The 144,179-nt window shown below is 43.7% G+C and overlaps 1 protein-coding gene across 1 annotated transcript; it reads right to left on the bottom strand.

The window, feature by feature from the left end:
- Positions 1-45,565: 45,565 nt before the first annotated feature.
- RNF152 (ring finger protein 152) lies at positions 45,566-100,216 on the bottom strand. Its single transcript, XM_032603544.1, is given in 4 exon segments — positions 45,566-46,451; positions 46,454-47,078; positions 98,031-98,458; positions 100,038-100,216. Coding segments are annotated over 2 exon segments (609 nt in total). The 5' UTR covers positions 46,929-47,078; positions 98,031-98,458; positions 100,038-100,216; the 3' UTR covers positions 45,566-46,317.
- Positions 100,217-144,179: the final 43,963 nt, after the last annotated feature.

Raw genomic sequence — 144,179 nt, 5'->3', positions numbered from 1 at the left:
GGGGAAACTGAGTCAGGGAGAGAGAGCACCACACCTGTCTGAGCTCCACCGAGATAAACAGGCAGGAAAAGACTGAAGTTCAGTCTTCCAGCAATGGGCTAAGATGTCTTCCTTTTTTTTTTTTTTTTTTTGCGGTACACAGGCCTCTCAATGTTGTGGCCTCTCCCGTTGAGGAGCACAGGCTCCGGACGCGCAGGCTCAGCAGCCATGGCCCGCGGGCCCAGCCGCTCCGTGGCATGTGGGATCCTCCAGGACCGGGGCACAAACTCGTGTCCCCTGCATCGGCAGGCGGACTCTCAACCACTGTGCCACCAGGGAAGCCCTAAGGTGTCTTCTTTGGTCTAGAGTAATAGAAATCAGGATTTTAAAGTCTATTCCCTTACATACCCCAGAGAGCTCAAGAAATCTTTCTTCTTGCTTTTTAATAACTCTGGTTTTGCCTAGAGAAGTAAGTAGCACTATAAATCCCAAATAGCTTCCTACCTGCTGTTCTTCCCTAGGGAGATTAGAAGTGATTACTAGGTATGGTTTCCGGCTCTGCAGAATGATAGGAAACTTAGAGAGTTTGCTTTCTGCTCAGATTTACCAGGGAGAGAGGGTAATGTAAATGGCATTTCATTATGTCAAAAGAGGTGGCAGTAAATATGTTCTGTTACTGAGAACAGACACTTAACTAATTTCTATTACTGGAGATCTTTCTGTTGGAATTAGAGGAAAACTTCCTAGTTCAAACACTTTGCCTTTCCTGATTAGACAGTCTTGTACCGAATTGTCCCTCTTTAAGACCAGTTGCAGTGGGAAATTGTCATCCCTTTGAACAATGAGTAAAGCTAGAGAAGAAAAACATTCAGTACTTTATCTGCAGCAATTCCTATGTGGCCCTACTCATGCTGGACCCAGGAGGGCCCCCTCCTCCTTTCCAGATGGGAAGAAATTGGTTGACAGTCTGAAAGTTGTCTTTTCCAGAGGACAACACCTGCCCCCGGGGCCCAAGTTATTGAGAAGTACACATTAAGCCAGAATCTTACTACAGCTGTCAGAATCACAACGATTGACAGCTGGGAAATCTCACTATGCATTTCTGCAGGATTACAGCAAAGCTTTGATTAGTATTTAGACATTCACATTTGCAGAAGCAGCATTTTTCTTTGCTCTTATAGAATATTTGATAGCGCTCAGGCCCAGCATTGAAACTCTGTAATGAGCTGAGGATGAAACCGGTGCCTTACAAAACTAAAGTGTGTTTTGGTTTGTTTCTCCTTAATTTCATCTTGGCTAGATCAGCTCTGCTCTTTCTTCTCTTGGATAAAGAAGGAGCTGAACAGAAGTTAGTCAGCCCACAGTTTGTTTCCAGGATATGACACAGATTTGCTCTTGACCTCTGAAGCACATTTCCAAATTCTTATATGTAGAAGGAATGAACAGCAGAACAGGTTTAAGACAAATAAATCAAAGTGTCACCTTTATTTGCAGCTAAGAAGGGTCACATGTTTACATTTGGTTAAATAAAACTCCATGGTTATAAGGAAACTTGCATGTGGTCAGTAAGGATATTTCCACAGAATCTTGACTTGTTTAAAGTCATAGGTGACTAATGGTAAAAAATGAGATTTTTTTTTTTTCAAAACAACTCCCTGTGGCACAGCATATGGTGCCTTTGTATCACAAAGACCATGGGTTCCACTCATTGGAATAGTGACTGTGTTGGGTTTTTGTTTTGTTCTTTTTTTTTTAATACATTTATTTATTTGTTTGTTTAGTTTTGGCTGCGTTGGGTCTTCGTTGCTGCGCGCAGGCTTTCTCTAGTTGTGGTGAGCGGGAGCTACTCTTTGTTGCGGTGCGCGGGCTTCTCATTGCAGTAGCTTCTCTTGTTGCAGAGCATCGGCTCTAGGCGCGCGGGCTTCAGTACTTGTGGCTCGTGGGCTCTGGAGTGCAGGCTCAGTAGCTGTGGCGCACGGGCTTAGTTGCTCCATGGCATGTGGGATCTTCCCGGACCAGGGCTCGAACCCATGTCCCCTGCCTTGACAGACAGATTCTCAACCACTGCGCCACCAGGGAAGCCCAATTGTGTTGGTTTTTAAGCTGTTGCTTCTCTGCTCTACCTCCACTATTCTGTACTCTGCTTTGTGATTCTAGGGTTGGGTTGCTGTAAATCCCATTTTCCTTTCTTTCTACTCTTCTAAAATAGCCTTTAAATGATACAGAGAGTTTCATTTTACTAATAACTATTCCAAATAAAAAGAGGATTTTGAAATCCATTATTTAGAGCATTTCATTCCCATCAAAATTCTCCCAAATGGGGCATTTTATGGAAATAAAATGTTTAATGAAGACTCTAGGGTCAGAGACTGTACTCTCATTGGACTCCTATCGGCAGTACGGAGCACACAGTAGATGCGAATGTAGCAGATCTATCTGAGAAAGACCTGCTCATTCTACTAATCTCATGGTAGACAGATCAGTACAGAAAATTGTTGCAAATCTGCAAGGCTGCATAAAACTGTCTATTCCCTGAGGTATCCACCTGTTATGGTCTGAATATTTGTGTCCTCCAAAGTTCGTATGTTGACACCTAACACCCAAAGATAATGGAGTTAGGGAGTAGGCCTTTGGGAGGTCATGAAGAGAGGGCAGAGCCCTCAGGAATGGAATTAGAGCCCTTATAAAAGAGGCTCCAGGGAGATTTCTAGTCTCTGGACACAGGGAGAAGTTGCCAGCTATGAACCAGGAAGAGGGTTGTCACCAGAACCCTGTCACCAGAACCCAACCATGCTGGCACCTTGATCTTGGACTTCCAGGTTCCTGAATTGAATGGACACGACTCCAGCTAACCATTCTGAGTAAGGAAGAAGTAACCACTGGGAGCTGTGGAAGCCTGCAGGGTCCAGAGGAATGTCTTTGAAGGTTTTGCACAAAGAGCACAACTGCTCAAGTTTCCATACAAAGCGACCCAAGCCAGAGCCCTGTGCCCCATTCCTAAAGAGAGGGAAGAGGGCAGTAAAAGAGGATCTGGTGAGTCAAATGTCTGAGAAGACATGAACCACTGGGAGATCAAATTCCAACTCCAAATCCCCAAATGGAAGTTGTTCATTTCCATGTTTATTTTGTTTTAATTTTTAAATTTTTAAATATTTTTTATACAGCAGGTTCTTATTAGTCATCCATTTTATACACATCAGTGTACACATGTCAATCCCAATCTCCCAATTCATCCCCCCACCCCCCCACCCCCCGCTGCTTTCCCCCCTTGGTGTCCATACGTTTGTTCTCTATATCTGTGTCTCTATTTCTGCCCTGCAAACCAGTTCATCTGTACCATTTTTCTAGGTTCCACATATATGCGTTAATATATGATATTTGTTTTTCTTTTTCTGACTTACTTCACTCTGTATGACAGTCTCTAGATTCATCCACATCTCTACAAATGACCCAGTTTCATTCCTTTTTATGGTTGAGTAATATTCCATTGCATATATGTACCACATCTTCTTTATCCATTCATCTGTCGATGGGCATTTAGGTTGCTTCCACAACCGAGTAATGCAAATGAAAGCAAAAATAAACAAATGGGACCTAATGAAACTTAAAAGCTTTTGCAAAGCAAAGGAAACTACAAACAAGATGAAAAGACAACCCTCAGAATGGGAAAAAATATTTACAAACGAATCAACGGACAAAGGATTAATCTCCAAAATATATAAACAGCTCATGCAGCTCAATATTAAAAAAAACAAACAACCCAATCCAAAAATGGGCAGAAGACCTAAATGGACATTTCTCCAAAGAAGACATACAGATGGTGAAGAAGCACATGAAAAGCTGCTCAACATCACTAATTATTAGAGAAATGAAAATCAAAACTACAGTGAAGTATCACCTCACACCAGTTAGAATGGGCATCATAAGAAAATCTACAAACAACAAATGCTGGAGAGGGTGTGGAGAAAAGGGAACCCTCTTGCACTGTTGGTTGGAATGTAAATTGATACAGCCACTATGGAGAACAGTATGGAGGTTCCTTAAAAAACTAAAAATAAAATTACCATACAACCCAGCAATCCCTCTACTGGGCATATACCCAGAGAAAACCATAATTCAAAAAGACACATGCACCCCAATGTTCATTGCTGTGCTATTTACATTTCCATGTTAATAAATTTTATTATATTGACATTTGTGATGGACAACACCAGAGATTTTTTCTTGAGTTCCGATATTCATAAATACTATTGATAATGGGCAGGCCACTGTAGTATTTTCCTTATAAAATACATAAATGAAAACATAAAAATACAGAGCCACACTGAGATGCAGATGCTTGGTTAGACACTCTGAACATGAGGAGCTGGCCCCATACCCTGGCGTCCTAGGGAGGAGATTCAGATCATGTGTCAGCAACTTAAATCCCTAAATCATGGCTCTTCCATGTTATTTGCTAATGGTGCCCAAGAATAGTCTAGCAAATAGTCAAAGCCAAGAAAGTTAAATCCTCCAGTGCCAAAGGTCTAGTCTTTATATTGACTTTGGTTGGTCTCATTTGATTAAAATCTAGTAACTAAAGTTCATACAGAGTGAGAATACAACATGACGTATTGGAAGTAGAATGAAGTTTGAAGGGGGTAGGTTTTATGTAGAGGTCCTTGGGCACAGCCTTTGGACTCCCTGAGCCTCAGTTTCCTCATCAGTAAAATAGAGCCAGTAATGATATTTACTTTCCCACATTGTTATAAGGATGAATGCAACATTTCATGTCAGAACACTCAAACACAAGGACAACTTTGATCCCAAGAAACACTTTAGAGCTCTTAATAACCCCTATGGCCAACACAGTGTCTGGCATATAACGAGTGTTCAAGAAATATTCACTGACGACTGAATAAATGAATGCATTCCATGATTTATTGAAATATCCTGACAGTACCTTCACGCTATGTAAGAGTTTATATAGCTCTTAAAAGAGCCCAGGGCTTCCCTGGTGGCGCAGTGGTTGAGAGTCCACCTGCCGATGCAGGGGACACGGGTTCGTGCCCTGGTCCGGGAAGATCCCACATGCCGCGGAGCGGCTGGGCCCGTGGGCCATGGCCGCTGAGCCTGCGCATCCGGAGCCTGTGCTCCGCAACGGGAGAGGCCACAACAGTGAGAGGCCCGCGTACCGCAAAAAAATAAAATAAAATAAAACTTTAAAAAAAAAAAGAGCCCATATCAGGGAGAAGCTACACAGACATCGGAAGGATCTGGACCATTTGTTGTAATTCATTTAAATGTGATCCTTCTCCTGAGAAGCTTTAAGAACTTTCCAGCAATCATATCATTAATCATGAATTCTGGGAAGCTAGGTAAAAGGTATGCAGGAACTCTCTGTACTACTCTTTCAAATTCTTAGGAGTCTAAGATTATTTAAAAATTTTTTTAAAAATTTTTAACGGACCAACAAAAGAAAGTCATGAATCCTTCTGATAAAAAAGAGTGCAAGAAAAAAAGCCTGCCATCTACAGCAGCTGTATGACAACCATAGAAACTGAGGCAAAACCTGCTTCCCTGATCAGCTGCCCTGGGCCTTGGGCTTTCTGGTACTCAGAGATTGGCTGTTTCCAGAAATCAGCAATAAAGAATGGCAAAAATCTGTTGCAGATATGTAACCCAATCGCACTTCTGCTCGCAGACCGTATTCTTGTTTCTTCTTCCCTCTTCTGGAAAGGAGAAAATAAATTAATGTTCTCTACTGATTCCTGGTATGCATAGCCTAGCTGTGAAATTTGCTCAGCAAATACAGTTGCAGATTCTGGCTTTTCTAAAAAACAGCCTCAATATTTAGATAGAATAGGGCATAGAGATCACTTGACCAATAGTCACTGAATTCTCTTAACAGCCGTTCATTAGAAGCGCTGTGCTTCTAATGAAAGCAAGACCCCACAGCTTAGAACACTAAAGAGGAAAGAGAAAGATGTGCTTGTGGCTGATTTCTTCCCACCACACCCCGTGCTCTGTTTCATTATCTGACACAAATACATTACATGCCGGATGAATTTCCCAAATCTATCAGTGAAAAAAATGTCCAGGAATCCAAAGATACTTTTTATATTGCTTGATGCACTGGGGATTACATTTAAATATTAGGCAAGGGGCTTCCCTGGTGGCGCAGTGGTTGAGAGTCTGCTTGCCCATGCGGGGGACGCGGGTTCGTGCCCCGGTCCAGGAGGATCCCACGTTCCTCGGAGCCGCTGGGCCCGTGAGCCATGGCCGCTGGGCCTGCGAGTCTGGAGCCTGTGCTCCGCGGCGGGAGAGGCCACAGCAGTGAGAGGCCCATGTACCGCCAAAAATAAATAAATAAATAAAAATTAGGCAAAGCCTATTTACATGTGACATTATTCTAAAACACCAAAAATGACAGTACCCCGAGGCCCCTCACAGCACCAGGAAAGGATAATTCAGTCCTACTGCCACCAGAGGCGATTCAGGAACACGAGATGCCATATCAAGATGATTCATTGTTGGAAAGAGAAAGCAGGAAATAAACTGTGATAGCAGAATTTCAGAAAAAGATTTTTCCTGACCACCCAGGATGCAACTGAGGATGCTAAAAATAACAGTTCAGGGTTGTGTCCTATAATCACCAGAGATTCTACCAATGTTCAGTGTTCTTATCTGTTCTTATCTGCACTAAATCTGTGACTGACTCTACCTTTGTGAAGCACATTGCAGTGAATTGCCTAGATGCCTGTCATTCCCCTTGACCTTGAGTTTCTTGAGGACCTAACATATAGCAGATGCAGGGAGAATGAAAGGAACATTTAAGTAACTGCCAGAAGGGTCACGGTAAGGAAGACCCTGGAAATCTCCATGGGAGCGCCTCTTCTGAGGATGCAAAGGGCCTTCTGAAAGTCCTCTGAAGAGAGGACTCTAGGAGGGGGGCCTAGGGAAGCAACAGTGGGGACATATAATCATGTCAAATGTGACCAGCCCCTCTGGAAAAGGAGCTCAGCGGTCTGCTCAGGATGGGGCAATAAATTACAGAAAAATATATTTACATTAAACTAACATTTATCACTAACTCCAACACTGTGTTAGTACGTTCAGCCTGGGTGGCTTAAATATTTATTTGTCACAGTCCTGGAGGCTGGGAAATCCAAGATCAAAGAGCCAGCACATTGGGCGTCTGGTGAGGGCACACTTCCTGGTTCATACACAGCCATTTCTCACTGTGTCCTCACATGACAGAAATCGAGAAAGCCCTCCGGGGTCTCTTTCATTAGGGCACTAATGCCATTCATGAGGATTTCACCCTCATGACCTAATCACCTCCTGAAGGCCTCACCCCCTAAAATCCATCACATTGGGAGTTAGGATTTCAACATATAAATTTGGGGGAGACACGTTCAGTCCACAACAACCATCCTTTTCAGGACTTGCCCATTGATAAGCAATTCCCCAGGGCCTTCTAGACCTCGATGTTTCTTTTCCCTCCTCTTAGGCAGAGCAGTGAGTGAATCCCTGCAGGGTGGCATGGAATCCCAGATCTGCCATTTGCTAACTGTGAGAATGTGGAGAAGTTTCTACATCTGCTTGAATGTCATTTCCTCACCTGACAATTGGGATAATTTGTAAGGTTTTGGGGGATTTTGTAAAGGTTAAATGTCCACTGCAGTCACTCTCATATTGTGGCATTCAGGCACTCAATCAAAAAATTTTAAAAAACCAATTGATTATGTGCCGTATTCTAGCAACTTCCTACTGCTACAGGGCTGACAGCTGTCAGATTCTGTTACACACTTGGGATGAGTGGGAAGAAGGGTGGCCCAGAAGGGTTAAAAAATAAGGATCATTGTGGTAGAGTATATATCATCTAAATACCCATACAGAGTCACTCAGTGAGTATTCGTTTTTTCCTTTCTCATTGTCAGCTATGACTTTTTAGGGTCACAGAGTGGTGATTCATCAAAGACTCATGGGCACACAACAGCCCCATCTCAGCCTGCAGTAATTCAGATCAAAATCTGGCCAGTCTATAGAAATATTCATGAGAATCTTCTCTAATCTATATGCTCATCACTTATGTAAATAATCTCAATGGTCTGTTAGAAGCAGTGGGGAAGTACAGCAAGGATCGGATGAGATCATGGGAGAATCCTTCTGTCAGAAGCAGGAAGACCAGCGTGGTACGGTGGGAAATGCATGGACCCTGGAAACCAGAGACAAAAGTTCCTAATCCAGCCCAGTTGTTACTGGTGTTGTGACTAGAGGCAAGTTCCTTAATTTTGCCTCAGCGTCTATCTCTGTAAAATGGGGCCATTAATGTATACTTTGCAAGGCTGCAGGGAGAATTAAATGAAACGAGGCTCATCAAACCCCTGACCCATAAACATTAGTTTTTCTTCCTCTTGAATTCCTGTTATAATGGTATATCAGGTTTATGCCATATCATCAAAAATTAGCATATTCCATTCATTATAATATAGGCTGACAATATGTATTCTTACTTACAGTGTAGACCATTATACAGTAAGTAATTCGTCCGAAAGAATTAATGAGGTCTACAATGGTCTCAACTGCCCTTCTATGACACAAACTTCTGAAGGGCATGGTAAATGTCTTACTTACCTTCAGATCCCCCAGAGTGTCAGACCCACTGCTGGTCACATAGCAGTGTTCAGTTAAGTATTTGTGAAAACTGGTCAGTTTGTCTCAAAACATTAAGATGTTCCATTTTACTAGCTCTACATGGCATCCCCCAAATAAATCTATATTTATAAGACACACAATCTTCAGTGGTTCCCACCTTGAGTTTTTCAGCTCTTGGGTTTCTGAAGGGCTCTATGGAAGCAAGAAATTTGGGAATCATGATGTCATTTGTTCGTTCCTTTTATGCGTTCTTTTCTCCCCCATTGGGCAAGTCAGTGAGTAGAATCACCAGATGGTATCATGGGATCCCAGATCTGCCATTTTCTATCCGTAGAACTGAGTGCATGCATCATCATCTCCTCAAACCTAGATTACTATCCTGCTCTTAACCAAACTTATTGAATTAAAACAAAATGGCTGCATCTATTATTCAGGGATAATTGCAGTTTCTGCTTCTGGTTGTACTCTGCCTGGCAGAACAATTTTTAAGCGTAGGTTAAAAAGGCAATGACTACAGCTCTTTGAAGTGTTCCCTCCAACCCACCTCACAAAAGAATATTTCCTTATTCTCTCCAGCTAGCCTGGGATTCTAAATTCCCCTGCACAAAAGAGAGACTCATTCTCTGAGGTTAAGGCATTTTCCATCTACCATCCTCTCAGTCAATGTCAACAGTCAGTCTCTTGGCTTTGAGTTTCCACAACCAAGCCATAGAGATCTTCCTTCAGGTCTTTGAAGGTACCAGGCACTTTGTGGTCTACCAGACTTTGAATTTCTTTCTCTCTACCTGGAAAACTATGTCCTGCCCATCCTAACTCCTGTCATCACTCCCTTTTCACTTGCTAAATGACTCCTACTTCTTATCTTACAGGTCCCCTCAGCTCCAGAAATCCCTCCCTTCCTTCCTATGTGTTCTTATAGCATGTTTGTTTCCCCATCGTAGTCAATTAACATGCAATGAAACAAGGGCTATTTATGACCGTGCATGCTCCAATACACTACAAGCCTCATGTGACCAGGGACATATCTGTCTTATTAATCACTGTTTCTCCAGTGCCTGCCCCAATCCCACTTACCGTCTATAGTACTCACCTCCATTCATGTTCCATTTTGAAAGGCAAACTGCAAATATTAAATGAAAACTTATTTTGTTTTTCGTATGTATTAATCACTGACATAAGTAAATGTATACCAACCTCTAATAAGTACAAATTAGGTTCCTTTGGTTATAAGTAATAGAAATTATGACTCTGGCCATGTATTGGCAGGATATCTGGTGGCTCAGATACTAGAGAACCAAGTCTAGAAATTTGGGTCTGGTGGGGATGGTGGGTCAGAGAGTTTAGATCACTATTTACAGTATTATCAGAGCGCTACCTCTGTGAACAATGTCTTTTTTTCATTCTGATCAAAATTTAAACTCCAGGGTGGCTTGGGCCACTATCCCATCCCTTGGCTAGGGGAAAACTGGACAACTTTAGTAACAGTCTCACCAAACTATATTGGATGGAGGAGAAATAATTTCCCACAAGGCACGTGAAGTACTATTACTAAAATATGTGCTGAATTTGAGAGTCAAAAGTATTCTTACTTCAATAAAATATGCAGTGTTACCACATCCAATCAATTAAGTTATAATCAGAAGCAAATAAATTTAACATTTTTGTTAGCCTGGATAAGCTTATGATGGATAATTTTCTCAAAACAAAAATCTCTTTTAACACACTTTAAATTTAGCTTTGAGAAGGAGAAGCTCAATAAGACGAGAGCAGAAAACAGCTCTCTTCTTCTTCCTCACTGTCTGTTTGAGCTCTTTCTGCCCGCACTCTCTTGGACGAACTCTTGGCTAGATCCCATGTCTTTGTCAGGCACCCTTTGATAAGAAAAAGTTCTCCAGCCACTTTTAGAACCAAGGACAGCCTCCATTCAGTAACTAAAACCCTCTCTTCAGTTTAACAAATAAAACTACAAACTTCATTAAACGTTCCCGCCTCTGCACATGAGCTTCGTTTCTGCCTGGGAGTCTGCAGGGGGAAGGGGTGGCAGGGTTGACTGCTTACTGGTTTCTCTGCCTTTCCCTTCTTCTCCCCTAGTTGGGCAGCCTAGATTGCTGAATCCTCCAGGATTGTAGCTTGAAGGTGGGATTCAGGGGCCAGATACTGGGGGGGCGTAGTGGTGGTGGGGGAGACTGGAAAGAGCTTACTTGACAGCTACTGTCAAGGTCTACTAACGTGTTCCGTGGGCAATTCCTTTGTTGACCCTCTCATGGGGCACCTACTAGAAACATCCATTTGCAGCTCTCTTGACTGAAAATGTGAAGTCTCTCCTCCAGCTGTCTTCTTACGACATTCCGATCAGCTTCTGCGTCCAAAAGTGCGCCTGGCAGGATGCCATTTCTCTGTGACCTATATTTAGTCTACAGTGTACCCCTGCCTTGCCACCAGCAGCTCAGTCTTCTCCCAGTAGTGCCACGTTGGTGAAGGGAAAAATGCCAAAGCATGTCAACAACCACATCAAGGAAATTCTCTCGACATCTTCAACCTCAATCCTTTTCTATGCTTAAGGTCACAAGATAGGCTTATAGGAACTTCATTTGCAAGTCCAGCGTTAAGTGGTCTGGCACCCCACTTAGGAGCATGAGGGTACTTACCTCACTTTGCTCTGAGTCTTTGAAAGAGTCCCATTTCAAAATGTTAATGTGTAAAACCTAATATATTTTCCAAAAGTTGATCATACACCAGGCACTGCTAATCACTGGAAATCCAAACATGAATTAAGCTTCCTGCCCTCCAGAAGGCCATAAGAAACATTTTAAGATAGGAAAAAGTATATTTTTAAAATATATAGTAATCAAACATTCCTAGTAAGTATGATCTTGAAAAACAATTGGTCCTTTTTGATCCTTAGCTTCCTTACCTTTAAAAATAAGAGGCTCGGGCTTCCCTGGTGGCGCCGTGGTTGGGAGTCCGCCTGCCGATGCAGGGGACGCGGGTTCGTGCCCCGGGCCAGGAAGATCCCACGTGCCGTGGAGCGGCTGGGCCCGTGAGCCATGGCCGCTGAGCCTGCACGTCCGGAGCCTGTGCTCCGCAGCGCGAGAGGCCACAGCAGTGAGAGGCCCACGTACCGCAAAAAAATAAATTAAAAAAAATAAAAATAAGAGGCTGGTTCCTCAAAAGTTTAAACATAGAATCACCATATGATCCAGCAATTCTAATCCTAAGTATATACCTAAAAGAATTGAAAGCAGGGACTCAGATATCTGTGCACCAACATTCATAACAGCATTTACAAGAGCCAAAAAATGGATCTTTTTCTCTTGTAAATAATGTGTCCCTCAACAGATAAACAAAATGTGGTGTATATGCACGATGGAATATTATTTATCCATAAAAAGGAATGAAGTTCTGATGCATGCTACAAGATGGATAAACCTTGAAAACATGCTAAGTAAAATAAGTTAGGCACAGAAGGATCAAATTTCCTATGATTACACTTGATATGGTGTACCTGGAATAGTCAAGATCATAGAGACAGAAAGTAGAATGGTAGTTACCAGGGACTGAGTGGGCCTGGAAATGGAGAGTTATTGCTTAATGGATACAGAGTTAATATATGGTATGATGAAAAGGTTCTAGAACTAGTTACTGGTGATGGGCTGCAAAACATTGTAAATATACCTAATGTCACAGAACTTACACTTAAAATGGTTGAAATGGTAAATTTTATGTATATTTTATCACAATAAAAAAAAATGAGTTGGGCCTGAGAAACCCTCACAGCTCCATTGGGTTCTAACTCTCTAATTTCTCTGCGTATGGAAATTGCTATGATGAAATTATTTTTGCTTGATTAACTATAAATATTAATGTGCAAATTCTAATAGGAAAAAAAGGAAACTGTATCCACCCACCAAGTTGACCTCAGCCTTAAAGGGAAGAGTGTGAAAAGAGTCAGCTGACTGAGGCGAATGATTCTTATTCTCAGAAACCACAGCTGGCAGGGAGCTCTTAATTTATTCATTTATTGACTGTGAAAACTATGGCTAAACATCTGAGGTGCAACTTCTCATCCAGGAAGTCCAATTATATGCTGTGAAGCAATGAATAAAGTGAAGCAATGCTTTTTGTTGGCGGGGGGGGGGGGGGGGGGGGCGGCGGGGAATGATAGTGAGGGAACTGAGTTTTAAATGGCTTTTGGGAAGTCAGCAGATCTTGGAGAATGAGACTTACAGACTGAAAAACTAAGAATGCCACCAAACTGCCACCTTGGATCTAGGGAATGAAGTGGCTGTTTTATTTTGAAGGAAATTTTAGGAGACAGTAGAAATGAGGGCCCAGGAACCATAGAACCTGAGGTTTTTACCACCCAGATAATGTAGGCGACTAGCTCCTTGGAAGATTTATTTGACACTGAATATTTCACAAGTCTCATTTCAAAACCTAAGTGTGTTAAGGTCACGATTTTGGGAAATGTCACACCTCCCCTCCACCGCTCAAAGCAAGTTTAGAAGAGGCGGTTATTGGAAGTAAAATGGGCCACAGAGGGAGAGGAAAGTGGAAAATGCAAACTACTGACAACATTCCATACAGAGTAAGCCCTGCCCAAAGGGAAAATCGTTTGCAAAATTTATAGTAAACACACCACATCAGAAATCTCTGCTTCTTGCCAGACGCTTATGCCCTAAATCACCTCTGCTAAATTGTTTTTATTCCAGCTCCCTATTGAAAGATTAAATTCTGAGAAGAGGTTTTCTCCTAAATGAGTCATGTTAATAGGCCTGGTCTGAAAGTAAGGGGGACGCCTGCATTGATTAACAGCCTTATCTGTGGAGAGCAGCCTCTCAGGACAGCAGGCAGGCAGATTTGTCGTCTGTCTGTTTGCAGTGTCAGCTGGGTACACCTTTAATCGAGGTGTAAATTTATTTCCAATTCATCATTACCCTCAAGACATAACCCTTTGAGTCTCAGCTTTATGTATGGACCTCTAATCAAACACCCAATGGGTGGGACCCAGCTTTTGTCAAATGTCCCCACAAGGCTTTGAAAACCAAGTTCAAGTTCACTCAATAGGAAATGTTGAATCAGTGCTCCACCTACTTCTATAGGTTAAAGCTTCTACTTAGATTCTGAGTATTCCTTCTTCTTGCTAGCTCATTGATGCATTTGAAAATAATTTTTTAATAGTTTCAGAGGCAGAGTCATTATGGTACCAAGTCCAGCACACCGCCAGAAATGGAAAGGTTCCTTTAATTTTTACAGGTTTCCAAAGAAGTGGAATTAATTTGACAATGTTCACCCATGTATCTCATAAAATAATTCATAAGACTTTGCCTTAGTAACTTCAGGCTGCTATAGCAGAATACCATAGGCTTGGTAGCTTAAACAACAGAAATTTATTTCTCACGATTCGGAAGGCTGGGTAATCCAAGATCAAGGCAACAGCAGATCCTGTGTCTGGTGAGGGCCTGCTTCCTGGTTTGCAGATGGCCACTTCTTGCTGTGTCCTCCCTCACATGGCAGAAAGCAGAGAAAGATAACCTCTCCTATGTCTCTTCAATAAGAACACTAATCCCATTCATGAGGGCTCCATCCTCATGACCTAATAATCTCCCAAAGGCCCCACCTCCTAATACCATCACATTGGGGATTAGGGCTTCAATGGATGAATTTTGGGGGACATAAACATTTAGTCCATAGCAAGCTTATTGTTTTCTCGTGACCTTTATATGGTTTGATCTCAAGCAGCTGCATGTGTAGCTCTAAATCAAGAAGATACAAAAGGTGAAAGAGAGTTCAATTGTGCTTTCTTGTCATCTTGAGTCAACTTTTAATAAGACATCCCCCCTATTCCTCAGCCTCGCCCCCCCCATCCATCCCCACACAGAGGAACTATTAAGATATTTTCAGACATCCTAACGTGGATGGAATGACTTTGAATTTCATTGCTTTGCGAGAGATGAATCTATCTACGAAAATATAAAAGATTCCCAGCCCCACTAGTCTAAACATCTTTAGACAGCTTTTCAAGAAGCCTGGCTGACTAAATCATCCTCACAAAGCCCCTTTAGGTTATGGAATCATGGAGGTTTAGAGTTGGAGGTTGTTGCTTCAACATCTCATTCAATAGCTAAGGAAGTTGAGGTCCCAATACCTCAGCTGGGACTAAATCTGCACCTTGTACATTGCCTCGCTCATAGGAAGCAACTTGGTTTGATTCAAGTGACCTGAACCCCAGTCCCAATCTCTTTCCTCCACACCCCACTGCGAATATTCATACAACCCAAGACTTGCTCTCTGAAGCTATAAAGGCTTTGGAATACAAACATCGCCCAGAGAAACTTCCTTCCATAACCTAATAAGACACATAGAAATATTGTTAATTTATGCTTTAGAGTGAATTTCAGCTTCTATTTTAGCTCACATCTCTGATTTGGCCACTCATAATTTTTATGTGCTATTTGCATACTTTATAGCCCATTGAGAGCCTGTTGTATAATGTGCACCGTGCATTTATGACCAATTCATAGGCATTACTATTTTAATTAATTGAAGAGGTTAATAGTTTTGTATATTTGATTTTATGGCACATATTTTGCATATCCGTTATTTATTTGATATTGCATTCTGGATCAGAGGTGGAACCCCTAATTATAACGTGGTTCCCGAGGGAAAAGATAACTTGCTTTATGATAATTACTTTATGACAACAATTTCTAGAAATGAATTATGGTCTACATATAATTTGTAACATCAAGTTTATGAGTAATGGGATTAGAACAAGTGGCCTGTGTGCTATAATTTGAGAGGCAGTGTCAGTAGCAGCAGGATCTTGACAATTTTCCATGGGATAACCAAGATTTTGTGATAATTTGGTGGAGGAGAGGGGATTGGTTGGAAATAAAGCATTTAAAGAAAGAGTGCATATTATTAACTAGTGTGATATAAAATTGTCTCATCCCACTAATAAAGAGCACTGAATTTGTTATTTTATAGCAGGCTATCTATCTCCTAGGGAATACAATTATTGGTAATTTTTTTAATGGGAGAAAGTAGAATGGTGTGGTTGCAGGAGCTAGAGGGAGGGGGAAGGAGGGTGTTATGGTTTAATAAGCAGAGTTTCAGTTTTGCACGACGAAAAGAGCTCTGGACACGGATGGTGGTGACGGTTGCACAACAATGTGAATGTACTTACTGCCACTGAGCTGTATATTGAAAACTTGTTAAAATGGTAATTTTTATATTAAGTGTATTTCACTACAATTATTATTATTTTATTTTATTTATTTTTTATTTTTCTTTTTTTGCGGTACGCGGGCCTCTCCCATTGTGGAGCACAGGCTCCGGACGCGCAGGCCCAGTGGCCATGGCTCACGGGCCCAGCCGCTCCGCGGCACGTGGGATCTTCCCGGACCGGGTCACAAACCTGTGTCCCCTGCACCGGCAGGCAGACTCTCAAGCACTGCGCCTCCAGGGAAGCCCGTCACTACAATTATTTTTAAAGGAAAAAAAAAAAAGATGATGTGACCTTAGTCCAAGGCTCTGAATCCTAACATCTCCAGTCTTCTCAGGACTTTAACTTCATTCATCATCCTGTCTCTTTCTCTCTGGGACTTTCAAGGGCTTTTTTTTTTTTTCCTTCTCTCTCTCTCTCTCTCTCTCTCTCTCTGTCTCTGTCTCTCACCACTTTCCAACCAGTATTATTCAATATTATTCAAATAAGTGTATTATCTGTGCACTTTGTAGAAGCTATTTTTTCATTCCCCAACCGCTATCTTCAGACTTTCATCCTCTCCACGCAGTCAACAATCATCCCTTCTCCTAAAATGCAATGCATGCTTTTTAGTTCTTACCTGGCTGGACCACTGAGCAGCCATTTATCCTACCAATCTCCTCCTCTTCCTTTAAATTGTTTCCATCCCTCTTGTGTCACACTAGACTCATCTTCCTGACATGTAGGAAGGAGGCAGTCAGCTGACGTTTGCCAGGAAGGGCTGGTTGAGGAGTCCTTGGCTCCCCCTCTGAAGCCTGCTGGAGATTTTCAGAGCTCCTCCGAAGTTCAAACACTTGGCTCACTCACTTCCTGTGGGAAGTTGCATCATCCTACCTGTTAAGACCCTCCTTCCTACACTGCTTGGAGCGAAGAAGGCATCTAGGGGGTGATGGCAATAGAACTCATGAACGTGAAACAACACTGTCGACTACTGAATAATCTGTGCTGTGACCGAAACCTCTTAAAGGGTGTTGGAGATTGAATTGTTTCCCCCCAAAAGATGTGTTTCTAGGATCCATGCCTGTGAACGTAACCTGATTTGGAAATAGGTCTTCAAAGAGGTCATCAAATTAAGATGAGGCCATTGCATTAGGTCCTAACCAAGGACTGGTGTCCTGATAAGAAGAGAGAAATTTGGACACAGAGAGTCACAGGGAAGAAGGCCATGTGAAGATGGACGCAGAGATTGGAGTGATGTGTCTGCAGGGAACGCCAGGGATTGCTGTCAGCCATCAGAAGCTAGAAGGGAAACAGGAAACAGATTCTTCCCTAAAACCTCAGAGGGAGTCTTGGTTTCAGACTTCTAACCTCCAGAGCTGTGAGAAAATAAAGTTCTGTTGTTTTAAACCCCCAGTTTGTGGTACTTTGTGGCAGCAGGCTTAGGAAATGAAAATGCTGGGGAATCCCTGGATGGGACAGACACAGGAGCCAAAAGGGAGGCCTCCAAGACCTCCATCACAGATGTAAAGGGCAGCCGAACCAATGCCCAGTATGTTAAATAGCTCTCAGGTCCACCCACCTCTGTGAACTAGGCCATCAGGCCCCCTTGGCTGGATTCCGGAATGGCCTCCTGACCAGTCTCCCTGCTCTACTCTTGTATCAGTGCTTCAGGGAAACCCTGACAGAATTGCTGCATTTATCGGGAACTGTGTCCTTGACAATGTCTGAGGAGTTCACATAGTGTGTGCAAGTACAGGCAGAATCCGAATGAGGATCTTAACCCTCTATCATGTTAATCTTGATCACAGTCCTTCGTGATGTGTTGTACTATAAACCTCATTTGGGAGCGTGGGGACACTCCAGCCCAGGGAAGCTGAGTGATTAGCCTGAGGTCACACAGCTAGAAATTGAACTCAGGTCTAGCTGCCTCTTTATACTCTATACTGTATTGCCTGGGGGGAAACCACGGTTCAAGGCTCAAAGGAGCAAGCAGGGCCCTTAAAAAAGGCAGAGCACCCACCTGGAACGGTCCTTTGAAACTGGGAAGAAGAGGCATCATCTTTGTCAGTGGAGACACTGAAATCTGAGATTTGCTTTAGGTTCCCGATGCAAGTCAGAACTTGGACCAGAAACACCAATTTCTACACTTTCTCTTCCCCGCCAACCCCCTGGCCTCCCCCCAGCCTCTCTTCACCCACCACCCCACTTCCATCCCCAGCCCCGCCCCGCCGCTTGCTGGCTCGATAACCCGCGTGTTATCAGTAACTTTCCCAAGAGTGCAGGGAGAGTTAATGTTTATAAAGTGCTCTGAAAGCCTCTGATAAAAGACGTTAAATGGTATTAACAGAACACATTCTACAGGCCCCGCGTTTCCCTCTGCTTGATTGATACGTGTCCCTCTTGCAGAAGGTGGACTCTGCTTCCCATGAACTGAGCTCATTAATTAGGATCCTGCCTGCAGTTTATTGTGAAGGATGCTTGGTTATTAACGTAATTAGGATCCTCAGCCACCACTATCTCACTGTACACATGCGGGGGAGGGGGACTGTCTCCTTGAACCCATTGTGCTCATAGTTGCTAAATTCAAGCCCATTATCTTGTACCAACAGGCAGCTGAGACTCTAATATTATAAAAAAAGGAGATCGCTGATTTCAACCGTGCTTTCTTTAGACGATTGGCATGTAAGCACAACAGTGATAAATGCATCACTTAATAGTGCTTCCCTATTTCCAGACATGAGCTCAATTCTGGACCTGTAACATCTCTCTACAGCATTTCCACTCAACACCTCATAGACATTTTAAAGCAAAATCAAGTTTCTTTACCCATTTGCAATCAAGGGACTCTTTGCATTAGCCAGAGAACTGCAGTACTTTTAAGGCAATTCCTTACAAAACCGGTCGCATGTTAGAAACCTCTAGGGAACTTTTAAAAAATCCAGGTACCCAGGCCCCAGCCTGATTCATTTGGTCTGGGGACCACACATAAGTACATCAGTATTTGTGTGTGTGTGTGTGTGTGTGTGTGTGTGTGTGTGTGTGTGTGTTGTTTCTTTCTTTCTTTCTTTCAATCAATAGACTTTATTTTATTTATTTATTTATTTTCGGTACGTGGGCCTCTCACTGTTGTGGCCTCTCCCGTTGCAGAGCACAGGCTCCAGACGCGCAGGCTCAGCGGCCACCATGGCTCACGGGCCCAGCCGCTCCACGGCATGTGGGATCTTCCCGGACTGGGGCACAAACCGCGTCCCCTGCATCGGCAGGCGGACTCTCAACCACTGCGCCACCAGGGAAGCCCTAGACTTTATTTTTTTAAGAGCAATTTTAGGTTTACAGAAAAACTGAGCAGAGTCCAGAGTCCCCATATACCCATACCCATAAACCATATAGAATGTTTTTCAATGCCTGGAGTGATGCAGATGTGCGGGCAGGGCTAAGGATTCAGTTGTAGTGCTATCATTGCCTACACAGCTGGAATTCAACAGCCTTTTAAAAAATAATTTCTGATTAAACCACAACCCAAACACTTCTGGGTTTTCTCAATACGTTTCCTTAATGTAACAGCCCAAGCATGAGAATGTGCTTGGCATTCACTCAGATGAAAATGACTCCACTCACCACTGTGCTTTCAGATTGCATAACAAATGGCCTTATCAGTTATTACAGGTCTTGGAGGACTCTCTTCCTTGTTAGATTAAAAGAAATATAAAGAGATAATACAATAGAGATAACACAGTGGGCAATCTAGAACTCTTTGAAAATGGTTGATGATTAGCAGAACTGAAGGAAAATTAACATATTACTTCTAAAAAGAAGTTATTTAAATATTTTAACATTAGTAGTCTTACTGGAAAGATAATTAAGTAGAGTGAAGGCAACAATCCATTTGATAGAGAATAAAAAATATGAAAAAATGTTTTACACTATCCAAAAGGCAGCTATGCACTTAACCAAGTCTTTTGGGTCCATATTCATTCATTCATCCATTCATTAAACAAATATTTGTTGAGCACCTACTAAGTTCCAGGTTCTAGGTGCTGTGGATAAATAATGAACCAAACAGGAATAGAACTGCTGATGGCATATTAGAATATATACTCTTCCACTTGCAAAAGTATTGTTGAAAATGTCTAATTATCCAACTGTTGGATACTTTTGGAAATGTGAAATATGTAAATTCTAAACATTATTAATATTGACATCACTATGGCCTTTAATCACACTAACATCAAGATACAAAGGAAACTCTAAATTATGAAATACGCTTAATTGTTGAATTTTGACTTTAGAAAAAGCTACTATGCTTTGATATTGGTATGTTGTAATAATTGGATTGCTGAAGTATAAATCACAAATCATATAAAGTATAGAAAAGAAATAAATTCAAGTTCCTTCCATAAGGTTAACAGCTCATGCATGTGTTGGGTCTATTTAAGCTGATAGACATGTTGAATCTTGTTAGGAAGAAATGTTACCTTTATTTATTGAAGGGGACTAGTATCTACCAGTTAGCTTATGCTGCATAACAAACTTCCCTGAAATGAAGCAGCTTGAAACAACCACCATTTTATTTAGCTCACAATTCTGTGAGTCAGCTGGAATTTTCTTCTTGATTGGCTCAGCTGATCTTTGTTGGACATTCACATGTGCTGGGGTCAGCTGGGGAGAGGACCTCACTCACAAGACTGGTGGTTGGCAATCTGGTTTGTCTAGGGCCCTGCAGCTGGGATGGTGCATCTCTTCTCCATGTGGCTTCTCATCCTCCAGTAGGCTAGCCTGGACATCTTCACATGAAGGTCTCAGCGTTCCACAAAACATAGGGAACAAGTGCCAGTGTTCAACTACTTTTCGAGTCTGTGATTGTGTCCCATTGATCAAAACAACTCAAATGTCCAAGCCCAGAGTCAGTGTGAGAGGGAATGACTCAAGGGAAGAGAAGGAAATTATTTGTGCGAACAACTACCCCAATATCCCATTACTGGGGTACAGGTTTTTAGGTGAGAATCCCCCAGAAATTGCTCTTTTATAAGAGAAGTTCCCCATTGGTCCTGAGCTCCACATACACTCAGATCTGACTGTTCCCAGTGAATGCAGTCCAGGGAAGATGGCATCTTGCTGCATCACTACCCATCATGCAGTTCTGGGACCTGGAGATGCACACTTCCTTCATCCTCTAGGCTGTCCTACGTACATTCTACCTCTGGGGGCTATGCTTTCCTATCTTAAAGTGGCCTCATAAATTTCATATATAACCCTAATCTCCATGGGGACCAAACCCCTGCATCTTTAAGAGAAGAGAAAGATATTTGTGATACTGTTGTGAATCTCTCTCTCCCAGGACTCAAACCCGCACTATCTTCCTCTTCCTTAAGCCAAAAGTATGAGTGAACCATTGTTAGAACCAGTTGTAGGGGATTGCAGGCTTGGGACTCATGGGGACCATGTCAAAAAAGAGGCTCAGGAAAAAGAGAACAATATACCTCCTGGGCCAACTCAGATTAGAGCTCTTCCCTCAGAGAAGAGAGCAAGTGTAACAAGGTGGAAAACCAAAGAATCTCTATTAGCATCTACATCTCTTAATTTGGAAAAGTCATTTAAAGTTTTGTTTCATCTGGGCTCTGCTATTGAGTTTGGATATAATTTTCATGAGTAACTCTCTGTCCTTAGGCAGGAGGAGAATAGCCTACTCATTAGGAGGGCAGACTTCCCTGGAGTCCTGCTTCTACCAATTACTACTTATCACCTGTGTAACCTTGAACACGTTAGTCCACGTAAGCCTCAGTTTCTCCATCTGTATTAGATATGGAAATGTGGATATGAATATAGGTATAGATACAGATATTTTAGAGAAAGAGAGAGAGATTTTGAGGAATTGGCTCACACCACCGTGGGAGCTGGCAAGTCTGAAATCTGTAGGACAGGCTGGCAGGCAGGATTCTGATGAGTCAATGTTGCAGTCTTGAGTCAGAGCTCCCCAGGGCAGCAGGCTGGAAACTCAAGCAAGCTTTCTATGTTGCACTCTTGAGTATAATTTCTTCTTCGAGGGTGACCTCAGTTTCTGCTCTTAAGGCTTTCAACTGATTGGATGAGGCTCACTCAAATTATGGAGAAAAACCCACTTTACTCACAGTCTACTGGTTTAAATGTCTAAAAAAGTAACTTCAGAGCAATAGCTAGACTAGCGTTTGACCAAACAACCGGGCACTATGGCTTAGCCAAGTTGACACATAAAATTAACTATCACATCACCCATCAAAAGGAAGAAAAATAGTACGTACACCATAGAATTGTGATGCAAAGAAGCATACAAAGCAGGGAGAATGACTCCTAGCATTAACCTTGGTCGTCACTGTCCTTGCCCATATCCTATGGATACAGTAAAGGCTGGTCATTCATGTAAGTCAGGGCTTTCTAGTTTGAGGAAGGGGTGAGCACAAGGTTTGGTGGATTTATGACAGGTTGTTTTATTCCATACAGAACCAGAGCAGGGCCTTTGCGGTTAGTTTTCTGTGTTTATCTTTTGCTGTTGTTGTTGTTGTTTTTAATAAATTTATTTATTTATTTTTGGCTACATTGGGTCTTTGTTGCTGTGCGCAGGCTTTCTCTGGTTGTGGCGAGTGGGGACTACTCTTCGTTGCGGTGCACGGGCTTCTCATTGCGGTGGCTTCTCTTGTTGCAGAGCACGGGCTCTAGGTGCGCGGGCTTCAGTAGTTGTGGCACGCGGGCTCAGTAGTTGTGGCTTGTGGGCTCTAGAGCACAGGCTCAGTCGTTGTGGCGCACAGGCTTAGTTGCTCCATAGCATGTGGGATCTTCCTGGACCAGGGCTCGAACCCGTGTCCCCTGCACTGGCAGGAGGATTCTTAACCACTGTGCCACCAGGGAAGTCCTGGGGTTAGTTTTAAATTGATGTTTATTTTCAAAAGAAAAGGAATTTAAAAAGAGCTCTGATCCTTTAAGACTGAGCTATTGCTTTAGAGACCCATCACCTAGCAACAAGAAGGTAATACTTCTCTCCTCCAACAGGTAAACCTCTGGCTTATCTAATTGAAATTTCAGGCTTCCTGCCTCACTCCTAAAAAACTATCACTTTAAAGGGATCAAACCGTACAAGCCAAACAAAGTCAGAGTTAAATGCACTATTTTTCAAATGGCAGGCTAATGAGATTTTCATTGGGAGAAGAGATTTGAAGCTTTGCAGCTCATAATTTAAGTAGCTTTGTTCCACTGGCATTTGCTGAATTTCACAAAAAGAGTTTGCAGTAAAATTCCTTTTTTGACTCCTGTCTGGCGATCAAAGATAAGTGTTAAAAGAAGAAACAAAGTATAAATTTTAAGAAAATAAAGAATTATCTAGACTTTTCACCAGGTTGAGTTATCTTTTATCCTTCCCTCCTGATCCCCTCCCCTCCCCTCCCATATTCATTGCAAATGCTATCCATTCTGCTCCTAAAATGACAGCTCCTTTCATGCTTTTCCATTCCACTGACACTGCCATTGTCAGGGCTCCTAACCCATCTTCCTGACCAGACTGTGCCAATCTCATCTAATCTTCACATAGCTGGCTGGTTTATTTTGTTTAAGACACAGCCTTTCCTCTTTCTACTTTGCTCAGAAGTTTCAATAGCTACTATTGCTTTTTTCAACAAATTCAAACTCTTTTGCCTGGCATTTAAGACTTCTGTGATCTGACCTCAAATTCTCTTTCCAAGTTTGTTTCTATTCAGCAATTCTAGCCAAATACAAATGTCTTGTCCTCCCCAGACATGGCCTATGCCTCTTTGACTCCACACCTGTTTATGCTAGAACTTCCTCAAATGTCTCTCCTTGAATCCTAGTGCAGTTGACCCTTGAATAACATGGGTTTCAACTGCATGGGTCCACTTATATCTGGATTTTTTTTTCGAGTAAATGCTACAACACTACACAGTTCGCAGCTGGTTGAATCCACGGATGTGGAGGAACCTCAGATATGCAAGGCCGACTATAAATTATATGCAGATTCACCCCCATGTTTTCCAAAGGTTGACTGTAAGTCATCTAGGCCTTGGTCAAATGCCACTCCCTCCAAGAAGCTATCCTTGATTTCCCTTCTCCTAAGTAGTAGACTCACCTTTTAGTTACAACCCTGTTGTGATATTATAACATTTAGAGAAGTCAACAGGGCACAGTGGTTAAGAGCATAACCTTGGAGGCAGAGAACTGGGTTTGAGCCCCAGCTCTGCTGCTTCCTGGCTGTGTTACCTTGGACAAATTGCTTACCTTCTCTGAGTCACACCAGCTATGTTTGTCTTTTTGAAAACTGAGGTAGCCCGTGATTGTGAAAGTCGAATAAGTTAAATCATAGAAAGTGCTTAGCACAAAGCCTGGCACGTGGCTGATAGCAAATATTAACTCCTATTTTATAAAAATCACATTTAACCTTGTTTATGGTCCATATAGTCTCCATCTCCTTCCTCCACTGTAAAATTTTGGGGGAGTACAATAGATACCATAATCCCACCCTGTCCCACTTCCCACAGCATCTGCCATGTACTAGAACTCAAAAAGTTTTTTATTCAAAATCTTGGTTCCTGTGGTCTTCCCTAGGCACCCTACCCCACACGCCAGCCACACTATCTTTTCAGTGTGCCTTAATTTCCCCATGACACTAATTATCACCTGAAGTTATAGTATATACCTATTGTTTTTGTGATTTTAAAATTTGATTGTCTATCTTCCCCACAAAAAAGCACTTTCAAGAGGACAGAGCCTCTTCTGTGTGTTTTGATTACTGCTGAATCCCAGCACCTCGACTTCTTCACCAGGACTGAGGGATGGATTTGCATGAGTCCATGATACTTTCTGCCCTTTGCACAAGAACAGATAATTGGCCAGAAGATGAGACATGATCCATGACCACAGGTTATGGCAAATGGACTGACTTGCCAAACAATGAAGTCCATGTCCTTGGCTACAAGAGCATGATGCTTTAACCAGCTGAACTCACGAGTCATCCTTAAAGACATTTCCAAACCTATTGATTCATAATTGACACCAATCCAACCCATCCTTGGTGTTAGAAAAATCAAACGTTTTAAGGTGTAGCCTATGTCCTTGAGGGTCTTACAGTCTAGTTGGGGTCCAAGTGACAGTGTCTTCTGAAGCAGAAATAAAGAGAGAATTGTGCAAAATAATTTTCTGTTTCAGAAAGTCTGGAACTTTCTGTCATGTCAGTATTACATTATAAAAGGTAACACATGATAATCCAAGAGTAGTGTGGACACAGTAAGTGGTACAGAAACGAAAAGCTGCCAAAGGAGGGACTGGGCAAAATTTTATCAAGGAGGAGAGAGAAAGGAAAACTAAGACTTGCATCTGAGATAGGAACTCAGATGTCCACAGGGCCAAACAGAGAATGTGACACTAGCACAGGAGAGAAATATTACTTCCACATGTCCACCTGCTGCGTGGGAGCGCGGGGCCCGGGTTACTGGACCTTCAGATTATTCAAGAAAAGGTAGAAATCCAGATATTTGTAAGAAATACCAGATATTAAAATATTGACAACTAAGATAAATGGGGTTGCAGGTCAAATAAAACGGTTTCCGAGGACTTCCCTGGCGGTCCGGTGCGTAGGACTTGGCGATTCCACTGCAGGGGGCGTGGGTTCAATCCCTGGTCGGGGAATTATGATCCCACATGCCACACGATAAGAACAGTTTCTGCCTGACCTGGATGACTGCTGTGCGCTCTGACCCAGTCAGCGAGGTGGGCAGCTTGGGAAAGTTCTTTCTTCTCCTGTCCCCCGAGTCTCTGCATTTCAAGTGACTCATTTTACTCTCTGCAGAATATATTTAGCCCTGATTAAATTGATACTAGATGTAGTGCGCTGACTTTGCATAATTCCTTAATTTTGAAGAGGACATTTAAGATACGCATTCCCCGCCCTGCCATGATTTTGCTCTGTCAACAGTAATCGTCCTGAGCCACCACGCCCACCGGTCAGAGCTGTGGAAGAGGGGTTGGCTGTGATTAATTAAACTCTGTTTGCTGAGAGCAAATGGCAGCGCCCTCAGTCACGCTTAATGCCTCTTCAGCTGCCTCCAGAGGAAGCTCTTGCCCAGGATTATAAAACTGTCATGGCATTCCTCCCCATTTACTTTTTAAAAAATTAATTAATTTTATTTATTTATTTTTGACTGTGTTGGGTCTTCATTGCTGAGCGCGGGCTTCCTCTAGTTGTGGCGAGCAGGGGCTACTCTGCGTTGCGGTGCACGGGCTTCTCATTGCGATGGCTTCCCGTTGCAGAGCCTGGGCTCTAGGTGCACAGGCTTCAGTAGCTGTGGCTCGCGGGCTCAGTAGTTGTGGCGTGCAGGCTCAGTAGTTGTGGAGCACGGGCTTAGTTGCTCCGCAGCATGTGGGATCTTCCCGGACCAGGGCTCGAACCCGTGTCCCAGGCATTGGCAGGCAGATTCTTAACCACTGCGCCACCAGGGTAGCCCCCCACTTACTTCTTATTTTATTTTTTTATTGTGGTAAAATATACATACTAGTTACCACTTTAACCATTTTAAGGTGTACCGTTCAGTGGCATTTAGCACGTTCACAGTGTGGTGCAACCATCACCAGCGTCCATTTCCAGAACCTTTTCATCATCCCAAATAGAAACCAAGTACCCATTAAACAGTAACTCCCATTCCTCCCTCCCCCTACTCCCTGGTAATCTCTATTCAACTTCCTGTCTCTATGAACTTGACTGCTCTGGGTCCCTTATGTGAGTGGAATCAGACAATACCCGTTCTTCTGTGTCTGGCCTATTACACGAAGCAAAAGGGTTTCAGATCCATCTGTGCTGTAGCAAATATCCCACCTACTTTTTACTTTGTTCCTTTCCTCATGCTTCCTTCACCCCTTTTCATATTTTAGTGGTAAATATTTACAAAAAGGATAATGCTTTAGCATAAAAACCACCAAGGATAAAACATTCAACGTTTTAATTCTCTTAAAGAGAAAGGATCCTGATTTATCCAAATCTATGGCTTTCAGACTGCCTGGATTTGAACCCTGGCACTACCATTAATCACTCATGTAGCTCCAGGAATGTTATTGGACCTTCCTGTTCCTTAGAATCCTCATCTGAAAAACCAGGATAGTAATAATTCGTACATACACTAATATCTAATGTTATGTGTAACATGAGTATACATGAACACAGTAGCACCCATTTATTCAGAAAACTTTTAGTAATTTAATTTTCTTGAAACATAACTAGGACTGGTTATGTATATTCTAAATAATTTTAAAATAATCTAAATAATTTCTTTAAATAAGTCCTTGCTAGTAAATACTATTTACTAACCAGGGACTGACAGGTGAACCAGGGCTACTAGAAGTAGAGGAAGAGCCCAGGCACATCTCCCTCTGAGATAGACGGAAGGTTGGGAGCAGAGGATACGGTACACAACAAGACCACAGTGACAACTCTCAGTAAGAAAGTCAAAAGTAATACTTGGAAGGAATGAAGAAAAGGAGGGGAAAATGAACAGAGGGAGGAAGGGAAAAAAAGGAGGAAGCCAATCCATTGAATGGGGGCAGTAACCCTGACATCCTGCTTATTAGCCCCTGAGAGCATCAACTGTTTCACTAGCCAAGCACTGTACAAGGAGTCCAGGTGAGACAATAGATACAAGTAAGAACCCTCTCTACAGACCCCTTATACAGGCTGATCACAATCCCTAGGAAAGAGAGGTGTGTAAGCCAGTGAGTTCTATAAGAGTGATGAGCACAAGAAGAGAAGTACGTAAGATACTGGTACCACAGTGGAGGAATTGATGAACCCTCTCTCATAGGGTCAGGAAACCTTCCTTGCATCTATAACGTCTACACTGAAAAACTGAGTGGGAGTTTCCTAGTCAGACGAGAATGGCTGGGAGGGAGAGACAGTGTGTGGACAATTGCATTCAGGGAACATTGAAAATCCTTTAACACTGCTGGACCTTAAAAATAGACTAGAGAAGTAGGGAGGGAGAGGAATGAGGAGCCCTGTGTGTGATGCTCGGGTACCGAGACCCTGGTCTTAATGATAAGATGGAGCCAGTGCAGGGTTTATTCAGGAGAGGGGCGTGCACAGAGAACACACTAGCTTTAGCGAAGAGGATACAAAGCTAGTGACAGAGATAGAGCAGAAGGCAGGGACTTTAACCTTGGCTAACGTCGATTGGAATCTCCTGAAAAGCATCTAAACTGGGGCATTGGTGGCAAGGATGTAGAAGAAAAATAAACGAACGTGGTGCTTCTTTTATCATTCTTTCTGGTCTTTACAGTCATTCACTTAACAGGTGTTTATTGAGCATTCATTAGTAACCGAAGTATTTCATTAATACTATTTATGAATAGTGACCTATTTTTAAGCTTAATCATTTTCACAAACTTCATTATCTTGTTTGATCCTCAGGGTAAGTATGTGAGGTAGTAAATGTTTTATCATCCCCATTTGACAGATGAAGAAACTGAGGTTCAAAGAAGTGAACTCATTTTTCCCAAGGCTACACAGCTAGCAAGCTGCAAAGCCCCAGCGTAGACCCAAATCTTCTCACTCTGGCCCAGGTGTACCCTCCAGCCCCATCCCATGACATCATAGTCCAAAACAATTTTATTATTTGTACATCCCCAGGAAATGAAAGTCCACTTGGCAACGGGCTATCCTTCAGGGGAATGGAAAACTTCAAAGAAGATGAAAGCTTTAGCAGTCGGTAGAATTCTCTAAGTCATTGATCTAGACACAAATGGCCCAGCAAATGGGAAGGAATGCAGAGCTCTTTCTGGTTTGCTTTTTAAATAAGCAGTGAATCCACTTACCCACACACACCTCTGGCACAGTTAATAAAGAAAATTTATGGTGTGCTTGACAAGATGCTGTCACCTCCTCCCTGTGGTAGGGGTAAACATCTGTAAAATCTCTGCGTTAGATGAAAAGACAGCTCAGGCCATGAAGATCGGTCTTGATCACTAAGGAAAACCAAAAAGCATTTGGTGACCCATTTAGGCTTAATTTGCTTTCAGTCTCCTCTACCATCTGCAGAGCTGGGAGGTGAGCTGTTGTTCAGCCCATTTGTATACACTGATTGTGTCTGGAGTCTCCATTCACCTGCATCCCGAACATGAGTCGCTTCAAAAAGACAGAGTCACATCTTCCACCTGCTGTTGCTCAGGTCGTCATTTATTTGTGGCTCCCAGACCTACCTGTCAAAAAATATTTTCCATTCGGAGTCAAATCTGGCTGATTGCGCCAGTGTATTTATATGAGTGGGTTTGTGTTTTATTGCTGTAAAAAGGGATTAGTCCTGCTGTAATAATATTTTCCATTTAGAGAGCACTTTGGGCTGAGAGCCCCCTTCGAAGGCACGCTGTTCTGATGCTGCTTTTCTAAAACCACCCGCTTTATCCCATCAAACTTTGTGAAAATGACAGCCTCCAGGCGCACCCCCCCCCCCAGTCAGCTGGCAGAGGAAACAGCCTTAAACAAGGTTATTTTGGCGATTTATGTCCTGAACCCCCACGGGAAAGACTGCCAAAACCTTGAGTTCAGACCCAAATCAGAGTCAACTGAATTAGTGGGAAAAGCCTGGCTGGAAAAAAAGTAGCCAAGGACTGGAAAGCACCTTAGAAATCACCCAGAAGAGTGATTTCCAAGTTTATTTCTCCAGCAGAACTCCTTTTACCTGACAAAACAGACACCTGCTGGTTACTGTGGCCATCCTTGGTCCTACCCTGGTGGCTCCCAAGAGTCCCAGGGAACATTTTTGAAAACCTGTACTGCATGTCAACTTCTTCATTTTACAGATAAGAAAATGGAGGTCCAGAGAGGTGACATGACCTGCTCAAAGGCTGACAGCAAGTGACAGGGACAGCATGCTGTCCTAACGGTCTCCTCAGCCAAGGAGGGACTGGAAAGGAGGAACAGGGACAACATCTTGGTTCCTCTTTGATGGTTTTGATGTCAGTGGTTTTCTCCTGAATGGGAACCTTCAGTAGAGCTTGAATCTGGGTTCTCTCTGGTTTGTTCCTTCCTGGTGCCCCGTAGTGGGGACCGGCATCTTTCTTTTTTCCCTCCTTGAACGCAGATTGAAACTACTAGAGACCCTTCAAAGGCATACAGGTTCATCCACCCCAGAGCCTTTCCATTTGTGAATCATAAAATAAATAGACCTCCAGGGACAGGGCCCAGGCCTTTGTAGAAGGGTTGCGGGCGCCCTTCACTTCCGGGTCCCCAACTTTGCCCTGCACGGGGCCCCTCTCTGACTGCTCCACCTTCACCCAGGAACTTCTCTTGTTGTGTATGTCAAATAAAAAGGCAAGCAGTGTGAACCTAAAATGTCAGGATCCAAGAAAACTGCAAGACTAACCTGCTTAACCAAGCATTTCTGGAAGGGAAGAGTCCTTGTGACGAATGCTTTTAGACTGTTTGCTCACTCTCCATCCATCACCAGTTTTTGTTTGCCAGTCCCAAGCAGATCATTTATACGTGCTCAGAATCCCTGGGTAATGGGCATGCTGTAAAAATAAATGGAATAAATAAATAAGTGCTTGAGCTTCTCAAATAAATCCAGTTGAATTAGACACACCTAAAGTCACTCAGTCTTGAACAGCAAAGTGGAGACTGTAATGAGATGAGAGACAGGCTTTTTGTTTCAGAAAAAGTAAGAAGAGCAGAAAAACCTCACTCAAAAGGCATGAAAAATTTCAAGAAATAAACGGAGTCATATTTGTACAGAGAGTTATTATTATTATTGAGGCTTTGTCTCCCAACTGCCTTTTTCCATAGCTTCAGCTCACCTTATATTTCTAGAGCCCTCCACTGAGATTTGAATGCGGGTCTTTTTAAAAGTGACAGTGGGGCTTCCCTGGTGGCGCAGTGGTTGAGAGTCCGCCTGCCGATGCAGGGGACGCGGGTTCGTGCCCCGGACTGGGAAGATTCCACATGCCGCGGAGCGGCTGGGCCCGTGAGCCATGGCCGCTGAGCCTGCGCGTCCGGAGCCCGTGCTCCGCAACGGGAGAGGCCACAGCAGTGAGAAGCCCACGTACCGCAAAAAAAGGAACAGTGACAGTCACTTGACAATCACTGTATGTGCCCAAAGAGAAAATAAGGTTGTTACACCTCAAAAAGTTACCCCTCAGAAAGGAGGAAGTAGCCCCAATTTTCACATCCTTATTGTCTTTCCTAATATATTTTGAATAAAAAGTTTCTACTTGGGTTAGACACATGAGCTAGAAACACTCACACGTATATGACCATCCTTTGTTTTGTGGTTTTTTTAAATCTAGGTTGAATATTTGCACTTGGAATGAGAAGACCCTTCTTTCTTTTTAAATTAATTTATTTATTTGTTATTTATTTTTGGCTGCGTTGGGTCTTCATCGCTGCACGCGGGCTTTCTCTAGTTGCAGCGAGCGGGGGTTACTCTTCGTTGCAGTGCGCGGGCTTCTCATTGCGGTGGCTTCTTTTGTTGCGGAGCATGGGCTCTAGGCGCGTGGGCTTCAGTAGTTGTGGCTCACGGGCTCAGTAGCTGTGGCTCACAGACTCTAGAACACAGGCTCAGTAGTTGTGGTGCACGGGCTTAGTTGCTCCACAGCATGTGGGATCTTCCCAGACAGGGCTCAAACCTGTGTCCCCTGCATTGGCAGGCGGATTCTTAACCACTGCACCACCAGGGAAGCCCCTAACCATCCTTTGTTGAGACCCCACAATATACCAGGCACTGTTCTAAGTCCAATATTTGCATTAACTGTTTTAAAACATAGTCCAATCCTATAAATCATGGACTATTATTATCAGATGAGGAGACTGCTAGTTTTAGATTCTTACGGAGGTCACCTGATAGAACTGTTCTTTTAAGAGGCAAAAGAGAAAAATCACCTAGGATTTCGAATGTACTGTACAATTAAGGTAAATTACATTTAAAGTAAACATTTGACATCTATGCTTATCAAAGTTTATATATTCAAGTTGGCCTAAATTGCATTTTTCTTTTTTAGATCTTTCAACTGGGAAGATAAAGTATGACCTTGTAATTTGCATATTTTCTACGTCGGCATATGCAGTATTAACTGAGCATGTACTTCGTTTGGAAGACTACCTTGGCAGCTGTGGGGGAAACAAGTGAGATGTATTTGGATCTTACACTCAATCCAGTCACAGTCAAGACACACACACACACACACACACACACACACACACACACACACACACACCCTCCCTTCCTCCTCCCAGAGCTGGGACAAGGGTGAGAAGAGGGAGGCCTCTCAAGAGTGTCTCCTTAAACAGTCTGCCCTAGAGGTCTCACTTGCATCACCCTAATCCAGCTCTTGTCCCCTCCTTCTTAAGCACACACCATGTACTGCAATTCAATACAACAAAATAGAGCGTGTTCATGTATTCAAGCAAATGGACTATGAGGAATGTACAAGATCTATAAGTGGTCAAAGTGAGAGGGTTGGTGCAGACTTCACATTAGTGAATTCTGATTAACAAGCGAAGTTGCCAAGCCAGTCAGCCTTGAGCAGGAACATTTTGAGGAAGAGGAAATGACTTTATTGCAGGAAGACAGCTGAACAGGAACAACTCGTTAGAGTGGGTTTGATGGACAGGATGGAGGAAGCAAACTATTCCCCACAGCAATAGCAAGAATCTAAGTCCAGGAAGTGATGAGATCTGCCAAGAAGAGAGCTCCAACCACACCGCATATCCCAAAAGTGTCAGTGCACCAGAGCCTAGTATTACTGAGTTACCTCAGCAGACAGGATGACACAGACACTCATTCATTCAGCGAATCCTTACAGACCATCGATCGCTCCACTAGGCACTGGATGCAATGGCGAGTGCAAAGCATGGAGAGATCCCAGCCTACCAGGGATAGATCCCAGGCAGGAGCTACAGGATCTCCTCTGTCAGTGGTACCAGGACCTGAATCATCATCCCTTTGTCCATCGTATCTCGCCCGTTGGTCACTTAGGAGCCATCTCCATTATGGGATCAACTGTCATGGTATCATGTTACTTGTGTTCAGGTAACCCTTATGTTAGTTAATAATGGCTCCAAAGGCCAAGAGTCGTGATGCTGGCAATTCAGATATGTCAAAGACAAGGCATAAAGTGCTTCCTTTAAATTTGCAACTTCATAAGGAAAGAAAAAAGCATATGCTGAGGTTACTAAGATTTACAGTAAGAATAAATCTTCTGTCCGTGAAATTGTGAAGAAGGAAAAAGAAATTCATGCTAGTTTTGTTGTTGTACCTCAAACTGCAAAAGTTACGGCCACAGTGCTTGATAAATTCTTAGTTAAGATGGAAAAGGCATTAACTTTGTACAATAAGATATTTTGAGAGAGAGAGGGAAAGAACACATTCACATAACTTTTATTACAGTATATTGTAATTGTTCTATTTTATTATTAGTTGCCGCTGTTAACTTCTTACTGTGCCTAATTTATAAACTCAACTTTATCATATGTATGTACAGGAAAATACATGGTATATATAGGGTTCAGTACTATTCATGGTTTCAGGCATCCACTGGGGGTCTTGGAATGTATTCCCTGCAGATAATCAGGGACTGCTCTATTACAACTATTGATTTCATTCCACGAAATTTATATTTCTATTAAAATGATGTTCTGTGAAATGGAAAAAGGATTTCTTTTTAATTTATGTGTTTTGTATACGCTTGTAAATTCCCTTGTTTGCCTAATTCTCTATGCAGTAGTTCTCAAGGTGTGGCCCTCTGCCCACTGTGGGCATACTCTCCAATCCCAAAACTTTTTCTTACCTGCCTGAATGAGATCAACTCATTAATAACTGACTACGTATGTTTTGCTAAGTTCAGTATTTTTAAACTAAAACTAGTGCTTTTGAGAGCTGAGAGAGTTTATGTCTGCCTCCAATTTAGTATTTTGCTAATTCAGTGTTTTATTAACATTGCAAGGCTCCTACCCCACATGTGCATATGCAGGTAGCTGAATTCCTACAGTTTGGGGGAAGGATACGTATTCGTTATCAGCACTGCCTTGAATGGTCGTGTTCTTTGATTGCTGCTCTTCTTGTTTCTTAATAGCAAATTATTGTTGGTTTTGCTCATCATTATCAATTTAGTTTGTTGTGGGTTGTTGTTAACCCCACAGTATGTAGTAATGAATATTTATGAATTTTTAGGCTATAATTTTCCAAAACCTCTCTGGTCTCTATGCATTGTGTTCAAGTATGAATCATCCATACCCTTATTACTACAGCAGATGTATACATACTCCCCCACCGCCCCCCGTGATTTGCTAATGTGAGAACATTTCATTGGTAATGTGGGCAGTACATGGAATTTTAGCAGGCAAACTGCTCACAATATACCATCAAGGTAACTCTAATACAGGTACTGGGTTATTTTTACATTTGCGTGACATTGATTTAAAATAAAAAAACAAACGTGAGCTAATGGTTTAATTTTATTACATAATAATAAGCACTTAATGCATTTTGGAGGCCAGATTTGGATGATGTGGGGTGAGTCATAATTGTGAATCATTTTCAAGGTCAATATTCCCCAAACGGTGTTCTACCAGATGTTAATAGGTATTCTGCAAACAATGAGTTTTTTACTCAGATAAGTTGGGGAAAAGTGATGTGCATTATGTTCCCCTTTGACAGATTTGCAAGGCTCTTGAGCATATTATGAGAGTTAATTTCATGTGCCAACTAGGGTAGGTCACAACAGCCAAGTATTTGATCAAACATTGGTCTGGATGCTGCTGCGAAAGTATTTTTTATATGACATTAACATTTAAATCAGTAAACTGTGAGTAAAGCAGACTGTTCTCTGTAATGTGGGTGGGCCCATTCAATCTGCTGATGATCTTAAGAGAAAAAAGACTGACCACCCCTGAGGAAGAGGGAATTCTGCCAGAAGGCAGCCTTTGGACTCAAGCTGCCGCCATCAACTCTTCCCTGGGTCTGCAGCCTGCTCTGAAGATTAGGGACTTGCCATAGCCTCTACAATTCCTTAAAATAAATCTCTCTCTAGATGGTACATACATACTTGCAGATATGTGTATATACTATGTATATCTGTATATATAATCTATATGCATAGATATATGTATATATACACTCTATGTGTGTGTATATGTATACAGAGAGAGAGAGAGATCTCATGTAGGTGCATACACACTTATATGTTTGAACTGCAAGTGTTTCGACTTATACACAGATTTTTTTCAATAAATGTGTACTACGGTACTACGTGATCCGGTGATCCAGGGTTGGTTAAACCCACAGATGGGAAAACTGCAGATATGGAGGGCCAACTGTAAAGTTATAGGCAGATTTTTAACCGAGTGGGGAGTCAGTGCCCCTAACCCCTGTGTTGTTCAAGGGTCTATATCGAGAGAGAGAATACACACACACACACACACACACACACACACTACACACACACACACACACACACACACACACTCTACTTACTGGTTCTGTTTCTCTAGAGAACTAATACACATGTTAAAGTCTCTGAAGAGTTCTACAGTTAAAAAAAACCCTGCTGGGGTTTCCCTGGTGGCACAGTGGTTGAGAGTCCGCCTGCCAATGCAGGGGACACGGGTTCGTGCCCCGGTCCGGGAAGATCCCACATGCTGCGGAGCGGCTGGGCCCGTGAGCCATGGCCGCTGAGCCTGCGCGTCCAGAGCCTGTGCTCCACAATGGGAGAGGCCACAACAGTGAGAGGCCCGTGTACCGCAAAAAAAAAAAAAAAAAAACAACCCTGCTTAACCCAGTATTTTCCCAGTTTATTCAAATCATAAAACATTTTTCATATAACACCTACTAATCTCTCAAAATATAACTTGGGAAATGCTTTTCTCAACACTTACTTTAGACAGGTTGTCAGCAATATCGGGCTCTGAATCTGTTTGATTCTGAAACGAATAAGTATCGGGACATAAGATTCCATGTCCTCTTCTTCTGCACATGGCGAAGGCAGAAGAAAATAACTGCGTGTTATGTGGGCACAAGGAGGTGAAATGTCCACTGTGGAGCCCGTTCCACACGGTGATGACAGATGAAAATATCTACCAGTGAAATGGACCCCATAGCTGTGCTTTTGTCAAATGTTCCTTTGTGGACGTTCTCGGGGACTGGGGAGTCATACTGAAATATCATCAATCACAGTGTAACACGACACAAGGCAATGCATGAATGGCAGGGGGCCTAACAGGAAAAGCCAACTCTGTCTCCATAAAAACCCTCATACCTCCTTTGTCCCTTCTTGAAAGTGTTTCCACAAATGGTCCTCACTGACCCCAATTTATCCTTCAGATCTTATCTTAGAAGACAATTCCTCCAGAAAGTCTTTTCTGACTACATCCCCTACCATGAACCTACCAGGTCAGCCCACCTGCTTCCCTGTTACAGCATGTACATTTGCACTGGACATGAACGTTATTTACTAATGCCTGTCTTTGCTACAAGGTTGTGAGGCTCATGAGGGTAGGGCCCGTTTCCATGTTGTTTGTCTCAGCAGCCCCAGCGCGTGGCCATCAGTCAGTGGGAACTCGGAGCAAAGGAACGGTGGATTGCAGGGAGCTTCCTTCTCCCTAATTTCTCTCATGATTCTACCCAGACTAGCCTTTCTTTGTAGCCAAATCTGAGTACTTTTCTCTACTCTGATCTTTCTCGAAAGATCTTCACTCTTTCAACCTTAAAAAAAAAAACTATACCAAGAGTCTATGAAATATTCATATATATGTGTGTATACACACACAGGCATGCATGCACACACGTACATCTATACATCCATTTACTCCTATGAATAATAATGCTAATAAAAACAAACATTGGGGGGCTTCCCTGGTGGCGCAGTGGTTGAGAGTCCGCCTGCCGATGCAGGGGACACGGGTTCGTGCCCCGGTCTGGTCTGGGAAGATCCCACATGCCGCGGAGCGGCTAGGCCCGTGAGCCATGGCCGCTGAGCCTGCGCGTCCAGAGCCTGTGCTCCACAACGGGAGAGGCCGCAACAGTGAGAGGCCCGCGTACCGCAAAACAAACAAACAAACAAACATACATACATTGGGACTTCCCTGGTGGCACAGTGGTTAAGAATCCGCCCGCCAATGCAGGGGACACGGGTTCGAGCCCTGGTCCGGGAAGATCCCACATGCCACGGAGCAACTAAGCCCGTGTGCCACAACTACCGAACCTGTGCTGTACAGCCCCGAGCCACAACTACTGAGCCCACACGCCTAGAGCCTGTGCTCCACAACAAGAGAAGCCACCGCAATGAGAAGCCTGTGCACCGCAACGAAGTGTAGCCCCCGCTCGCCACAGCTAGAGAAAGCCCGCGCGCAGCAACAAAGACCCAACACGGCCAAAAATAAATAAATAACTAAATAAATAAATTTAAAAAAATAAAAACAATCATTTATCAAGTGTAATAGTGTGAAGAGAGATGGAAATGCAGGGAGCAGTAGGTTTGGGGAATGAGAGAGACCGAACCCAATCACAGCTGTATCACTTTCTGGGTCAAGTAAAATTGTGCAAAAGTTTTCAAACTTATATAAAGAAAAGCAGAGACTCAGTCTAATTCTTGGATCAGTTCCTTCCCCCCGCCCCCCCCCGGGCCACCATTTACCCCAGCCTGGTGCTAGCTACATGGTGGACACTGGACATGGGTTTCTCTTCCCAGAATTATCACTGGAAACAAAAGCATTAAGAAAGACAGCGCACTGGCAGATAGACAGGCTTTCATCTCAGGAAATTTGGCTGGTATTTGGAGGGGTATGTATGTAAGAATTAAGGGTGAGGGTGGGGTGCAGTGGACACCGGGCCTGGCCCCACTCACTATGTGTGCATCCTGTACCATCCCCATGGGACCTTCAACTACTCACACTCAGCCCCCCCTTTGCAGGGAGGGGTCAGAACGGCAAAGAGCTTGGAGCTGACACAGGCTCATCCTCTCCTTCCAGCCCTGCACCACAAGCAGACCACCTGTGCCATCCAAACAGTGTCATCTGAAGAGGTTGCCAACGTGGGTTATCCCCAGGCAAGACTGGCGTGTAGGGCTCTCCCGTGATTTCCTTCTCCTTCGCCCTGGCCCCCATTAAGTCTACAGAGAAGCCTCAAGATCAGACTATACATGGGATCCAGTCCCGGCTAAGCTCCTGGAGGAGCTAAGACCTTTTAAACGCCTTAAATGCCTTCTTCGAGTCAACTCTTCCTCTAGCTGACAGAAGAGCTCTGCTCTAACAGTAAGGAATCCCTCCCTGGCCCCCCAGCATGCACACACACACACACACACACACACACACACACACACACACACACACAAACACCCTCTATTTGAGATCAGGGAAATCCACACCAGAAATCCTAAAATATACTAAATAAATTTCACACTTTCAAAAATCTGGACTCCCTAAAAAAGGCCTGCTTTTTTGGTACAAGAAATGAGTATTGAAGCACAGGAACCTCTCATGTTTAAAACTATAGGGATCATTTTTATAACTTCCCAGCAAGAGCCCCAGCACACTTAACACTAGCGTTCATGCATATCCAATCATTGCTAACCCCTTAATTAGGATTAGGGCACCTGTTCCACTGAAATGCAATGCGCTGATGTGATCCCAAGTTATTGAAAGGCAGAATGCTTTTATCCAAAAAGGCTGCCCCAACGCCCTCTGTTCCGCTGATAAAAACATTTGTTAAAAGATTCTTCTCCAGACGCAGAGCCAAGAGGCCGGGGTCATGGTACTAATCACTACACAGGGACCTGAGAAACTGATGACACTTGTGTGAAAATGCTGACTAGTTGGCAGCATCATTTTTCTAAGAGAAGATAGTAATTCAAACCATTGGCATATCACTCCTCTCACACCAATAACCTTTGGACCTCTAATTTCCTCTAAGGTACTTAGAGATGGTCCACACAGCATCATTTCTAAATGGTAGAGGTTAAAGTTGGGGCCACCAGAAGCCACAAAACCCAAACTGCAAAAGCACACTTGGACTTACCCATTACAAATGCGTTCTTTGGCTTCTCAGAGGAGCCACTTGAAGGTCAACTCCACTTAAAATCCTTGGCTCAGAAGCAGCTTGTTGCTTTATGACCCAAGTCTATTAAAATTCTTAGAGTCTCTGATGATGAAAATTCCAGCCAATTTTTTCTCTTCATGAGGTGGGGGGGAAAAACCAACACAAGTCTATTTGAAATCGTTTTATGAATTTTAATCATAGCAAATGTGTTTTAACAGTAGTCATAAAATCAACATTACCACATATACAAAGGACAAGACACCAGATTGGCATACAAAAATACCATATATTAAAATCGGGTTCATTGGAAAAACTCAGGACTTGCTAAGACACCACCTACAACAGAGAGAGCAAGCGAGAATGCTTTTTAGGACATTCAGATTTATAAACAGCAGCTCGATATCCCCCTAACGAAGTCAATATTTGGCAACATTTGGACACTATTTTCTACACAGTCCAGCAGCTCATTTATCTGTAGGGCTATCTGGCCCTTTAAAAGAAAAGATTCTAAAATAAATAATCCACATAATTGTAAATGAAACACGTCAAGGACTTAAGTTAACAGCCTCTGAGCAGCATGAATCTAGCCGTTTGACTGGAGTACTAGTTATCAAGAGGGCCAGGGAACCCACCAGTGGAGCCATCCGAATGGCAGGGACCCTGTGCAGCAGCTGCATGGCGTATGTTGGGAGTTTGTAACCACCCCAAGCTGAAACCAGCCTCCCCACCTGCATCTGCCAAGGGGGCGAAACAGGAACAAGTGGTGGAATAAAAAATAGAATAAATGACCACAACCTGGATAGAAACTGAAATATTCTGAATGAGTCTTCCCAATAGTCTTAACCTACTCAAGTCAGGATACATCCACAGGCACGGGCGTTGCATTCCATGGTTAGGAGGATGTCATTAGAGTTTGTCTGCAATGACTCAGCAACCAACTGCAGAGCAGGTTCTGAAATTGTCGTGTGCTGACACCCAGTAGGGCCTCCTTGGACCCTCTCATCAGCTGATCATATTCCCTGTTTGTCTTCAGTTTAAACATCCTGAATTGAATTTCGTGGGCCATACTGGAATGCCAAATTGTGCTTGGCTAAGTTAGTCCCAGGTGTCCTGGGTTTCTTTCTTCAGCTGGTTTCTGCCACGATTGACCTTCATCTTCTGCCTACTTTGTTCAGGAGTTATCATCTCATTACAGATTTCCCTCCCTTTATGCAAGTGTGTTCTCACTCTCTGGGGACATCTTCCTATCTGTTGCTATATACCCAATGCCACACCTCCACCTCTACCATACAGTATCTACCTAAGAGCTGGGTTTTCTCTCAGCCAGGAAAATCCAACCAGAAATTTTCTGAAGCACAGGGTAAGACACCAACAGTTGTGTCCTCCCACTTTTTAAATAGGGATGACCTAAATATCTCAACTTGAGATGCCCCTTTGAGGGGCATTTGCCTCATCTATTTCCTCCTTCTTACAGCCCATGCTCCTTCACAACCATCACATCCAACCGTCTACCTCTGGATTCTCAAAAAGCAAATGTCAAATTAAAAACTGAGCTTCCCTTTGGAAAACTCTTGTTAGAATAATCCAATTAACGTACCCCAGGGAGACCACAGAAGACTTTCACACGGGCTACTAGCCCTACATCCCATGGAGATGAAGTTAGAGCAGTGTTCTAGAAGAATGGGGCAGCCATAAGAGAACATCCCCCATTAAAACAAAGAAAATCCATGCTGTTGCAGACTTCAAAGACCCCTCAGTTCTTTGCCCCAAATATTACTGAGTGTCTCTAAAAGATCCTAATATGAATAGTATCAAAAACCGAAGACTAGAATAATAAAGTCCAGCTAACGAGATGAGTGTTTTCAAGCACCACTACATCATAAGTGAGATTGTATATAGTGGGGTACCCCAGGCAGTGAACCCTGAAAAAAAGTAATTGGCCCGACTGTGCAAGGAAACTTGTGCAGAAAACTCGGAGCCATATTGCAAGAGTTCAATAGTGGTGCTCTGCCCTCGCCAACTTGAGCAGAGCCAAAAATAAGTCATTTGGAAGACAGAGATTAAATGCCCCACCCACTAATATTCTTTAATGATCAATGGCTTTCCAACAAAATGTATATGGTAGAACCCACCTCTTCATGTATTTGAAAAGTCTCAAGAGCTTAGTTATATAGACACTCCCAAAGATAGCTGGGTTTGACAAAATGGATGCAGCCTATAACACTTGTTGAGAAATTAACATCTAAATTCACCATTATATAACCCACACTGGAAAACATTTTACTTGATCTTTTTAGCTTCAGTTATAGCTAAATCGTGTGTCTACATATCTATCTATATACAGTGAATCAATTGTGTCAGGAAAATCAATGGCTTGAATTTCCACTTATTTTTTTAGAAGACTTTCATGTTTAACAAACTTCAGCAACTCATCACTTTTGAAATAGACTAACCACTTTCAAAACAGTTGCTGAATTATCTTCACTCATCCTTTGGAGTTTCTCTTTCAGTAAGGATTACTTTGTGGGCAATGTTTTACTGAGAATGGTGGAAATGGTAAGGAACAGCTTCTCCTTCTAGGTCAAGGATGACAGATTGACTGACTGATGACACCTGTGTGAAAATGCTGACTAGTTGGCAGCATCATTTTTCTGAGAGAAGGTAGTAATTCAAACCATTGGCATATCACTCCTCTCATCCCAATAACCACTGGACCTCTAATTTCCTCATAAGTCTAAAGAAAAACTATCATTGGGCAAAAAAAATTTTAATCATGTTCAAGGATGAACTAGAGAGCCCTGCCCATTGATGAGTTCTCTATAAAAAAAAAAAAAAAAAAAAATCAACCCAATTTTGCTAAATTGAAGCAAATGCATTTGGTTTACAGTATTTTTGGACAATGTAAAGCAGACTACCCAATTTAGACACAGCTCTTCAAATAAAACTATGAGGACTCTATAAAACCAAGTCTAGACCGGAATAAATACTGTACTATCAGGAAGAGTCTGATCTTCCTATGAAAATACATCTCAAATTGAATTTTCTACTTCCCTTTATTCACTTAAAAAGCAATTTTAGTAACTTTAATAACCTTCAAGGCTTTAAATTCCATGGGCAATTTTTTTTTAACGTAAAACAAAGTGTCTTTGTGCAAGGCTTCAAATCTTCGATTCTTTCAGTGATAACGAAAACAACCAAACAGGACGAAAACAATGTCAAATCTCACTCTAAAACTAGTACCTATGTTTTTTTTGTCTGGCATCTGAAAAATGATGCCCACCTATGCCCATCTCAAATACGATGACAAGCTGGCAGACTTCAAGGGCAGACAAAAACACTCCCCGTGAACACGGCAAAACATGCTTGCTCTTTTATTTCATACCTTACTAATGTAATGATGGCGTTTGGGTTAAGACCCTGAAAGTGAAGAGGGATTTCATTAGGCTTTTTTTTTTTTTCTGTAACATTTACTTTTTGGTCACAAGACCCTAAACACAATTGCACAGTACAGGTCATGCAAGTCAAACGTTTTAGAGTTACTGTCTAACTACTATTTTTGGACAATAGATTCACATGCAGCTAATGATCCCAGAAAAGGGGGCTTTATCGAGCACTCTTTAAGCTTCACTGATTATTCCTTGGCCCGGAGTATCTAAGTAATAACCCTGAAGAGCAACTGATGCATTTGTACTGTCATACTTGAGATCATATATTTTTTAAGCCAACTGCATGTTACTAAACCAAAAACTGTCTTCTTCGCCTTACTCTGCTTACTCCATTAATATTTTGATGCAAGATTCCATTGCACAACCCTCCAGAAGTGCACTGTCCAATATAATAGCCACCAGCCACATGTGAGTGGCATCTATTTAAAAAACTTTAAATTAAATAAAATACAAAATCCGGTTCCTCACTCAGACTAATCCCATTTCAGTTGCCCAACACCCAATGTGGCTACTGTATTGGACAGCATAAGTTATATAACATTTCCATCATCACAGAAAGTTCTATAGAACAGCGTCAATCTAGAAGATCCCAAGGTTGCACCAGCACACGGTTTTAACCTTCAAGGGACCCACTCAAGTCATGTGCAAGATTAAACTTAATTATATTCCTAAAGGAAATGCCTTATAGCTTTCTGATCATAAAGTATGACTGGAAATGAGAACCCATTTGCCTTTTCACAACTTATGCCCAGGTCATTATACAAAGATGTTCCAAAGACAATGCTTTTTGATAGCATACTTGGCTCTACTTAGCATATTCAGCATTCTCTTGCTTATGTCAAGATCATTAATAAAGATGAAAATTCATGCTTCTTGTAGTTTACTATTTACACAACACTCACTGTCCTTTATAGCTCAAGTGGGAGGGGGGAACCAATGTTTTGCAACTAAAAAAATTCAAATCACATGGTTCTCTTTAACTGTCTATACTCATCCCTAAATCAACACTCCTTTCGTTTCCTGGAGAGGTAGATGCTAACTAAGTGAATATATAAATCTACAAAACCAAAACACTTAATAGTTGAGTTAGTAAAGGGTATTGATCCTCCCTGAAAAAGATCATAGACCAACAGAGAGGTCGACAGGTCTAGGAAGCAGCAAGAGGAAACGGCAGTACAAAGTTCTGGTCCCCATTTGCTGCAGAATGACAAACGGGCTCGCACCTCTGGGGACCCCAGCAGACTCATCTACAAAATGAAGCCACCAGAGGTTGCTTCCAGCTTTCTGTGCTTTCAGTTGTGAGTTTTTCATTGATGTGCAACTGTGAATTCTGGCTGATTGTGTCACTGGACTTGAGTCACATGGGGTAGATGAGTTGTTTGTGTCGTGGGTAAATGCCAAAGAGGCCAGAGCAATGGGATGCCAAATAACATTAAAACATCATTAAAGCCTATAAAAAATCCTATCTGGCAGGCTGAGACATCACATAGACATGTGCACGCACACACGCGTGCACGCACAGGATTGCACACCCTGACAAGCAGGTACACAAATAAATAACTGCAGGCAGGATCCACATAAACAATTGTTCTTACTCAGTGAGACTCACACGAAAAATTCTGATTTTGGTTGTTATTGTACCTTAAACTGTAACGTCAAGAATCTATCATAGAGCCGATTAATTTTGCACTGCTTAATTTGCAGCTCTAAGCACAGGGTTGTTTTTAAGTAAAAGGTACATGGACATTTGTAATCTACAGCTTTACACTAAGAAACACAGGGCACTGTATCATCACATATGTTAGTGTCTATATATAACCTACAGAGCATGTAGAATTCTATCACACACTACACTCCAGGGCTGGTCATTTCATACCGGACATAAACATATGTAGACATCATTCACAAAATTAATTTGAAAATGGCATGACTTAATATTGCAAGGGTAAAGTCCATGTGAAATGTAGAATTCTTAACGTAACATTTCTGTGGGGTTTTTTTCCCAAGAGGAATAGAAATTAGGTCAGACATGCATCAAGGCAGCCTGGGAGTTTGAGAAATTGAGACTAACCCAACAGTATATTAGGTTACATAATAGAGGATAGCATTCAGCTAATGTGATACCTAAATTATTAATACCAAATAAATCCTAGATTATTTGTTGTATAATGCCCAATAGCTTACACAATAAAATGGCATTTTAACCTAATTTCTAGTTTGAGCTTTCAAATACATTTCCTAAAGGTCTAAGGACAAATTGGAAAGACTTGAAAAACCCATGTTCATATTTTTATATCAAATCCTCATGTCAATGAACAGGGTTAGCTTGGGATTCTGTTCATTATATTGTCATTTTATCTCATTAATTCCATCACTTTGATGTGCATATTTTGTGCTGCTTGAAGGTAACAGTTAGCATATAAGTAAATTAAATTATCCCAGTCTTAAGGGCTTTTTCTAGCCTTACTTTTTGGAGCCAGTCACTGCTTATTTTTCTGTCCCCTTTTTTCAGGGATTCAATGGAACACAAGCAGACATACTTATGAGTGGGGACCTTGGCACATACCACTTGCTTCATGAATTCCGTAAGAGAAACTAGAAGAGAACTGTAAAGCTCACAGCTACGTCTGAACGCACACACATTCAGGGATAGAAATTTATCATTTAAGACCAGCAGATCTTTCTTCATGAGCATCTGTAGGCCATTACACATTTAAGAACGTCTGAGAATTTATGAAGAATTGGTCCATTTCAACTAGGAAAGTGAGTTGCTAGTTCACCTTGCCATTTTTCTCAATGAAAACACATTTTGAAATACAAGAGATAGTCTCACTTATACCAACAAGAGGAAACTGGAATTCAAAATGATTTAACTCTCATGTAACAATCTCTTTCAAAAAATAATCATGGACTGCCTTAAAATGCCAGTCCAAGTTTGTTATTGTTTACCAACACTCATGGCTGGGAGCAAAGACAGAATCTTCTGTTACTCTCCCTTAGTGCCTTACAGAATACAGGATAGAAGAGGAGCAAGTTTGGAAGTGACGTGTCTGTGACACCTCGCTGGGTGGGTACCGGTGCCCTTGAGGTGGCCATCATTTCAGACCCCGGACTCATTCATGCCCACAAAGTCTTACTCCCGGGATTCTTCTGAAAAGATTCAAAACCTGAGGTAAATCAAATTACACCCCCCCACACACAACCCCCCCCCCACAAATACACAATATTTACATTTAAAATTCTTATTTTGTGAGATGGCTTGAGAAAAATTGGCATGTAGGTTTCCTGTGGGATTAGGCATTTCTCATTATTACTCAGTTTATTGCTCCCCTGTTGGGCTTTCAGTTTAATAAACACATAGCGAGCTCTAATTACAAGGGAAGAAAAATGGAGGTACGTGACAAAACACAACACACTGGAAACACTTGTTCAAATATCTTCCTGAAAAAACAACTGTCCGCTTAACTTCTTTTAATTTGGGTGCCATTCAAAAAGTATTAAAGGCCTTAGCAACTAAATGAAGACTGGGTTTCATTTTTTAAAAAAGGAAAGAAACCAGCACTGCATGTCATCACTGAATTTTTACATGGATTCTCAGATTTAATTCTACTTGTATACATAGCATCTTTGTTTTAATCTACCACATTGAGAGAAGATCACATTGTATGCACTTCCACAGTTTAACATCTAAGTAGAATAGGTCTATCTGGCAACACGATTTTGAGAAATCATAAATTACAGTCATTTAATACGATTATGAGGATGCATGCGATCGTCTTGGAAGCTGTTGCCACCAATAATCAGAGCGCTCTGCCTGGTATCTTGCTGACACCTCACATTCTGCCCTTCGTGTCTGTCTTGGGTTAATCAAGTGGCAGCCCAGAGGCCAGCACTCGGCACCCAATGATCAGCGTGGCCCCCCATCTCCTCACCGCGATCCATCACCAACACCTGCTCAACCGCTAGTTGGCACCCACAGGAGACTTCCCCGCGGCCCTCTTCAGCCACAGGATATCACAGTGAAGCGCTTAGAAATGCAGGACATGTTGTGGAGCACGATGCCGAGAAGGAAGACCAGGACGCAGGCCACCAAGATCACAGTGCACACCCCAGACCAGGTGGAGCTTTTCACACGCCCCGCCTGTCTGGCTCCTCCTCCACCGCCTCGGGCGGAGCCCCGCCCTGCAGAGGCTGCTGCTCTCCCGGGATGGTCACCACGGTGACGGACTTCTGCTGGCTCCCGGGCAGCAGACGGCAGCCCATGTCTCCGGGCAGCAGCGCTCGCTCCTTGGAGATGGGCAGGGGCAGCATGTAGCACCCATTGCTCGGAAGTTTGATGAAGACTGGGGTGTGCTCGGAGGCGTGCGGGATGGCGATGACGGCAAGGACCTCGGGGTCGTCCGGGAGCTGGGACACGGAGAAGCCCGGGGGCAGCTTGGTGATGCCCCGGCACCAGGGACACCTCACGTCCTTCTGGCTCGTCCTCATCTGCTGAAGGCACACCGAGCAGCACGTGTGTTTGCAATCCAGCAACTTGGGCCTTCGCCGGGGGCTGTAGTAATTGAAGCAGATCTGACATTCCAGCAAAGACTCTTGGGAGAGCGTCTCCATGGTGGACTGTGGGCAGGAAGGCCAAGGCCGAGGGAGAGGAGCTTGTTCTCAGAGTCCACCACTCCGCCACCTTCTTTCTTGCAGTCTTTCCAAAGCTGCCGGGGGATCGGGGAGTTCACAGGCATCTAGCATACTCGGGCGTGTTCATTTCTGAAGGAGACAAAAAATGCAAACCAACTTAATTACTTCAAACAAGTTGAGATGGATTTATACGACTGCTCAAAAGTCTTGACACCAGGTCAAAAGGGTAAAGTTTCCCACTTGTGAGACTGTAGGATTCCCATAATGTCCAGTGGACAGTAATGAGTTGTCTCCGCGAATACTTTGCTTATTTCTGAAGAAATAAACATCTCTATGGGGTATACAGGGGGAGTCTGCTCTTTCTGCTTTATTGTTCTTCTGGGCTGTTCTTCTAAATACACTGCAGAAATTCTCTCGTTTCCAATAAGTTTGTAGCATTTCCTAAAAGTAAATTTCTTTCCTTAGATCCTCTGACCTTCTTTTTCCGACTCTACTTATTATCTTCCTGTAACTATTCATTGCCAGATACGGGCAACTTTACAAATCCAGGTATTTCATGTAACTAGCTCGCTCACTTGATATGGGTTAGGACTGTTCCTCTCTCACAGGTAATTAAAATGATGCCAACAAAGAAGCACATGCAGGCATCTGTTATCTTTTCCACCAAATCACCTGAACCAAGGTAATTCTTGTCAGTTGGTTTTAAAAAGAGACAAAAACAAAATAACCCCTAAATAACAACAACAGTGAACCTTTATGCAGTAGGGGTCACAAAAATACACAGGATCACTACTACATTTCGGTCAGTTCTTTTAATTTCATTATTATTTGGGCTTGCATCAATTAACATGACCAAAAGCAAATACTGTTAATTCACTGATCATAATCAACCATTATTGTCAGAGAAGACTGGTAAGGCAGCCTCACCAAAAAAAAAAAAAAAAGTAGGAGGAGAAGAAGGAGGAATGTTAGCCTTCTGGTATTGACAGGAGGCAGAATAACTTAGTTCAACTTAACTGGAGTTTGAGGACCTCCCCCCGCCCCGTCCCCCACCTCCCCGCCAAGTGTTCTAATAAAGGCTGCCCAACTCTGCTTCCTATTGAAAGCATCCAAATTATGTGTCTCTGAATGGAGCCATGATGACTCTGGAAAGAACTATTCAACCACTATTGTAGAAATAATTGTCAGTCCTAGACCCCCACCTACACCCAGAAGCAGGAGCTAATAACACAGAAAACCTCCTTCACATTCTTCTTAAAAAGTGAACTTTCTTTTTCTTTCCAATTTCCTTTGTGAAATTAAGAATGCACCCCTCCCCAACGATTACGATTTGTTAAAATCAAAATTAAACATGCAGAAAAAGTTTAAAGTCAAAAATAATCACTGATAAAAATTAATGTTGACAATCAGAAGAGAAACATTTTAAATTATTTTAGCTGTAGTAAGAGCACTTACGTTACTGAAAGTAAAAATATAGTAACATAGCATTCAGAAAGCTCATATTATTAATATAATCAACTACTCATCTATCCACTAATTCAAGAAATAGTTATGGAATAATTGAAATTTGCTAACCGTAGAACTTAAATGTTCTCACCAAAAAAAAAAAAAAAAAAATAAATATGTGAGATGTTGGAAACGCTTTCACAATGTAGACATATTTCAGATTACTGCGATGTCAACTTTAAATGTCTTACAATTTAATATGCCAGTTATACATCAATAAAGCTGAAAAAGGAAATAAAAATAAAAAAGAAATATCTACTGAGTATCTGTTATGCACAAAGCTAGCCATGGTAGGATATTAAGATGAATCAGACCCAAATACTACTCTTAAGCAATTTAAAGTTAGGCAAGAATGAACTAGTGAATATATTTTCTCTTCTATTCATCTATTCATTCAAATTCTCATTGAATATTTACCATGTGTCAAGCATTATGATATTTATTTTTTTCCCTTGTAACAAAGACCTTGTCACCACTCGTAAGAAACTCCCAGACTGGAGGTACTTAAATAGTTATGCGAGTAAATAGTTATAACAGAAATACAGTGATGCATGCCTTACCGGAGCTGGAGGAATAAAGGACGGCTCAGTGAAGAATCTGGATTAGGGAGAGGATTCAGACATGTAAAATCAGGGACAGGTTATTTTCAAGTTCAGAAATCAGCATGAGTAAAGGAAAAGGGGTGAGCAAATACAGAAGTATTTTTATACTCTAGCTGTGACACTGGCTAGAAGATTTTTTTCTAATACAAGAGTAACTTATAGATGTCATCTCTAAGAGTTTTACAGTTTTAGCTTGTAAGTTTAGGTCTTTGATACAGATGCCTTTTAAAGAAACAGAATTCTCACAGAACTGGCAAGCACCCTCCCACAGGCCCAGCCAGGGAGAGCAGGGCCCACAGGAAGGGGAGAGGTGATCAGACCCAGGCACGGGCCACAGACCACAGACCACAGACCGTGGACAGCCTCGAGTGCCAAGGATGTGGGGTTTTCTAGTGAGCAATGGGAAAACATCAGAAAGGTTAAGAATATGAGAATGATTCATTAGGTAGCTATATTCAGGATAGACTGGAAAGACCTGCTGGGAAGCTATTATAATAGTAAACGAGAGATAATGAGTAGCTGAAGTCAATAGTGGTGATGAGAATGAAGAGCTGAAAAGTGCTGACAGGTCCTACAGGGGTCAAGTGGGATCTGGCCACATGTGACGATGAGGCTGTAAGGGGGAAGAAGTCCAAGGTCAAGTCTTGAGGGGAGGCTGGTATTATTAAGAGAAATAGGGATGGCAAAGAAAAAGATGATGAGTTCTGTTCGGGCCGTATTCCATTTGAGGGGTTAGGAAGATAAAAGAAATCAGTTATCCAGGAAGATGTTAAAGAGTCAAAAGAGGCGCTTCACTGGTGGCGCAGTGGTTGAGAGTCCGCCTGCCTATGCAGGGGACACGGGGTCGTGCCCCGATCCAGGAAGATCCCACATGCCGCGGAGCGGCTGGGCCCGTGAGCCATGGCCGCTGAGCCTGCGCTCCGCAACGGGAGAGGCCGCAACAATGAGAGGCCCGTGTACCGCAAAAAAAAAAAAAAAAGAGTCAAAAGAAAGCTGAATATATGGATCTGATATTGCAGAGCAGGCAGAGCAGAGAGAGACCCTTAGGGAGCACTTATCCTTAAGCCTGGCTAAAAGGAAGAATAGGGGCAGGCATAAGCAGAAACCCAGGAACCCCTCCCAGCACATACCCCAGATGAAAGAGTTCCAGGCAGCAAAGGGCTATGAGCGGTGGGCACTGAGAACAGAACTTGAGGTGGGGCGACGAGGAGGTCACTAGCATTTTGGGGGTGTGACTTCAGCAGGGGACCAGGGGTATGATGGAGACTGGCAGGATGCTGGAGTTCCCCGTGATGCAGAGTGATGTCAGGCGATAGGATCATAGCTTAGAGGGAAGAGCATCAAGCAACAGTTCTTTTTCTTTTCAGAGCAGAGAAATTTGAGAAAAGAGGGACAGAGCAAGCAAGTTAGGGTGCTCACAGCCAGATGGTCTGGTCTGTGCTGTTCAATACAGTGTCTGCTAGCCACAGGTCCCAGCAGAAGGTAGTGTTTGAAGCTCAGAAAGGAAAAAGTGTACGGACACTGAGGTGGGGAATGTGGAACGGAAACAGAAATCCCCAAAGTGTCAGCAATGAGGGTGGAATTCTTCTAATTTTATACCCAAGGTACTGAATTTATTTTTTCTTAGAAAATAAAAACCAAACACAGGGTTTGCTGGTGAATCTTGACCAATGCTCTTATCTATCCTCACTGTTAAAGCCCACTGACAGACAGCAGGCCATAATATTATAAATCATAGGAAGATGTGAATGTTAAATGGAGGGTGGGAGGCAGAGATTGATCATAATGAACTACAGTGGCAGAAACGACAAAATTGGGGAGGGGTATACAACAGCCAAGACATGAAAGCAACCTAAATGCCCGTTGACAGGTGAATGGATAAAGAAGACGTGGTATATGAGACTTCCCTGGTGGCCCAGTGGTTAAGAATCCGCCTGCCAATGCAGGGGACACAGGTTCGAGCCCTGGTCCAGGAAGATCCCACATGCCACGGAGCAACTGAGCCCGTGCACCACGACTACTGAGCCTGCGCTCTAGAGCCCACAAGCCACAACTACTGAAGCCCGCGCACCTAGAACCTGTGCTCTGCAACAAGAGAAGCCCACACACCACCACGAAGAGTAGCCCCGGCTCGCAGCAACTGGAGAAAGCCCGCATGCAGCAATGAAGACCCAACACAGCCAAAAATAAATAAATAAATAAAATTAAAAAAAAAAAAAGAAGACGTGGTATATATATACAGTGGGATATTACTCAGCCATAAAAAAGAATGAAATAATGCTATTTGCAGCAACATGGATGGACCCAGATTATCATACTAAGCGAAATAACTCATAGATTAAGACAAATAAAATATGATATCACTTACATGTGGAATCTAAAAAAATGATACAAATGAACTTATTTACAAAACAGAAACAGACTCACAGACATAGAAAACAAACTTATGGTTACCAAAGGGGAAAGAGATGGGGAGGGATAAATTAGGAGTTTGGGATTAGCAAACACAAACTACTATACAGTACTACTACTAAAATAAACAAGGAACTACTATATAGCACAGGGAACTAGACTCAATACCTTGTAATAAAGTATAATGGAAAAGAATCTGCAAAAGAAAAAAATATATATATGTATATATATCTGAATCACTTTGATATACACCTGAAACTAACACAACATTGAAAATCAACTATACTTCAATTTAAAAAACATTGGGGAGGGGTACAAAAAAAAAAAAGCACAGATTCCTGCCATTTTATGAATTTGGAGAAAGCTGTCCTTAACAATGGCACTCAGGGCAACCACCTTCTATGTAAAGAGAGCTGGGAACAGAAAAATACTTTGTGACACCAATACAGAAACAGTGACCACCAGTTCCTTTCTTACCCTTCTCTACATCCACATTAGTTACCTTGCTTCCGTAGAAAATTGTGGAAAACAGCTTAGCAGAGTGGGAAGAATAGGGGCTTTGGCTTCAAAGAATCTTGGGTCAAATCTCTGTTTTGTCACCACCAGCGGTGCCACTGGAACAAGTCCAAAGCTTCTAGAGCCTGCTTCCTTACTGGCTAATGAGGGGTGATGGAGTTTGTGGCTGAAGGTCAAGTGTGTTCAGGCACTGCCAGGTAGTGAAGGGCTCAGGGAGCCCTGGTGCTAATCCCTCCTTCCTTCTGACTTGGACTCCACACAGTGCCGTGCCGGGTGTGGTCTACCCAGAGGCACTTCCTGGCTCTCAAAGTACAGCTGTGTGCAACAGCTTGGGCGGAGAAAGGCGAGCACTCCTCTTGGCACTGCCCCGAGACCTGCCACACCATCATTTTTCAACAAAACCAACATGCAATTTTATTCATGAATTTATGTTCCAAGTAATGTTCACTTAATTGGTGTTGAGTTCCCTTAAAATTAGATTATACAACTCAATTCTCAACTCTATCCAAGTAAGTGTAGGCCTTACAACACACACTGAACACAAAGGCAGAAGGGGAAAACAGTTCCTATCTTCTGTGCTCAGCCACTCAGGTCGTTTTGACAGCAGAGCAGCTCTGATTTATACACTGATTCTGCCCATACTGAATTCCAGTTTATTTCCTGTAGCATAATTAGTAATGACGATGACTATTTAGGTAATGAGAAGAAAATTTGGGCTTCCCTGGTAGCGCAGTGGTTGAGAGTCCGCCTGCCGATGCAGGGGACGTGGGTTCGTGCCCCGGTCTGGGAAGATCCCATGTGCCGCAGAGCGGCTGGGCCTGTGAGCCATGGCCGCTGAGCCTGCGCGTCCGGAGCCTGTACTCCACAACGGGAGAGGCCACAGCAGTGGGAGGCCCGCGTACCGCAAAAAAAAAAAAAAAAGGCCTAGGACAGCTGGCCCTCTGTATCCTTGGATAAGAAATTCTCAAATATGAAACCTGCTGACTATAATGCAGGTAGTTTTACTCTGTTTATACTATAGACTCTTCATACGTTCTGATTTAGATCCACGTCTGTGACATCAACTATGAATCCTCTCCCCACTTGTGACATGAATTGATATTAATTACATGTGGCTGACCTTGAATTATTCCATTTGATGGTCTACACAAGGATCTTAAATTCAATGGTTGTGTTGAGAAAAATCTCTAAGTCAAAGACTAAACTAGTCACCATACTGCTCTTCTTATTCTCTTAAAACAGCATGTCTTTCTGACGTAGGTCATTTTCTTAATTTTTCAAGAAAATGTAAATATTTGAACTGAGATTGAAGAAATTAATTACAATTCCATTTAATCTGGCATTTCAGCTGGCAAGACCATTTAGTTATATTGGATCTTGACAAACTCTCCGATTAACGGCAAGAATAGGAATGGCTGGCAGTGACAAGACGTGTGGCTGACTTTTGGTCCTCTGGTAGCAGAGAGCAACCCTTTCAGGACACAGTTGCCTAATATGTGTAAAGTCCAACTGGTATAACTACACTCTGTTTTCATGGAGAAGGCAGTGGATTCCAGGACTCTGACAAATCTCAAGTGAGAATTCTATGGGCCAAGCTTTAATAGTTGCCCTGTTTTCTCCTATGAGCATCATGGTTTGTGTATTTGAAGATGCAAAAATTCTGGAAAGTGAGAATGGTTACTTAAAAGTCTTGGGTGACGAAGGGGGACGGGGCAAAGGACGGTGACGGTGTTGGAGGCCGACTGACCCCGGTAGCAGACGCAGGCAGGGTATAGAGAGGTCATTGGTTAAATGGGCAAAGAGTAGCAGACCAGAACACCATGGTCAGCCTGGGGACTTGCCACACAAAGGGCTAGCCTTGCCAGCACTGCCCAATGGCACAACCACGAGGCCGATGGACCTGCCCACAGAGTAGGGGCCATACCTCTGTACGTGCCAATATTTTCGCTGCAAAAATGCAACTAACCAAGCAGCTGAAACCGAACCATAGTTTCCAGAGATGTACTTACATAGGAGCATTTCAATTAAGTCAAGGTAGGGAAAAGATGAATGCATTTGACCTAATCACAGCTTGGTGATGAATATTTAAAATCAAAGTATATTGGAACCAAGACATTTTTAGGAATTAAATCCAAATTTCATTATTGCCATGACTGATAATAACCACTGGTTTTTGTTGGTTTGTTCGTTTTAATATCTATCAGATAATCATTACTATTAGGAATCAGGAGGTAAGGATTTTAGCTCTAATTCTGCCTATAAGTAGTTGGGTTACCTTAGGCAAATCACCTCTCCATGAGTTGCAGTGTCCTCACCTCCAAGAACACTGGACTAGATGATCCCCTAGAGTCCCTTCTAGTAACAATAGTTCTATGACCTAAGTAACTGCTAACCACACTCCTGGGTTTTCAACAACGTGACAGAGCTGTCAGGCTGTTTGTTCTATAGTCATTACATCTGACAGATCATTTATACATATTAACTGTCCATGATCTCATGCAGGTTTACGTGAGACAGTGGGCACCTAAAATAAATGGGAAGCATCTTACATATTAGAAGTTTCTTCCTTTAGGCCTTAGGTTTAATGAATGAGTCTAAAGAGAGCTAACACCCTAAAAGAAACAGCCCACAACCTCGATTTGCGGCAACTATCAAAGGAATAACTATTTATGTTTAATCAATAACCCTCTCAGCTCAAGCAAGATATTCCCATTATCCAAACTTGCTACTACGTGAAGGTGGTTCCAACTGTCCCTTGAGCAGAAGCCTGCATAACTGTCTGGCTCAGAGAGGCCAAGGTTAATGCTGGAATCAATCAGACACACAGCTTCACCTTCACTTGCTCTGATCACCCAATGACGGCAAAGAAAAAAGTTGCAGATGGTCACAAAGGTAGAGAAGAGATATAAAGGACTGTCAGGGGATCCCCAGACTCCCTGGAGAGAGGAGATGATAAAAGATGCCATCAGACAGACAGGCACAGCAAAGGGGAAAAGATCAATTACCCCAACTCCTAGAATTCTGAGTAGAACTGAAGGAACTGACAAGCCAGGCACATAAGTAAAGTAAAGGAATGGAAAACGAACAAAAATCCTAAGTCTTCCCAACGGCTGGACATCTACTAAGATAAATATGTAGTAGGAGGTAGACAAGTATCTACTGGGAATCCACCAAGTGCCAAGCATTACTCAAGGCACTGGGGTCACCATGGCAACAAGAGTCTCTGCCCTCAAGGACCCTGACTTTGCAACCTGATCTGTGGAAAGAGAAGCAAAGGTGAGGGGAAGTGTAGACAAAGCACTGAAAGGGAGACTCTTCTTCAAGTGATCCTGTGAATTCAGTTGATCCTGCATAGGGCTTAGACAGAACCACCAGCAAAAAACTATAAGTGCCCGTTAGTGCCAGAAAGGATATTGGAACCCAAGGAGCCTAAGCTGGCCCACGGTTCTTCCCACTTCAGAGACACTGGAGAGCAAGAAGAGTCAGAGGGAAGGACACTGAAATTTCCTTTATTTGATTAAGCATTCCACCACCTGACCCACGTCAGCCTCATCCCAGACAGCAAGGTGGCTCTGAGCTCACAAGTCTCAAGAGATGCAGGAGTTGAAGATGGTATCGCAAGGCAGCGATACCTTGCGATATCTAAAGACAGCCCGATGCCAAGGAAGCACATTAAATCACCACTGGGGAGGATGTTTCAGGGCCAAGATTGTGAGTTAAGGACTGAGGGGCTGTCCAAGTAGGCAAGTGCCCTGGGGAGCAGAGGTCTCTCTCTGTGGAGGGTCCCCTTTGCCCCTGCTCTTCATGTGCAGGAGACAGAGAACCTCTGAAGGCCCCTGACAAACTTCCTATGTAAATATTTGCATTTTCGTAATATGAACCACACACGTGCATCCCCACTCCTATTTCTTACCCAACCACAAATTCCAACCACTGAAACCTTAAGGCAATTTGTTTTTTAATGTTTTCCTATTATATTTCATCTACTTCAGGGACCCACAGCCTTCCTCTGTAAAGGGGCAGATGATAAATCTTTTAGGCTTTTAGGCTTTTCGGGTCATGCAGGCTCTTCCGCAAATACTCAACTCTGCCACCGAAGTGTGAAAGCAGTCAGGCCATATGTCAAGGAGCAGCAGAGGCTATGTTCCAATAAAACTGTCTTTACAGAAACAGGCCACAGATGGGATCTGGCCAATAGGACATCATTTGCTGACCTCAGATCTACATCATTTCTCATCATCTCTGTCCTTAATCCCAGAAATTCAGTATATTACTCCAGAGATACCCATCCTCAAATCATCTTACTGCTCTAACATGAGTTATCTTAACTGAGTTTTCTGTCAAGCTACAGAATGCAACATATTTTCATAGTTATTTGGGAAGACATTAAGGGAATATAATGTCTTACAGATGCACTGTCGTTTTGAATGACTATTCCCAGACAACAGGAGGAAAGAGAGTTGAGCAAAGAACATTAACAATGACAAACATTTGCTTGTCTCACCAACAGCAGGTACCATTAGTGAGAACATACAGATAGGGTTCCAAACTTTCTTCACACTTAAAAATATGGATCCACTGCTTCAACAAAATAAGCAATGATTCTAGAAGTCATTGTGACAGCACCAGATTGAAGACAAGCCTTCATCTGATGGAATGTCACAAAGACATGATGATGCCTCCTGATGGTCTGAATTTTGGATACAATTCTTGTGTTCCTCTGCATAGTCATTCAGTAGCTCAACAAATTTAGATTTGGCCAGGTGAATCTCAGCCCGATACAGAAGCATCTTCTGATGGTTCACCTTTGCCAAGAAGGGACTTTGGGTACATTTCCCAAACATGTGGAGCAGTCCTTCAAAGTGCCAAAGAACGTGGACGATTTACAATGAGAGCTTCATTAATTTGAGGCATCTTAAGGCTGGAAGGGCAGGAAAGTCTTGGCTCAATTTTTTAAAAACCACCTAATTGTTAAGACTCACCTACTTTCACACATAAAAAAAATTTATATATATATATTTCTTTTTTTATTAATTTTTATTGGAGTATAGTTCCTTTACAATGTTGTGTTAGTTCCTGCTGTACAGCAAAATGAATCAGCTATATGTATACATATATCCCTTTTTGGATTTCCTTATTTCTTAAGAGTTCTTCAGGTTACCTGGAGAATATTCTATATTAAACATTTGAAAAAAGGATGGCACATTAAAAACCTGGTGGGTTTTATAGCTATCACTTCAAATAAGCCTATTCAAAAGGCATTCATGAGATTATTTTCTTTGAGCAGAGAGTGTTCATTGCTTCAGCCTCCCTACCTACCCTCAATATCGATGATTCATTGCACGAGTTAAGCCTCATACTGAAGCTGCAAAGAATTCCTAAAGGCATTGGTACTAAAATTAAGCGCCATGGGGAGTCAGCTGTCAATCTGCTCATTACTTCTGCTTTTTCTTCTGGCTGCAGTAACTCAATGAGGGTTGATTTTCCATTTAGGCAAGGTAAGAAGAAAAGAAAAAACCTACAACCTCCCAAATTAGATATTGAACAGTGCTGCAACCAAAGGCCATCAATCATTAACGCATCCTTCCTAACCAAACAATAAATCCAAAAGATCTTTCCTCTTGCTTTCTTATATATATATTTTTTCTTATATTTTTAAGTCAACTTTGAGGTAAGGTTTTTCAATAATAAATACACATATTTAAGGGTACAGTTCAATGAGTTTTGACAAATGTGTGCAGCTGTGTAACCGCTGTGGCCAATCAACCTATTTCCACCACCAAAGGTCCCTTTTGCGCCTCATCCAGCCCATCCTTCCTACCTCCACCCCAGACCCCTGGTCCCTCCCAGCCACTGCTCTGCTCTCTAGCTTTGAATTCGTTTGTGTATTTAAAACCGTACCCGTGGGGGCTTCCCTGGTGGCGCAGTGGTTGAGAGTCTGCCTGACGATGCAGGGGGACGCGGGTTCGTACCCCGGTCCGGTAGGATCCCACATTACGCGGAGTGGCTGGGCCCGTAAGCCGTGGCCGTTGAGCCTGCGCGTCCGGAGCCTGTGCTCCGCAACGGGGGAGAGGTCACAACAGTGAGAGGCCCGCGTACCGCAAAAAAAAAAAAAAAAAAAAAAACCCTACCCGTGGGCTTTGACTTAGGCGAAAATAGCAATACTCCGAGGTTCCTTTCAGATGTCCCGGACCATGACTTTGTATATAAGGTGTTTATTCAACTTCAAAGAGAAAGCCTCGAGTAGCAAATACTACTACAAATGCATTCATTCAAATATATATTAAGAGGCACTGTTCTAGGTTTGAAGGATTGAAAGAGAAAAAGATGGGGCCCATCACTGCAAAGACAAGCCATGCTCACATAACTACAGCACAAGTGTGATTTGGGCTTAATGCAGGGGGTGGGCAGGGGGATCCGGTAGAAATGGAAAAAGGAGCACCTCTATCTGTCTGGGGAAGCCAGGAAAGATTTTTTTCAGAAAAAGAGACGGCATTTTAACTCCAAGGTAAGGACACAGCATATGCAAAAGCACAGAGTTCTAGATGCGACAGAATGAGGGGTGGTTAGGAACAGGGACCAGAGCCTGGAGCTGCCAGCAAGTGACTCCAGTATCTCTGAAAAAGGTGATATAACAGCACCTACCTCATAGGTTGTTCGGACTGAAATACATTAACACACGGAGAGCACTTAGAACAGTGCCTGGCATGCCTCTTCCAGGTATGATCGCCATCTCAGGAGGCAGGAAGGAGAAGGCTGGGTCCCAGGCAGGGTGGTGGGGTTGCAGCAGTGCTAACTAGTCAACCAATTAAGCACAGTCCTCCCCCCAGGCTCTGAGCTCAATGGAGAAGCAGATGATGAAGCAGGCGGGGGGTTAAAACGTGAGCTCCGCCGCATGGCTCTAAAAGGAAGACTGGAGGAAAGAGCCAGGCCCCGAAGCCCAAAAGGCACTTCTTCCTCCTTCCCCTCCTGGTCCCAACGATCAGAGCAGCTGTCCCCGCAGCTGGAAAAGGCCAGTCACTAGGTGGCAGCAGGTGCAGCGAGCAACACAAGACCCCAGAGGAGGGTGAACAGGTCCTGAGAGATGGGAGACGGGGTGGGGGGGGGGGGGGGGGGGGGGGGGGGGGGGGGGGGGGGGGGGGGGGGGGGGGGGGGGGGGGGGGGGGGGGGGGGGGGGGGGGGGGGGGGGGGGGGGGGGGGGGGGGGGGTTGGGGGGTGGGGTGGGGGGGGGGGGGGCGGGGGCGCGCGGGGGGCGGAGGAGAAGGGGGAAAGGGGGGGGAACACAGGCCAAGCAGGGCCCCATCTTCTCCTCCTTCCCACTCTCAGCAAGGGGCTTAGGAGGAAGGCCGAGGGGCCCCTGGAGAAGGTAGAAGTGGGAGTTCTATTTTGTAGGAAGAGATGAGGATTCCAAGGAATGGAACAGGGGCCCCTCCCTTCCTGTTACACAGAGCCTGGATTTTATCTGGGAGGTGATAGGGCTCATGGAGACTTCACAGGAGAGAGGCATCCCAATCACAACTGCATTATCATTCTTATTTTGAACCATTTTAAAGAATATAATTCAGTGGCATTAAGTACATACATAATGTAGTGGAACCATCACCACCATCTATTTCCAGAACTTGTTCATCATCCCAAAGAGAAACTCTATAGCCATTAAACAGTAACTCCCACCATCCCCTACCCCGAGCCCCTGGTGGCCTCTATTCTGCATTTTGTCACAAGAAACTACCTATCTAGGTACCTCGTGTAAGTGGAATCATATAACACTTGTCCTTTTGGGTCTGGGCCTATTTCACTATGGCATGTGTACCAAGGTCTGTCCGTGTTAAAGCAGGTATCAGAATTTATCCCTTTTTATGGCTGAGTAATATTCCACTGTGCATTATTTTTAACAGCTCCCCTGGCAGCAGAGTGGGGGATGAATTTGGCAGGGTTCAGCTGAAAGGGAAGGATGGGCAAGGCTGGAATGAAGGCCATGAGGATGGAGGAAAAGGGAAGAGAAATGAAGAGGACTTGGAGATAGGATGGAAGTAGAGAGAGAGGGGAGACCAAGGGAGGAATGAGGGAAAGATCCCCAGTCTCCAGTTCAGACCACTAGATGGAGGTAGCATTTTTGAGGAGAGGGGCTCTGACGAAAAGCAGCGAGGGTCTGGAGGTTACAGAGAGAGACCCAATACTCTCTGCGTCTTGAAATTTTCTAACTACTGAAGTCCTGACTTCCATGTGAAACTTAGACAACTATTGGGAAACTAGCTTTACTGCAATACTTTTATTTATATGAGGTTATGTGTCACCTAGCCAATTATTAGACAACAAAAAAATAGGTATTTTTCATTAATAGGCCCTCCAGAAAAAATGAAAGTGGGGAAGAGAACTATGAATCACAAATGTTTAAGTCTGAATTAATCAGTAAGGATTAATCACATATCGCAATCACAATGTTTAAGTTTCTAGAGATTAAACCTTAGCAGTTTAAACCTCCCATTCTTAGCACCTCTGAAAAGCTACAGTAAAATACTTGTAAGGGGTTGTGTGGGGCCAGAGTGATTATTATTAGATCATCACATTGTCAAATAAGGACTGTCTCTGGCCCCCCAGCTTTCTTGCCTCGTAAATTCCTTTCTCAATCAACACCCGGGCTGTGATAGAATCAACACAGGGAGATGTTAGATTCACCACCTCTCTCTTGTTACTTATTCATAGGAGCGCCTTCTTCCTCTGTAAACAGACACATCTTTAGATGGTTCACGGCATGCACTCCTTTATTAAAGTGTACCTTACTCTCTTTTTATCTCAACTAAAATAATTCAACTTTCCAAGGAGCCCCAAATTGAATGTGAGGTTATTATGAATTACCCAATCCTTATATCCAAGACGGTGCACAAAGCATGTAAGCTGGCTGCAAGGAAAAAATAAGCAGTTTAGGATACAGTGTTCCCCCTACTCTCACCAAGTACCCTCAAAGCAAAAAACACTGTAAAAATACAAGCTCTATGTCAGAAAAAAAAAGATTCATTTTATTTAAAAACGTTACACGTAAATGACTTCTGTTAAAAAAAAAAAAAGCTTTCTTGTTTAATATTAAAGCTTAAAGGTCCCATCATCAAATAAGGAACAATTACTTCCAAAACCATTTTTTTCAATTATGTAACCTTTTCAGAATATTAATACATATTCTAAATATAGCATGTGCGTGTGGGGATATATATGTGTCATGATCTGTTGGTATATTTTTTATATAGGCCACATAAGATCCAATTCATTTTTTTTTGAAAATAACAAGAGATGGACAATTCTTACATCTTAAACTGGTTTTGTTATAGAATTATTGCAATTTTATATCTCCATCACATCAAATACATTCATTTTAGGGAAGTAAAATATTTAGTGTTTAATACATTTATTTAGTTTTATTTATTTTTGGCTGCGTGGGGTCTTCGTTGCTGTGCCCAGACTTTCTCTAGTTGCGGCGAGCGGGGGCTACTCTTTGTTGCGGTGCTCAGGCTTCTCATTGTGGTGGCTTCTCTTGTTGCGGAGCATGGGCTTTAGGTGCGCGGGCTTCAGTAGTTGTGGCTCACTGCGCTCAGTAGTTGTGGCCCACGGACTTAGCTGCTCTGCGGCATGTGGGATCTTCCTGGACCAGGGCTCAAACCCGTGTCCCCTGCACTGGCATGCGGATTCTTAACCACTGCGCCACCAGGGAATCCCGAAGTAAAATATTTAAGTCATATTTTTAAACAATTGATAGTCAGAATATCTGAATTTATCAGTAATGACCAACACTTAAGATTAATCTCTACCAAAGCCTTTCGCAATATCCTTTTTGGTTGGAATAAAGTCATCTTCAAGTACTTTGGATTTGAATAAGTTGGTATTGTTATTCACAATATGTGGATATTTAATTTTTTTAAGTACACATGTATAGACATATTACCTAACTAAAACTACTTAAAAATATGTATCTTTATAGTACAGAATACTTATTTTCCAAAGCTAGCAGTTCAGTTAAAGTAATTGATAAGTCTTATTTGGTGAAAATTGCTATCCCAATTCAGTAAGGCAAATACCTTTCCCAAATAGCCATGTACTATCCTGTTAACTTAAGTCTATTTAATCTACCAATAACTTACTGAGTTTCAGCTTTCATTTCATTTGTGAAAAAATTCTCAATAACTCATCTTTCTTAGAACAGTCATAAATGTATCTAAAAACAGGAAGTTAATATTTTCTAAATTACCCAAACTCTATCTTTGAGTTTAAAACAGTCTGATTTAACAAGCATTCATTTTTTAAAGTATTGATAGAAAACAAATTAAAATAGAGTCAGGCCAGCAAATAAAACAGAGGATTTTAGAAGCCACCTCTATATGGCCCACCTGTTATTAGGTCATGCCTGTTAGCAAGCATGTGTTTTCAAACACCAAATGGTAATTGTCTATGTCTCACATTACTGAGCTTTTGTCAGTCTGTTCTTATCTTATGAGTACCTTTAATAACACGGTTCATCTATATCTGATTAATTCAAGATATTTTAGCAGAAGAAATGGTAAAGCATATTTCAAATCTCTATGCCAGTTATACTATCACAGAGAGCTTCCTTGTTCCTGGTTCTATGGTTCTACTAAACTCAATGACTCTTACCAACAGAGAAAATAGCTGTTTCCTTGCTTTATGCGTATCATGACACTTTTCACAGAGACATAATAATAGTAGAAATAAAACAACAAATACAGATTTAAATGAAAATGGATGTCTCATCAGGCATTAGCCATGTAGGTCACAGGAATCAGATTACATTGGTTTGTTGAGATAGCCGGTCTATTTCGGAAAATAATTCTCTAATGCTCTCAAGATATTGAGTAACTTAAAATGAAACAAGGTCGAATTTAACCTACATTAAAGGAGGGAAGAAGTAGCAAAGCCTTAAAGAAATTCAAATCTAAGGTGATTTACAGTGAGCCACTGGTACAGCTGCAAATTCAATTCCAGCTTCCACCAGAACTCCTGTCCTTCAAATGATTGCTTGAATTGTCGCAATTCCTCCGTTTTCCAGTCTAATTTGGAATATCAATGAAACCACAGAACGGAGACTCACACACAACACAATTTCCTGAGGAAGTCATTCTACAGCTAACATCACTGAACACAAGTGCTGTCTATTAGTCTAGTCCGTTTGTTTTGCTTTAGCTGATGGGAAACATTCCGAGGGCTCTCAGGGCCAAAAGGACTATGCATTTTTAAAATGCCATCTATCCCTGAAGCTGGATTATAATAAGCAGATAAAGAGACAGGAACATTGTGAAAACAATTTGAAGAGATTTTTCTTTCCGTCCATCAATCCAGAATGGGGCAATACATCATCCAGGTGACCCTTCCCAATTATGGCTACTTTCATAATCTGATTGCCTTTTGCATTAAAAAAAAAATCAGCTTTATCCACAAGATAAAATATCAAATACACTGGGAAGAACAACTCCTTTTATCTTGAATGTAGTTAGCAAAACACTAATGCAAAACTGCTCTATTCCACAAATCAGCAAGTCATCATTTGTGTGATCAACCAACCAATGGTTTATTTAACACCTGCTATGCACCAGGCACTGGAGCAGATGACGTGGCCTGTGGTTACTTATCCAATCTTTTGTCATGCCCTGGCTCGAAGCCCACACTCTAGCCACTTTGAGGCACTTACACTTCTCTAAAAGCAATGTGCCTCTCTCACCGCTAAGCCTTTGCACGCACATCATTCTCTTAGCTTGGGATGCTGTCCCTCCCATTTTTAGTATGGAAAAATTCCGTCCAAATGTCCATCACCAATTCCAAGAAGGCTCCCCTCATCCCTCTAGCTGGGTTAGATGCCACTAGTATGTTCTCTAAGGACCCCTTTCTATAATGATCATATTCTATTTACTTGTGTCTCCCCCATTGGAAAGTGAGTTCCCTAAGGGCAAAAAACCTACACACACCCCATATTTGACCAACCAAGGGGTTCAGTGGCCTCCTCTTTCCCTGCTGTCTCTTTTCCTTAGTACCTAAGCAATGACTGGCATTCAGTAAGTGCTCAATAAATGCTTGCAGAATGAATGAAAACTGATAGAAACCAGGCCATTTTTGAAAAATTAAGGATATCTGGTCACCAGTATTCGCAGGCAATTCGGAAATCATGAGGATGATTCAAATCATGCATTTAACAGTATGCTTTCATTGACCTCTTCCCAGAACAGCATGTTCATTAAAGGAAAGAGTTACTATGTTGGTAACTAAACTTAGATGTTAAACTAGTACTTCGACAAAATCATTTGAATCTATGCCTCATAAAGTCCACTGGAGGCTGAGCAAATCAGTGCCTGGGGGGGTTGGTTCCAAGGTAAATATCTGCAAAAAGCTCCCTGGGTGATTGTGATGTCAACTGAGGGTTGAGAGCCACTGATAATTCCTTATTCTAACTAAAAAGGGCTCTAATAATCTACCCCCAAACAGGCACTCTCGAACACTGCTCTTGAGAGAACAAATCAGTAGGAGGGGAATGCGTCATTATCTAATAAAGCTACTTATGATTTTACCTTCTACCCAGTGTTTCCACTTCTAAGTATTCACTCTGAAAATACACCTCCATAAATACAAAATAACATGTTCACAGGTAATTCATTCATTTCACCATTATTTGCAACAGCAATATGCTGGAGAACAAATCATCTAAATTCCCATTCATCGAAAGTAATTGATTTCTATTCCCCCAACGTGTAGCATGTGGTCGTACAAAAGAATGAGAAAGAGAGCTATGAACTGCTTTGGAATGACAGCCGGGTTATACTGTCAGGTGAAAAGAATGAGAAAGAGAGCTATGAACTGCTTTGGAATGACAGCCGGGTTATACTGCCAGGTGAAAAGAAAGCAAGGTGAAAGATTAAGAAGGGGAGTAAGAATATATATTTGCTTATTTCTACAAAAATAAACTCAAAAGAATAAACCAATTAATGTAAACAGTCATCAGTAAGTGGAGGGGTGGCAACGGAGAGGAAGGATGTGAAGGTGCGGCCTCTCTCAGTATATCTTTTATACAGTTGTGACTTTTGAGTCCTGTGAACATTTTACGTATGCCCCAAAATAATTAAATCAGAGAAGTAGAAAAAAAGATCAACCCTAAAATTAAATATAAACAGAAACAAGTGAACTGAACTCAGATGGACAATATAACTGCCTTCATATAACTACTGGGCATAAACACTCTGTACACACTTACTGGGATACATTTTTTAATAATAATGGTATCTGCCAAGCAATCTTTTTAAAAAAATATTTAATTACTGTTTATTTATTTTGGCTGCCCTGGGGTCTTAGTTGTGGCACTTGGGATCTTCACTGTCGCATGCGGGATCTAGTTCCCCAACCAGGGATCGAACCTGGGCCCCCTGCACTGGGAGCATGAAGTCTTACCCACTGGACCAGGGAAGTCCCTGCCAAGCAATCATGAACTTTACTTGGTTTATGGTTGGTATTCATGGCAGTGCCGTAGTAATTCTGAAACTATTTTGTAATATATACTACATGCTAGAATAAGCAATTATACTGATGTTGTTAGGAAACAGGGTTTTCCCACTGTGGGAAAAGGGAGGTAAAAAAATACTGAAATCAGGGAAGGTAAGAGGGAATTAGTTGTGCTGAATTTAAACTGGAACCATCAAAATACAATCATGATTTAAAATAATAGATACGTATTTCTAAGTTTTGTCCACTGAAAATGTTTAGAAACAATGATAGTCCGGTAACAATGAGCATTCTTCGTTCCTAGATCTTGGTTTCTAAATACTATTTCTCACTAAAAAGAACCTGAAATCCTTGGGAAGTGGCTGATTCCAGGTCGGGGCAGGGAAAATACAAAGTGAGCCTGGATCATCCTATAGTGCCATCAGGTGAGAATGATGGGGACACGTCAGAGGCCACAGAAGTCAGGTTGAAGGTGCTCAAACTGCACTGACCAAACTTGGCAACATTTGAACACAGAAAAGAATGATTGTCTGAATGTTTGTGTCTCCCCGAGATTGAAGCTCTAACCCCCAATATGATGGTGTTTGAAGGTGGGGCCTTTGGGAGGTAATTAGGTTTAGATGAGGTCATAATGGTGGAGCCCTTATGATGGGATCAGTCCCTTTTAAGAGGAAGAGGCCAGAGCCCTTTCTCCACCAAGTGAGGACACAGTGAGAAAGCAGACACCAGCAAACCAGGAAGAGATCTCTCACCAGTAACGGAACCTGCCCAACCCTTGACCTTGAACTTCCCTGCCTCCAGAACTGTGGGAAATAATTGTTTCTTGTTTACGCCACCCAGTCTATGGTATTTTGTTATGGCAGCCCAAGATGACTAAGACAAAGGTAGTATTTTTATAAGACACTGAATTATAAAAAGGATCTGTGACCCCACAGTGATGCTCAAAGGTAAAATCATACAGGAAGAGAAGGGGGAAATTAAGAGAGGAATTGGGGAGGGGAAGTACTTTTTAAATTGACGAATGCTGGTTTATAGATGAAAAAAAACGATCGATTAAACTTAAAAAACAATGTTTTGCCATCTCCAGTGTAGGAATGATTTAGGCAAAGATCATCAATAGACACTAAAATCATTGGATGAAAGCTTATTGAAAGGCAGGATATTTACGTGCCTCAAAGTATCGGCTAACAGATTGCTTACTAAACGGTAGAGGAAAGTCATCCTTACAATGTGCAGATCAGGCAGATATCACCTTAACCAAAAGTCTAATTTAGCACAGTCATAATGGAACAGACCGATGTGTCACCGTCCTCCTGCAGTGACGCAGTGAAATACTGCTAAACATCGCTGTGCCAAAATGTTCATCTTGAACTTCACCATGAGGGAACAAGACATGTAGGGCTGGTATGGGCTCCTCAAAACTGTCAATTGAGTGGAAAGGCAAACAAAGGCAAGGAGGCTGCTCCAGATGATAAGAGGCTAAGGAGACATGGTAGCTAAATCCGATGCACGACCCTTTTTTTTTTTTTTTTTTTTTTTTTTTTGCGGTCCGCGGGCCTCTCACTGCTGTGGCCTCTCCCGTTGCGGAGCACAGGCTCCGGACGCGCAGGCTCAGCGGCCATGGCTCACGGGCCCAGCCGCTCCGCGGCATGTGGGATCTTCCCGGACCGGCACGAACCCGCGTCCCCTGCATCGGCAGGCGGACCCTCAACCACTGCGCCACCAGGGAAGCCCGATGCATGATCTTTGTTGTGATCCAGGATTGAGGTGGGGAAAAACTCTACCGTGATAAAGGACATTTTTGAGCATGGACCGTATATTACATGACATTACTGACTTAATGGTGAATTTCTTAAGTGTGATGATGTGACTTTGCAGGAGAATGTCCTTGTTCTCCGGAGACACATGCTGGAAGTATTCCAAGGTGAAGGGTCATGATGCTGCAAACGTGGTGAAACGTTAAAACTCATCTCCATTCCACCTGTTTAGTTAGTCCTTCTATTTCTAAGATTATAGGTGAGAGAAAGCCTCAATACAGCTAAAGCAAGTCTCTCACACTTCTAGAAAAGCTGTCAATTGCCCTTTAAAAACTTGCATGAGGACCTACAAAAATAAAACTGCTTGACTGTTATGGGCTGAACAGTGTCTCCCCACCTCCCTACCCCACCCCCCAAGATTCCAACATCCAAGTCCTAACCCTCAGTACCTCAGTGTGACTGTATTTGGAGACAGGGCCTTTAAAGAGGTGATTCAGGTGAAATGAGACCATTAGGGTGGCCTGAATCTAATGTGACTATGTCCTCAGAAGAAGGGAAAATTGGGGCACAGACAGATATTTTGAAGACCAGGTGAAGACACAGGGGAAAGATGGCCACCTACAAGCCAAGGAGAGAATCCTCCAGAGAAGCCAACCCTGTGGACGCCTTGATCTTCAACTTAGCCTCCAGAATCGTGAGAAAATCAACTTCTGTTGGTCAAACCACCCAATCGGTGCTTCTGATCGTGGCAGCCTGAGCAAACGCATACACTGACATGGTGCTTTTCTTGATTAATTTTCTCTTCTGCCAGGCACAGTTCCTGGCTCACATTGCCCAGATGCACTCTTCTCTCCAGGACTGCTCAGGTGGCACACAAGGTCCTTCGATCTGGCCCCCATTAATCACACAGGCCCCATCTCCCACCCCCACCCCCTCCCCAGGCTCCAGGACACCCTCCCATTCCTGGTTTCTCACTTCTGTGCCTTTCTTTGAAGAAACACACACACTGTTCCTCCTGACTTGAAGGTGTCTCTCCACAACCCTTACAAAGTTGAAGGTTCCCTCCTCCCCAGTTCCTCAGCCCTTTAGCAGCCCCTATTAAGCTCCTTCCCACGATGCATTAAAACTACTTGTTCACTCACAATTCTCACCCCAAGACTCTGGTTCCTCTAGAGCAGGAAATACGTGTTCTTCATCTTTGTAAAGCACAGCATTTAAGCACATGCTAGGCATGCGTATCTTCTGTGAATTAAGTTACCATGAAATACAAACAATCCCATACAGACAACTTCAGACTCTTTTGGCTTTTCCCTTATTTGGCATGTTCAAGGGACCAGAGCATCATCACAGAAAGGACTCTGGAGATCAGCCCTGTCACCAAAGGCAGAGGAGTAATACTTAAATCCTCCCATCAGCCTGTACTTGGAGCCAGCCAGGTTTTCATTAGCGTTAACAGAAATGAATCTCAGAGAACTGAGATTAAGTGAAACGTAACTCAATGTGAGCTTAAAACAACCTCTCTTTCTACAATAAACTGCTGTAATCCTTCTGAAGTCCCCAGCAAACCACCTCTCCTGCCCAACTTGGCCCCAAAGCATCTATGGATAGCCACGGAGCGTCCCCAGATGGTACTGACATTCATGGCGAGGAAAAGATGGAAGAGCCACCATTTACCAGGATGGCACTGGAGGGTCCAGCAAAGGACAGCACATAGATTGATGCACATCTGCTGTTCAAAGCCCCTCTCGAGGTCCCTGCTTTCACCTCCACATCCAGATCTATCAAAGTCTTAGACCCACCCTTTTCTCAGGACTCAACTCCTTGCCTCCCATTTACTCCCCTCGGAACCCTTGGCGTTACACGGCCTTTTATAGGCTGATGCTCCTTTATCCTAAACTGACAATTTCCTGTTTGCTCCTTCGTCCTTGTCCCTACTGGAACCTGCTTTTCTGATAAAGACAACACAATGTCCCAATCCACCTTCAACCTCCTCACTTGTCTGCAATCCGAGCTGAACTTTGCACCATCCTACACAACTTCAATAAACATGATTACCCGTAGGACCTCACATTGTTGCAAAAAACAAATAACTTCCCCCCTCCCCAAACCACCTGAAAGTAAGCTGCAGACCTGAAGTTCCATTACTCCTGTATACTCAAAGTATTTCCTATTTAACTGCAGTACGACCATTAAAATCAGGAACTCAACACTGGTACACTACCACAGACTTCATTCAAATTTCACCAAATATCCTAATGATGCAAAGGGATAGAACCCAGAGTCACATGCAGTATTTACTTGTCATGTTTCTTCATTCTTCCTCAATCTGAAACCGCTCCTCAGTCTTCCCTGAATTTTATAACCTTGACAGTTTGAAGATTACCGTAAGTTATTTTGTAAAACATCCCTAAATTTGAGTTTGTCTGACGTTTTCTCATGAAGAGATTTGTTTCCTTTTTTTTTGGCAGGGGAGAGGGGAGATATTACAGAAACAATGTTGTAATTTCCTCCTTCTATCTTAGCAAGTGATTGTGTTACAGTAACTTGATCCCTTGTGTCTCCCAGGTTTCTCCAAGGTAAAAGTTACTCTTTAATCCCTCTCTCTTTTGTATTTAACAAATACTGGGTTGGCCAAAAAGTTCGTTCGGGTTTTTCTGTGACAGCAAACAAAAAGCCGAACTAACTTTTTGGCCAACCGAATATTTTGTGGAGACAGCCTGAGGCTGTGTAAATCTCCTTATCAAGCTTTCACCCACTAATTTTGGCACACTTTAACATTTCTTGCCTGAATTAACCATTACATGATGATTGCCAGTGATGATATTGAATTCTACCTTTTATTCTACATTTATTAGTGGACATTCTACTGAAGACAGAATGTCCTCTTTTCCTTATTTATTTTATTCATATTAGTATGGGTTCATTGATTTTATATTACTTAACGAATTCTGATCCATTACCGCTATATTTATTTTGATGCTGAAAACAACCCAGGTTTGGCTGTTGGGAGCTTCATCACCCTGGCTGCTATGTCCTTTTGACATGCCCCCACCATTCTTTGAGCACTTCCTTACTTTGTGGCACAAAAAGGTGTTTTAGGCTCATCTCATAGTTCCTCTTCCCCAGGCCCAGAATCAGATTTCTCCAAGGAGCCCATTCCTTTTAGTTGCAGAATGGTATTTAGAAACCAAGATCTGGCTTATAGACGTGCTCATGGCCATTGGATATCGCTACTCTCAGGCCCTGTAAGTGGACACAGCTAGGAAATATATGAAACCTCTGAGCTCCCCTGCAATGTCCAAAGTTTTGTTCCTATGAAGTAGAAAAGCCTCAACTTCAGTAAAATCTCCTAGAATCCTACAACTTGAACTGGTCTGTATTTTCTTTGTAAGCCACAACCCCAAGGAGCTAAGCCTACGGAGTGGGGTCCTGTCTCTCACAGCTCTCCCTCCTCTCCCTCCTCTTCCAAAGCCTCGCACTCTGGTCTGGAAGCTCCTAGTTCCATCTGATGAGTCATCCGTGGTCTCTCTCCTAGCCATATACTGTTTGCCTCTAACTTCTTGGCTTCATAGGTGAACTTTCAGAGTCCCTGGGTCCCAGGCAGCCCAAGAGCCAGGCTTGCCCTGAACACAATTCCATTCCAGCTCCCAGAACCCAGGACCCCAGGGACCTATTTGTTCCAGTGGAGAACACCCCCACCAAAAAGTATTTAAATCCTTAACTGTAGTCCATCTTAGCCTACATTTATCTCTAATGGATTAAAAAATAGTTTTAGATTGTGAAGCAAAGTGATCTGTACCTTTTTGGGTTTGTGAGGATGATTATTTTTGTCCCAAGGTCAAAATATCTGTCCCAAGGTCAGATAGTCCTGCATTTCTAAGCTTTTCTTTCTCTACCTCTGACACCACAGTTTTCTAAAAGCACCATTGCTATTCCTCCCTCTACTGATCTGCACAACTTCCATCCCCAGAAGCACGTGTCCATCTAGGTAAACTTGACATGACATGTAAATCGTCTGGTCCTAACACCTACTGTAGGAGCCTGATGCAGGGTAAAGAATACCCACAGAATTCGTGAAACAGCCATTCACAGGAAAGGCGATCAGAAGTCAGCCTCAGTCCACTTTAGATTCTGTCTTCTGCCTTTTAGAAATTCCTACAGGGTTCTATACATGATGGATATTCAATAACACTGTCGGGCTAACTAGCAGTGATGTCTAGTGGGTACCCATAAAAAGTCATTACAAAGTCCTATAATTTTGGACCTTTGGGCTTTCATTTTTCCAAGGTGGGAGAGGCATGTAATAAATATCTCCATAACCACAATGGGATATGACAATAGCTATTAAGGCTCAAAGAACCAATATCCATGAAATAATCCCTTATCCATTAATAATAGTTACAAAATGTCATATTCTATAGCCAGGCTGTGCTGCAAATCTTATATTCTTTTTTTTGTTTGTTTTTGGGTTTTTTTTGTGGTACGCGGGCCTCTCACTGTTGTGGCCTCTCCCGTTGCGGAGCACAGGCTCCGGACGCGCAGGCTCAGCGGCCACGGCTCACGGGCCCAGCTGCTCTGCGGCATGTGGGATCTTCCCGGACCGGGGCACGAACCCGTGTCCCCTGCATCGGCAGGCGGACTCTCAACCACTGTGCCACCAGGGAAGCCCCCTTATATTCTTTATTTAAGAATAAATAAATAAATGAGCACGAGCTGGGTCTGACTTTTATTGGTGTAAAGTAGTGAGATCTTTGTAACCATCGCTTCAAACATGAATCCATGAATTCTGAGTCAAGGCCATCCTTTTCTAGCCTAATGATTCTCAGCAATTCTGAGAAAAACAGAAAAGCAGATTCTGAGAAAGTGATAATGGGTGCAGACCCCTCCATCTCTGAGAGGGTAGAGATGCAGAAAAATACACATAAGCACACGAACAGAATTGTACCTATAACTTCATGGAGTTTGATCACCAAAACCCCAGATGAAGAATGCCCTAGACCATTACTTCTCAAACTTTAATGTGCCAATAAATCACCAATGAATCACCAATGCTGCTTTGAGTGGCAAAGTTCTAGAATAGAAATTAACACACTTTTTCTGTACCGGAAGAGATGGTAAACACTTTAGGTGTATTGTGGGTCTTACTGTATCTGTTACCACTACTCAACTCTGCCATCAGAACAGGAAGCAGCCATTTACAATTCGCAAGCGGATGGACGTGCCTGTGTTCTAATCAAACTATTTACAGAGACAGTAGGCAGGCTGGATTTGGCCCAAGGACTACTCTGGAAGGTATCACTTCAAAGTCAGCACAAGGACTATAATAGCAAATCACAAAACTCAGCTCACTTCTGATATTTTTAAGGGCTCACATTTATTTTTACCACAAATTTTGTCATATTCACTCTGTTATTCACTTACCCAGCAATTCCCATTACTGCATTTTTTCCTACTGAACAATTTGTTATGAACAAGCCATTGTTCCATTTTTCAACCAACACAATGAAGATCAGAATAATTCCACGTTCTAAACATTTCCTGAAAGAGCTTTTGCAGCCTAGTTTTCTGACTCTCAGCAAAGTTTTATTAATTGACAGCTGATCACACACACGATGCAAAAGCAGAACCCAATCTTTCGTGTTCCGAGCCGCCTATGTCTCTTCTGGAGGCCGCTTTCACTTCTTTAACAAGCCTAGCAGCTGTCAGACTCAGGCCAAGAGTCACAAGGGCTTTGTTTCCCTAGAGACTTATTTTCACAAAAATTAGGACCCACAGGAGGTTCTTCTCTGGCCCACCCTTCCTTCATGGTAAAAGGTCAAATGCTTGCCTACCGAGTGCCTTCCTGGGTCCGCAAGCGTCACGCAGTCACTTTCCGTTTCCTGACTCGGTCTGGCAGTACCCATCAGCCACAGCCACCTGACTCCCCAGAATGGATGTGGTATAGATCGGTTTTCCTCCCTCCTGCATTTTAAAGCTCAGGCCTGGCCACGTGCCTGTCGACCTGCTCTGTGGGAAGGATGTTAGAATGGCCTATGTGGGCTTGTACCAGGGGAATGTGGATAACCACTTCTGAGTGATTGGGAAAACTATTTTCTTTACAACTCATGCAGATACTCACAGAAAAACCAGCTCCAGCTAGAAATGATTTAAGTCCACGGTGTATTTCTAGCCATTTCCACTGGTTTCTCAGTCAAGCCTCACCAAACTAGATGTCAACTTTCTTCAGGATTGCAGCTATGGTATAAAACCCTATATGGTACTCTAGGTGTCTAAAAAGCACAGTGAAACTCTACAGAGCACAAATGTTATCATTTTGTATGAGAGTCAAAGTCAAACTCAAGAGCAAACTTCTTTTATAAAATCCCAACTAGGGCTTCCCTGGTGGCGCAGTGGTTGAGAGTCCGCCTGCCGATGCAGGGGACACGGGTTCGTGCCCCGGTCTGGGAGGATCCCACGTGCCGCGGAGCGGCTGGGCCCGTGAGCCATGGCCGCTGAGCCTGCGCGTCCGGAGCCTGTCCTCCGCAACGGGAGAGGCCACAACAGTGAGAGGCCCGCGTAACGCATAAAAAAAAAAAAAAAAAAAAAAAAAAAATCCCAACTAATCGGAATTTAGTTATCAGTAACAGAACACTGGAAATCATAAAACTGATAACCTACTGCCATCCTTCACATGGCAAAGGGCATCCATCACCTCGCTCTGGTGGGTTCCGTGTACTTGTTTCGTTGTTCGTGTGTGAGAAGTAGATTCGGGTCTGTAGTGTATTCACGCACAGCACGTTTTACCTAGAAGGTAAGCTTCTTTTTCTAAGTACTAGCACAAATGATCCAACAAATTATTCATCTTACACCTATCCAGTAACTCTGAGGGTTATGCGAGAAGAAGAATAATGAAAGCATGGGTCTGTAGGCCATATGTGCTTAAAACTTGTACCTCCAACGAGGGCAATAAGATGCAGTGAAACTTGATTTCTCAAGGGAACATGCAAAATGCATTTTATCCTAGTCCTTAAAGGCTCTGATGAACTTTAGATATTCACAATGGCCTTGCAAAAAGGCATTTATTCACCTACTCACCCTAGTGACAAACAATTTATGTAGGGCAAGTAAGAAAGTGCCTATTTCATTCATTTTATTCCCTCTGTTCCTCCCAGGGACCATAAGCGGATCTGAGGGTAGAAAAATGTTGGTAACACTATAGGATATTTATGCTAGGAGAGAAGCTGGGTTAAGACGATTTTCTTATTCATTTATAGACGTGACAGCTTTGGCTGTGCTAAAGGCTAGGGAGGTAAGATAAAACTCGGTTCAACAATGAGGATGGCTCAGAGTGCCAGACCTGTTGCCAAGTTCGCACACCAGCCCCACATCAGTCAGGCATACAGTGCGTGCCATTCAGGCCGCCACTCAAACTGACTGGGCCATGCAGAAGCTTTTGTGCTAGAAAACATCCACCTTTCATCTAATTAGGTGCTGAAATTGGACGTTTACAGTCACAAAAGTTTCTTCCCTTACAACAGATTTTGGGAGTTTTTCTATCATCTCGTCTCACATGGGTAGATACATTCATTCGTACTTTCAGACGTTGCCCAGATGAGGTGACTACCCTCTAAAGCACTCTCCACTCTTCCAGAAACTGTCTTCCCATAACAGAGGTAGCTCGGCTGACACTCCCCCCAATTAAAACCATCTCCTAATAATCATTTGTATGTGGTGGACCTGACTGTAAGCCCGCTCAAAAATTTAGCCAACACACAATTTCATGAGTCTCAGTCCAGCCATGCTGGCTCTTGTCCTTGGCTTCTTCCTAACCTTTAAAAAAAAATCCTCAAAGATTATTTTGGAAAGTGGCTACAATATCATGAAATGAAAAAGTCAAAAGGAGGGTAGAGTCAAGATGGCGGACTAGGAGGACACGGAATTCACGTCTCCGCACAACTAGGGCACCTACCAGGCACCAGTGGGGGAACACAGACACCTAAGGGGATGGGAGGAACCCACAGCGACCAGTTGTTTCAATTATACTTTTATTTTTCCTAATATATTTTTTATCTTTCTAATTTTATTTTGTTTTTTATTCTTTGATATTGTACTGCTTCCTTCCTTCTTTCTTTCTTTCCTTCCTCCTTTCCTTCTCTCTCTCTCTCTCTCTTTCTTTCTTTCTCTTTTTGCGGCATTACGCAGCTTGCGGGATATTGATTCCCAGGACGGAGGTTGGGCCCAAGCACCTGAGACCCCAGGGAATATTAATCAGAGTGAGGTCTCCCAGAGGTCCTCATCTCAGCACCAAGACCCAGCTCTATCCAACTGCCTGCAAACTCCAGTGCTGAACACCTCAGGCCAAACAACCAGTAAGACAGGAATACAGACCCACCCATCAAAAAAAGAAGAGAAAGAAATGATAAAAAAAAATATGTTACAGACAAAGGAGCAAGGTCAAAACCGACAAGACCAAATAAATGAAGAAGAAATAGGCAACCTACCTGAAAAATAATACAGAGTAATGATAGCAAAGATGGTCCAAAATCTCAGAAACAGAATGGAGAAAGTACAAGAAACACTCAACAAGGATCTAGAAGAACTAAAGAGCAAACAAACAGTGATGAACAATACAATAAATGAAATTTAAAATACTCTAGAAGGAATCAATAGCAGAATAACTGAGGCAGAAGAATGGATAAGTGACCTGGAGGATAAAATAGTGGAAATAACTACTGCAGAGCAGAATAAAGAAAAAAGAATGAAAAGAATTGAGGACAGTCTCCAAGACCACTGGGGTAACATTAAACACACCAACATTTGAATTATAGGGGTCCCAGAAGAAGAAAAGAAAAAGAAAGGGTCTGAGAAAATATTTGAAGATGTTATAGTCAAAAACTTCCCAAACATGGGAAAGGAAATAGTCAATCAAGTCCAGGAAGCACAGAGAGTACCACATAGGAGTAACCCAAAGAGAAACATGCTGAGACACATATTAATCAAACTATCAAAAATTAAACACAAAGAAAAAATATTAAAAGCAGCAAGGGAAAAACAACAAATAACATACAAGGGAATCCCCAGAAGGTTAACAGCTGATATTTAAGCAGAAACTCTGCATGCCAGAAGGGAGTGGCAGGACATATTTAAAGTGATGAAGGGGAAAAACCTACAACCAAGATTACTCTACCCAGCAAGGATTTCAACAAATTAAAACCTTTACAGACAAGCAAAAGTTAAGAGAATTCAGCACCACCAAACCAGCTTTACAACAAATGCTAAATGAACTTCTCTAGGCAGGAAACAATAGAGAAGGAAAAGACCTTAAAACAAACCCAAAACAATTAAGAAAATGGTAATAGGAATATTACCATAATAATTACCTTAAATGTAAATGGATTAAATGCTCCAACGAGAAGACATAGACTGGCTGAATGGATACAAAACAAACCCCGTATATATGCTGTCTACAAGAGACCCACTTCAGACCTAGGGATACATACAGGCTGAAAGTGAGGGAATGGAAAAAGATATTCCATGTAAATAGAAATCAAAAGAAAGCTGGAGTAGCAATTCTCATATCAGACAAAACAGACTTTAAAATAAAGACTATTACAAGAAACAAAGAAGGACATTACACAATGATCAAGGGATGAAGCCAAGAAGATATAACAATTGTAAACATTTATGCACCCAACATAGGAGCACCTCAATACATAAGGCAAATGCTGACAGCCATAAAAGGGGAAATCGACAGTAACACAATCATAGTAGGGGACTTTAACACCCCACTTTCACCAACGGACAGATCATCCAAAATGAAAATAAATACGGAAACACAAGTTTTAAATGATACATTAAACAAGATGGACTTAATTGATATTTATAGGACATTCCATCCAAAAACAACAGAATACAATTTCTTCTCAAGTGCTCATGGAACATTCTCCACTATAGATCATACCTTGGGTCACAAATCAAGCCATGGTAAATTTTAGAAAATTGAACTTGTATCGAGTATCTTTTCCGACCACAATGCTATGAGACTAGATATCAATTACAGAAAAAAAATGTAAAAAATACAAACACATGAAGGCTAAAAAATACACTACTAAATAACCAAGAGATCACTGAAGAAATCAAAGAGGAAATCAAAACATACCTAGAAACTAATGACAATGAAAACACAACAACCCAAAACCTATGGGATGCAGCAAAAGCAGTCCTAAGAGGGAAGTTTACAGCAATACAATCCTACCTCAAAAAACAAGAAACATCTCAAATAAACAACCTAACCTTACACCTAAAGCAATTAGAGAAAGAAAAACAAAAAAAACCCCAAAGTTATCAGAAGGAAAGAAATCATAAAGATCAAATCAGAAATAAATACAAAAGAAATGAAGGAAACAATAGCAAAGATCAATAAAACTAAAAGTTGGTTCTTTAAGAAGATAAACAAAATTGATAAACCATTAGCCAGACTCATCAAGAAAAAAAGGGAGAAGATTCAAATCAACAGATTTAGAAATGCAAAGGAGAAGTAACAACTGACTCTGCAGGAATACAAAGGATCATGAGAGATTACTACAAGCAACTATATGCCAGTAAAATGGACAACCTGGAAGAAATGGACAAATGCTTAGAAAAGCACAACCTTCCAAAACTGAACCAGGAAGAAATAGAAAACATAATCACACCAATCACAAGCACTGAAATTGAAACTGTGATTAAAAATCTTCCAACAAAAAAGCCCAGGACCAAATGGCTTCACAGGCAAATTCTAACATTTAGAGAAGAGCTAACACCTATCCTTCTCAAACTCTTCCAAAATATACTAGAGGGAGGAGCACTCCCAAACTCATTCTCCGAGGCCACCATCACCCTGATACCAAAACCGGACGAAGATGTCACAAAAAAAGAAAACTATAGGCCAATATCTCTGATGAACACGGATGTAAAAATCCTCAACAAAATACTAGCAAACAGAATCCAGCAGCACATTAAAAGGATCATACACCATGATCAAATGGGGTTTATCCCAGGAGTGCAAGGATTCTTCAATATACACAAATCAATCAATGTGATTCACCATATTAACAAATTGAAGGAGAAAAACCATATGATCATTTCAATAGATGCAGGAAAACCTTTTGACAAAATTCAACATCCATTTATGATAAAAACTCTCCAGAAAGTAGGCAGAGAGGAAACCTACCTCAACATAATAAAGGCCATATATGAGAAACCAACGCCAACATCGTTCTCAATGGTGGAAAACTGAAACCATTTCCTCTAAGATCAGGAACAAGACAAGGTTGCCAAATCTCACCACTATTATTCAACATAGTTTTGGAAGTTTCAGCAATCAGAGAAGAAAAAGAAATAAAAGGAATCCAAATCAGAAAAGACGTAAGACTGTCACTGTTTGCAGATGACATGATAGTATACATAGAGAATCCTAAAGATGCTACCAGAAAACTACTATAGCTAATCAATGAATTTGGTAGAGTAGCAGGATACAAAGTTAATGCACAGAAATCTCTTGCATTCCTATACGCTAATGATGAAAAATCTGAAAATGAATTTAAGGAAACACTCCCATTTACCACTGCAACAAAAAGAGTAAACTACCTAGGAATAAACCTACCTAAGGAGACAAAAGACCTACATGCAGAAAACTCTAAGACACTGATAAAAGAAATTAAAGACGATACAAACAGATAGAGAGAAATACTATATGTTCTTGGATTGGAAGAAGCAATATTGTGAAAATCACTATACTACCCAAAGCAATTTACAGATTCAATGCAATCCCTATCAAACTACCAGTGGCATTTTTCACAGAACTAGAACAAAAAATTGCACAATTTGTATGGAAACACAAAAGACCCCGAATAGCCAAAGCAATTCTGAGAAGAAAAAATGGAGCTGGAGGAATCAGGCTCCCGGACTTCAGACTATACTACAAAGCTACGGTAATCAAGACAGTATGATACTGGCACAAAACAGAAATATATATCAATGTAACAGGATAGAAAGCCCAGAGATAAACCCACGCACATATGGTCACCTTATCTTTGATAAAGGAGGCAAGAGTATACAATGGAGACAAGACAATAAGTAGTGCTGGGAAAACTGGACAGGTACATGTAAAAGAATGAAATTAGAACACTCCCTAACACCATACACAAAAATAAACTCAAAATGGATTAAAGATCTAAGTGTAAGGCCAGACACTATCAAACTCTTAGAGGAAAACATAGGCAGGACACTCTATGACATAAATCATAGCAAGATCGTTTTTGACCCACTTCCTAGAGAAATGGAAATAAAAACAAATATAAACAAATGGGACCTAATGAAACTTAAAAGCTTTTGCACAGCAAGGGAAACCATAAAGAAGACGAAAAGACAACCCTCAGAATGGGAGAAAACAATTGCAAATGAAGCAAGTGACAAAGGATTAATCTCCAAAACATACAAGCAGCTCATGCAGCTCAATATGAAAAAAACAAACAACCCAATCCAAAAATGGGCAGAAGACCTAAAGAGACATTTCTCCAAAGAAGATATACAGATTGCCAACAAACACACGAAAGGATGCTCCACATCACTAATCATTAGAGAAATGCAAATCAAAACTACAGTGAGGTATCACCTCACAACAGTTAGAAGGGCTATCACCAAAAAAATCTACAAACAATGCTGGAGAGGGTGTGGAGAAAAGGGAACCCTCTTGCACTGCTAGTGGGAATGTAAATTGATACAGCCACTATGGAGAACAGTATGGAGGTTCCTTAAAAAACTAAAAATAGAACTACCATACGACCCGGCAATCCCACTACTGGGCATATACCTGGAGAAAAACATAATTCAAAGAGTCATGTACCACAATGTTCACTGCAGCACCATTTACAATAGCCAGGACATGGAAGCAACCTAAGTGTCCATCGACAGATGAATGGATAAAGAAGATGTGGCACATATATATACAGTGGAATATTACTCAGCCATAAAAAGAAATGAAATTGAGTTATCTGTAGTGAGGTGGATGGACCTAGAGTATGTCATACAGAGTGAAGTAAGTCAGAAAGAGAAAAACAAGTATCATATGCTAACACATATATATGAAATCTAAAAAACAAAAAGGTTCTGATGAACCTAGGGGCAGGACAGGAATAAAGACACAGATGTAGAGAATGGACTTGAGGACACAGGGAGGGGGAAGGGTAAGCTGCGACGAAGTGAGAGAGTGGCATGGACATATATACACTACCAAATGTAAAATAGCTAGCTAGTGGGAAGCAGGTGCATAGCACAGGGAGATCAGCTCGGTGCTTTGTGACCACCTAGAGGGGTGGGATAGGGAGGGTGGGAGGGAGACGCAAGAGGGACAGGACATGGAAATATATGTAGGCATATAGCTGATTCACTTTGTTGTACAGCAGAAACTAACACAACACTGTAAAGCAATTACACTCCAATAAAGATGTTAAAAAAAAAGACAAAAGTACAAGAGTCAGTTAGTCCCAAAGAGCGGACCACTTCTCTCTATTGCAGGCTCCCTTCTCCCCCTCTACCCACTGCATGTGTGCAGTCTCATCTAATCCAATGTCGGTCCGACCTCAAGCCTTGGTTGCTGCTGTTTCTGCTGCCAAGAGCCTTTTTTCTATCTCCTTGGCTGGACAACTCTTAGGCTTAGCGTTTGAGGTGGGGTGAAAGGTGGTCCCAAAACACAGATGCACACACGCAGGGCACGGCTCCTTCCTTTGCCCCCCACACTTCTCCCATGTAATTCCTTACGTAACGTTGGCTGGAGTGGAAGCCCCCTGAGGTCTTGCCACCTCCCGCCAACACCGAGCACGCAGCAGGTATGCACCATACGTCCCGGTAAACTTGTAGAAACATTTATGAAAGAAGCACGAAGCACAGAAATATTATTCCTGCTACTTCTTCATCAGTAGAAAGCCAGAGAAAACCGTGAACAAACTGACGTCCAGAAGCACTAAACTGCCAGAAGAGAGAACTCCGCTCGGACAGAGTTGAAGCCCCGGGACCTTGGAAATTCACTAATTGGAACTGGACACTCAACTCTTGTGACCAATTAGCTTCAGGCCTTCTGCACATCATTTACCCTCACTGATTTCAGCTTCCTCATCTGTTAAGGAGGAACAGCCATACCTATCTCCAAATACTGTTTTGAGGATTAAATGGGTTAGGAAGGTATCCAATGGGCAGCATATAATAGGTGCTCAAGAAACACCGGTATTCTCTCCCGACTCATAGTCTAACTTCAATTTGGGAGCAACAGTGACACTGCCAACAAGAAAACAGAACTTTCGGAAATAAAGACGTGGAGAGAAAAGCACAAGGAAAAGATACCAGAATGACACTGAAAAGCAAAAACATACCTAAAAGGCAGCAAAGCTTTAACACACCAGCAAATTGGGGCTTTGGTAAATGTGCGCTTTCAATCTGCATGAGGTCTGCTTCAGTGAGGCTTGAAACCCTCACTGCCTGATGTCATAACACGCAGCCCTTCTCTAAAAAGGTTTGGTGTTGTTATAGCCAGGCTGGTAAAACAGTGCCCAAAGTCTCCTGGCTCAGAATAAATCCCCACAAGTGTCCTGAATCTGTTAAGTATGCAAAGACGGTTTTGCATCAATGGAAAATATAGGCATTGCATATTCTGCCTTGAGGCTTACTCTGAAAATTACTCTGAAAATCACTACAGCCACGGTTGTAAATATTTCTTTTTCCTAAAACTCACCTCAGAGAAAGCCAGCCACCAAGGGTGATATAATTTGAAAGTAAAAACTACCATTCAAACATTGACAACAGTCACACATCTGAGATCACTCATAGACTTCTCGCAGTTAACAGGTCCAGAATGGAATTCTTGGTCCCCTCCCCCAACCACCCCCAAACCTGCCGTCCCCAAAGTCCTCCCCATCTCAGCTACTGGCAACTGCATCCTTCCAGCAGCTCAAGCCCAAAACCTCAGCAGCCTCTGGGTCACCTCTCTCTGTCACACCTCATATTCCATCTACCCCATCAGCTTCACCTTTTAAAAAAATTTAGTGCCAGGCACCCTGGCACTATCTCGGTCTGGCTCCCTGTCCCCTTCTTATGCCCCTACCGTCGACTCTCGGTACTGCACCCAGAGTGATGGAGTGACAACACAAGTCAGAGCAGGCTACGATAACCACCTTCTGTAAGCTCTACAAGAGCCACTTGTGTCACAAAAAGTAAAACCAAAGTTCTGGGCTTCCCTGGTGGCGCAGTGGTTGAGAGTCCGCCTGCCGATGCAGGGGACACGGGTTCGTGCCCCGGTCCGTAAGCCTATGCGACCGGAGCCTGTGCTCCGCAACGGGAGAGGCCACAGCAGTGAGAGGCCCGCGTACCGCAAAAAAAAAAAAACAACAAACACCCCAAAGTTCTTGCAATGGCCTACAGAGCCCCGCACCATCTGACCCCATTGCATACCAGGGCCCCCTCCCCCTGCCCACCCCTGCTGCCTCTGCTCCAGGCCGGATCTTCCCTCTCCCTGGAATCTCTTCTCTCAGATATGGATGTCTTTCCTCCTCGCCTCCTTCAAGCCTGTGCTCAAATGTCAGCTGCATTTTCCTAAGGGGTATTTGAAGAGAGTTAAGGAAGGGACTGTCTGCGGGGCTGTGCAGGGTTGAGAGTCCTATCAAGACCACCAGGGATTAGCAACAGTGGAAGACCCCATCACCTCCAGGGCTGAAGGGCAAAAGAAGGGTGCTGTCACCAGAATCAGTAAAAGTAGTCATGTAGTCTACCAGGAGGAGCTGAGAGAGAAGCAGGGAAATGGGGCCCAGGGAAGAAGGGAACAGGGATGTGTTTTGACTTCTCTTGTCCTTCCATCTCCTGCCAGTGGCACAACCCAACCTGAAGCCAGAGGGCAAGGAAGCCAGGGTGATGGAGCCCAAGAAGGTCTGGGGAGATGGGAGAATGATCTGGAGGGATGAATGGAGAATGTCCAGCACACCCTTGTTAGCTGATGGAGATCCTAGAGTCCAGTCCAGGGAAGAGCCTGCAAGGGGAGCCTGGAGGTGGCCATGAGCTTTCCTTACCTCCCCTCACTGTGAGCTGCTGATCTACTAGGAATTGGAAGCCAAGTCTTCGGAGGGGAGTCCTGCCCAGGGAGGGTCAATAGCTCATAACCTAAGTACTAAGTCCCTTGTCCAAAGTTGGTGGTCTCTAGTGCCCAACACACAAAAACTGAGATGCAACTGCTATGTGGTATAGCAGAGTTTCCATTCCTGCTACCGTGAAGTTGACCCTGAAGAATTCCCCTAGTCCCATGATTACAGTTTTGAGAGCCCTGCTCTCTCTTCCAAAGTTATTTCAAATGCAGACTAAGTGACCAATCACTGAGCAATCATAGCAAATACCCACAAAGTTCCAGGTGCCATTAGCACCCACTCCTCCCAACAGCCACACAAAGGAAGGATTCGTTGCTGGGTTTAAGAAGTAGCTGCCCAAAGCGACCTCTGAGTAGACTCCAAAGCCTGTGCAGTATTCTAAAACAGGAAAAGAAAAGAAGTTTTAGAATTGAATCCAAATCGAAAATTCTTAAACCTCTGATTTCAGATGATCCCAAACATAACGGATCTCTCCGTCATCCATGCAACTGAATTGCTGTAGGTTATGCAATTGTGTAAACTGACTCCCCATCGAATGAGGTGGAGAGGACCCAGCTTCTGGATTAAGTTCTATCAATGATTTACTTTATGACCTTAGGCAATCCGCGGTTTCTCAGCAGCTCAGTGTCCCTAACTCCAAGATAAATATGACGCTTCCTCATCCAAACCTGTCAGGGACCTACTGGGCTGAATTAGCTAATATATCCTTCCTGTCTCCTTCAGAGGCTCTTCTCACCCAACCTCCTAACTGGATTTTGCCCAAGGAGATAATAAAGTAGTGTGGAAAGCACGTCTGAGTCAGACTCATTTGGAAACAAAATGGTAGACCTTTCACTGATGGGACATTTGAACTTGGACAATGTATCCAACCCTGTTGTGCCTCAGTGCCCCTCCTCTGTAAAGAGTGAAAGCCAAGAAATGACGACCTCATACAACTGCTGGGTGATAAAATGAGAGTATGCGTGCAAAGCCCTCAGCACACTGTCTGGCACAGAATAACCACCCGAAAGCAAAATGCAATCATCGCAAACATTACCATCATTATCATTCTCATTACCACTTTTCATAGGCAATTCTAAGTGGGATTGGTGAAAGCACAAAATTTCTTTGAGCACTCTCTAGAATTTTTCTATGTCCTTAAAATAATTCTCTTTTTTTGTCTGGAAAAGTAGAGCTGAAAATAACACAAACGGTTATTATGATCACCACCAAACTTGATTAATAGCTCTAATCACTAACGAAACCTAAGTGGCTGAAAAGCAGGGTCAAGCTACATAGATTTGATTAGAGCACAAGAAATTCATCCTAAGAGAAATCTTGGGAAAAGAGGAGTTCATTTTGGAAACTTTTCTATGAAAAAGGTATAAATTCACGACAGTAAGGGAAACCTGTTTGTGAATGGTACCCAAAAACTAAGTTAAAAAATAAACAATTTCATGAACCATAAAATACCCAAATGCTTCTTTGAGCTCAGGGGTCTAGTGAAAGCTTCCTAAAGCTCCTACCTGGCTGGCATCCACACTGTAAGTACCCCACCCCTCAACTGTGAAATCTCCTGGTGCTCAGGGAGCTCCATCTGGACAGGGACCATGGACCCTCAAGAGCTGGCACAGCACCGGGCAAACGGAAATGCCCAATCACCATGTTTGCTCTGACACACGATTGACCATACGGCCAGTCGGATCAGAGAACCATGTCCTCTCCCCAGGGGACCACCTGGAGCATCATTCCAACGACCTTCCTCTGCCCTGGTCCCTAGGTCCATCAACTGATTCCCGAAATTACAAGAAACATCTTAGGAACTTACTCTGGTTGGTGCAGATAAACCATCTGAAGTCTTACATTTCAGATCTATCAGGAACAAACAGGTTTTACTCACCCAATCCTACCCTATCACCACTTTGTACCAACAATTTTTTTTTTTTTGTGGTACGCGGGCCTCTCCCTGTTGTGGCCTCTCCCGCTGTGGAGCACAGGCTCCGGACGCGCAGGCTCAGTGGCCATGGCTCACGGGCCCAGCCGCTCTGCAGCACGTGGGATCCTCCCGGACCGGGGCAAGAACGCGTGTCCCCTGCATCGGCAGGCGGACTCTCAACCACTGCGCCACCAGGGAAGCCCTGTACCAACATTTTAAATCAAACTTTCAAACCATTAAAGCTCTGGACAAGAGTGTCCACTTTGCATAAACATTGTATCCATGGTATAGTTCCTAAAAGCATTAGGTGTCCAATAAATATTTATTGAAGGGACAGGAGGAAGGAAAAGAGGAGAAAACACTAACCCACGCTCCTGAGCTGCCCCCAATACAAGGGTAAGGATGTAGGCCATGGTGACACACCCAGAATGGGTGCCAGGTTTTCTCCATGCCTTAGCCAATCCTTACGGCAGCCTTCTCAGGTATCTTATTTGCCCATTTTACAGATGCCAAAACTGAGGTACAGAGAGGTTAAATCGCTTCCTGAGTATCCCCCAGACAGTAAGTTTCAGAGCCAAGATCTAAACTGAGACAATGTAATACAGAGGGACACTGAAGTACCACCCTACTGTCTGGACACCCAAATTCACCCAGGGCAGCATTAAGCAGTCCAGCATTAGTGCTTCCATTTAGATGAGAAAATTAAACCCAACTGGTTAAATGACCAGTAAGAAATCACATGACTTTCACAGGTACTAGAGCCAGTGCTTCAACTTGGTCACTTAGGACCCTAGAAAATAAGGACCCCATCCGTTCTTATCATGAACAGAATGAGCTTATGCTACAGGCTTTCTATCGTCTTTATAACTTCATGGCAGACTGCACACTCAAAATACAATAGCAACAAGGTACAGCACCTTGTGATTTGTAAAAATAATTTTATCTGCAATACCCTCCCTGCGACATACATAAGGCAGATAATGTCACCAGCCGTCAAGGCCAGGGTGCCCTCAGTGACAGGGGGCCCAGAGACGCCTGGAAGCACACGACAGCTCACGGCAGCCAGGAACACAGGGAGACAGCAATGGCAACTTTCAACTCTTTCACAGCTTCTGACTCCGTGGCTCCAAAGGAAGAAATTTCAAAATGATTATTTTCTCCTTCAGACGGGAGACATAGGACATACAGTCCAAGTAAAACAGTATTTATCAGTTTTCAAGCGCTCGACCATTTGAGGAGAAAAGCCTCAACGTCTTCCTTTTCTCCCCCCAACCGTTGCTTTTAAATACGCTTGGGCGAGATGAGGAGAAAAGTACTTGTTGATATTGTGTTTGCCATCAGCGCACACCAATCTGTTTGCTGAACCTCTCAGGAGTGTTGGCTAATACTTTTGTATTTCCTACTGGAAACACACCACAGCTCATAAACTGATATGTTAATATCACTGAAAGATATAACAGCGAGTCCTCGGCACAGCATTTTCCACCAAACTCAGAAGAACATCTAGCTACATCAGGCTTCAAAGAGAACCGATTTAAAACCTTGCTTAGCAAACACAGCACCTCTGCAGTGGATCTCAGCCTGGGCTGCCTGCTGCAATCACCCGCGGAGCCTTAAAAATCACCCACGTTCAGGTTCTACCTGCAGAGGTTCCAATTTAATCGTCCTGGGGTGTGGCCTAGACATTGGACTTTTCAAAGCTTTCCCAGTGACTCTAATAAACATTCAAGGCTGAGACGCACAGGTGCAGAAAGTGAGGCGCATACCCAGAAGCTCACCTGAAAAGTGACTCACGGGTGTTAATGACCATGAAGAATTTCACAATTAAGAATTATTTGATAACACGGATTTAATTTTCCAGACACAGTTTGTTCACTGCATAACTGAGAAGTCTTGATTCTTGTTCTCTGGGTCTTCCTGACCTACCTTAACCAACTTAACCTGGAAATCCAGATGAATACAAAAATTCATTGAAAAAGTACTAACGTCTATATAGCACTTTGAGATTTGCAAATATAGAAATACAAAGTCACATTGAACCATTACAAGAACTACGAGGTACGTAACGTAAGTGTATTCGTTTCCTGTTGCTGCTGTGGGTTACAAATCATCCGAAGTTTAGTGGCTTAAACAATACGAGTTATTTTTATAGTTCTTGAGGCCAGATGTCCAAAATCAGTCTCCCTTGGCTGAAGCAGGGTTATGGGCATGGCTGGCTCCTTCTGGAGGCTCTCAGGAGAGAATCTGTGTCCTTGCCTTTTTCAGCTTCTAGAGACCACCTGCATTCCTAGGCTCAGGGCCCCTTTTCCTCGTATCTTCTGTCTCCCTCTTATAAGGAAGAACCCTTGTGATTACACTGGACCCACTCGGATAATCCAGGATAATCTTTCCATTTCCAGATCCTTAATCACCTCTGCAGAGTCCCTTTTGCCACATAAGGTAACATTCAACAGTTCCAGGGATTAGAACAGGGACATCTTTGGGGACCAATATTCAGCCTATCACAGAGTAAGGCAAACGTGACCAGCATCACCACTATGCCTATTCCCTCTGCCCACCACCGTCACTTTTCTATTGAAACTGAGGCTCAAGGCTGCATGTCTTAAACCAGGTTCCACGTGTGGGACGGGGCTGAATTTAAACCCGATCTCATAACTCCAAGCCCCACTCCTTTCGGCTGCTCCTGTCGCCTCCCCAGATATGGCAATGCCTGCAATACTATTTTCTTTTCCAGGCTCTCACCATACTATTAACAAGAAGTATTTCAACTCTGCCCCAATCATCTCTGTTCCTCAGCCAACAGATGCCAAGTGGAAACTTCCAGTTCTATTACCGCTGCTGGTAACCCTGTCTCACGTCAGCCCCCTTCCCTGTGGTCCAGCAGAAGCAGCAAGGCACTGAGGCAGCAATTCAGTTTATAGACTATGATGTCACAACTACCTGAGAGATTAGTGTCACAAGAAAGTGTATGGGCGAGGGGGTATGGAAATGACAGCTCTCAGTTTTTTGGGTTTTTTTTTTTTTTTGCGGTACACGGGTCTCTCACTGTTGTTGCCTCTCCCATTGCGGAGCACAGGATCCGGACGCACAGGCTCAGCGGCCATGGCTCACGGGCCCAGCCGCTCCGCGGCATGTGGGATCTTCCCGGACCGGGGCACGAAGCCGTGTCCCCTGCATCGGCAGGTGGACTCTCAACCACTGCGCCACCAGGGAAGCCCAGCTCTCAGTTTTAAAAGAGCAAAACAATCTTAACTTGCTAAGACCTACACATACCAGTAACTGTCTCAAGAAAAATTTATAATAGGTGACATCCCCATTCTCCATGTTTGAAACAATCTATTTAAAATACATAGGAAACCGTCCTCTCAGTGATTTTCCATGGTTCCTTTCTCTCTCTTGCTCTCAAGTGAGGGAACTAGAGAGGGCTGACAGGGTGCTATTTAGAGCCTTAGTCTGTGGTCCTCTGGTGTGTGGTGTGTCGCAGCTGGGTAATCAGAAAGGAGTGGGCAAGGCTTCCTACACGAAGGACATTCTAATACGATGGTCACACTTCCCTTGATGCCTGGGATGTGCCATCCCCTCCTCTCACTTGAACATCGTGGAGAAGAAAAGAACCCAGTGTTGAGTCATAGGCACTTTAACAATGGGAGAAAATAAACAAGCCAAGCAGGTGTCATTGCCAAGCTTATACCTTGCCTGTGTCTATGTGCAACCTGAAGTGAAAATGGTAGTGAAGAAAAAAAAAAATCAGTGCCGCATCAGAATGCAACTGGTATAGTATCAGCAAGTTACGTGGTTTTCCTGGATTAAGATAAGTCATTGTCTCAGTCCCCAAAACTATAGAGTAACAGTGAATAGGGCTTATAAAGTCATGCGGAAGAATTCAAGCAACCGGAATATTATATTTTAAATAAGCTAACGTGGTGGGGAGAAGGGGGGAGGGCGGTGCTGGAATACATTTTGTGGCTTGTGTTCATGCCAAATCCATGCTCTGAAGCTATAACCCTACACAGTTACAACCAATATTTGGAATGATTCTAAGGACAGCAAGATTCCCAGACATCTAAGAGTCAGTTTGGAAAATGACTATTTTCCTATTTCGGAAAAATGAACCAATAAACTGTTAAGTTTTTCAAAAAGGGTAGCATCATAAGGGAATTCTGGTTTACCAGGAGTTAACAATAAACATGTTAATAAAATTAGGATGTTCTAATCCATGTGATACATTATTTTGGCGATATCATAGCCTCCAGATAACCTGGCTAAATTAAAAGAGGGTACACCTGCTAAGGACGCCTTACTCCATACTTTATAGGACCACGCAATGCTTCCAGATAGTTAAAGAGCCCTGGGTCCTTGTCCTGACTCCGCCACTAACTTGCTGTATAACCTGGACCCGTCACTCGATTTCTCTGGGTCTCAGGGTTCTCATCTGTAAGGTGAGAGGGCTGGTCATGATGACTTCCAAGGGCTCCTCCAATTGCAACTCTAAACGTTTGCGAAGATCCATTAACAAAATTTACTGACTCATCTGACATTAGATTCCGATTGAGCTGGTGAGTAAAAGGAAGATAATGAAGCTGACGTTCGAGACTGCTAACAAGTAAAAGCTGGAAAGCACATGGAAGCTGGTGAGCAACATGGTGAAATATACATCGGGTTCCTCTCCTGGGAAAGCTACAAAGCCTGGGGGTCCCAAGAGTTTATTGCAAAACCCTCTGAAGGTGCTTTACTTATCTGCAGGAGGGTCCTCTTCCTTCATGCTGCCTCCTGTTCAGCAGCCTCTCAAGTACCGGCTCAGAAGGGATGGGTGAGGTGGGGTGTTACCCTTGGGACTCAGATCCCACACAAATATCATGGCTCGGGATCTTCTGGCCACTGAACATAGCTTTCAAGGTCACTCTGATCCAGGGATTCATTGCCGCCGGAAACTGAGCGTCTGGGGATTTGCTGCACCTCCCCCCTCCTGCCCTTACTAGCAGGGGAAGGGGGGCAAACTCTGTCCTCTCGAGGGCCCGCAAAATTAGCCACAGAAAATGAAAAGTAGATTCAAAGAGCTGTTGAGCTCTCTCAGGATTTAGTTCCCTCAACAGCTCTCTCTACGGAACAAATATGCTTAAGTGGGAAAGCCCAGGAAAAAAAAAAGTGACAGGAAAATTGAGGACTCACTATAAAACTCATCTTTAAACAGCCATAATTATCACAATAGTGTCACCTAAACATTATTTACGAACATCCTGCAACACAATTCCCCCTCTTTGAACAGCCCTCGTCTAGATATAGTGCTATTACTCAGGATAGCATTTGAAATTATTTAAGCAGTAAAACAAGGAAAAACCAGCATTTTTCAATCAAAACTCTGGAGTAAATATAACTAAAATCGATGCAGGGAAACAGGCATAAAAGAGAGAATCTGACTTTTTACCTTTATGCTGGTAACTCCTACTTACCAGTTGTATAATTAAGTCAGTTGTCAAACACTGTTTTGTGCATTACTCTTTGGATAACCCCCAACACTGTAAGAGGAAGAGAGGGTAGAAATTCTATTTTGCTGATGAGAAAACTGAGACTTAAGGATATTAAATGGTAAGCCCAAAGCTGAATCACAATAAAAACCCAAATCACCAAATTTCTTATTTCAAAGTCTCCTCCAGGACACCACACACTGTGTCCCAGTGATTTCATCTGCATGGCAAAACCAACATAATTTTTATATCAAACACTGTCATATATTTTGCCTGGGCCTTGCTTTTGAACTTTCAGGCCCTCAGAATACTCTAGTTTGAATCTTGGCAAAATGAAGCAAATTTCCAACTACCACATAAACGGAGTTTTCTTTACGAGCTGCTGCAAGTAAGAACACACCCCTCGCAGTCGGACATTATTACCGTAGTTCACCTCCTAACCCACTGTTACTTCTTTTAAATGACCAGGCCTATGGTTCATGGCCGTGTTCTGATCACACAAGGGCACAAAAGTAGCAAATAATCCCACAGTCCACTTCCAGGCCCTAGCCAGCAATCAGAAATGTGACTGTGGGTCTTTGTTCATTCTAGTTTTGGATGATACCATATCGCAAAACACCTCTCAGCCTCAGCCCTGTTAATCAATAGTCATTTAAAGTAAATTTGTCATGGAAGCGTTTAAACATCTACATTCAATAGTGTCTGCCAAAATAATGCATTTGCCCCGTGATTATAAATGACCAAATAACTAAGACAACACAGCAGCAGCAAAAACAGCTCTAGTCTGTGCTGAGGTGGTGGGTATGAGCTTAGCTTCATTTCTGGGATCCTCACTGTTACTAAATCCACTGAAATCAATGAAGCGGGGCTGAGACCCAGAGCAGGGCCGGGTAGGGGGATGCTGTCCCAGACATGGTCTGTCCCAACCCTCTCTTCTCATAGCTGGAATCCCCTCCATCCACCCATCCACCCCAGTTTCTAGGGCCAGCCCTAACCTTAGTGGAGATGGAGATGTCTGAGTAATTTTGGTACAACCCTCTGGGACCCCACCCAAGTCCCTCGACTGCTGGCTCGGCCATGACTTCCTGACCAGGCTCCTCTACCTACACTTAGAGTCCTTAGCCCTCTGGGTCTGAAGCTCCCTGGACTCCTGGCCGCCCTTCCATCCCTCAAGCCACCTGGACCTGCTGTCCCTACAACCAGGTACCCCAGGACTGGGAGCCTGTCCTGAGATACTGCCACCTCTGGAAATAGTCTTCAGTTCTGTCTCCTTCAACCTCCTATTGCAACCCATCACCCTGAGGGGACCCCCTCCCTTCCCCAGCCCTCCTGCAGCTCCTCCGTTTTACCTGGAAGTGGACTCCACCCATGGCCCCCACCAGAGAAGTCTACAGCACTCCTCCCGGACCTGGCCAGACCCCAAGAACAAGACCGGCAGCTCCTCAATCAGCCCTCTGCATTTCAGACTTTGCTCTTACTTAAATGCTTCTGTCCGAGCCTAACATCTATTTATCCGTGGAGACAGAGCTCGAGAGAGGCTGTCCTCATCATCCCCCTTCACTAGTTACTTGAGATCTGCCAGCGGCTTGCACATAGCCACCTAGTAATTGCCTTGCAGACATCATGATGCAGCAAATTTCACTATTTTCACACAGAGGTGAGAAACCCGAGATCCCATTTTAATAAGAAATGTGCTTAAATTCAGTTGGCAAGACTGGGGCAAAACCAGGACTAAATGCAGGCTGACCTGGCTTCCTTCTTACTGTATGAGTCCTAATTGGGGAAGCCCTATGTTTCCCAGGTTATGTCAATTACCAGGTGCAGGAGGGCGGAGGAGGCACTTTTTAACCCACGTGGGGCGATCTGATGCCCCTTGGCCACAACCCTGTATTACTGGTGAGGGCTAGGGCTCCCTGGCACCCCAGTCACCTGCACGCACCATTCAGAAGCCACCATGAGCTCATTCCACCTCGCAGAATGGGACAGAGTATGCACTTGCTCAAATTCCCACTTCAGTACTTCTGATAAAATCAATTTGTTTCAAATAAAACTGGAAGGACTTCTGTACTTCCCACCGGTACCTTCTAAGCTTCTTGGTTTCTGGCTTAGTTGACTTAAATGAAATTAGCAACAGAGCATGAGAGGGCCGTTTTGGTGCTAATCCCAACTCTAAGTTGCTTCCAGAATGCTGCGTAGCTCTCACAGGCCATGCTCCCAGGGGCTCCATGACATAGTCATTAGAGACACAATGTCACAGCAAGCAGCTCTGGAAGGAGGCAGGAGCTGCATCCCTCTCCAGGGGGGTACATGCTGCTCTCTGAAAATGGGCTTGAAGCTGTGGCGTTAATCAGCATCAAACTATCTGATGGGGGGGAGACAGGGATGTTATGGGTTGAATTGTGTCTCCAAAAATGGTGTGTTCAAGTCCTAACGCCCGGTACCTCAGGATGTGGCCTTACTGGGAAATAGGGTCGTTGCATATTCATCAGTTAAGGTGAGTTCACACTGGATTAGAGGGACCCTTAGTCCAACACGACTGGTGTGTTTAAGAAGAGAAGAGACACACGAGGAGAGAAGGCCATGTGATGACAGAGGCAGAGATTAATGATGCATCTACGAGCCACGGGGTGCCGGCAACACCAGAAGCTGGAAGAGGCAAAGAAGGATCATCTCGTACAGGTTTCAGATCGAGCGTGGCCCTGCCAACACCTCCAACGTGGACTTCCAGCCTCCAGAAATGTGAGAGAACAAGATTCTCTTGTTTTAAGCCGCCCAGTTTGTGCGACTCTGTCACAGTAGCCCTAGGAAATTAACACAAGGGGGAAATGAACAACTGAGGAATCACAAAAACCTCTTGATTGAGAAGCAGCATCAAATAGGAAAGAGAAAATACAGACGGTCCCCAGCTTAGGATGGCTCGATTTACAATTTTTCGACTTTACAGTGGTGTGAAAGTAATATGCATTCAGTAGAAACTGTACTTCGAATTTTGATCTTTTGGGGGGCTAGCAATTTTCAGTACGATCCTCTCTTGTGATGCTGGGCAGTGGCAGTGAGCACAGCTCCCCATCAGCACGCGATCCCCAGAGTAAACAACCATACGCTCACAACCATTCTGTACCCAGACGATCATTCTGTTTTTCACTTTCAGTACAGTAATCAATAAGTTACATGAGATAGTCAATACAATAGGCTTTGTGTTCAATGGTTTTGCCCAGCTGTGGGCTAATGGAAGTGTTCTGAGCCCGTTTAAGGTAGACGACGCGAACCTACTGGTGTTTGGTAGGTTGGGTGTATTAAATGCATTTCTGACTTAAGACATTTTCAACTTACGATGGGTTGACTGGGACATACCCCCATCGGAAGCCAAGGAAGATCTGTACATATTTGTGATCAGGAACATCTTTCACAGCGTGGCCGCCTGCCTGGTTGAACTGGAGGAAGATAGACAAGGCCTGGAGTCCCTAGAAGGAAACTTCCTTCCCCTAAGAAACTAGACCATCTAATTCAGGTCCTAAGTAGAGGAAGGAACGGGGTGGGGGCGGGAACACTAGAAATTGAAGCTTTTTTCCTCCCTGTTTACATACAAAATACTCCCTCCCACATCCCGAGCCTCGGAGTCCCTCTCTGCCTCACGTGCGTACAGAAAGGTACTAATAGGTGTCTTCACAGCCATGATCTCATGTCATCTTCACAGCCATTATTGCTACAGGGAAGGAGGGAAAGTATTATCACCCCCATTTTACACACAAGGAAACTGAGGCTCACATGAGGTCACAGATGAGATGACCATCCTGAAAAGAACCTCAGCTGACCAAAGGCCTTTTCAAAAAAGGTGCAGTGGAAGTAGGAGGTGGGGAGTAAAAAACAGTCTTAAATCTTGTCTTAAAAAAAAAAAAGATGAGTTAAACAAAAGTTCTAGAAGCCTACCACGTCCAAAACAAATCAAATCTGTTGGCCGTGAAAAGCAGTCCCTTTACCTTTTTCAGTAGTTGTTCAGGTAATATTGCTTTGGACACAATCCACTGATTCTCTGACCTTTTTTTTGGGGGGGGGGGGGTAACGCGGGCCTCTCACTGTTGTGGCCTCTCCCGTTGCGGAGCACAGGCTCCGGACGCGCAGGTTCAGCGGTCATGGCTCACGGACCCAGCCGCTCCGCGGCATGTGGGATCTTCCCGGACCGGGGCACGAACCCGTGTCCCCTGCATCAGCAGGCGGACTCTCAACCACTGCGCCACCAGGGCAGCCCTCTCTGACCATTTTTTAAAGTGTCTTTGAGGGAAAACCCCAAACACATTTTCCAGGCTTGAAAATGTAAGTATTCTGGCCTTTGGTGTTCTGTCTCATTCGGTGCTTCCAAATCTTCACGCACTCCTGTGTAGCCACAGGGACCTTTCATAGCCATCACCCCGCACAAGCTGGACCTCAGACCGTGTTGAGAGGCTTGAACCCACAGACTCACATCCAACAACCTCTGATGACTGAATGGACCTTTTCCCAAAGCAACACTGGATAAGGGGAAGGAAGGCAGGGACAGAGCAGGGTGGCAGGCGTCCCAGGAAAGGATAAGACTGAAAGGGTTAAGCCGCAAAACACCGGGGATGAAATGAGAGCTTGGGTGGTGAGCTCTGACTGCAATCAGCTGCCTTTTCCATATATTTTTAATATTTCCCCCCCTGGAAAACACCCGGTCACTCACTGGTCACTGAGAAGTCTTGACTTTCATACCCGCAAAGCTGGCAGCCAAGATGTCAGGCACACAGACCCAAGACCTACCGCTCACCACTCTGGGAGATTACTTCTGTGAAATGCCGTTCCATGTTTTTGTCAGCTTGAAAATATTAAACACCACTGAAAAAAATTTAAGGTTTCTTTTTGAGATTTAAATGTCTACTTATTTCAAAATGAATTAGTAGTTCTCTGCGTTTCATGTTTGATTCATTAATGATAACTACAGCTTGAGAATTTGAAAGGGAAATTGCTTCCAGGATAAAATTAAATGCGAAACTCTAAGCAGTGATTCACGGCTGTTCCTATCTAAATTACTAATCCATGTGACGACCTGGTTGGCAGCACAAAAAGAAATACTATTTTTCCCCTATTGCCTTTATAGGCTTTGCTGAATTGTTTTTGCAAATTGTCTAAACCCAAGTCCTAGATAATCCCTCGCTAGCAGCCTCCATTTCATTGTGGCATTTAGTACTCACTGTCTCTATTGCCTCAGAGAGGCTCAGATGACTAATACTTCTGGGCCTCAGAAAATAGTTTTTCTCAACATACAGTGCAATGGATTTTCCAGGGCAACTCATTTTAAATACAGGCAAATATCTCCGTGATATCTGTCCACATCCCCCAAAAGAAACCTGCATAAAACTCTAAAAAATGGCAATTTTCTTTTAGTTTGCAAGGAGGGCTAGCCAGCTGAGATTCAATTACATATCTCCCTGTTGGAATGACTGGGAACTAGAGTAAACCCCTGTGGTCCAAAAAGACAGATAATCTAACGTTCCCAAAGTTTCATCAAGCCCAGGTTATGCTGTCTCCTAAAATTTCTCTCAGGTCTGTCCTACAACCACTGCCTGGGTCCACACCTTAGACCAGGGTGGAGAAAGCAGGCATATTCCCGACCATGTGGCCCCAACTTCAAGGCGCTCAGAGGACCAAGGTCCCACAGGGCACACCCTCACTGGGAAACCGCTGTCCAGACCACCACGAAAACCCTGCCAACCAGGTCCATCCCCATCTCCAATCTCCCCCTCACTTCCCCCACCGCCCTGTGTACTGGTCCTAAGTGGCAGTCAGGTCCCTGGAAGCCCTCAGGAGCACTAACCCATGTCAGGGCTTTAATATGATGATGGCTTAACCCTTGGGACAATTCGGGGAAGGTGCCCTCAGGGTCCCAACACTGCCAGGCAAGAGACGGCAGCAAAGACACTCAACACACTTGCCCAGGTTACACAGCAAGAACACGGCAGAGCCAGGATTCACACCCACACTTTCTGCCCAATTTCCCATGCTTTGAACCATCTGAGCACGCCTCCCACAACTTCGAATATTCTACTTACTCCTTATGACCAAGGGAGTGGGGCCCACATGCCCACTAAGGTCTAAAGATCCTTTGGTGATTCGGTTACATTTCCAGACTCATCCGATCCACACCCTCTTCTCCATCTTCTCCCAACTCTGGCTTTTCCAAACTATGCACATGCTGTTCCCTCCGCCGCTCCTCCTGGGAGGGCTCCCACAACCCCCCTTTATGCCCCTGCAGTGCCACATTCATCCCCTTCGTCAACCATTCACTACTTCCTATTGACACTGGGGACACACGCGTGTCTCCCCCGAGTCTGTGACCTTCTCCAAGGCGACGGCTCTGGCTCTTCCACAACCAGCCCCTGCGTGCTCACAGCAGGGCTGCAGTGAGCCGGTCCCCAAAGCTTTGGAACTAATGAATGTGCTATGACAAATGTCTTCAAAGCAAAAGCAAAACCAAACAACAGACTTAGGGGCTTGCCCCAGATTGACTCAGGACCCTTAAGAGTAGGGAGGAGGACATGGGAAGGGTTTATGTGCCCTTTTTAAAAGCTCTGCCTGTCGGGGCATTTTTTTCCACCAAGCATTCAAACATGGCAACCTCGTGATGGCAAACACACCTAGCTATCTGCTCGCTAGCTCAAGGGTTTATGAAGCAAGCCTGTTTCAGATTTTAAATCGGCAAGAGATAATCTTCAGAGTGGGAACTCAAGAGTCACACATGACTTACAAAAGCGAAGAGATGACAAACTGAATCCACAACTCCGACTGGTTTTTATTGTTTTTTCCTGGCAGCAGGAGGGAGAGCAAAGAGATATTGGGAAGAAAGGGATTTTGTTGTTGCCGTTGTTTTTAATTTTAAGAAGGGAGGGTACCTATTCCCTACATCTCTTCTGTGGACCCTACCACAGGGTGAACCAATGTAAACCAGGCTGGACTCCCTGTAGCACCAGTCTGAACCATTCAGGCCTCTATTCCTGACCATGAACTTGGCATCAAATAAACCCAGATGCCATTGACAATGCAGCATGAAAAGCAAAAATAACAATTGTAACTCGCGGTAATCACTTAAAATATAAAATAACGTTCCTAAATCCCTTAGAATGGTTACCAATGTCCAGGGCACGCAATTTCTCCGAGGAACCCCACCGTACTGTGAAAACACACAAAATGCACATAAAGATACGACTTCAACTGATATGCTAGCTAAGACAAACAACACATTAAACCAATTTCACTCACCTTCTTAGAACTTAATGAGCCCCTGGGGGACAATCTGGATGCCCCGTGCCTCCTTCACAAACCCCCATTCGTGGTAAGGCATGAAGCTGGGCTTTCCTTTCTCTCCATTTCCCTTGCAGCCAGCACAGGCCTTCAAGTGTTGCTATCAGCTGATGGCGCCTATCTGCGCCATGTTCAGGGGTGTTTCTCCCAAGGAAAAGCATTTTTAAAATATTTTCCAATGTTTCTCTTTTCTTCCCAGTTTATTCAGTGTCTCAAGAGCAGCCACACCTGCTCAGTGTCAGCTTGGAGACCACAGGGCGGAGGGAAGTCCAGCCTAGTCACCCTTAGCTGACTCTGCAGGGCACTCACTGCCCTGGGCATCCAGAAAGGCCGCCTCAGGTCACAAGGATAAGTATGGGCTTTAGAAGCAACTTCAAAGTCGTCCACTAAATGAAAGAGAAGCATACATCAATATTTTGCTGTGTAATTCTGTGGAGAAAAGATGCAGAACAGAAAAGTGTGGGGGAAAGTCAGGACCAGGCATTGCAAAGGCAGCTTCATGAAAAGGTCAAGGACACACAGGATTCTTCACAAGTGACTTAAAAGCAAATTGATAAAGAATTGCCTATTCTTGAGCTCCTTAGGGTTCCCACTTTAATGATTAAATACAAAAACTAAGAAGCATTCATTGTTCATAAGAATGTAGATCTTCCATAAGCATTTGAGGTTCTTAGAAAAGATTTTTAGAACATTCTAACATCTTGGTAATCTCATTTGTTCTGGGAATATCCTAAGTTCTCCATTTCTTTGTAAGTAGGACTAGCTAAAGGAACTCCAGTCTTAACCATTTCAATCACCACAAAATTCTAATTACTGAAATCCATAGAAATGGGAAATGTCTATCCTCAAATATGAACGGCTAACAGAACAAGGAACAATGATATAAAGACAAAATAAGAAAGCAGAGGTACCTTTGGACAGGAAGCCACGACAGTAGCCGTGTAATCAGGATTCACGATAAGCATTTGTATTTTCTGATATAGACTTCCACGCTGAGCTCATTCATTCTGAATTCAACCCATGAGGGAAAAGATGGGCAAGTCTACCAACTCAAGTTAGGCATCGCCATATATGTTGCCCTATCACATCCTTCCATTTCTCCCAAACCCCCCCCCTCTCTTGGAAAGGAATAATTGAAAATATAGAAATATTACTTTACTGGACCTGTATCTAACACTAATCCCCTGCTTTTAGGATTATAAGGAGGCTGGACTTCTGGGGGTGGGTAGGTGTAGAAAGCACAGCAGGAAGCCTTCAGTGGCCAAATTTCACTGCAGCCATGATGTGGCCTGTGACCTCCAAACAAGCTTTACTTATCACAGTGTCCGAGGATGGGATTTATTATTGCAAATATGCACAAGCAATGGTATTTTTAAAAAATCCTCATGTCATGCATCTCCTTGTCTCCCACAAAGCTTGTGTCTACTAAGTGCTCTCATCTGCTCTGGTTTCTTCTACCCAAGGAAGAAAGGGTCCTTCCCCAACCCCGGCTGACCCCTCATCCCTGGTTCTTCACAGCTGGTGTGGTCCCCCGAGAAAAGACTTCACATCCCTGCTGGCTCCATCGCCCCAAAGTCCCGCCCCTTATTTGTGTCTTGACCCAAGCAGACCCCAAACCCCACTCCCTGAAGGTTCTGCTTCAGGACGTCACTCTTCTTTCTCTACCTTCTTTTAAGGATGTGGAAAGAAGAGTTCTTTTAAGGTTAACCAAGAAAGAAAAAGGGTCAAAGTCCTATCTCCCTATCAGCATGTTTGTAGACCTCACTTCTTCAGATCCAAGAAAGAAAAGAAAAAAGTGAAGCCAAAGCAAGGGACCACCTCCATCCGAGGCAAAAAGGTCCAGTTTAAATTGAGCACCCACTGCCTTTCCTTACCCGTGCCTCCTGCCTCACTGTGATGCTCACCTTACTCCGCCCACCACCCCCGGGGTCCCTCCCACCACACCATCCTCAAGTCTTAGCCTACCTGCCCAGATCGCGTTACAGCTTGTGGTCGTCTTTTTCACCTTCCCTCCATCGGACCTGCACCTGCTTCTCAGAGGGGCTAAACGAAACCTGATTCACAGGATTAGCTACTATACCCTTACAGAGGTGAATGTGTTATCCTACCCAAGGGCACTCACATTTTAGCAAAGGACTCATGGATATGAAACCCAAAAGGAACAGCAAAAAGAACAAATTTATACTGATTGTCTATGTACCAGCTCCAGCTCTCAGATACATCATTTAACTTCTCTGGGCCTGCCTCTGATTCCTACCTCAGACTACCGTTCTGAGAATTAGTGAGGTGACATATACGTAACACTGAAAACAGCACCCGGTACCCTTGCAAGGGCTCCGTGCACATCAGTTACCAGTATTAACCTTCACAGCAATGACCCTTCGAGACAGGTACTGCTGGCCTCATCTTCAATGAGGACATGGACTGATTTGCTCAGGATCACAAGGCTAATACATAAGTAGCAGAGGAGGGATACAGCCCTCAGTCCACTGAGTAACCACAGTTCATGCTGTCTTCTCCATACCACAAGGAATGAACCTCTAATGGTAAAGCCAAGGACACTGCAGGCCAGCAGAGTGAAAGGGCATTAGCGGGTCCTGTGGTATGCTGATGGCGCCCCGTCAGAAGGAAAGGCTGGACGGCTGGGGTGCGCATCGAGTGATTCCTGGAGCACGACAGGGGTTGAACAGGATGTTATGTTCTATCAGGACTGATTCAAGGCTTACCTCTGAACTGCAGGGACCTCGGTCTATCATTTCACCTCATTTAGTCTCAGGTTTTCCCGACTATAAAATGGAAACAAATTTACTCGGGAGGTGGTAAGCTTCTGACGCCGGGAAGTGTTCATGGCAAAAGGTAAAACTTGTCATGAGGGAGGTTCCAGAAAAGGATCCTGCGGTCAGGAGGGCAGCAAACCTGATGTTGGTTACTCCCAACATTCAGAATGGGGAGTTCATAGAACAGGCTAGAGATGAACAATGTTTATTTAAAAAACTTAATACCAGAGCCAAAAAATATTGCTAATGACCTTGATACTATCTGGTTAAAAACTCTGAATGAACTCTGGGCAGTCTGGTTTTTGATCTCCAAAACAGGATCCATAATTAGGCCCCCTTCCTCTCTGGCTTGTCCTACATTCGAAAAGCATTGGCTATTCTACTAAAGTGGACTTCCCTCAAAATAACCTCACTATTCTCTACTTCCACATAATTTCAGCAGCTACTCTTTGCACTATAATCTCCGGATGAATTTCTGGTATAGAAACAAAATAGCCACAATAAGGTAAATTACAACTCTATTGTGACCAGAGCACAGAGTGACTGAAATTAAAACTCTAAAATTTTTAGCATTTCATTTTCAATATTATGTTCATTGAAGACGCTTATTGTCAGTATATTTTGTTTCTGATAGCAATTACTTTTTATCGGTACTTTCCAATACTGCAAAGTTTTGAAAGATCACTGTATTATAATGAACTGATGTACCAATGCTACTACTGAGTTTCCATCCTGGTTCTGCCACTTGACAGCATAATCTAGAGCAAGCTGCTAGACCTCTCCGTGCCTCAGTTTGGTCACCCAAAAAGTGGGGACAAAAACCTACTTCTAAATTATTGTAAGAATTACATTGGGTGACTATGTAGAGTTTTACAAGATGCTTTGGATTTAGTGACTGCCAAGTACATATCAGCAATTTTTTTTCACTTATAAAATTGTGAGACCAATTTAAAGATATTTAATACTTAAAATTTTACCCCAAATTTTGCAATCTCCATACTTAAAAACTGGCAGGTCTTACCTCTTACAGCACTGCGGCTAACACCACCACTTGCTTTTTTTCTGCCAACGTACTAAACTCCCATTACTCAAAAGTTAGTTATGAACGTCAGCCCACCTAAAATTCTCTGAAGGAGGAAAAGCTCTTTCTCCATAACCCAGAGGAAGTGGACTTGTTTTCTGAGAAAATGCAACAGGCCAGAGCCCAGGACAGCAGATTCTAGCTGAGATTGTATTGGTAAACAAACATCAAGAAAGGAAAATTAAAGCTGCTTTACTCCCCAAAGTATTTTCCTAATCTATCTTAATAAGCATAGTTTCATTCTGTTTACTCACAACCATTTTTCATACATTACTAAATGAATTTTGTCTGATTAAGTTGATTTTAGAAACATAAAAACTAATTTCAGGTTTCTACTTCTGTTTTTACCCATTTGGACTCTGAGTATATTTTGGTTCCCGAAAACCTAACCCAACATCTTACCTTAAAACCAAAGGCAAAACTACATGGCAATGTGCCCCGACACTACCTCCTTGCAGCCACCGCTCAACACCACATTAAGAAAAGAATCAATCAAGATAGTCAATATGTCTTTTGAATAGTAGACAAATATAAACAAAGTCAAAGGTGGTAACTAACATGACACTTCTGATTACAGATACAAGATTTAGCTGTCAAGATGCAGTGGCCCCAACAAGGAAAGGAGACTTTCTGATGCTACAGCCCTTAATCAACCAGTACCACCAAGATACCACATCCAAAAAACAGTGTGGGAAATACAAAAAAGCATTAGATCTCTGCAGTCCTCAAGGAGATTAAAAACTAGTTAGAGATGTAACAGTTCACACTAACATTTACTGGTGAAAAAAGTAATAAGCTAGGTCCCTGCAGTGCAAAGATGAATAGGTGGGCTCAGCCCTCAGCCCTGATCTGCCCTTGGTCAGCAGCTGGCTGTCCCCAGGACCTACATTAAGGTCTGCGAGACAGAGGAGGCAGCAAAGGCCCCTTTCAGCTGCGATTATCAGGGATTCAGTGATGGGATCTGAGCAGGGAATTAAAGAAAGAGTTATGATTTGAATAGAAGGGCAGAGGAAGAGGGAGCAGGCTGGCCGGTCCCGAGCACATCTAGGGGCTGGTGAGTGAACCGGCTTAGATGAGGAGAGGGTCTTCCAACCAGGTTCCCAATACTCCAGGCAGGGTCCCATAGGGAGCACTTCTCATGCATGGTCCATAAAGCATTTCAAATCTAGAAGAAATCATAACCAATTTAGGAGCAATAAATAGAAATCAAGCTACACGATAATGTGAAGTCACATACCACTTTTAGTTTTCGATACATGCAAGTCTCCTCTGCTCCAGATAATTTTTTTCTTTGTTCCTACCATTCTTTTTACCTATGTCTTTTCACAGCCAGCCCTCGAGAGGTTCTCTCTGGGTAACACGGTTCAAAACTCAGACTCATAATGACCACCTGGATGTGCATTACTCTCGAAAGAACAGCTCTGACCTCGCTACTAAATGCATTTCCAAAGTGAACTCTTGATTTCTCCCAAATCTGGTCCTTCCTCCACAATTTTATATTTGTTACCACTATTCACCCAGTAGCTCAGATGTGAAAACCTGTTTACTTGTCACCTCTCATTCAATCGGTCTCCAAAATTCTAACTTTGTCTCAGAAACACTATTTGCTTTCATTCACCCTTTCCATTCCTGTGGCCTCCCCTGGAGTCCAAGTCTTCCCCACATCTTCTCTGGACCCCAACTGGCCTCCCCACCTTTGTCCTTTCCTGCCCCGATCCATACCGACTGCTGGCAGGTTAAGCTTCTGAAAGCACAGCTTCACATCCACATCCTTTCCTGCCCCTACACCATCAATGGCTTCCTGCAAAATAAATGCCAAAGTCCCCCTCCCACCCACCATTCTAATCCTTTTCCTACAAGTCCTGCTCACATGCTCCAGGCTTCAGGCAGAAAGCATTTTTTGTTGTCCAGAAGACAAGATCTACCCTCCCTTACCACCTTGCTGCTGCAGAAATGCCACTCCAGATGTCCAGATGACTACCTACCCTTCCAGGGCATTGGCAAATGCTACTTCTTCCATGAAGCCATTCTAAACCCTCTAGCAGGAAGTCATCTTTCCCCCTCTGAACTCCAAGGCCACTTCATCCAACACCACCTGGCACTTGAGTTCCTTGTGTCCATGTGCTCTTATTCCTACAGAGGTAACCTCCTAAAGAAGCATCTCTATATAAAAATAATCAAACCAACATGCTAAATTAGCACTTTCTTACAAGGAAGCGTGTGTCAAGAGTTATGGAAGACACAAGGCCATCAGCTGACAGCTTAGTAGGGAATTATGCTCAATCCATGCAAAAATAAAGCAATAATATCACGAACTCTTTTTAATCATCATATACAAATGTCTGTTGAAGTCATAAAAATACAGGATATCTCAGACAAAGTGAGTCTCCTTAACAGAATGAAAAATCTGAGGCAGCATACTGCAGTGGCTTATACCATAAACTCTGGAGCCCTTCAGGGCTGGGTTCTAATCCCAGCTCTGGCATTACTTATTTTGTGATCTTGGGCAAATCATTTAGCCTCTCTGTGCCTCAAGTTCTTGTAAATGGAGAAACCAAAATAGAGATATTAGTAGTACCTTCCCCTGAAGACTACTGTGATAATGACGCACTTACTGTATGCAAAACACTTAGAGCCTGGCACATAGTGTCATCCATATTAGCTACTCTTATCCTTATTCTTGTGCAAATGTTTTATCTGGGGATAAAAAAAAAACACACAGAAGGATCAGATATTTGGTAGTTAAGATGCCAGCAGGATTTTTTCTAGAAAGAGAGACTTTACCATCTTAAAATCCTGAGGCCAGATTTGTTCTATTTGCTGACAGGGAGTCTTTGACAGGTAAGGTAAAATTCACCGGGGGTGGCTCTTTGTACAATGGACTGAACGCTGTGCAAATGGGGCAGGAACCGAGACCACTGACTCAAACACAAAGCTTTCAGCCAACGAAGGGCTCACCCACAATCAGCCATTGTCTCCCACAAACAACCCCTCTGCTGTCATCCAGATGAGTGCCAAATGAAACCGTGTGACTTACGAGCTGCGGACAGTGGCTCTGCGTTGACACAACCACAAATCCAATTAACTGCTGCAAAGGAAATCTTGCACTAGGCATTGAATTTGGTCTGAGAAGCAAGCTTTGGGGTTCAGCTTTCTAAGGGACACTAATCCACATCATTCAGCTGGACTAAGCATATAGGAGTCTGGTTCAAAGCCCATCACATCATATACAGTGATTTATTTGTTAATGGTGTGGGGAACAGCTGTGACTGTAGGGTATCAACATCTGTCATTTTCCCCCCAAAATATGAAAACGCATTAAACATAAATTACCACAGATATCTCAACCTGAACTTGCACTGCAGACTCATATTCATACACAGTGAAACGAGAACCGCTGGGACATTCGATGTTTTATTAACTTTTTACTAAAAGCATTTATAGCTCAGAGCTGCCTGTTATTCACAGGTCAGAATTATTAAAGTGGTGGAACAGCAAATTCACATTTATCATCCTCTTATTTCCTGATAAATTTTAGAAATTAAAAGAATTATAGCGATAAGACTGATGCTACCTACACAAGAACAAACAAATAAACAAACTCTCTCTTTTGCCGTGGTTAGAATGTCTGATTTTACTCACTGCCTGGAATACTGGGCATGGCTGCTTCAGCAAAGTCCCTTCTTTCCAAGCATCAGGGAAGGTTAGGGAAGGTAGACTGACTGCCAAAATACGTACCCCCAAATCTCACTGGCCTAACACATGTGGTTTAATTTCTTCACGTTGCATCTCAATGCAACTTGGTAAGGAAGGCTCTGCTCCACAAGGTCATTCAGGACCAGGGGTCCTTCCACCCTGTGACTCCATCATACCCCAGGGCTTCATAGTTCTCCCCGGCACCCCCCTGCAGCTGGCCAGCAGACCAGAAAGAGAGCAGATATGCAAAAGGACCCCCACTCTTAACTGCCTCTCATTTCCACACACATCCTTTCGTGAGACCCAATCTCATGGCTCCACCTAGATACAGAAAGTAGTCCAATACAGTGGTTGTCAACTGGGGGCAATTTTGACTCTCAAGAGGCAGGTGGCAATGTCTGGAGACATCTCTGATTGTTACAGCTGGGTAACTGGCATCTAGTGGGTAGAGTCCAGGGAAGCTCCTAAACGTCCCCCAGTGCACAGGACAGTCTCCCCACAACAAAAAATTAACCAGCCCCAAATGGCAATATTGCCGAGACTTTGGTAAGCATCTAGCCAGTCTCCACATTCGCACATACGTCGATGCTCAGATCCGCCACCATTTCCCACTACCATACACTCTAATGAATCCCAGCAAATCCACGTATCGATAGTCCGTTTGTTCATCTGCTTGTTCGTTCCTCCATTCATTCATACAAGCTCCAAGCTCCTAAACAAGACAAGGTCTTACAAGTCAAAGACTTCACAGTGGAGCAGGGGAGGCAAGCATATGTAGGATTATCAGACACGGGGGGGAAGTGGGATTTAAAAGAACAAATGGAAGGGCAATGAATTCCGGCTGAGAGAGTTGGAGGAGAAGCCATAGGGAAAGTGGAATAGGAAAGACGTCTCTTAGGAAGCATATACTCATGGCTTTCCATCGAAATGTAGTGGGGTTTTTTTTGCAGGGTGGTGGAGAAGAAAAAGGTGGTTCCAGGAAAAGGAAACTGTACAAAGAAAGGAATAACAATATGAAAGGATATGATTTATTCCCTTTTTGTTTAGGGGAAGAAATAGGAACTAGGGGAGGAGGGGTAGTAAAAAAACGCTATTTGGTTCAAACATTTTTTTAGCAGTGTATTCATGAAAGTCTTAAGCTCCCAGCCACACACACTGGCTTTCAGTCAAGTGGCCCTTTGAGAAACAATTCATACCACCAAGCTTCATAGAAACTTGTTAGCACAGGGCAAAGCCCAGGTAATAGCTGGAAATCTCACTGCAAATTTCCCAACAGGACCTGTCACAGTCTTTCAAACCATGCTGCCTCAAAGCCAACATGAAACTGATTCAGGCAGATGGTTGACCAAATGCATCCATCTTTGTTCCCCAAAGACAGGACAGTGCAGAAGTCAGATCTCTTCCTAAATTATGTTACACTGAACCTGTTGGGTTAAAAAAGAAAAGTTTTTGCTTCTTCCGATCTTTAATTCCAGCTGTGAATGTAGCTCCCAGGCTGTGGTTAAGAGCACAGACTGCCCGGGTTCATATCCTGGCTCTGGAATAAATTCACTGTGTGACCTTGAAGAAGTTACCCAAGTTTCCAGGATCTACTGCCTCCCGGATAACGTGCTTAAAGCTCTTAGCACTGAACCTGAAGCATATAATAAACACTATCTCTATCTTTGCACCATAGCCATCTCCTCTGCCCCCCAAAATTGTCTTTCGGTTGTCATAAAATACATTGTGTAATCTGACATAGTTGGGAAGGGAAATATCTGATGAACTTTCATGTTGTTTTGTAGAATATTACTAATAGTGACTTCAGTTTGCTTGGGCCAGATGCTATTAATTACAAACCAATATCCCCATGTAAACAACGGTGGTTCTTCATTTTGAAGCTAAAATTAAAATTTTTAAAATACCATACCCCGACACAATTATTTACCCCCATCATTCTCTTTACTCACGCTTCCTCCCTCAAATTATTGCCTCTCTCTCTAACTCTTATTTTCACTGTGATCAGCTTCGGGAAAACAATGTGTCTAGTTGTTAAGTACTATAGATTATATCGAACGACACTAATCACCTAGCACTAAAAAGCCTCATAAAAGGAAGAAATTTGTTTCTTTACAAGTCGGAATCTCGAAGGAGAAGGTAAAACGAGGGAAGCAGCCTCCAGAACCCGGAGAAGAGTCAGCCTGTTCCGAACTGCTTCCTCCTGTGGTGAAGGGGAGACATCTAGGGTCTCAGGCTAAGTCAAGTCCCATCCACCTTCATGAAAAGTGGAAACAAAATTGCATGGCAATGCCTTTTGCAGTAAGTCAAGAACAAGGAATAAAACAAAAGTCAAGCCAACCAGAAGAACTAGGCTGAATCACGCTTAGGCTTCAAAATTGATTATCACTGCCCTCCTAATTTACAAGGAATTCTAAATTGTCTGGACAGTGTCTCCTTCAATTTCCATTGCAGACTGGACTTGATCCCAAGAGAATGTTATTTTAAGGAGCACATTAAAGAGAGGGTTCGGCATCTGCATGGACAGATTTCAACAAGTAAGGTATAATAATAAGTCTGGAGTGAAGTCTGTCGTGTTCTTTTTAACTTCTTAGTAAAGACATTTTTCCTTGTACGTCAATGAACTCCTTGTAGGGAAGTATGACCGCCCTGAGACGCAATTCTCAAAAACTTTATTATTTTGAGATAAACTCAAGGCGTATGAACAATAAATTTTTGATAGCTCTGACTCCACTGTTGGGGGAAAAAAAAAAGTAAACTATGGACTCTGCAAAGAAACACTCTCTTTGAACTAATATTCAGTATTTTGTGTATAGAAATAAAGGCAATTTAGTAAATCAATTCTGTTTACCCGAAAGATTCCCCTTCCGTAGATAAGCTATTTACCTTCTTAGGTGAAGTAAGAACCCATGAAGAAATCTGGCTTGTCAGGAACATAAAAGAATATGATTTCTCAGCGTACATAATGACGACATGGGAATCTGATGCGAAGGGTGATGTAAATGTCTGGCAGTTGCCCTCAGGTGCTCTGTGCACGAGATTTAGAGAACTGGCAACCAGCAAACTAATTACTGTTTCTGGCAACTTGCTGCAGGTCCTACCATCCCTGGATAAACAGTTAACACTTCTCAGGAAGAAACAGAAGACAAAAGATTACCATTTGAACCCTCAGCTAAAGACTAGAAAAATCTGTGGCTTATCTAAGAGCCTTATAGGTTGCCATCCGTGTTAATAACGAAGGTTCAGGAGGAGGAAACGCTGGCAACTGGGAGCCCGGCTCTGGACATCTCCACCCAGCAGTATGGAGCCAGGCCTGGTCCCCTTCCCAGCCCCCACTTGGAATTAACAGACTCATCAGGAAATCCCTCCCACACCTTTGGGAGGAAAGCACTGAGCACTGTGTACACAAGCGCCCCCATCACAGCCCACGCTACCGTCACGTTTACAACATGGGCACGTTCCAGAAACATCCTAGCTGCAACCAAAAGACAAGGCAACCCATCTGCTTGCTGGTGTCGTGTGGTTTCACCGAGAAGAAAAAAACACAAGTCGAGAAGGGCCTAAGCTCCTACATAAATACACTTCGGATATCAGCACAACAAGGAATCTGCTGGCAACAAGAGCAGATCTGGGTTTACACACTTTCAAATTAGGTATCAAAGGCCCAGGCTCAAATCCAGCCTGAACTGGAACCCAGCTCTCAAAGCTATTTCTGAAGATTAAATTGATTCCAGCCTTCCTTCAACAAATATTTACTGAATGTCTACTATGTACCAAGTTCCATTCAACAGCCCTACCAGGCATAGCAAATACCACTGTCTAGGGGAAACTTTTTAAAGACTCCATTAACTTTATATTTTGCATTGTACAGTCCAGTTTTTGTGCCTTTATTAAAGAGCTCTCTTCTTTAAAAATAATACTAATACTAATAAAGATTCCAACCAAAAAGCAGATTCAAATATAGATTGACAGCTACACAGCCTTCTCCAGTCTTAGCCTGCCCCATTCTCTCCTGCCTCCTGTCTTACGATGGCTGTGTCTCTAACGATGTGAAATGTCTACAAAGCCTGCTTCAGGATGAGAACAACAATCATAGAACAAGGACAGGACCCCTAAGTAGGGTGACCAACTGGTCCCAGGTTTCCTGGGACTGTTCTGGTTTTAAAATGGCAAGTCCCTCAACTCAGGTACCCTCTTAGGCCTGGACAAGCTGAGTCAGTGGGTCACGCTACCCCCAAGAAACCAGACCTCAGCAAAGGGAGGTACATTACTTCACTTGCCTGAGGGAAATGAGGCCCTAGGAGAAAGGCGCCTGGTGCCCTTTAAGGAAGGCCTGGGTTGCCCATGGGCCTGTCCTAGAACCTCACAGCTTCCTCCTGAGAAGGCCTATCCTTTTAAAATGCCACACCATTTAGCCTTTACAAAGACCCTTCCAATGACACGACATACAGAAGAAATCTTCACATAAATGCCGAAGGCTGGAGTTTATTTGGATGTGGGTATTTCCTTGGCTAGTTTAAGAGCTCCTTCAGTTTAGACCACAAACTATTCATCCCAAGATTTCCAGAATCCAGCACCAAGACTGGTGGATGGTAAATACTACATAAAATGGACGATAATAGTAGCTGCCATTACGCAGGGCTTGTGATGTGAGGACAACACACTAAGCACCTTATAGAAATGATCTCACACTCCACAATAACTCAGTGAGGTTGATTGACCTCCATTTTCCAGATGAAGAAACCAAGGCTCAGTCAGACCTTATTTACTCAAGGTCATTATGACAGAGCTCATGTCTGAACCCAACCCATCTTGCTTCAAAAGTTCCATGCTTTCAACCATTCAATTGAATTAGGTTCAAGTAAGGTGGCATATATCGTAAGGCATCAAGAACTGAGAGAGGAGAGTATCAGATAACATTTCTTTGATTCTCTCCACTTTTATTGTTGCCATTGCAAGAAAAAAAGGCAGAAGCCAAATCAATTATGAGTTAAGCTCGTACATTAAGCTAAGGCAAGGTAGGGGACTGTAGTTTAGAATTGGGCAGAATTGTGCCTGGCAAACAGTAGGCACTCAATATTTAGAATAAATGTAATGAATACAATTGCATACCTAATATGAGGTTTAAGTTATTGATGCTCAGTGTTTCAAAGGCTATTTTACCCACCACCATAGGTGAATAGATGAACTCCTACCTGAAGCTTCTGAAGGGTTAGCATGATGGGGCAGGAATACATGGACAGTACTTACCCCAGTTAAGGATGGCTGGCACTCTACCTGCATGGTAGAGATCTACCCTCCTGCTCTCCAACCACTTTCAGTTTCATTTAACCTGAAAGGAAGCAATCTGCAAACCCTACAGAGCGACAACAACTGCAAAAGAACATCACACCAAATACTTTGTTTTGTGAGACATTTATATCTCAGCTCCATTCATTACCCGTCAAACTGAGAACATTATTTTAATGTTAATATTTTCCTGGCCATTTTCTCCAAGCAGTTGAACACATTTTCTCTTTCATAATAACACTACCCATAATGATCGAGCATTCCGAGGGCTAAAGAAGACTTTTCTATCATGTGAATTATTCCAAAATCGAAAGAAGTGAGGGTAAAACCAGACGTCCCTCCCCAAAGGCATTTATGGCCAGAAGTTAATTAGGAAGGGAGGGGGGTGGTTAGCCATTTGTGGGAAAACTGTCACCCACTCATGTCAAACCCAAACAGCACCATCTGCTCCCTGAGTTTGTTGGCTGCTGGTGGAGTGCAGAGTTCTGATGCTGCTTACCGTATGTCCCAAGAGGGTTTTTTTTGTTTGCTTTGTTATTGTTTTGGAAGAATCGGCCCACTTCAAGTTGAAAAACCAGGCCACCAGTGACAATTCATTTTGTCAGAATGATGACCCTCTATGAGAATGTTCACCTCCCAACCACTGGTATGCACACTGCAGCCTGGCAACTCTAAACTGATTCAACATTTACTCATTATTAATGCAAGTAGGGGAAGCTCTTAAAAATAATTTTCTCTCTTCTTAACTTCAATTCTACAGGCCCAAAGCATATATAATTCCCTTACCACAGTAAGTCAAAATCATTTCTGTGTTATCAATGATCGAGTATGTACGGAGCCCTTAATTTGTACAAACCGTGGTAGGGAATACAAAATAAGGTCAAACCTCATCCAGTCCTTCATCTTTAAGGAACTTGCAAAGAGAACCGAGATCCTGCTGTTTTCATCTCTACATCTACCAGCCTGCAGGCCCCTTGGAAAGAACTGTACGCCTTACCCTCTCCCCCAGCTGAGCAATGACTTGTGATATGTGGCTTGATGACAAAAGAAACCCTGGGACATCTTGTCAACACACCTCCTGTTACATGAAGTAGCTTTAGTGGGTTTCTATTCTTTGCAATTAAACAGAAAGAAAAAGACATTTTCAATCTTAGGTGATAATACAGGACAATCTATGATAAGTGCCCTTTGTAGAATGAATGTTGAGTGAAATGAGAAAGGTAATTTTGACAGAGAACTGTGGAGGCGTCGAGGATTGCTATGAACTAAAATGATGGAGTTAAGTTTTTTTTGGAGAGTTAAGAGCTGAGTCACACCTTTAATGATGGGGTAACATGAGGCACAGGAGACTGTAGGCCACAGAATTATTCCAGGATTAAGAAATAGGGGGGCTTCCCTGGTGCGCAGTGGTTGAGAGTCCGCCTGCCGATGCAGGGGACATGGGTTCGTGCCCCGGTCCGGGAGGATCCCACGTGCCGCGGAGCGGCTGGGCCCGTGAGCCATGGCCGCTGAGCCTGCGCGTTCCGGAGCCTGTGCTCCGCAACGGGAGAGGCCACAACAGTGAGAGACCTGCGTGCCGCAAAAAAAAAAAAAAAAAAAAAAAAAAAAAGAAATAGGGCCATGCAAGCATTTTGGGGGCTAGTGGGCTAACCATCCCAGGCCATGCAAGCATTTTGGGGGCTAGTGGGCTAACCATCCCAGGCCATGCAAGCATTTTGGGGGCTAGTGGGCTATAACCATCCCAGGCCATGCAAGCATTTTGGGGGCTAGTGGGCTATAACCATCCCAGGCCATGCAAGCATTTTGGGGGCTAGTGGGCTATAACCATCCCAGGCCATGCAAGCATTTTGGGGGCTAGTGGGCTAACCATCCCAGGCCATGCAAGCATTTTTGGGGGCTAGTGGGCTAACCATCCCAGGCCATGCAAGCATTTTGGGGGCTAGTGGGCTATAACCCATCCCAGGCCATGCAAGCATTTTGGGGGCTAGTGGGCTATAAACCATCCCAGGCCATGCAAGCATTTTGGGGGCTAGTGGGCTACAACCATCCCAGGCCATGCAAGCATTTTGGGGGCTAGTGGGCTATAACCATCCCAGGCCATGCAAGCATTTTTGGGGGCTAGTGGGCTAACCATCCCAGGCCATGCAAGCATTTTGGGGGCTAGTGGGCTATAACCATCCCAGGCCATGCAAGCATTTTGGGGGCTAGTGGGCTATAACCATCCCAGGCCATGCAAGCATTTTGGGGGCTAGTGGGCTATAAACCATCCCAGGCCATGCAAGCATTTTGGGGGCTAGTGGGCTACAACCATCCCAGGCCATGCAAGCATTTTTGGGGGCTAGTGGGCTATAACCATCCCAGGCCATGCAAGCATTTGGTGGCTAGTGGGCTAACCATCCCAGGCCATGCAAGCATTTTGGGGGCTAGTGGGCTAACCATCCCAGGCCATGCAAGCATTTTGGGGGCTAGTGGGCTAACCATCCCCAGGCCATGCAAGCATTTTGGGGGCTAGTGGGCTATAACCATCCCAGGCCATGCAAGCATTTTGGGGGCCTAGTGGGCTATACCATCCCAGCTAATGTTGTGTTTTAAAGTCACGCAGAGCAAAAGTCAAAGTTGCACAGGAAAGCTGGGGCTGGGGAAGCCAGGAATGAGAGAAATAAGGTTCTCAGCTAAGATGGGGCAGTGGGGATGGAAATCAAGGAAGATGTGGGAACTGTCCACTAAAGATGCTCAGTTCACTATTTACAATAGCCAGGACACGGAAACAACCGAAGTGTCCATCGACAGATGAATGGAGAAAGAAGATGTGGGCATGTATATACAATGGAATATTACTCAGCCACGAAAAGGAACGAAACTGAGTTATTTGTAGTGAAGTGGATGGACCTGGAGTTCTATCATACAGAGCTGAAGTAAGTCAGAAAAACAAATACGCATACTAACACATATATATGGAATCAAAAAAAAAATGGGGGTGCTTCCCCTGGTGGCGCCGTGGTTGAGAGTCCGCCTGCCGATGCAGGGGGACGCGGGTTTCGTGCCCCGGTCGGGGGAAGATCCCACATGCCGCGGAGCGGCTGGGCCCGTGAGCCATGGCCGCTGAGCCTGCGCGTCCGGAGCCTCGTGCTCCGCAACGGGAGAGGCCACAGCAGTGAGAGGCCCGCGGACCGCAAAAAAAAAAAAAAAAAAAATGGTTCTGAACAACCTAGGGGCAGGACAGGAATAAAGACGCAGACGTAGAGGATGGACTTGAGGACACGGCGAGGGGGAAGGGTAAGCTGGGATGACGTGAGAGAGCGGCATGGACATATATACACTACCGAATGTAAAATAGATAGCTAGTGGGAAGCAGCCGCATAGCACAGGGAGATCAGCTGGGTGCTTTGTGACCACCTAGAGGGGTGGGATAGGGAAGGTGGGAGGGAGGGGACATGGGGATATATGTATACATATAGCTGATTCACTTTGTTATACAGCAGAAACTAACGCACCATTGTAAAGCAATTATACCCCAATAAAGATGTTAAAAGAAATAAAAAATTTTAAAAAATAAAGATGATCAGTCAATCTGTTAATAAGTGGAACACCAACGTGAATAATAATGGCCCCTATTTCCACAGTATCTATTTCCACAGTATCTCTCAAAGCTTTTACCAAAATCTCATCAGTTCTTGTAGAACCTCAGTGAGGAGCACATTACATGTGATTATCTGGACTTATTAATGGAAAGTGAGGCAGAAAAGTTACATTTCCTTGACAGGTAGGAGTAAGATGGGGATGGGGGAGCAGAAAGAGAAAACAGAAGCACAGAATACTGCATTCGGAGACTCCATTTCCTCACGACTTCTCCACCAGCAGCACATCTGCATTTGACCAATCCCTTCCCTGGGGAACTCTGCTCCCCCAGGAAGCCTATGTGATGTTCCAATAATAACCTTTACCATGCAGGATGTTACAATGAGTTTCATCCATGCAGGAATTAATAAATCAAGTGGTGAATAAGGCATCCTTTCCTACTCATTCCCTTGACTCCCAGCAGCTCACAGGTACCACCCCCACCCGCCCCCCCCCCCCCCCGACACACACACACACACACACACACCTCCACAAGGAATGTGCTCCAAGGCCTGTGCAGACCGGCAGGAAATCCCAGGCCTCAAGAGCTACCCAAAGGAAATGCAAATCACATATACACTACTTGAGGCCTCCCTCCTGAACTCTCACAATGACAGTAAGTCAACTGGAAATAGAAAATCCTTAACCATAAAACAAGTACTTGTTTTATCCTGGAACATACAGCGTAGCTCCCAAAGCCCTGAGGGAAGGATCAGGAAAACCAACATGTTCCTTCCTTCCGGCTTCCGCGACACTGCAACCACGTCATTGTGCCCGGCAGTGCCAGGAACCACGTTCCCTCCACACGGGTCTTCTACCTAGATGGCCAACTTCACTATGAAAGTAAAACGGTAGGAACTCAGAGGCCCAACAAAATCTAGGCATGTATTTTGGAGCTTCCCAAAGGTATTTCAAGACCAGTCCCTCCGGGCTTAATTTTCTCCCTCTCTCAGTCTGCGTCTTGCCCTGAATTAGTACCTGGAGGTCTTGGATGGGCTGCATCTGATCTCTCTGCCGGTTTCTCAGCTGCTCATCTCCACCTCAGAACTCCTACGGGTGCAATACTTTGTCACTCAAGGAAAGCTGGACTAGGGGGCAGCCTCTGGACTCTTAGGCCAACACTGAGGTCCTCTGGTCACTGACTCAGGAGCTAGCAGTCAGTTTACCATATCACCTGCCTACGGAGAGCTGTCTGTAAAAACGACTTCAACAAGGTGATTACTGACCCAGAAGCCATACTCTTGTTCAATTCCATACTTATGCTAAAGGTATATATCAAATCCTAGACGCTCTAATCCATGCACGCATTTATCACAACTAAGATTATTTGTGTGACCAGCAGTCTGCACGGCAAAATCTCTCAACGAGCCACCAGCCGCTTAACCCACAGCCCCTCACAACAACTATGCCACAGAACCCAACTATTTTTAGGGAGGGTGCAGAAAGGGAGGCTTTAAAACTTAACACCCTCATAGCCGCCATGGTTGCTGATGAAAGTTTGAATGCCCCAGAACTCTCAGGTGTTCTATTCGCCCTATGACCAGAAAATACCTCTTGTCCAAATTCCTTTTTCTAATATCAAAGCAATAAGAGGATGATCCAGACTACCCCACACATCCCCTGCCCCCTCTAGGTCTTATCTTCCATATTGGATGAGGGAGGCCACATCCTGGGTGACGCTAGGCCCACCGTTGCTCTTTTTCTACCCTTGGCTGCTCAAACTCACGAAGTCTTAGACAAGAGGCAGACAACAAGGGAGAGGAAGTGTGTAAGCAACCCCTCTCTATTATATAATGCTAAGCACAGAACCTCCTAGAACCAGCCTTGGAAACATCTCCTGGCCTATCACGTCAGAACAAAGAACTACTCAAAACAGGCAAAAAGAGAAAATAATTATCATTTTTTATGTGATGACCGGTGTGCGGTCATATTAGCAAATATAATAGCAACATACTAGTAAAGAACCGGTTGGAGTACGACCAGATTCTTTAAGCGACGTATCATTTGTTCATTCAATCCATACTCGTATAACACTCAATGTGCTAAGCTAGACCCCATAGGAACACACTAGGCCACTTCACTTGTGGAAGGTCATTAGTGCTACTCACCTATATCCGGTTTTCCCTTTTTCAGTACAAGAAATATCAGATTGTCGTTAAACGGGGTCATAGGACTAGTCTGGTGAAGCAACATAAGTCACTTCAGGGTCAGATCATGTCATTTTGGAGCAAGATCCTCTGGAGCTTCCTCTCCCATGCTGCAGTGATCTTGTGACCTTGATCTGCAGTGATCTTGTGACCTTGACCACACGTCAAGATCACACCCCCACCAATTTGGGTCGTTGCCTGACTAAGATGAGCAGGGCCCACCTGCTGACTGTGCTGGACACACAGTGTGGGAAAGAAAGAAACCGGGCCACTGAGACCCGGAGGTTATTTGTTATGGCAGAATAACCTAACCTATCTTGCTGATACATCACTGCTTAAAAAAGAGAGAGATCTGCAAACGTCCCCCTCCCATCTGTTTTTTAATTCAGAATTTATTTCAAAATTCAAGGGCAGCAGGGCCTGAATAATGCCTTGAAATGTAGAGGGTACCAACAGGATAGACAGATCTAAACAACTCTGAGAGAATAAGGAATGAAAACAGAATAACCTCTCGACAATGGCGCAATCTACCCATTCATGTGGAATTCAGCTGCGGAGTTTAAAGACTATGAAGAGAAGGTCGCCTTCTCACAACAGGTGCAGACACTGGTGAAGCAGTGAGCACCCTAATGAAAGAGGTGTTCAAGTGGAGGCAGGATGATCATAGGCTGCCTCCTCAGAAGTCCAGTACCCCCTCTTTGCTCCCCTCTCTCTAGCGCCCACTGCACCTAATTAGTCAGGTCTTCATTTCTCCATCCCCCCAGAAGCTCTGGAAGGTGGTTCGCCTTTGTGTCTCCACACTCCGCCCCAGACTGCCCCTTGGCAGCTATCAGAGAGCCCAGGGCCTATCAGGTGCTCCATAAACATCTGCCAAATGAATTCAATGAACATGTAGAAAGGACTCAGCTCTGGTGGAAAAGGTCGGTCTCATCACCTCTAGGGCTCCTCCAACCTAAAACTAAAACACACTACTGCCGGCATCTGCGAGTGGGGAGCATCCACCTAAAAGAACAAATTAAACATCAGTACAACACTTGATTAGGATTTATTACTAGACACAATTGAAAACCACATTGAAAGCTAACCCTGCGCTACGGCTATCTTTGTTCTTGGACGTGCATTTACATGTTCAGGCAGCTGTTTTCCCATGTGGAATTTTGTGGGTGAGGTATTTACTTTTTCTATTTAAAGCGCGCGCACACACACACACACACACACACACACACACACACACACACACACCCTTTGTTTCTATTGCATTATTACACTCCCTGTTATCCCATCACGTAGCTTCCCCTCTTGCAGGAACACAGCACACACCCTGCATTACTGCTGACATAAAAACCACTTGTCAAAATACCTCTACCTTAGCCCCACTACAAGGCTGATCTTTCCAAAGCACTGGTCTTTGTTTCAGCTGGGACAGGTTGATAACTCATCTACTTTTCCTAGTGATACTTGAATGCTGAGTCGAAGAATAAATGCCAGCATCACTGACGTTTTGTTAAAAGTCACGTTTCCAAACAAAACTACCCTAGAGGGGAATGACAAATCTTTCAAGTTTTTAAATTTTATTTTTTAAGGGATTCGGGGGAAAAAATGGTGAAGGGAGAATCCGCCCCGGATACCATGCTGTTCCTATAGTGCAAGAGACAGCACACTGGCCTCTGGTCCTCAGCCATCCCTTCTTCCTGCAAAATAAAACTTGAGTCTATGTCCATACACATCCTTCTTCCCTGCTTCTCATGCAGGACACCATGACTCTGCGCTCTAGGAGACAACACCAACACCAGGTGTCCTGATCCATCTGAAGGGTAGGCTTTCACTCAGCTTTATCAAGATAACCCCAAACCTGGTTAGGTTGCCATCAAAACAGAACTATCCTTGGAATGAAAAGAATAATAGGCCAGAGTTTTTGGAAAAGAACCAACACCTAAAGATAAAATGCAGACCGAGGGCCTAATGGTTCATGGCTATATAAATGGAAGCTTAACTGAAGCTCCATTTTCTGCTCCCCCAACTGTCCTCCCTCCCACCTCCCAGTAACTTACTTCTGCACGTCCCTCTTGATATTGCGAACACTATTACAATAAAGGGTGGGGCGGGGGGAAGACAGTGTTTCATAAGAAGGTGAACAATTAGGACATTTGACCAATACCTTTTCAACAAATGATATCCCACCTACAGACTGAAGCCAAAATGTATTACTACAGATAAGAAAGCAGACACATATCCAAACCCCACATTCAGATACAACTGCCTATGTGTGGATTATATCAAAATTCCCCTCAAAGGGAACCAGGTGGAATTTATACAACCCCAGACGCAGCCTGCCGTCAATGACTTCTTCAAAAGGAAGGTTTCAAGTCTATTGCAATTTCTTTCTTTGAATCAGGAGTTTCAGCAGCCCCTTCTGCTCCGCACAGATAGGAATGGATGGTGTGAGGCAGAAACCACCCAAATAGCGCCCCCTGCAAACGCCCGTTGACCTAAATGACCCAGAGACACCCAGGAGGCTACCCAGATTAGCGGTGGTTACCTGAATCTGTCACCGAGTCCCTTTCACCCCCTTCTGCGTGATGACATCAAGTGGAAATGGTACGCGTTTGGGAGGCAAGAGGCTGACAAGCAGGAAGCACAACTGAGCCTGAGCTTTGTTCAGCCTGCAGTGAAATACATGCAGTAAGGGTTAGATAGGCGCAGCGGAGAAACCCAAACAACCTCCCGGGCAGAGCAGCGGTGGTGGCGTGGGTGCACTGGGGGGAGGTGGAGGAAGGCGGCGGAGGTGTGGCGGGCTGGCGGGCCGCCGAGGGGCGTAACGCTTCCTAATCGTCTCCGCGGGACAAACAACGACCTCCCCGGATTCCTCTGCAGTCTCCCACGCCCCTAAGTTATCCTCTGGTTGTAGAGCCTCCACTGGCAACGGTAATCCCTCAGAAAGAAAGAAAAACGAGAAGGCATAGCATAGCACCGTGGAGCACAAGCAAAATATACTAGGTAAACCCGGTTATGTGGGAACGCGGGGCGCCCAGTCACGCGCCCAAAGAGACACACCAGCGCTGCGTTCGCGAGCATCCTTCTTTCCGTCGCCCCTGTCCGCCACCTCATCAAGCCCGGTCACTCCGTTTTGCCGATTTCTCTACTCTCTCCAAAACCTTGCGGCGCCGCCCCCAGCCTAGGCGGGATTGGGGACCGCCGCCTCCGGAGCAGCGTCCCACGAGTCCAACCTGCTTCGTGCTGCCGCTGCCCTCCCAGGAGCGAGCGCCCCGGACGCGTGGGTGCGCACAAAAGACCCCCAACATCTATTCCCTCCACGAAGCCCTCTCCTCCCCGGAGGGGCCTGGGGACCGCAGAAACAACTTCCGGGGGGACGGAAGCGCTCGACAGAGGCCCTGCCAGGAGCCCATCCCGGGGGGGCGCGCGCGGCGCGGGCACGAGACCGGCTCCCTCGGACAGGCGCTCCAGAGGGCATCCGAGGACTCGGCGGAGCCGCCGACAGCGCCGCTCCCGAGACCCAGCCGCCGGCGCAGCTCTGCCGGCGTTCGGGAGAGACGCAACTCCAGGGGCCCCCTCCCGCGCGCTCCCGGGCTGCCTCGCCGCGCCCCGGGGCTGCCTCGCCGCGCTCCGGGCCCCGCTCCCCGCGACCCCTGCGGCCCCGCCACCCCGCTCTCCACAGTCCAAAAGGTGTCCCCTCTACCCGCCAGGCGGCACCTCCCCTTTCCAGCTTCCCTAGTTCCGGGCGCGGCCGCCGCGGGGGCGCAGACATCCTTTCGCGCTCCTCTTGCCGCCTGCGACCCAGGAGGGACAGAGCCGAGAAACCGAAACTCACCGACCTCTCTCCGCCCCGGGCTCCGGCGCTCCCTACAGAAGCGGCGACGGCGGCGGCGGCAGCGGCAGCAGCAGCATCGCCGGGGGGGTCCCGGCGCGCCCGTCACCCGCTTGGCCAGACGCGCGCCGAGGGCTGCGGGGCGGGCGCGGGGAGCGCTGGCGCCTGCAGCCCCAGCTCCCTGCTCGGACCCTCAGGAGGCGCCCCACCTGCCCGGCCGCCCTCCGCGCTCGCAGTCGAATACCGCCGCCCGGCGCTCGGCTAGGAGCGGGAGCTTTTTGTGTCACCGCCCAGACTCGGGCACCAAAAGGGGTGGGGGCGAGAGGCCGGGCTCCGCTCCCCGCGGCACCGCCCCTCCCCGGCGGCTCCACCTCCCACGCCCCTTCCCTCCCACCTCCCCGCTGGTCCAGGACTTCAGTCTGTCAGTCGCAAATCGCAAACCACTCACGGGCTGAGGAGCCGCCCACCCTCCCCCGCGCGCTCCCTCGGCCTTGCCTCCAAGTGCCCGACCTCGGCCGGGACCTCGACGTTGTCCCCTCCACGGCGCGCGAGTGGGACCCGAGCTGGAATCAGGTGTGAAAGGAGGCCGAGCTCGGCCGGCAGGAGGGCGGGTCTGAGGTAGGGGCAGAGGCCGGCGGGGACCAGTCTGCAGCTCGGGACCTGGGGACCGAGCGAGGGGGGAGTCGAGATCGTCACGTTTCCAGAAACTGCCCTGGGTCCGCGTCACCGCTGGTACTTTCTGGCTGCCCCTAAGAGTTCATGTGGTCCAGGCAGGGCGGGGTCCTGCTTTGGTGGAGGGGAGGATGCGTCCAAAGAAGGCTGAATGACACTCCACCACCTGGTTCCCTAGGATGGGGTGCAGGGAGCAGGAACAGGGAGGGGCCCGTCCTGAGGGTTACAATCCCCGGGACCTCGGGGCCCACCCTATTCTCCACCCTGAAACCGAACTCCTACCTTAGGGACGTGCTTAGAATGTCTAGTTCCTCCGAGAAAATCTAGGCGTAGCTCTTGTGTTAACTGCAGAATAGCAGAATGGAGGAGGGAGGTCGCTGGTAGAGGATGGTGTCCATGCTCTCTGTTGCCTTTTTAAAGGATTTCTTTGCAGAACGGAAACCCAAAAGTCTGTTCTATGACTCTAGTAAAGTGAAGCCTGCCAACTTTCCTGGATCTCCAGCACCAGGGTTCAACTGAGTGGTCCCTAGTCATCCAGCAGAGCGGGCAGCCTTTCTGGGCTGCCGGAATGGAGCAGTCTTTATGTCCCTACAGTCTTGTCCACAAGAAAAGAACTCCCATTCTAACCTCTCCCAACAGCTCATGTAAACGCTTCTGCCAAGATTACGAGATGGAAACCCTATGAACCACGCTATGTGACCTACTAAAATTCAAAGTGTACTCAAGGGACCCTTCTTGTCCCTCAGATAAAAACCTGTTAATAGTGTTCCCAAATGGTCACCAAGAAACATAAAGCTTGATGGGTATCAGGCTTTTCTAGGATCCCAAATAAAATGTTCACCTGGCTGACCCATGTCCTTTTGCTCCCTGAAGTTATATCCTCTATTGTACACCTGGCAGGAAGGAAAGCGATATGTCTGCTTTAAAAGCAGACATATATTCTTGGAGTAGAAAACTTCAAGAGTCTTATTTTCAGGCTCAACTTCAGGAGCCAAAAAAAATTCTTTTCCTTGTTGTTGTTGTTGTTTTAATGAGAAGCTAGTAAGAGTATTGAAAACTCTGATATTGACCAGGAGCTTTGAATAGGACGATGAGTTACAACACACCAAGATTTTACTAGAAAAGTTTAGCCTAGAAATATTATTATACAAGAGTGACTTTAAAGACTACGTTGAGGAAGCTACTTTCAGGGATCGCTAATTATTACAAATTTTTAAAATCTTTTTCAGCTGCTTTCCAAACAATTCTTTGGGAGGATTCAAGCATTTAGCATGGTGTTGGGTAAACTCTAACACCCTTAGTCATTCATTCCCCCTGACTGGTATTTTAATTCACAACCACATCACGGGTGTTCTGCCTTCTGTCCAGTCTTGTAAAGCTGTCACACAGAGAAGGTTAATTTAGTGGGGCAGACCAGGATAGGCAGCTCTTAAGATGAGTTGGGGGCCAGCGCCGGGGCAGGCAGCCACGGTTTGAGTCAGGAGAGGCACAGGCAACTACATGTCGAAAAGGACTCTTCAGTGAGACACTTCCAGGATCAAGGCAGTTAGGAGCAGGCAGTGTTGAGAAGCGCACGCTGGCAGGCAGCATGGTCAAAGCTTCAGGAAGGCATCACACTCCAGACTGAGGCACTGTGCCCATGTGTGGGAGGGAGGGAGACGAGATCAAGGCAGCACCCCAGGTCTTGAAGAACCAGGCTTATCAGGAAGGGGCCCCCAGCACTGGGGAGTAAGATAGGATCAGGTAGTCCTTAGTTCCTTCAACAAATATTCCTTGAGTGTGGACTCTGTACCTGGACCGTGGCCCTAGAGTTAGGACAGAGAAGGAAACAGACCCACATCCCTACCCTCACAGAACTTTACATCCTAATGGAGGAAGCCGGGAATACACAAGATAATAAATAAGTGAAAGAAACTGTGTGCTGGGGAGGGAAAGGGAAGGAAAGAGGGGAAAATCAAGCAGGGAGGGGTGTTGTGAAGACTTTGTATTGGATGGAAGCTGAAATTTTAGTTTGGTGGCCAGGGAGGGCCCCCTGAGAAGGTGCCTTTTGAGGGGAGAGCTGAAGAGGGAGAGACTTCCTGCCATCAGACAGGATGTGTGTGAGGGGGAGGGCGCTAATATCCCCACTCCACTCCCCTGGGCTGAGTCAAGGGACTGAGACTGGGTTACAAGGTTAGTCAGACCAGTAACATTTATTGATGCATAGTCACTTGAGGTTGAATGAAAGCTGCTTAAATCCAGGCGGGGATGAGTTCTTATTCATCTTTGTACCCACGGCATCAAGCATAGGTATCCCATAAATGTTTATCGAGCTGAACCCTTAAATCTCCTAGAACACGGGGTGGGACTGAGATAAATGTGACCCCATGATTCCCAGGACTGCCCTTCTATCAGGATGACACTTCCACAAAACAATGTGATAATCTTTTGTTATCACTTTTCGTGACTGTGTTCTTGATCTTCGAGGGCAGAGATTATATTTCAACTTGTTCCCTGAGCACCTAAGATGCTAAGAGGGAGGGAGAGGAGGAGGAAATACAGGAGAGAGGCAGAGTCAGAGGAGAATGAGGATAGGGAAACACACAAACCCTGCCGGGTGCTTAAGACCCCTAAAGATCTTAATCCAGCCCAATAATGAGCATGATTTTTCTGTTTAACATGTTTGAGTTTTACATATTAAAATTGCATCTTGAAACTGAACTATGGTGATAGTCATACACTTAAAATAAGTGGATTTTATGGTACATAAATTATACCTAAATAAAGCTGTTTAAAAACATTGAAGTAGGAGCTGCATTTAGACAGCTTTCGTGTGCTGTAAATAACCCAGAGGCATATTTAACCAAACACATTATCATCCTTCCTAATAGGTGTTTAAACCAAATAGATTTGTATGAAATAATAGGAAAATATATATATTGGTCCACGCCCCCAGTTCCTGGCCCAGAGCTCCTAAAACCCTTGTCATTTTCTCAGTGATAAGTACACTAGAAGCATCTTTTATTCTAATATTTGGTCTTTGATGCTGGTTCCTGACATCAAGGTGATAGAAATGTCTTTTGTTCTAATGAGGTCACCCTGGGTGGGCTCCTGGATGGGGGCTGGTCACCAGAAAGACCAAGATCAGAAGCTTGGAATTTTCAGCCCCACTCCATATTCCCCCAAAGAGGGGAGAGAGGCTAGAAGTGCAATTACGGATCGATCATGTCTCTGTGATGAATCCTCCATAAAAATCCCAAAAGTACAGGGTTCAGAGAGCTTCCAGTTGGTGAGCACGTTGGGGTGCTGGAGAGGGGTGGCCTGCAGAGGGCATGGACGCTCCTCGCCCCTTCCCACATACCTCACCCTATGCATGTCTTCCATCTGGATGTTCAGCTGTATCCTTTATTGTATCCTTTTATAATAAACTGGTAAACTGTAAGTAAACAGTGTCCCTGAGTTCTGTGAGCTGCTCTAGCAAATTAATCAAACCTACGGCGGGAATCTCTGATTTAGAGCTGACTGATCAGAAGCACAGGGGACGATCTGGACTTCTGATTGGCGTCTGAAGTTGGGGGGTGTGCAGTCCTGTAGGACTGAATCCCTCACCTTTGGGATCTGACGTTATCTCCAGGTAACTCCAGTTCTCCAGTGTCAGATCTGAGTTAAATCATAAAGCCGCCCAGCTGCCTTATGGTGTCACAGAGAATTACTTACCTTGGGGAAAAAACCCACACATTTGGTGACCGGAAGTGTCAGAAGTGAAGTATTATATGTGAAAGTAAAGGAGAAACAACCAGGAGAAAGTGAATTTTTCTTTCTCAATTTGCAAATTTACTTTTTCCCTTATGTGATTTTTTTGCCACCTTAAAGCACACATAGTCTTTTTAAAAGTGTAAAAAACGGTCTTCAAGTACATATAGTCTAAGATAGTTTACTGTTAGCAATTGCTAAAGATGGTGCACATTGCAAGACTGGTTTTTATTTGGGGGCCCTACGTAAACCAATCTCAACAGACTAATTATTCCAGTAAGATGTTCTCTAAGTGAGAGAGCTACTATATTTGAAACAGTGTCTAATCTCTTACCTATTTAGAGCCAGGTACTATCTATGGACAATGCAGCCTCATCTGGAACAAAATAACTGAAGTATTCTGGAAACTCCAAAGAATTTCATAAGAACCATACCCAGATTGCTTTTCTAAAAGTGGCGATGGGTTGAACAAAGCCATCTTTTTTCTTAACCTCATCTTTAATATGTACAATACACATTCCAAAACTGTTGGTTAGAATTATGTGGCCACAAGCAGGGATGATAGTCAACAGCTATAGGCACAGGCATCCACCAATCAATTTGGATGATGACCATAAACAAGGTGGCCATTTTGGTGCGTCCTGGCTGAGTATCAGCTTACAGTGTGATGCCATGGCCCTCAGGACACCCTCCTCAGCAGCAGGTATCTGCTGCTTTCTCATCACATTTGTACAGTTTGGGGTTGAGTGAGACCCTCGCTCCCACCAGTAAGTTGCTAGTGTCTTTGCTATAAGCTTGGCGGAAGGAAATCATTATAAACTGAATTCTCTTCCTTGTACAATCAATATGAGACACTGTTCTAACTGACTAATGGGTTGGAGTGGCCACAGCTGATCAGCCAGGAGAGGATTGGAAAGCGTAGCTCCTTTCTTACACCCTTGTGTGTCACCTCCATCTTCTGTCCTATCCTCTCTCCCTCCACAGCACGTCCACCTTCTATCACCCGTGCCATTCCTGCTGCCTCCCCTGCCTTTCCTTTCCATCAGCTGTCAGGTTCCTGGCATCCATTGGGCTCCTCCCCTCGCTTGGCCACTACACCTGCTGCTCCGGCGGCCAGTTAGGGCAAAAGTGCAGCTTTGAGAAAAAAGGGAAAAAGAATGAGGATGTTCTATCACCATTTGTCGAGACCCAGGTCTGGATCCAAGGCCTTGTCCTATGGGTCCCCGAAGCTGACTCCAGACTCTCCAGGATCCATTCTTCTGGACTCCGTCCCTAGCCTCTTCATCTTACCCAAGCTGACCTGGCACCCCATACCTGCTCCAGGTCCAGACCTGGCTTCACCCACCCTCTTCTTCCCACTGTCTCTGTTCTCAGCCACCTCCTGCCCTAATCATTCAAACTCAAAGGAACCAAACATCTGTTTCTGTGCTTCTGGATCCAGAGGGCCAAGTCAGAGCACCCCCTAGTGGTCAGGAGAGGTGGCACCCTTGACATCCCCCTCAGAGGTCAGTGAAGGACGATGCCAAATAGGACGTTCTTCACATACTTCCTACCTCTTCCGGCTTTAATGTATTTCCTCTGCTGTTACTTCCCTCTCTTCCCAGTGGGTGGAGTGTGCTGGCGGGGTTCCTGGAGTAAAGGACCCCCTACCAGATCCTAAACCTTCTCCTTCACTCTCTTCTGACACCTCCCCCGCTTCACAGTGTCCACAGCAGTTTGACAAGGTCACATATTCGTCTGTTTTAAAGAGCACAGATTTTTCAGCCACAGGGCGAGGGAACTACAGGATATCAATCGAGTCCAAAATCAGTAAATATCTATAATCCCTTTTTTGTCAGTGAACGGTTATTGAGCCTGTGTGCAGCTGGTGTCGCTGACCATTTTCCACTCATCCTTAAAAGAACGTTAGCAGCAGTGTGAATGTCTCCACTTTACAGATGAGGACACTGAGGCCTAGACAATTTAAGCACTTTGCCCAACTTAACATGACCAGTAAATGGTGAATGTAAACTTGACCCAGGTCTGTAGAACCCAAAGCACCTCCCGTGAATCTCTGCACCAAGACTCCTCCCATCAACCAGGATCAAGACAATCCCTTTGATTTGGTTTAAAGGCATCTGTCTCTTCCAAGCTTCCCCTGTTGTAGCTCAGGGTTAGCAAGTGGCTTCTAAGCCTCACTGTGGCTCACAATCCTGCAGGGCCCCAAGTGTCCCCCAAGATTTCAAGCAGATCCGCTCTTTCTTATCCTTACCCTCACCATTTCTTTGTGCAGTTACATGACCTATGTTTATCATTGTAATCCCCAAAGATTCAGTGCTTTCAAAGTTTCCAAGGGTGTTTACATCACTGGCTCTCACCCTGACCCTCTGTCCCTTCAAAACTCACTCAAATTTCTCCAACCAGATTCATTTTTACCATCTGTGCATGAAACCCTGTGAAGCCCTCCAGGTACAAATCCTTTCTTTGTCCCCCATTTCCTGTTAGTAGTAAATAGGCTTCATTCACCCTCCTACACCTTCCAGAGTTCCAAAGAGCAGATTCAAACAGTTGCTAATCAGAGAGGGGAAGGAATGCAAAAACAAAGGAGGAACAATCAAGAAACAATAGTGCATCGATGGGGCAGGGTCCTGGTGCCTCCTCAAGGAATATACATAACAATATCTCTGATCTCTACGGCAGGAACTAGGCCCTCCACCCAGGTGGAGGATGGTAATTTCCAGGCTGAGCACAGGATTCCTGAAACACCACCCTGTTCCCTCCCCACCAACCAGTCAGAGCAAAGTCACACACCCTGCAGCCCTCACCCCAAATTTTGCCTCTAAAAACTTCTCCCACCAGTACCATCGGGGAGTTCAGGGTTTTTGACACAAGCCACCCGTTCTCCTTGCCCGGCCCTGCAGTAAACCTTTCTCTGCTCCAGAGTCAGATGTTTCGGTTTATTTGGCCTCACTCTGCATCCAGCACATGAACTTGCGTTCAGCCACATGCACTCTTAGGACCCATTGGTTATTCTTTTATTTAGCACTTCCTGTCTTCTGCCTTACTTCATTGATAGCTTCTCACATATCTACATCATCAGTAGGTCCCCAGAGACCGGAACTGTTGCTTACTTACCTTTTCCACCCTGGCATACAGCACGCCCCACAGCACCATGCAGAATAGAGAGCCCATGCCCTGCACACAGTCAGGGCTTAATAAATGTTCAAAACGACCAAACATGAGTTTCTTTTGTCCATTCCAGATTCCTGCTCCCTACAACCCCTGTCAGGGGATTTTCTCTACGTTTTTACTTAACAAATCTGTTACAACCCCATTACTCCAGCTTAGCCAGAGTGGGATTTAGGGTTATTTCCAAATCCATTTAAAATAAAGAGTTTGGGAGGGGGATGGGTGTGGGTGGTGTAAGGCCAACTGGCCCGAGGCAAGGGAACACAATCAGATTCACAGGTTGCATCAGACAGAAATTCTCCGGACCACCCAGTTCCATAAACTGCCCTGGAGACATTCCGGACCACCCAGTTCCAGGAACTGACCTGGGGACTTTGAACCCAGCCCAGCCTTCCCGCCTTTCGAGGGGCGGGACTAACGGTCCCCCAGGATACCCGAAAAGACCACCAAATAAGGAATACCCTGCGCCCTCCCAGGTTCACCACACCCCTTTCCCTTCTTCCCCTATAAAGTCTTGCCCAACCCTCGCCCGGGTGCGGCTTCTCTGGCCCCTTTCTCTCGTACCAGTGAACCTCGCCCGGGAGCGCTCCCTGATGAAGCTCACTTGAAACTTTCCTCTGTTTCGCGGCGCCGTTTGTTAAGATCCGACCTTACAGGTGGGGGTGAAGAGTTCCTACCTGACCTGAGAATTCTCACCCTGGGCTTTTCAGGAAAATAGATCTCCATAGCAACTCTTACTGTATATTATGGGATGAAATGTGTCCCCTCAAAATTTGTACGTTGAAGTCTTAACTTCCAGTACCTCAGAATGTGACAGTGTTTGGAGTAGGGTCTTTGCAGAGGTAATCAAGTTACAATGAGTGGAAATTACACTTTCTTATTAAAGTGGTCCCTAGGGCTTCCCTGGTGGCGCAGTGGTTGAGAGTCCGCCTGCCGATGCAGGGGACACGGGTTCGTGCCCCGGTCCGGGAAGATCCCACATGCCGCGGAGCAGCTGGGCCCGTGAGCCATGGCCGCTGAGCCTGCGCATCCGGAGCCTGTGCTCCACAACGGGAGAGGCCACAACAGTGAGAGGCCCGCATATTGCAAAAAAAAAAAAGAATGGGAAATTTAGACACAGACATGTACAGAAGATGATGTGAAGACACAGGGACACACCTTGATCTCAGATTTCTAGCCTCCAGAACTGTGAGACAATACATTTCTGTTGTTTAAGTCCCCCAGTTTGTGGCACTTTGTTTTGGCAGCCCTAATAAACTAATACACCCTAGGACTCCACAGCCCATGGTGGAATATCCAAGTGTCATTTATTTCCTGAGTATTTACCTGCATTAGGTAAGCTAAAGAAGATAGCCCAGGGTATTCCCAAGAAGACAGCCCAGGGAATTCCCTGGTGGGTCCAGTGGTTAGGACTCCATGCTTCCACTGCCGGAGGCCCAGGTTCATTCCCTGGTCAGGGAACTAAGATCCTGCAAGTCTCCTCGCAGTACAGCTAAAAAAAAAAAGAAGAAGATAACCCAGCAATTGTGCATTCATACTCCTGGGAGAAGGAGAATAGTCATGACAGCTACCATTTCTGAAGCATTTAATGCGTGTATCAGTAATGAAATAATGATCAATACAATAGTGTGTATAATCACTATACTAGGTGCTTTGCAAACACTATCTTAGTTAATCCTCCCAGCCCCCCAGTTGAGGCAGACGTTGTTATCCTCAGTTCACAGTGATGGAAATTGAGGTTCAGAGATGTTTAGGTAAGTTGCCCAGGATCCTGCTTCTCAAGGCTCGACTGTGACCTGTTGGAGGTCTGTTGTGCTCTTCTTCCACGGGACACATCCCCCTTCTTTTGTTCCAGCGTCCACCCCACCGCATGGGGCTTTGACCATCCTGCCTAGTCCTGTGGTCACTCATGGTGGTGCCATTTCTCTCTCTGGTGGTTTGAGGATGAGCGTGTGATGAAATTCTGGACAATGAGACACAGAAGAAGTCGGCTGGAAGGCTTGTAGAAAAGGGTTCTTACTATGCAGAAGTTGGACCAAGAAGAAGCAGTTCATTCTCTCCTGCTGGATGTTACTGATCTGTATATGATGTCAGGATGGGGGCAACCATTTTGTAACAATGAGGGGAGGTCCCCTGAGGAGAATACTCTAGAGGTAGAAGGAGGGTAAAGGGCCAGGTGATGACTTCACTTCATATTTCTCATTTTCTGAGGTCATAAATCCACTTACTGCTCAACCCGTTTTGTGTTGTTTTCTGCTACTGATAGCCAAAATCATACCAATATGCCACTTCTACACATATGCTTTGATTTCCCACAGTTCTTATATCGTATTATTGGAACTAATAACTTTACATTGACTGCCATGCAGAGTTTCAAAGGCCCAACAGAGAGAAATGGCATTTTTTTTCTTATTGAGGTAAGCTATACATAACATAAAATTTCCCATTTTAACCATTTCAAGTGTACAGTTCTGTGGCATTAAGTACATTCACCTTGTTGTGCACCCATGACCAGCACCCACCTCCAGAAATTTTTCATCATCCCACACTGAGACTCTGCACTCGTTAAACAATAATTTCCCATTCTTCCACCTCCCAGCACCTGGCAACCACCATCCTGTGTTCTGTTTCTATGAATTTGACTTCGGGTACTTCATGTAAATGGAATCATACAGTATTATTCCTTTGTAACTGGCTTATTTCACTTCACATAATGTCCTCAAGGTTCATCCATGTTGTAGCCTATATCAGAATTTGCTTCCTTTTTAAGGCCAAATAATATACCATCTATACCATGTATAGACCACATTTAATTTATCCATTCATCAAATAGACATTTGAGTTGCTTGTACCTTTTGGCTATTGTGAATAGTGCTGTTATGAACATAAGTGTACAAATATCTGAGTCCTTGTTTTCAATTCTGCTGAGTACATACCCAGAAATGGAATTGCTGATTGCTGGATCATATGGTAGTTCTTTTGTTTTGTTTTGTTTTGTTTTAGGAACTGCCATACAGTTTTCCACAGCAGCTGCACCATTTTCCATTTGAACCAACAGTACGCAAGGGCTTCAATTTCTCCGTATCGTTGCCAACATTTGTTTCTGGTTGTTTGTTTGTTTTTATTGCCAGTCTAATGGGTGTGAAGTGATGTCTCATTGTAATTTTGATTTGCATTTCTCTAATAATTAGTGATGTTAAGCATCTTGTCCTGTGCTTATTGATCATTTGTAGATCTTCTTCGGAGAAATGTCTACTCAAGTCTTTTGCCCATTTTTAAATTAGGTTGTTTGGTTTTTGTTTGAGTTTTAGGCATTTTTATATATTCTAGATTTTAATCCCTTATTAAGTATGTGATTTGCAAATATTTTCTCCCATTCTGTGGGATGCCCTTCCACTCCACTGATAGTACCCTTTGATACACAAGAGAGAAATAGCACTTCTTTTGGCAATTTCTCTAAATAATATGGAGAGCCTATCTGTTCTTCAAAATACCCCAAAATCTATCCCTGAATTAAGTCAGACCAGCAGAGCTAGACACCTATTTGATTCATATTGTCCCCTATTATTCATCCATTCACCCACTCAGCCTTATTCAGTACTGAGCTCCTCTCACTTGATATACCTTGAATTGTGTGCTGATACTGTGTGAGGTACATTAAAAGAACTGGCCCTGTGATAGGTGTTGCTGGGTTCTTGGTATGGATGTTGCCAGTAGTGTAAAGATTTTTGTACCGTGTCCCAGTTAGGAAGACCCATGAGACAGATTTCCCTGTGGTCTCCTATCAGGGATATTTGTGTTTCTTTCTGAGCCACTGACCATGGATACAGCCTATCATCCTCCCCTCCTCACAGTGGCTGCTAGAAAGTCTTCAAACCCCACTCACGTGCAACTTCTAGCAGGCAAATTGGACTGCTAGAAGTCCATCTTGACTTTAATGTAATAAACTCAGTCCAGCTCCGTCTTAACTTCCTAATTTTATTTTTCCTTTGCCTCAGTAAAAAGCTACTTATCTTCCTCCATTTTAGTCATCATTTATGCTGCCTTAAATTCTTTTTAAAACAAAAATAACATAAATGAATAATCAAACATTGTCACTCACTATCAGTACGTCCTATATAACTTGTAGATATATGTATACATATAGCTGATTCACTTTGCTGTACAGCAGAGACTAACACAACATTGTAAAGCAACTATACTCCAATTAAAAAAAAAATGAAAATGTGGGTCCCCTGCCCCAAAGTTATTAAAAATTTCAAGATGGTGACAGCAGAGCATTAAGCCAAGCATAGGACCCTTCAGAGTGTGGGGCCCCATGTGACTATGCAGGTCACACGTCCCTGAAGCCAGCCCAGCCAACTACCGTCATTCTCAAAAAACATGGGAAATAGACAACATTTATTCTACCATTTAGTAATGGTATTATGTTCGCTTATCTCTTAAAGTTTGTTCAAGAACCACTTAAGACCCAATTTGCATTGTGTACGCTGTTGCATTGGAGAATGCAGAGGCAGAGAGGTGGGAAAATCAAAGATGTCTTTGGAGATCATATTTAACTAAAACTAATTATTCTATGAAATTATTCTCGGTTAGCTTCTCGGTTCACCGATCTCTGGTTCATATTTGCATTTCCCCACAGATCGATGCCGTCATACAATAGTATCTCCAGCGTTTGCTAGCTGGCTGGCTGGCTGGTGGTTGGATGCAGATAGGCTGCATTTAGGAAATGGAAGAGAAGGTTAGGAAAGCACTTTGGGTTTTGATTTGAGGATGTCTAGAGTAGCAGACTTGGTTTGGTAGGAAATGAAAAGCAGGATGGTTTTTGAGAAAGACTGTGACACGGTAAAGCTGATCTGGCCCCAATGTAGAGGATGATGAATTGAAGGGCAGAGATAATGGAGGCAAGAAGCTCAGCTAGAGAGCCCTTACCCAGGGCCGCTGAAGGTGATTAGGACCTGAATTAGACTGGGAGCCGTGAGAATGTGATCATCTTAACAACAGTACCTACTTCTTTACAGCTATCTTGCCTTTTCACCCCACTGTTTCATTTGCTTCTTCAATAATCTTGCTAGGAACCTTTTATCGCATTTTATAGCATTGCAAATTGATTCTCAGAAGGTGTGAACGATTTCCCCAGGTCAGCATAACTAAAGACCAGGTTAGCATTATCCCTCCTTGTCCACCAGTGGGGTTCCACCTGACTACACAGTAGAATCTCGGGATAAACTTTTAGACAATAAGCTGTCTAGGCTCCACCCCAGATATTCTGATATAATTGGCCTTGAGTGAGGCCCAAGGGAGTTTTTGAAAGTTCTCCAGGGATTCTAATTTGCAGCCAGGTTGAGAATCTCTCAGCACCTCAGGACCACTTAGGGTAGGGGGTCTGGCTGAAAATGAGAGACAAGGGGAGGTAAAATGGATGAGACTTGATGACTAATTGCAGAAAGATACCAATGGGATGACAAGGTTTTTAGCCTAAGGACTAAATTTCTCAGTAACCTCATCTACACTGCCCAGGATGGATACTCTACACCTAGAACAGCTACATTCAGGGTTAGAATTAAAGAAAAATGGCTGCTTTGGATGTGATCTAAAACAGTCATCTACAGAGGGTAACAAGGAAGCATATGACATGTGTATATGGGGAGAGGGGTAGCAATGTGGATGATGCTTCCTCTGAATTGTCTCACAGGCTTCCAATCAGTGGCACTAAATTGTGTCCCTAGAGACGTCCCACTAGAAAGTTTCCCTCTTGGATTCTCACAGTTCTGCCCAGATGAGTGGTCCAGGGAAAACAACCTGGATGGTGTCAACAGTAGCAGTGTCATCCCTTAGATGTAAGGCAGTCAGTTAAGGAGGATGGCTGGAGAGGAAGATGGATTTAGGAGTCAAAAACATTTGAGAGGCCGGTAACGTATCCAGGTGGAAAAGATCAGCAGGCAATTGGAGATGTGAGACAATCACTAAGGGTTGGTCTGGATTAGAATTTAAAGCATCCCAGGTAGAAATTGGTGTGAATGAGATCACCAAGGAACTCCATAAAGAAAGAGAAGAGGTCCAAGGACCAAACTGTGAAGAATGGCTGTCTTTAGGGGTTTGGGTGAGAAAGAGGAAGCACACAGGTGCTTTCTTTGTAGTGCTAGCCCACCTTTCCTGATTCATCTCCCACCAGTTTCTGACGTGCATCACAGAGGCAGATCACTGACACTGCCCTCTTTCCTGAACATGACTTTCACTTTTCCATCTCCTTGTTCTTTCTCCTGAAACGTTATTTCTCTTCTCCATATGCACATACACGCCCAGTTCTCTGCAAGACCCATCTCAAATGCCACACACCTCCATCGGAGGCTTTCACTGTTCTCCCACGGGGACGTGACCGCTCCTTTCTTCAGCCTTCATTGTACCTCTTTGCGAAGCTCTAATGCACTGTTATAGTATGGACTGCTGTAACAAATTATACCCAAATTTAGCAGTTTAAAAAACTATCTATTATTGCTCCTAGTTTCTGGGGGTCAGGAATCCAGGAGCGGCTAAGTTAGGTGGTTCTGGCCCAGGATCTCTCACGTGGTTGCAAGGTGTCAGCTGGGGCTGAGATGGGCCAAGATGGTGCCCTCAAAATAGTATCTCTAACACAGACAAGGCAGGAGATCCTGAGTGCATCAAAAAGGGTGGTGTGTCCCCATAAGTAGATGGAGAAGAAACAGGAACCCCACCCTGGGTGGAAGACCTGACATATTATCAGCCAAACTTCTGGCTCTCTTCCCTGGGTCCCAACTACACCCAGCTGAAGACACAAAAGTTTTCGGCAGCTTCATAGATGGCTTTCTCTCCCACCTTCGTGGAGACTGGTCCTGCTCTACACTCTTCTACTCTCGAGGCCAGAGACGCTCAAAGCTGTCAGCCTTCTCCTCCTCACTCTTATTCTCCTGGCAAAGGTGAAAGAAGGGAAGGATGTAATAAAGCCTCTACTCAGAGAAGCCATTCCTCTGTCTTTGTTTTACACCCTTCCTAACGAGTCATGGGATGAAACTAGCTTCTACCAAGCCAAATCAAAGAACCCTGATGCAAACTTTGGAACTCAGACCCAACTCAAGCTCTTTGAGGTCATGGATCTCACGGATCACACCTCTACACCTACCTCACAGTGGATCCTCCATGAATGTTTAAAATTTTGATTTTTTTCTTTCTCTTTTTTAAAAAATTATAGTTAATTTACAATATTGTGTTAGTTTCAGGTGTATAGCAAAGTGATTCAGTTACACACACATATATATATATATCTATCTATCTATATATCTATAGTCTTTGTTTTTTCGATTCTTTTCCATTATAGTTTATTACAAGATATTGAATATACTTCCCTGTGCTATACAGTAAATCCTTCTTGCTTATACAGGTTTGAATTTTAATAAAGTAAAGAGAGGCTGAGCAGTGAAGTACTGAAGTTAGTAAGTGTAGCTGCCACTTCCAAATACTTACCAGTGCCGGTAAGGGGCAAGCCAGGACCACTTCGAAGGAATAGCGTCATTGAGAGAAGCCTCCAAGGCTGGGAGAGACCTAAATGTGTTTGTACACTGAGAAGGAAGAAGATACTGTAGAGTTAAAAAAGAAGTCTATTTATTTGACCCATATATTTACTTAAGGTTGACCTAAAAACTGAATTTATTTAAAAATGTAAGTTCACAAGCATTCATGGGACACACACACGCACACATGCACACATATATATACATGTACGTGTATGTATGTTTACATGCACACACAGTTAGATATGTAGTAAGAAAGAAGATAATTTCAATAAATTCCAGATAGCAAAAATTGTGTAGGTCCTAATCTCTTACAACGACATTTGAAAAAAGTAATAAAAGTTTAAACAAAAAACCCTTCATTATTTGACAATAAATACACTTCCTATTATGTTACCATAAAAATACGAACTGTTTAGAAGAAACAGAAATTAGAACCATACATATTAAAACTTAAGGTATTTAGCCAAAATTGTACCCAAAAACAATTAAAAAGTTTAAAAAACCTTCACTGTTATTCAGGAAAGGTTGAAAAGAGAAAATATAACCATTTGAATTTGGAAGCTAGAGAAAGATCATATGATAACTAAAATGAAGCAAAGGAAGAAAATAAAAGAGGTAGAAATCCCAAAATAATAACATTAGGGACTGGTCAACAAATTCAAGAGCTTTATATTTGAGGAAAAATAAGCATAATAGGCCATGTTTTACAAATTAAATGAAGAAACAAATAGAAATATTTAGAAATGATACAGTAAGCAACAACTAACATGGAAGGAAATTTAAATAGATTAGCATAGATATGCATATGAAATTCTCATACCATGTTCAACTCTATGCTAAGAAATTTCAAAATCTGGCCATTTGCTGAAAAAATGTAAATTTCCAAAACTGAAACCAGAGATAATATAATGTACTAGAGCAATAACAATAATATAAACTGAAAAAACTATTAAAGAACTACTTCCCCCCAAAAGTTCCAGAACCAAATCATTTTACTAATAGATTCTGTCAAATTCTCAAGGAATGAAAATTCACATCCTCCATGATTTGTTCCAAAGCATGTAAAAAATGGAAATTACTCCACTTGTTTTGTAATCCTTCCCTTTGCTTTCTTTTACCCCATCTTTCACCATTTATTCATTTTATTGGTCTTTTACACTCAGTTAACCTCATATTCTATCAAACACTGCCTCACAAAAATGGTTTAAAAAATGTTTTTGCTTCTGAGGAGCTTTTAATAGGCCGTGAAACATGTTTATAGATAAGAAGTAAACTGGAAGATGCTTTTCTCATCCTTTCCAGAATCCAAACTTTCAATAATAAATATCTACAATGTGGGCGACACCTACCCTGCTTTTTAAAAGACAAATGGTTTGTGAATATTATGATGTCTTTTTGTATTTTAACTTTAATATGTAATTTGTTTGGCTTTGTTTAGTTTATTTAATGTCTTTCCTTTTTAAAATCTCTGCTGATACTCAAAAGGGAAGGCCAAAATCTTGACTTTCCAATTCTTCCACTTGCAATGACTTTATAACCATGAATGTTGTTCCTTACCAATTTTTTTCTGAATACCAACTGCTTAATATTCTACATCAACCCTCAATAAACACGTCAGAGTTATGAGCAAGTGAAGAAAACTGCTTGACTCCAGGAAGAAGGTTGCCATCATGGTTGGCACACTTGCTGGAAAACTGAACAATGTGGAAACCTCAGAAATAATTTCTAATTTGCAGAACTGTGCTCACCAATTTCAAGGGCAAAACTAGTGAGAGGAAAATTTTGCTACCATAGTTCTCTGTGGTGCCTCTTCCATGGGGGCTGTAAGAGGAGTATTTTCACCAACCACCCATCCAGAAAGATTTGAATCCTTCCAAAAGGCAAGGGGCACAGATTTGCTGAAAGCATTCATAGTTAATTCAATGCAGCCAAAATCATTCATCTTTGAACTTTTCAGCACCTGGACCATGGATAGGTATTCCCTTCCCTCTGCCTCCTTTGAATTTTGTTCTTCCCATGGACCTAACTGCATTTATGTTAACACACACAAATGCACACACAACACACTTACACACGCTCTAGATGTTTGCTGGAAGGTACAGCTCAATTTTTTTTTCCTCGGGGCCTAAAACAGTAACTAGCACATAGTTTACACTTAATAAATGTTACCTGAAACTAAAGCAAATCAAATTGAATTGAATCTAGCTAAAATAGAAGTATGAAGAAAAAGCTATGGGAGCAACAGAGGAAAGCAGTTTCTAGTCCCACCTGGGGGAATTAGAAAAAGTCAAAACAAAATGTGTCCTGAGGGGTTATACAAACCATGTGACAATGTAATTTAATTGTATGGGGCAAACATTTATTTAATTTTAATAATAACTGCTTACACATCTTTACACAGCACTTTAATCTCTGAAACCCTTCCAGACACTCAATAATTGAATTTTCTAGATCACATTCTTCAAAAATCATGCACATTGATTTAATGTTCCCAACAGAGTAGTCAAATGAAAATAGAAACAAATTGAAGACAGCACAAAGTTCGGGACTCCCCTTCACATTATTCGGACCACCCACTACACAAGAGGTGGAACCTAGAGGAGACAGCTGGCCCTGATTCTGTCTCTGAGGAATGGGAACCACTCAAGCCAATGTTGACACCAACATCACCTTCTGTGCACAAGGGAGATCGTCTAAGAACTCCTCAGATCCTCTGCGCCATACGTGCAAAGTAACAGCATCAAAGCTCAACACTGGCTATTCTTCTCAGCACTTACTTCTATAGTCATTTCTTTCTTTCCTAGTAAACTAAAGAACTCCCAAGAATTATATTAGGCTTTGAAGAACTCTCTGATCACATGCAGTCAAGTTTCTGCCCTGGAATATACCTGTGCTATGGTCTATGTATCTGTGAACAGATGTTTAATGGGACTTTCCGTGTTGAAATATATTGTGAGGACAGCCCAATGCTGAGAAAAATCAGAGCAAAATCCCTGTCGTCCATCTGCAGCTTAAGTAAGAAAGACTAGAAATAGGAAAGAATAATTGGAGAAAGTTACTGAGTGGGAGAGGGAGAGCTTCCTCCCACTCCAGGCTGGAAGTGGGTGGCCATTGAGAGACCCCTCACAGAGGCTGGGGAGGGGGTCTTCAAGAAGATGGTGGGAAGGCAAGGAAAGGGGAAAGAAGGGAAAGAACCAGCCCTTCCTGACTGTGTCTCTTGAGCAGAGGTGAGGCCAGAGGTGGGGAAGGAAGAAGCTTTGGATTGAATGGGAGAATGAAGTTTTGATTTAGACTAGAGCAGACATTTTAACTCTTGAAAAATGAGTCACAGCTACCCACGTGAGATGATTCTTATCACTGAAAGCCACCCAAAAGCCATGAGACTTGTCCGTGTTGCTGTCATAGATCAGGAAACGGAGCTGACAAAGCCGTGAGGGGAAAAATAACTAATGCCATGTCCTATTTGCATCCACTAAGATCATCCCATTCAGTAAACTGGTTACATTGCCCTAAAACATCACCTCATTTGTCCTAACGTGGCCAAAATAAATATGCTGCTACATGGTCAATTCTGTTTGCTGTTGTAATGATCCAGTTGGCTTAACCACACGGTATTCCAGACAATTGTGCACACAGAACATTGACTGAATGGCTGTGTATAGATGCAGCTTTTGACTTGTTTCCCTTTTTTCTCATAATATAGCTCTCAATAAAACTAAATAATGAAATTTAGATCAAACTGTCATTAACTTGACATTACGACTTATCTGGATAATCAAAACCTGGCAGACATTCAGCATAATTGTTGTTTTAAAACACTTTGGTTTTCTACTCAGAAACAGGCCAAGGGACTAACCTCCATGATTAATAAGGGCAAAGCTTAGCTGGAGAAACAAATTTCAGCCGAGCCTTCAAATGTCCCGGGTTTAAACTACCTTTTTACATGGACAAGAGGCTTAAGTGGTATATTCCAGCCCCCAGGTGATTGTGGAAATGGCCTTTTGATTTTGAATCACTGAGACGTGAGACGCCCAGGTCTCATTCAACACCTGCGAAGAAACTGAAAGGGGTTTCTTTCACTATGAACTGCTTTCATTTTCACCTGTTGGAAGGGTCAGCAACCCTGACCAAAAAAAAAGAACTAAACTGATCAGGAGATGGCTAAATAAATTAACTAATAAAATCTGAAATCCTTTGTAATCGTACCATAATGACAGAACGTACAGTAATAAAATGGCTCACAATTTGAATTTACAATCTCTACTTACTCCTTAAAGCCATAGCATTTTAGAGACGAGATTATCTTCACAAGGCTTCTGCCCAACTCATGTAACAGGATTCTATTATGGGTAAACTGGAGATAAAATGAGAGTTTTAATATGATTATAGGTCAGTGGTTTCTGAATTATTAATGTATAAAAGACCCCAGAGGCATATGCTGAATGTATAGTCCGTGAAAGACAAAATTAAATAAACAAAAAGACAAAATTAAATAAACAAAATTAAATAAACTAATAAATCAAGCTGGAAAACATTTTTTAGTTCTCATGGAGCGTTATAACACATGTCCTCTAGCATCCAACTTAGCCTCTGAGTTGACACCACAGAAAAGAGGAGAGTGAATTAATTTAGCTTCATAGGCCCCAGAACCTGAAAGAAAATGGTTTGTGGGAAAGCATTTCAAAATTGAAAACGTGAACCACAGGAGCAGACATGATTCCTGAGGGCATGGAAGCTTCTTGGAATGAGATTCATTCTAGTGATATATTACAAAATAATGAAGATGAGATATATTTATCTATGTGTTTATTTATGTTTGCTGTACCCTGCCCACTTCCAGAAGGGATTGGTAGTGAATGAGAAAATTCTGGGGAGTAGGGGACATATTTTCAGTCTGGATCGGGCAGTATTATGAACGTATCTGCAAGACTGTTATACTAGGTATAGTACCTATGAGAGTTGTTACACGCAGCTTCCCCTTTTGCGGTTCAAGGATGACCTTGGCCATGGTAACTAACTTCCTTATTTTCTTGACTCTCGGTCCTGTAGTTGCGCATTTACGCCAATTGATTTCTCACCCCGAGATGCCCATCTGAAAACATCAGTCCAGACGAGAGAGATGGCTCTCCTTATCAGTGTCACTGCACACACACCTCTCCCTGTCACAGCCTAGAAGCGTGAGAAACTCTGTCCGCACTTCTAGTTAATGGTTCAGAAACCAGAGACACAGTGCTGGTTGGGGGCAGGGGGATCAGGTTGCAAAACTTATCAGAAACGGTCCTTATAGACTCTCAGATTCTCTGATTCTCTGGCACCAACTGGGTGTCCAACAATTCAATTCCATTCTGACACTACCCAGAGTTAGCTCAGATCCCACAGGTGTAGGGTTCAGTCCCAGAAGACCCCCTTCACTTCAAAAGCAGGCGATGCCCAGGCTGCTCACGCTCCTTCTGCTTGGCTACAAATTCTGGGTTCCCATGCCCCCGCTTTCAGTTTTGATCATTTGCTAGAATGACTCATAGAACTCAGGAAAATGCTACTGTTACAGTTTATTATAAAGGATACAAATGAACAGCCAGATGAAGAGGGACACAGGACGAGGTCTGGAGGGATGCGGAGCACAGGAGCCTCTGTCCCCATGGAGCTGGGGTGCGCCACCCTCCTGGCACACTGGTGTGTTCACCAACTTGGAAGATCCCAGAACTCCCTCATTTTGAGTTCTTTTGAAGGTCTCATTACACAGGCATGATTGATTAAATCACTGGCCATTGGTGATTGGACACAAACTCAAGCCCCTCTCCCCTTCTCAGAGGTCAAGGGGTGGGGATGAAAGTTCCAACCTTTTAACCAAGATTCTCTCTTTCTGGCCAGCCCCCCGCATCCAGAAGCTATCTAGGGCCTCGCCCAAAGTCACCTCATTTGCAAAAACTCAGGTTGAATGGTTGAAACGAATCCATTACGAATAAAAAAAGATGCTCCTATCACTCCTAAACTCAGGAAATTCTAAGAGTTTTAGGAGCTCTGTGCCAGGAATCTGGGACAAAACTCACATATTTATTTCTTATCATACCACACAGGCTCTGTAGCATTAAGCTTAAAAAGGCTCTTTGAGATCCTCTAATCCAAACCAGCTCTCCTACAGTAAGAAAGTGAGGCTCATTTCCGTCTTACCTCCATGAACCCTGCAGTGCATTCAGTGGTGATTTCAGTTTTGTTCATGAGCAATGCCTATAAGCCGGTTATGAATGTTAGGCGCTGTGGGGGTAGAGACCACTACCGGGAGCCAATTCCTACCACGGGCTAACATTGAACAGCACTGTCCCTGCTCTACCGCATTCAATCCTGTTAACTCGCCTACAAAGAAGGACCCATTCTGCAGATGAGGGACCTGAGGCTTCGACAAGTTAAGAAGGCCAAGGTCGCATGCTAGAAAGTTGTGGAAATGTCATTTGATCTCAGGTCTGTCTGACTCCAGGGTTCAGGTTCTTCACCACTCTGCCTCCCAGCCATCGTGAGAGAGCAGACTGCTGTGGAACAGATCACAGGCTCAGGACTAAAATAGCCAGCAGTGATCCCAAATAATGTAAGAGTCCAATACAATATGATATAATATATATAACACATGTCTTAAAAATGATGTCCCTGATAGTGAGACCCTCGCAGCGATAGCTTTGGTTCCTCTGAGTGGCACTTTCAGTTATCGGAGACATTACAGATGCAACTACAAAAAAATTTTATGTAATCAAAACAAAATTTTTAAAAAGTAAAGTTTCACTCACAATAAAACCTCATTAATTCAGATGCCACTAATTCATAATCAGTGTTATATTAATAGGAACCGAGCTGAATTTTACCTTTGTAGACACTTTCCTAATAAATCAAGAGATTAACCGTATTGTTGTATGTGATTTATATTTATTATTGGGTTCTAGAGCACTTTAATATTCTCAATTAAAATTCTGCATTGCTGCTTTGACTATTATCATCATTATTATTATTCTTAAGCCACACTTGCAAAACTTCATAGAAAGGCAAAATATAGCTTCTAGGGTATCTAATATAGAGTGTAGATATTAGAAATATTTATGCAGCAAATATTTGCTTATTTCCCAAAATCTGCATAATCTGTTGTTTAATGCATGTATACAGAGAAATCTATAATGTTCTGGTGTAGTCAACATAATACTTACAAAGAATGTGGTTCAGGTGGTTATTTCCTAGGTAATGCTATCATTCATAATAAAAGCTGCAACTTCTAAGACTCCAATAGTATTGGGGTTTAAAAGTTATTTGACAATAAATTTCTAGGTGCACCCCAAGTGTTCCTTCAGGCTATAAAATGTGTTGTTGCTTCATAAGAACAAAACAAATAGTCTTCTTTATGGAGTATTTGTTAGACTAAAGGATTCTTTTTTCCTTACTTCAGGTTCATGTGAGATGTGAATCTCTATGTCTACTTTTAGCCAATGAGCCACATGGACCTCGATGGTCCCACTGGAAGAGTCAGGCCTCTAAAGACTTGAGATGAATATAAACACATTTGAAGTCCCCTATGTGGGCTTTCCTACCCACCTGCCCCCCCCCACCTCCAATTCTGTGAGTCTTACACTGGCTTTTAACAGTGTTCAAAGATTGCCAACAGTTGTGATTGAAATTAAGTTGGACGCTATAGCAGACCCTGCTAAAATGGAGGGCAGGTTTTATAAAAATAGAAATAAAATTTAATAACAGTGGTTTAGCAATAAAAGAAGGGAATAAATAACAAATTTCTGTGGGAAGGCTGCTCCCAGGACACAGAGGAGGTGAGCACAGTGGGCGAACCCACCCTGACTGATGCCGCAGAAGCTCACCTGTGAGGGCTGACGCCGTCCTTCCTTTAGTTGTCTCAGGACCTCATTACAGAAAAATCTCATGAATTCAGGTTCAGCAAATCTGGAATTTGAGATACTTCATGAAACCATAAAATGCTAAAGGTGAGGGATCTGAGTATGTTATCCAATCTCAATTCATAGACGGTACAAATGAGAAAACAGGACAAAAGATGTTAAGTGACTCGTCCAAGGTCATACAGGAGGTTCCTGGAGAGAACCTTCCTCTTCTTGCCACCAACCAAGATTATGTTCATGCTCACTGTTGAGGGTTAGATTGTGTCCCCCCAAAAGGTATGCTCAGGTCCTAATCCCTGGGATCTGTGAATGTGACCTTATCTGGAAATAAGGTTTTTGCAGATGCAGTCAAGTTAAGGTCTCACTGGATTAGGGTGGGCCTTAGTCCAATGACTGGTATCATAAGAGGAGGGAAATTTAGGCACAGCACACAGAGAAGGGAAAGGGTGACAACAGAGGCAGATTGGAGTGATGCAGCCAAAGAACACACACCAAGGATTATGAGAAACTATCAGAACCCGAAAGAGGCAAGGAAGGATCTTCCCCTAGAGTCTTCAGGGGGAGCACAGCACTGCCGACACCTTGATCTTGGATTTCTAGCTTCCAGAACTGAGATAATAAATTTCTGTTGTTAGAGCTGCTCAGTTTGTGATAATTTCTTACAATAGCGCTGGGAAACTAATACA

This window comes from Phocoena sinus, chromosome 14, assembly GCF_008692025.1.
Source record: "Phocoena sinus isolate mPhoSin1 chromosome 14, mPhoSin1.pri, whole genome shotgun sequence".
NCBI classification, from domain to species: domain Eukaryota; kingdom Metazoa; phylum Chordata; class Mammalia; order Artiodactyla; family Phocoenidae; genus Phocoena; species Phocoena sinus.
This window is presented reverse-complemented; position numbering and strand designations above follow the sequence as displayed.